Raw genomic sequence first — 132,664 nt, forward strand, 5'->3', positions numbered from 1 at the left:
AGAGAATATAGTCTATGCTGTTTAAGGCTGACCTCAAGGTGTTCTCTGAGCTTGGTTATTTTCCTTGATTTTTTTTTTTTTTGTCGTGATAAGTTACATCATCAGTTCATGAGGGGTGAGAGTGAAGATTGCTGTTAGTTTGTATATATTAGCTTGGACTGTTTAAGGGCTGGGCAACTGATGCAACTTTAATGTTGAGTGGCTCAGAGAATTCTGGAAGTTGAAGTCCAAAGGTCAATCAATCAATCAGAATATATCTGGAAGGGACCTTGGAGGTCTTCTAGTCCAAACCCCTACTCAAGGAGGAGACCCTGTACAATTTCAAATAAGTAACTGTCCGCTCTCTTCTTTAAAATCTCCAGTGATGAAGCACCCACGACTTCTGAAGGCAAGCTGTTCCACTGGTTAATTGTCCTCACTGTTAGGAAGTTTCTCCTTAGATCTAGGTTGTTTCTCTCCTTGATCAGTTTCCAGCCATTGTTTCTTGTCCTGCCCTTTGGTGCTTTGGAGAATAATTTGACCCCCTCTTCTTTGTGGCAGCCCCTCAAATACTGAAATACTGCTATCATGTAACCCCCTAGTCCTTCTTTTCTTTAGAATCATACCCAATTCTTTATGTTTTTGTCTCCAGGTCCTTAAACATCTTAGTTGCTCTTCTTTGCACTTTTTCAAAAGTCTCAACATCTTTTATATAATGTGGTGACCAAAACTGGACGCAGTATTCTAGGTGTGGTCTTACTAATGATTTATAAAGGTCATAAAGTTACCATAAGTGCTGACCCCTGATCTACTTATTCAGTATTATCTTTTTATGCTAGAAACAGTTTCGAAAGCTCTTTTTTATACTTTTCTAAATTCTGATTTCTAAAGCCCAGAACGCTTTTATCTACTCTTGAGAAACGTGATTTCTGATGTTTTTTTTTTTTTTTTTTTTTTTGCAATGGCTCTCTGTTAAATAGTAGGGACATGGATATGTGAGCGCACATACCAAATCAACATATCTAAAATATTTATTGTGATATCAAAGGATGAATAGTTATTCAAATAGTCTTTCAAAAATGTGATTACTGTAGTGCTTATATTTTTAAATATTAGGACAGATTAATAAACATACGAGGACAGGAAGACCTGGAGGAATGTTGTCCATGGGGTCGCGATGGGTCGGACACGACTTCGCAATTAACAACAACAAAATAAACATACATCCCCATGATGCTATATTCTTTTGAGGTTAGCAATGCTACGCAGAGTACAGGAAAGGAGCAAGACATAGTGAACCAGTAGAATATCTTGCCTGAAAGACTTGTACCATACAAAAAAAAGGAAAGAAAATGAGAACATATCTGATCATGCCCATTCCCTAAATCTCTCCATGCCTTTTCTATCCTTGCAAACCATCCTTGCTTCCAGTCTGTCCATATATTATTTCATACATTATCTTTTGTTAAGACCTTTTTTGATGGTATCATCAACTTCATCCAACCATGACTTTCTTGGTTTTCTTCCTATCCACACATTCAGTCTCCTCAATGGTGGGATTCAGCCGGTTCGCACCACTTTGGCAGAACCGGTAGCTAATTTTTTTGTTGCCCAGGCCTGGAATGGACTTCCGGAAGCTGTATCCACACAGAGAACTGGTTGTTCACATATTTGAATCCCACCACTGGTCTCTCTCCATATTCTCTTTTTATAACCAAACCACCTCAGAATACTTTTATACCAGTCACTGTTTTTTGTATTCAATCCTCCTTCATTCATCAGTTCATTTTTTACTGTCTCCTTGTCTTCCCCTTAAATAAGCAATTCATCTTACTGCTGCGTTTCTTCTGAGAGACAGAAACCGGGCAGGCTCTGAAACTACATGTAGATGTGGGACACTGATTTGCACAGTTGCATCCCAAGAGGAGTTAGTCAAAGTCTTGATAGAAATGAAAAGTCTTCTCAGAAGGTTTGCTTAGATATAATGAGTATCTCTCTACACTCTAAAGGCACTAGTGTTCTGCAAAGCCTGGATCCTCCCAGGATTGCTAATCAACAGGCTGCAGATCAGACAGAGAAACTATGAGCATGTTTTGCTAGGCAAGGGAGTTCTCAATATAGTTTATTGTTACAAGATGGCTGGATGTTTGGTGAACAAAGAATTAATAGGGACAGAAGACCGATATAATTTTTTTTAACGATCAACCAATCCAGCTGTCTGGCCCTACATTTTTAGAGGGGAATTAGAAGTAAATGGCAAGGGAAGCTAGGAAAAGGAGATGATTTATCCTTGTTTTTAGATTTATGCGCAAAAGAAGAAAAGCATAAAGCAAGTCCTTGAGAACATAAACTCAGAAGATGTAGTGGAAAATTTAGATAAGACAGAGGCCTTTCATCTGTGTTGAAGCTGCACTTTTCCTAACAGTCAGTAAAGTAAATGAAATATTGTTGGAAAGTGTCTCTGTCTCCAATATAGTATCTCTAGAATTTCCCATTATTCAGGGATATGCTATGCACACAATGATGGATAAAGGTACCCCTTGTTTACCCAGTGAAAAGCACAGCTATGGCCACTGGCTATGATATCATTCAAGATAAAAGGAGTCCCTGCGGCTTTTACTCTGCTAGTCATTGCTGACTATAAGGGGTGATGCTCATCTCCATTTCAATGCTGTCAGCATGACATCACAGATTGTTGTTACCTTCCCATTGAAGTGGTAAAGTCTGGAAAACAACAGCCTAGGTTCAAGACCCGAGACCCACACGACAGGGTGAGCTCCTGTCCTTGCCCCAGCTCTTGCCAACCAGTTCAAAAACATGCAAATGTGAGTAGATAAATAGGTACCACATCATCCAAGGTGCTTTGAACAAATTCGCAAAGGACAAGTGTATCAGTGGTTATGTGACTTCTAGGTTTGCAATTAAAATATAAGTTCCAATTGTTGGGACAAAAGCAAGGAAAAATTCTTGTCCTTGTGTCCTGCATCTTGACTTTCTGGAGTTTGGTAAGAAACAATGATTATTTTTAGCTTGCGGTATTGTCACTTCAATTCAGTTCTGCTATGCTCACATGCATATGAGATTAAAAACAACATTTTTCAGTAATCTGAGTTGGAGAGGCTCTGGGTTAGTTCTCTGAATGTAACTCACATTTCCCAGGCTGATGCAAATAAAATATTACTCTCTCCAGATTAATCAAAGTTCCAAACATGTCACAGCGCATGCAGCTGCACACATGGGTGCCTCTCCTTCCCTCCAAATAAGCCATTCATTTAGAAAGCAATTGCAAAATGAAAGTTTCCCCTTATATTAAATTCTGGAGATTCAGTATGATGCCAACTTAAGTCACATGCTAATAGCCTTTTTTTCTCAGTTCTTTATATGGGATTCTTAATATGGATGAACAACACTGAGAAGACAGGCAAAAAGATGGATTTAAAAAAAGGAATAGATTTAAAAATCCCAAATACATTAGGGCCTAGCCAGCTTAGCAAGGCAATGATCATGACTTAACTTGCAATGAAAAGAATGAAGTATCAGCACTCATCTATGCCACATTGTGTGAATTGGTAACACCATGTGTAGTTTGAGATATGTGCAAGTTTGTTTTCTACCTATTCTTCTATATATCTTTTAATTAGTTATAAAATATACATGCCAATTTTAAAATGCCCAGATTACATAATGTGTTAATTTTGTGTGTGTGTGTGTGTGTGTGTGTGTGTGTGTGTGTGTGTGAGAGAGAGAGAGAGAGAGAGAGAGAGAGAGAGAGAGAGAGAGAGAGAGAGAGAGAGAGAGAGAGAGAGAGGAAGGTATATGACTGGTGAAGCTAGAGGGTACTTTCATATATTGCCATGCATTATTTAATCAGCAAATGTAAGGGAGGGAAAGAAGCTGTAATAGGCATGATTCCACTTATTTACCTGAAGAATTCCTTGGTTTCCAAGACCTACCTACCTACCTACCTTCCTTCCTTCCTTCCTCCCTCCCTCCCTCCCTCCCTCCCTCCCTCCCTCCCTCCCTCCCTTCCTTCCTTCCTTCCTTCCTTCCTTCCTATAAAAACAGCTTGCATCCATTTTATCTATTCATATATTAGTGTTTAATAAATTTTAAATGTTTATAAACCCCTGGTTCTCTGCATAAATGAGAGGCAGGCTATTGTAAACCTCTGTTATCCATACAAATATCCTTATAATACTGGCGATAGCAACAGCATAAGAAATCTGAAATTTAACATTTCTGGGGAATGGGAGGTGGCATCAAGATTTTAAGTTGCACATACAGTACGCTAAAAAAAAAACCCTAAATGAACATATGGCCCATATTCAATATGATTATATTCTATATTAATGTATGCTTCAGTATAGGTAGTCCTCGACTTACCGCAATCAACCCCCAAATACTGTTACTATGTGAGACAGTTGTTAAGTGAGTTTTGTCCCATTTTATGACCTTTCTTGCCACAGTTGTTAACTGAATCACTGCAGTTCTTAAAGTTCTTGACTTTATTTGTCAGAAGGTCGCATTTCTGAGGACATCTACTTTGCAATGGATCTGGTTTGTAAATACTGCATGGTTTCTAAGCCAGGTGTCTAAATCTTCACGACCAGCTTTTGAAAATGCTTATTTCATTCAGTTTATGAAAAAGCAAAGCATGAAATAAAGCAGGCAAAAATTCAGCTGCATCATTCACAGTGATGCTTTTCCTCCCTACTAATACAATGTTTAAGAATTTTCAGGATGAAGAAAATGGACTACTCCCATATTATTAGCTTTTCTTATTGCTGTGAAAATTGAGAGTTGACTTCAGCTAGAGATTTTGCCTTCTGCACCTGCTTTATTTCTTTATGTGGCAATGTACCATCTATGCAGCATGAATTGAGCATGAATACTCAGAACTCTGGAGAGTCCCAAAAGACTCTCTCTTCTAGCAATCTCATTTGCCTTAAGTCATAGTAAGAGAGTCATGTTAGTCTAGGACAGGGGTAGACAACCTTGGCTCTTTTATGACTCGTGGACTTCAACTCCCAGAATTCCTGAGCCAGCCATGCTGGCTCAGGAATTCTGGGAGTTGAAGTCCACGAGTCATAAAAGAGCCAAGGTTGTCTACCCCTGGTCTAGGATATCCCAAATCAAAAGAAATCTAAATCACTAGACCAAACTGGTTTTTATTCCTACCTACGTTCATGTATAAATACTTTCACCCCAGTTTCAAAACTTTGCTCAATCATGGAGTTGTTTTGGGTGATTATAGAGTAGTTATTGTCCCTCAGCACAAACTAGTACAGAGTTGTTCTTGTGACAGTAAAACTGAGATGAGTTTTGATGTTTTTTTTGCCATCTAGGAAAAGATGAGCAACAAATGCAAATAAATTGTGTCCAGATAATTCCAGGTTGAGAAAGACCCCTGGCTTTTAATCTTGGAGAAGCTACTTTGCAGGTTCATCTGAACTTTCCCTCAAGTCATCTTGACTGTGATGTCTAAGAATCCTTTCTGTTTCTAGAAAATCAGTTCATAACTTGGGATATGTTAAGCATTTGGATTTAAGAATGAAGTCTGGCAAGCATTGTGCCACAGAGCACCTGCCTAAACTTGCAGATTAAATGTGGATCTCTGAGAAAGTTTTTCTTTGCCTCTTATGGCAAAGAGAAGCCTTGATTGTTTATCCAGGAGCTGAACTCTGTGATCTTTTGGTCATATCCATGAGCCTGTTAATTTATAGTGCTGGGAAGGGAAATGTACAAATTAACATGAGTTATTATTTGCAGATTCAACAGACCTTGAATTGAGTTGCCTTTATATTTTCTTCTGATAGGCAAAAATAATGGGAATTTTGAATTTCTGTCTATAAAAGAAGGAGGTAACAGTAATTTACCATAGGATTTTTTAAACTTCAGTGTAGTCAGGCAGGGATATATATTTAATATAGTGATGCATTAGATTAGCCTATGCAGTAAAAATAATTATCAATTCAGGTTAATAAAAGTGTATGAAGTTAAAAAAATATCTGATTTTCATTCAGCAGCTATAGATATTATTGAATAATATTTTTTACGAATAATATTTTTTACCTTCTGCCCCCATTCCCAGGACCATCTTCTTTTTTCTAATAATCTCATACTGTTCCCACTTTGCACTGCTTCCATTAGAACAAGTAAGCTAACATTTCATCCAACCTGGGAGTGTGATTTTGAAAACTCCGAGCTCAGGGTCTGTGTTCATCCTGCGCACATTGTGGTTACAAAGTACTTTTGATACTTCTGAACCACAGCCTGGACATTTCAAGCAAATGGATTTTGGTTTTAACGGTTCATCAAGCAAAGAGCTGCCCATCATAGAACGCAGAGCTGCCCATCCATAGAACTACAGCTTCATATTTGACTTGCATCCAAATGAGCAAAATTTCTTGTTTGGGTTAATGTACATTTAGGTTGCATTTTCCTTATTGTCCACATAAGGGCCAAGGAAGCTTACACTTCAATTCTGCTTGTATGGTAGTTATGGAAAATGATGTTCGGTTCAGGCCATATTTTAATGACCTTACCTGACTCATCAGGTAATAGTTGATTAATAAATCATTTTAATTCCTAAATGCTTTTAATATACTGTATAGAGCAGCTGAGCAGTGGAGTGATTGGCTTCAACATTTGCTGGAACCACCACCTCCAGGACTATTAACTCCAGAAGTCCCTTCCTCCTCCTCCTCCTCCTCCTCCTGCTGCTGCTGCTGCTGCAGGGTTATCACACCCTTATACTAACACCATGTTTACAAAGATTGACTTTTATTGCAGCATGCAGTAAGAAAAAAAGAACAGATCATACAGCAGTAAAATGTTTTTCCCTAGGGAATCTCTTGAGGTTCCTTCTTGTTCTTTATATGTTATTGTTGATGCTGTGGATGTTCTTGTGTATGTGTTGTATTTCTTTTTGGAAAGGAAAGCAAGTTATACATAAATGGTGAAATGAAATTAAAGTTTTTCATTGGCACCACATTGACTACAACTTCATAATCACATCATTTAATTATTCACACAAAGATTTTGCTTGCTGATGGAAGCATAATGCTATTGGTGGTGCTGAAACAGAATTATTCAATACAAGGCATTCATTTTCATTCTGCCATTGGCTAAAATGCTGATCTTAGTGAAATCAATGGCAAAGTTTTCTGTTGAAATCAATTACAGAAAGTTTAATTGATTTTCATTGAGAATAGGTATTTTATTATTGTGTCCTATAGTGACTTTCAACATTACTGAAAAAAGATTAAAGTCCTAGGAGTGAATATCAATATTAAAGTGTCAAACATAAACAATAGTTCAAGTTGATAATGATTCCTATAATGAAAAGAACATCACTTTTGCCCTGATAGACCCAATTTTTGAGAGAATAGAATAGAATAGAATAGAATAGAATAGAAGAATTGGAAGGGACCTTGGAGGTCTTCTAGTCCAACCCATTGCTTAGGCAAGACACCCTATACCATTTCAGCAAATGGTTATCCAATCTCTTCTTAAAAACCTCCAGTGTTGGAACATTCACAATTTCTGGAGGCAAGTTGTTTCACTGATTAATTGTTCTGGACAGCCATTTGTCTGAAATGGTATAGAGTTTCCTGCCTGGGAAGGGGGTTGGACTAGATGACCTCCAACATCATCATTATTGTTATTGTTATTATTCTAACTGTCAAAAAAATTCTTCTTAGTTCTAGGTTGCTTCTTTCCTTGATTAGTTTTCATACATTGCTTCTTGTCTTGCCCTCAGGTGTGTTGGAGAATAGTTTGACTCCTCTTTTTTGTGGCAACCCCAGAGATATTGGAACATTGCTATCATGTCACCTGTAGTCCTTCTCTTTTTTAAACTAGACATACCCAATTCCAGCAACTGTTCCTTGTATGTTTTAGCCTCCAGTCCCCTAATCATTTTTGTTGCTCTTCTCTGCACTCTTTCTAGAGTCTCAACAACTTTTTTACATCGTGGTGACCAAAACTGGATGCAGTATTCCAAGTGTGGCCTCACCAAGGCATTGTAAAGTGGTATTAACACCTCATGTGATCTTGCTTCTATTCCTCTGTTAATGCAGCCTAGCACTGTGTTGGCTTTTTTGGCAGCTGCTGGCTCATATTTAAATGATTGTCCACTATTGAGCAAGGTACCACCTGTACTGTACCTGTGCATTTGGTTTTTCTTGCCTAAATGTAGAACCTTCCTTTTTTCACCATGGAATTTCATTTTGTTAGATAGCGCCCAGTGTTCAAGTCTGAAGATTTTGGTTGTAATCTTGAAGCAAATAATGAGACAATCTTCATTTGTGCATTAAAATAAACTATATCAATGCATTGCTCTCTAAAATATATTTATAAACACACATTTAAACAATTGTGTCTGCATATCATGATAACTAAATATCGGACTGTTTACTATTATTGCCAGCTATAACGATCTTTCAGCAGTTGCTAACTGTTATGTTCTGAGCCTGCAAAGGCAGGCTCGGGACGTTGCAACGGTCCCGGGCAGTTGCAAGCTGCCCAGGACCAGTCTTAGTGGCGCCGGCTTCGCGCACATGCGTGAGGCGCGGAAGTGTGCCAGAATGTTACCTTTTGCCCGGGGATTCTATTAAAGGAGTCAGAGAGGCCTGCGAGCCTCAGAGCTGTGACGGAGAGAGAACTACTGAAATAAAGGGCTGTTGGAATTTCAGAATGTGCTGTATTCATTCACCGTTGACTCGAGGACTCAACACTGGCGACGAAGGTGGGATGGCTTACAAAAAAAGAAGAATTGTAAGTTTACCCCAAGAGTCCTGGAGAGAGGAAGACGGCATTAAACTCAGCACCTGGCCTGCCAGTACAGCGTCTCTGGAGGTAAGCTGGCTGATAGACCCCTTCCTAACATAGAAGCAAGAATGGAGAAGATAGGGAGACTGTCTGAATTCGATGTCACTCAACCAGAAAGATGGGAGTCTTATGTTGCCAGAGTAGAAAATTACTTTAGAGTAAATCAAGTAAGAGAAGATGGCTTGAAGGCCACTACTTTGCTGTGTGTCTGTGGTCAAGATGCATTTGAAATTGCAGAAAATTTGGCAGCCCCTGCTCCTCTTGAATCTGTCACTTACACAGATTTAAAAAAATTATTGAAGGAACATTTTCAGCCCAAGTTGTCTGTTATTGCGTGGAGACACACTTTTGAACAGAGGGATCAAAGAGCTGGTGAATCAGCTAAAGAATACATTGCAGCCTTGAGAAGAGCAGCTAAGCCTTATGATTTTAAAGATTTAGAAGAAAGGTTGAGAGACCGATTTGTATGTGGGCTTAGGAAGAGAGATTTGCAACAGAGACTCTTTGCAAAGGAGGACATTTCATTCCAAGATGCCTTGAGAGAGGTCACTGCAGAAGAGGCAGCAGGTGGGGCAGTCAAGAACATGAGGCCTATCAGGAACAACCCAGAAGCCGTCTCCGTGCACCATGAGGGAGTCCAGGAGAGCTCGGAAGAAGATCCTGAAGATGAGGTGGATCATCTCTACCCAGCCAAAGAAAGGAAGCAGAAGGAAGGCAAAGAAAAGTCTTCAGCTGTACCCAAGTGCTTTGGGTGTGGAGGTCGCCACAAGAGGACCGACTGCAGGTTCCATTCTGCAATCTGTAGAGCATGTGGAAAGCAAGGCCACATAGCAGCTGTGTGTCTGGGCCGTCAGAAGGTACAACCCTGAGAAGAATTGCACCTGAAAGGTACCAGGGTCCCCAGCCAAAACAGGGTGCGTTTCTGTGCATCACGTAGAAGCATTTATAGGACAGGCACACACAGGCCACTTAAAAAGAAACTGTCACTTAAGGTGAAGTTGCAAGGAGTTCCATTGGTTATGGAACTGGACACTGGGTCTGCCCTTTCAATCATTTCTATTCACACTTTCAGAAAGATTTGCTCTAGCAGTGGGTTCCAGGCCAAGCTTAGGCCATCCAATATAGTCTTAACAGACTTCCAAAATTCCAAGGTGTGTGTTAAGGGGGAGGCCACCCTTAAAGTACAATACAAGGATTTTGAAGGTCCATTAGATGTATTGGTAGTTGGGGGTGAACAAACAAGTCTCATTGGACTTGATTGGTTTGAGGCCTTGGGAATACAAGTTACAGGGCTTCACAATTTGCAAACATTAGGTCTACAAGAAGTCTGCAAAGAATTTGCAGATGTCTTCAGCCCCCAGCTGGGAGCATACAAAGGCCCCCCAGTTTCCTTGAAACTGGACCCCACTGTCACTCCAAGCAAGGAGAGTATCCTTTGCTTTGAAAGGGAAAATTGATGCTGAATTGGACAAATTGATTCAGCAAGGTGTTTTAGAACCTGTTGACTCAAGTCCATTGGAAACTCCCATAGTCACACCTCTCAAGGCTAATGGGAACATTCGTATCTGTGCAAATTACAAATGCACTCTAAACAAGGCATTGCAACAGCATGCATATCCTGTACCTGTCGTCAGCCACATTTTGGCCTCCCTCAAAGGGGGGCGTGTTTTTGCAAAGCTGGATTTAGCACAGGCTTATCAACAGTTACCTGTTGATGAAGCTGCTGCTGAAGCACAGACTATTGTAACTCATAGGGGGGCATTCAAACTCAAAAGACTACAATTTGGAGTGAATGTAGCTCCTGGAATTTTCCAAAGTGTAATGGAAAACACCCTAAGAGGTATACCAGGGGTTTGCCCCTATTTTGATGATGTCCTAATAGCAGGAGAATCCACTCAAAATTTAGCTGAGAGATTGAGGGCTGTTCTGCTGCATTTCAGGAAAACAGGTCTCAAGCTTAAAAAAGACAAATGCAAAATTGGAGTGTCTTCTACAGATTTCCTGGGATTCAGAATAGATGCCAGGGGTATTCACCCTGCTGAGTCTAAATTAAAGGCTATACTGTAAGCTCCTAGGCCTAAGTCTAAAGCTGAGTTACAAGCTTTTCTGGGCCTCTTGAATTTTTACAATGCATTCATACCTAACAAAGCTAATGTAGCAGAGCCATTTCATAGACTCTTAGACAAACAGGCAGTGTGGCAGTGGTCACAAGCACATGAAGAAAGCTTCAATGAGGTCAAGGCCTTACTTACATCAAATGATGTGCTTGCACATTTTAATGAAACTCTTCCTGTGTGCATTGCTTGTGATGCTTCCCCTTATGGGGTGGGATCTGTACTTAGCCATTTAAGAACTGATGGAACTCAGGTTCCTGTTGCATATTACTCCAGAACTTTGTCCTCTGCTGAGCAAAACTATGCTCAAATAGACAGAGAAGCCTTGGCCATTGTTGCTGGAATTAAAAAATTCCACGATTTTCTATATGGCAGACACTTCACGGTCTATACTGACCATAAGCCTCTGTTGGGATTGTTTACTACAAACAAACAAACTCCCCATATCATTTCCCCTAGAATGCTGAGATGGTCCTTCTTTCTGTCAGCCTATGACTTTTCACTGGTTCACAAACCTGGCAAAGAAATGGGCCATGCTGATGGCCTTAGTAGATTACTTTTACAAATGGTACAGGCTGACCCTGCCCCTGCCATCAACATTCTTTCCATTCAGGCGTTGCCTGAGTCTCCCTTAAATGCCAGGGATATGGCTGCTGAATCAGCCACGGATCTCACACTCACTCGTGTATTGTCCTGGGTTTTGTCTGGATGGCCTGAGAGTTGTCCAGGTACTGAGTTTAGAGTTTCTGGCTCAAGAAGCATGAAATATCCACTTTTCAGGGTTGTCTGTTGTGGGGCAGCAGAGTTGTTATTCCTACCTCAATGAGACCGAGGGTCTTGGCTTCCCTTCATGAGGGTCATCCTGGCATTGTCAGGATAAAGGCACTTGCGTGTAGCCATTTATGGTGGCCAGGGTTAGACAGGGAGATAGAGGCTCAAGTGCATGGATGCCACTTGTGTCAGTGCTCATGCCCTGAAATGCCTCAGGCTCCTGTACATAGATGGGAGGAAACCCAGTCACCTTGGTCTAGGGTGCACGTAGATTACGCTGGGCCCTTTCAGGGTCAATTCTTCTTGGTCCTTGTTGACAGCTATTCAAAGTGGCTTGAGGTTGTACCTGTCTCTTCCACCACTGCTGCCAAGACCATTCAAGTACTGAGAGGGATTTTTGCTGCACATGGGCTCCCAGATGTCCTGCTGTCTGACAATGATCCTCAATTCACTTCTTTTGAGTTTCAGGCTTTCTTGCAGGCCAACATGATTCGTCATGCCACCTCTGCACCATTCCACCCTTCCACCAACGGTATGGCTGAGCGGATGGTCCACATCACCAAGGATGCTTTAAAGAAACTGACCTATGGGGACTGGCACCACAGCTTGGCAGACTTTCTTCTTCTTACCGCACCACACCTTCAACTTCCACTGGGAAGAGCCCAGCTGAACTCCGTTGGGGGCGCAAACTGATCACCAAACTTGACAGGTTGCACCCGGACAGACTGCCTCCTAAGGTCACCCAACCCAGGGCACCATGGTGTCTGCAAGTGGGTCCCTCACTATGGACCCGGAACTATGGGCCCGGTCACTTGTAGGTTCCTGCAAGGTCACTAGTCCATTGTCCTACGAGGTCTCCTTGGACGACGGTCGTGTCCTTCGGCGGCATATCGATCAACTGCGTATGAGACTGGACTTACCTTCTGCAACTCCTGGGCTTTCTTCAGGGGGGAGGGGGATCACTATAGGCAAAGGGAAGGGTGTTGGCAGCAGCCGGGGCCAAACGGAGAGGCCGAAGAAGGCCTGTTCCAGGGTTCCACAAGTGTTCCAAACAGGAATTCAGGGGAACAAGAAATAATACAGACACCAGTGCCTACTCCAGCCAGGGAGTCACCCAGGGGGCATACTCATCATTCACAACTACCATTCACCACTCCAGTCAGGGAGATTAGCCGGGAGCATCCAAATAACCCAAACATTGCAAGAGAACTGGCACACAAACAGTCAAGCTGGCCCAGTACTGCTACTGCTTCCAAAAGGAAGTCTTCACACAGAGAGGTGAGGTAGTCAGAGAGGCAAATCCTGATTCTGGCACCTCTGGCATAGATTGGGGGGCAACTGAGTATTGGGGCACTGCAGAAACCCCAGACAATCCCGTTACGGGGCTTGGGAGTGAAGGGATGTATTCCCTTGATAGGTCCATTGTGGACTTGGAGAGTTCTACAGAAATGCCAAACATTGGCAGGCATACAGAGGGACCCGAGAGCCTACAGTTAGGCAGGTCAACCAGGTTCAGGGGGGAGCAAAGTCCTGGTCTGACGAGCCCGGTGGGCAAGCAAGCAGACCAGGCAACAGGACACAGTTCACGGGGACCACCAGGGTTTGAAAGAGGGGGCAACTCCACTCCATCCTCTGCACAAGAGGAAGTAGGGGGTTCTCAGAATCTGAGGAGGTCACAGAGAGTAAAAAGATCTCCCAAGTATCTTGAGGACTTTGTAACCCTGCTGTCAAAGCAAGGAAAGTGAGAGGGTGCCTGCTGTTGTGGAAACTGGGACTGTGAGTATTGGGCAGTTAATTCCAAAACAATAGCCCAGTACCATTTGTAGTGTGGCTAGTGAACAGCTGCAACAGATGTGCAGGTGTTGGGTTGGCACACCACGCTTGTGTTGAAGTCATGTATAACTACCTATATATAGTTAATAAGTCTCATCCGGGGGGGAAGGGATGTTGTGTCCCGAGCCTGCAAAGGCAGGCTCGGGACATTGCAATGGTCCCGGGCAGTTGCAAGCTGCCCGGGATCAGACTGAGTGGAGCCAGCTTCGCACACATGCGCAAGGTGTGGAAGTGTGCCAGAATGTTACCTTTTTGCCCGGGGATTCTATTAAAGGAGTCAGAGAGGCCTGCGAGCCTCAGAGCTGTGACGGAGAGAGAACTACTGAAATAAAGGGCTGTTGGAATTACAGAATGTGCCATATCAATTAAAGGATAAGGAAATCGTATCAATTAAAGAATAAGGGAATTATATATTAATGATACATAATTTATACCAGCTCAAACTTGCAATAGATCTACACTCAAACTGTTCCACATATTGTTTGATGGATTTCATTAAGGAAAATGATAGTTTTAGTTATTCTTTATAACCTGTCACCTACTAAGGAAAAGAAATGCCCACAAAGCATGGGTGGCAAGGCCTAACATCTAAATCTATACTGACAGGAGAATAAAATTTCCCTTAACTTAAATAATATATCTACCAAGTACTTATTGATTGCTTCCCCTCTCCTTCTCCATATGGATTTTTATGATTCCTTGGCCTGAGAATAGTTTATTCTGTAAGGTAGGGGAATGTCTGTTTTTTACTCTTTCAATGTTTGCACGGGATTGGATTGTAAACTGCTCAGAGTTGGTTAACAGTTGCATATAAGCTAGTATGAAAGAAGATGAATATGGTTTTAAAATTGAATGAAGAAACATCAATAGATTATCCTATGCTGATAACACCCTCTGATGTGCAAAGGATCTGTAAGTTCTACTAATAAAAGCTCTGGTAATGCAAGTAATAAAAATAATAAAAATCTAGTAATGCAAGCACTAGCATAAAAGTCAAGAAGCACAGTGAAAAAAAATAGGACTAAATATAAAGAAGACCAAACTAATGACAATGAATACAAAAACCAGCCTTAGAATTGACAGTGAAGAAACCAAAGTGGAGGATAGCTTCTGCCCTTCAGGATCAATCAACAACACTAGAAGAAAAAGAAATATTCTGCAGAGTAGCATTGGTAGAGCAGCTATGAAGACCTTGGAGAGATATTCAATGGCCATGATTTGTCTACCCCTACAAAGATCAGAATCGTGCAAGCATATTGTAATGATCTATGGAAATGAAAGTTGGATTTTGAAGAAGCAGGATAGAAAAATATTGCTCCAGTCAAGGTTTTCCAAAGTGATCCATATCAATTTTGATTCCCAAGGGTCGATGGGACTGTCCAAGGAGTTGAAATTGCTATTATTATTCATAATACTATAATTAAGGCAATATTTATAAAATTATTTTCCTACAATTAATGTTTGGAGGTCAATGAACAATTTGAAACTTCATGAAAGAGTTGATGAACTGAAGAGGACCCCAGATACGTACAGTGGGTGGATCACTGAGATTTGCCTCTTTACCTGTTCAAAATATGGAACAGCTTTCCAAAGGAAGTATGCCTGCCTTGACTTTCTGACAAACATCAAAGACAAAAGTATTCCTGTATATCTTTCGGTGCTTTTATGAAATTACAATGTGTTTACATATTGTAATTATAATTTAGATGTATAGCCCATCTTTCTTGCAGGAGCTTAAAGTGATACAGGAAGTAATACTTCCTCCTCCCAATTTTACCAAAAGAATAATCCTGTGAGGTAGGTTGGCTAAAACATAGAAACTCGCCCTAAATTAGCCTCAATGAGTGACATTGGGCTTGAACTTGGGGGCTTCCCAGGCTTGGTTAAAATAAATCCACTTGTTGCAAATAACAAATCTGAGTCTGGGGACATTTCCAATGCCATGAATACATTAAAGTTCTCCAAAAGTTTAATCTGAAGCAGAGAAGCAAGATAGCATTTCCATTACAGTTGAATTAATCCCCTGCTAAAAGCAAAATTTGGAAGAGCGTGAGTAGTTTTCCTCTGTAAGCATATTCTATTATCACTCATTTTGCTTTCTGGAACTGCAGGCTAATTCCACAAGTAATTTTCAGAGTTCTTTCAGACCACTGTCTTCAGGCTTTCTCAGCTGGGCAGTGTCCTTAAATTATCGTATTGATTCACTTGACTGAAAGGGCAGGTATGTCTGGGATCCAGCAACTGCAAAGATAATAATAATAATAAAGTTGGAAAGGACCTTGGAGGTCATCTAGTCCAACCCCCTGCTCAGGCAGGAAACCCTATACCATTTCAGACAAATGGCTGTCCAGTCTCTTCTTAAAAACTTCCAGTGTTGGAGCATTCACCACTTCTGGAGGCAGGTTGTTCCACTGGTTAATTTTTCTAACTGTCAGGAAGTTTCTGCTTAGTTCTAGGCTGCTTCTCTCCTTGATTAGTTTCCATCCGTTGCTTCTCGTCCTGCCATCAGGCACCTTGGAAAATAGCTTGACTCCCTCTTCTTTGTGGCAGTCCCTGAGATATTGGAACACTGCTATCATGTCCCTCCTCGTCCTTCTCTTCATTAAACTAGACATACCCAATTCCAGCAGCCTTTCCTTATATGCTTTATAAGTTCTATTCTGTGAGGCATTTTCTCCCTTGCTGTTGAATTGAAGCAAACTGAAATGGGGCATTGCAGAGAACTGGCTATAGATGTTCCTTCCATACCATTTTGATTTCTGTTCATTTTTATGCAGCGAGTAGAACTCACCTGTAGTAGACAATTTGAAGGACTTACAGTCAATTTTAATAATGCCCGTAGTATCCCAGCAGATACTCAACAGGATTCTGAGCTTAGCACGAGCTGAATTGCAGCTAGATAAATTTTCATCATATTTTAATTAACAAATGTGAATCACATTGGAAACAGATTTTTATCATGCCACTTTTGGCACTTGAAGAATTTTGATCCTTTTTCTCTCTTTCCCTCCCCCCCTTACTATTACAAGGCAATTTATTTACATTCATTTCTTGTTTTGGTACCTTAGGGAAGACATTTTTGGCTTGTCTAGCAATCACATGAACCTCATTTCCTTCTTAACATATTTTCTAATTCAGCAATTTGAATTAGAATCTTTGAATTAGTATGTGAGGTACCAACATCAGTTTGACTAATGGTTGGAAATAAAATTCTCAATTTCTCTAACAAAACCACAGAACATCTTTATTCTAGAAAGATTTGCTGGGAAGAGGGAGAAGAAAGAAAATTTATCATGCCAAAATCCTGCTTCATCAAAAAAAGAGACTGTGCTGAATTTCTTGAGTCTCTCTCTCTCTCTCCCTCTTCTTCTCTCTCTCATCTATCTTTTTTCGCCTCTGACTAGAAGCACCACTTCTACCTGTTTCATCAAGCTCATCAGTTGATTATATCTACTGAAAGACAAATAATGTGCAATAAATATATCAATCATGACATAATAGTATTAAATTGAATAGATGTATATTTATTTCATAAATAAAGGAAGCATACTTCTTGTCTTGATTTATATAACTTTTTCATTCAGTAGGAATTACAGGCCCATTAAAAAAAAGAGGCCCAGAGGAATATTTTCAAATGGTTAGCTCAGGCTTATTCTATTTCCTTGTTATGGCTATGATCCCAAAAGTGGTTTTTTTTTTCCCATTAGCATCTCCTAGAACAGAGGTTCTCAACCTTGGCAACTTTAAGACTTGTGGACTTCAGCTCCCAGAATTCTGGGAGTTGAAGTCCACAAATCTTAAAGTTGCCAAAGTTGAGAACCCCTGTCCTAGAACTTCAGAAAATCCAAATGAAGGCAAGATCCATATTGCCTGTTAGCTGCCAGTTTGGGGAACTTTTGTGTTAACATTGCTTCTTACCTTTAAGATAGTGCTTGCACACATATTTTATTTACCACCGGTAATTATGCCCATTTCTGGAAAGTATTCAGGTTTAGACTTTTAATTCATCTGCTGCTTAGGTGTGAAAACATATAGTTACATTATACAGATATAACCCAAAGCTCAGGAGATTGGCAACTGCTCCCTTCTAAGAGTTGTCTTGCTTTCCTCTTGATCATGTGACCTAGAACATGAATAGGCTGCCTATTCATTCCTAATGGGCATGATACTTCATCACACAGAAGAATATACACATGATTTCTATGTCCATGACTGATAAAAAGGTTAGAGAGAATCCCAGAAGCCATGCTCTGCAGGCTTTATCTACCTTGTTTAATTTCCAAAAACAGGAGAGAGATGGATGAAGAAAGAAAGAAGTCACCATTGCAGTACAGACACAATTATCTGATTTCCTTTATTGTGACCTCAAAGAACTCTCTAGTCCAGCGGTTCTCAACCTATGGGTCGCGACCCCATTTGGGGTCGATCGACCATTTCACGGGGGTCGCCAAGCAAGGCTGTCTGCCATTTTTCCCCCTTTTCCAGGTGCCTTACCTCCCTTGGGCTGGGCCAGCTGGTGGCCCAACCGGTGGTCGGCCTGCTCCATCTCTGCCGCTTGCCAGCTATGCCTCGGCTGGCGCAGGGGGCGGCACCATGCATGCATGGTGTTCCCGGGCAGGGAAAGTCCTCGACTTACGACCAGTTGGGTAGTCCTCGACTTAAGACCGGTTTTGTCCTCGACTTACGACCGGTTTTGTCCTCAACTTACGACCGGTTGGGGGTCGCAGCATTAAAAAGGTTGAGAACCACTGCTCTAATCAGTTGATCTAACTCCAAAACATTGGCCTCAACTATCTATGATTTTGCTGGCAAATACTTGTCATGTCCCCATTGAAATAGAAAGGAACATTTCATGTTTCTTGTATATTCTCAGACAGACTTAAATTAAACTTGCATGTTTTATCACTGGAACTCTGTAGCTCATGTCAGTATTCTGTCAAGTGTTCTTTGCTTGCCAGCAGTCCCTCCGAAAAGATAGCAGTAATTTGTTTTTTTAAAAAATATCTCTATTTTAAGCCTTATTCTAACCTTTAGATCAGCACAGGGTTAGATAACAAGGAAAAAGCCCACTATCTAAATGAAATGCGGCTATTAGGAAAGCTGCTGAAATGAAGAGGCTTTATCTCTGGCATATTCTGAATATAATGACTATGCATTTTGTGACATATGGCTTTCGAACAGTTATGTTTCAAAATGGCCCATAAGATACTGAATAGCCAACTCAACATCAAAAGATTTTTAAAAATAGCTTTTTAAAAGGACCCATCTTTTCAATGATTTCAGGAGAAAGAGGAAATCTTCAGTTTAAAAAAAAAAGCCACCAGTTTTTATAATTCAAGAAAGAAGCTCAGAGTTTCTGCTTAACAGGGACTTTTAATGAATCTTGCTTAAATTCAGTGACTGCCTGTATTTTACAGAAGAAACAGTTTCATTGGCAGCGAACTACACAGAGCTTAACACAAAATCTCTTCAGAAAGAACAAAAATAATCCATCCTGTCAAACACTGACTTCACAACATTCCCCCCAAACAAGCAACAAAAATAAACTACCCAGTTTGCTGCCTTAACTCATTAACTTGGAAGGAACAATGACATGATTTTGCTCCAATGTAGCAGGTACTCTTAGATACAGTACAGTGAATAAATGAAATCTCTGGAAGAAATCTGCTCAATAAAACAGATCAGTGTTGTGCCATTTAAAAGATGGATTGTGAGTTCCACAGATTCTTTTTCATAGTAACATTTTGTCTTATGAAAACTGACTAAAAATAATTCTTAGAAGTCTAATAAATGATAGAATTGGAAGATACCTTGAAATGTGATCAGGATGCAACTACAGCATCCATAGTTGAATATTCTTCCGTTGTTTCAGTGCCTCCACCGAAGGAACATTTCTGAGGTCCTAGAGATTATAGGAATATTACTACAGGAGCTTTCATCTATAGAGAGGTTTCAACACTGTTGACCTTCACAAATGTCACCAGGTTCACAGCATGACAAACTATATGCACAAATTTTGAGAAACCTAAATTTACTTCCCTGAATATGTTACTGCACATTAGAAGGAAGCTGTGAGCAACTGATATGAGTATGAATGTATGTTGTTTGTTTCCTAAGCACTTGCTGTAAAATAGTCAATATGTATCATTTCAGAGATGGATGGCTGGTTAATCAATACTGCTGATCTAGCCTATTAATCAGATTGGGTTTATGTATTTGATTGGTCTTCAAAATGACATGCAGGGAAAGGCAGAAGAACTGTATTTGTCTCTTCAGTTACAGAAACTGGGAATGAAACAGAGCAGAGTAATGCAAACTGAATTTCCTTTCCTCTCCTCTGCTCTCCTCTGCTCTCCTCTCCTCTCCTCTTTCCACTCTCCTTTTTCCCCTGAATGATATCAGGTTGAAATAATCTCCCAGGTTTCCTGAAAATATTAATGTAAATCTATGAAAAATAAATATGGTATTCTGCTTCTTTTGGGGGAGTAGAGATGGTTGTTTAGCTTTTAGAATTTTTTCTTAGTGTTTTTTATTTTTTAAAGGGTCTTATAAGATTTGCAATTGCATGAGGATCTGTCTCCATCTTCTCCACCAGGCTTCCTAGAGTATCTTGAGTGAAATACCCATGTCCACATCACTTTTCAGGCACTCCAAAAATATAGTAGTTTTTAATGTAATCTTCCAGATTGCAGATTCAGATTCATAACCTATATCCCCAGAAATGAGAGATGACGTTATACCAGTGGTGACAAACCTATGGCACACGTGCCAGAGGCAGCACTCAGAGCCCTCTCTGTGGGCACGTGTGCCGTTGACCCAGCAGAGTTCATCAGAGTAGCAGGCACATGGCATTTGGAAGTGACAGGGCAGGAAGTGAGCAAGCAATCAGCATGGCCTCCCAGGAATGCCCTTGAGATGGCAAGGAACTGACCCTGGCCATGCTCACCCAGTCTGCTGTGACCACTGCAGCCATGCCCACTCAGTGGGCCACGCCCCCGTCCCCCCCAAGGGCACCACAATGCTGATGCAGCCCTGGCACTTTGCGATAAATAAGTGGGTTTTGGGTTGTAGTTTGGGCACTTGGTCTCTAAAAGGTTCGCCATCACTGTGTTATACGGTAGCATTTTGTACACAGCCCAAGAGTTAGAGATCCACACCTCTTCCCTGTTGGGTACAGCTAGTCCTCGTTTAGTGATCACAGTTGGGACCAGCATCCCTATCATTAAGTGAAGCAGTCACTAAGTGGAAATAATGTGACCATGATTATGCTTTCCTTTTTCCTACTCCCTCTCCCCTTGGAATGTTCACCTCATCCTGGGATAATTAGCAAGAAAAGAAATAATATCTGTGTCTGCATTCATTGGAGATGAAGGGATTATAAAAGAATAAGTTGGCACACAATTGGTAATAATATATATCAAAGGAAATGTGCTGCCACCATCAGGCACGAGTTTGCTATACAAAGAGTTTGCCTGCAATGCTGCATTCTAACCACTGCACCACCAGTGGTTTAGAATCTTTTTATGATCTGATCAGCTCTTTCCAATCTTTTATAGATTTTTAAGAATAAGTTTATTGATTTGTAGCAGACCAATGGCATTTGTGGTATGTCCAAAATAATTTATTTACTCTTGAATTTTTTTTTTGTTCTAGCTAATTTGCAGGCCACTGTATTATGTGATCTAGACAGCTTTTTAATTATCTCAGTCAATTATTGTCAAAGGAATGAGGTTATATTTCAAATTTTTATTGAAAATATTTTTATTTTGCTTATCTGTAATGAGATTGATTTAATTACAAAGGGTCAGTGGGAGGAGATATTGAATTCTCTATTACCACTTTGTATGCTACAAAGTCAGGAGGTGATACTACTGAAGCTCTGCCAACTTTTTTATTTTAATCTTTTAACTGACAGAAAAGAAGCTCTAACAGCTGTTTTTTCTTACTTACTAGCTTTATGGTTTGGGGGTCTGATGAGAAGCTTCAGTGGTGACAGTATCAAATAAAATATTGTGGCCATAAGGCTGGCTGACTGGAAAAAAAATAAAACAGTAAAAATGGAGATGTATAAAACTAATAAGAATATTAATGCACATTTTTCAGGACCAAAGAAACATGGATTTTATATATATATATGGAAGTGCAGAATTGGACAACCTGGAAGCCTATATAAAAACAATGGTAACAACAACAACAACAACAACTATAATAATAATAATAATAATAATAATAATAATAATAATAATAATAATAAAATACAAAGACCTACAAATAGAAATAGAAAGACTGTGGCAAAAGCAAGCAAGGGTAGTACCAATAGTCATAGGCTCCTTGGGCGCAATCCCAAAACAACTGGAGCACCACTTGAACACCATTGGCATGGACAAATTTGCTATTAGTCAATTGCAAAAGGCGGCCTTATTAGGAACTGCTTCCATCCTGCGACGATACCTGTAATACCATCAAACATCCACATCTGCCTATCCCAGGTCCTGGGTAAGGACTCGATAGGTAGACAAAATGCCAAATCCAGTCTGAACATCTGGCTGACTGTGCGATGAATGATAATAATAATAATAATACCATCAAATATCCACATCTGCCTATCCCAGGTCCTGGGTAAGGACTCGATAGGTAGACAAAATGCCAAATCCAGTCTGAACATCTGGCTGACTGTGCGATGATCCATAATAATAAAAAAGTTGGAAGGGACCTTGGAGGTCATCAAGTCCAACCCCCTGCTCAGGCAGGTAACCCTATACTATTTCGGACAAATGGCTATCCAGTTTCTTCTTAAAAATGTCCAGTGTTGGAGCATTCACTGCTTCTGGAGGCAGGTTGTTCCACTGGTTAATTGTTCTAACTGTCAGGAAGTTTCTCCTTAGTTCTAGGTTGCTTCTCTCTTTGATTATTTTCCATGTGTTGCTTCTTGTCCTGCCTTGAGGTACTTTGGGATATAGCTTGACTCCCTCTTCTTTATGGCAGCCCCTGAGATATTGGAACACTGCGATCATGTCCCCCCTTGTCTTTCTCTTCATTGAACTAGACATACCCAATTCCATCAACCGTTCCTCATATGTTTTAGTTTCCAGTCCCCTAATCATCTTTGTTGCTCTTCTCCTTACGCTTTCTAGAGACTCAACAATAGATACCACTATTGAGCAAGGTACCCCCTATACTATACCTGTACATTTGGTTTTTCTTGCCTAAATGTAGAATCTTACTTTTTTCACCACTGAATTTCATTTTGTTAGATAGCTCCCAGTGTTCAAGTCTGTCAAGATCCTTCTGTATCTTAAGCCTGTCTACTGGAGTTGGCTATTCCTGCCAGCTTGGTGTTGTCTGCAAATTTGATGAGTTCCACATCTATCCCCTCGTCCAAATCGTTGATGAAGATGTTGAAGAGCACTAGTCCCAGAACAGAGCCCTGGGGCACCCCACTACACACTTCTCTCCATGTAGATGTGGTTCCATTGAGGACCACATGCTGCGTACGGCCGGTCAGCCAGCTATGGATCCATCTGGTGGTGATGCTGTCTAACCCACATTTTTCTATCTTATCAAGTAGTAGGTTGTGATCTACTTTGTCAAATGCCTTACTGAAGTCCAAGTAAATTATATCCACAGCATTCCTCTGATCCACTAATTTTGTCACTTGGTCAAAGAATGCAATAAGATTTGTCTGGCATGACCTGTTTTTGACAAACCCATATTGGCTTTTAGTAATGACTTGGTTTGTTTGTAGGTGTTCGTTGATTCATTGTTTGATTATCTTTTCCAGAATCTTCCCAGGTATTGAGGTCAGGCTGATAGGTCTGTAATTTCCTGGATCCATTTTTTTCCTTTTTTTTTTTTTTTTTTTTTGAAGATGAGAACTACATCAGCTCTTTTCCAGTCCTCTGGTAGTTCCCCAGTGCTCCGGGATCTTTGAAAAATATAGTTCAGTGGTTCTGAGATCACATCTGCCAGTTCCTTGAGAACCTTGGGGTGTAATCCATCTGGTGATTTGAACTCGTCTAGGCTGGACAGGTGCTCACATACCATTTTCTTGCCTATCTTAACTTGTGTTTCTATTCTGTTTCTTATGGCACTATTTTTGATAGGTTGGTCTACCTTTTCCCTTTGTGTAAAGACAGATGCGAAAAATGAGTTAAATAGTTCTGTTTTTTCCCTGTTGCTTGTCACCTTCTTGCCACTTTCACCCACTAATGGACCAATCATTTCTTTAATTTTTTTCTTGTTTTTTACATGTTGAAAGAAACTTTTTTTGTTATTTTTGACTTTGGTCGCAAGCCTTAGTTCATTTTAAGCCTTAGCTTTCCTCACTTCATCTTTGCAGGCTCGGGCTATTCGTTGATATTCTGACTTAGTTATGTGTCCTCCTTTCCACTTTCTATACTTGTCCTTTTTATCTTTCAATTTATCAGAGTTCTTTATGCAGCCATGCTGGTTTCTTTTGAGAGCTGTTGTTTTTCCTCTTTGTTGGTATTGTGCTAGACTGTGCTTTTATTATCTCATTTTTCAAAATTTCCCAAGCATCTTGAGTTGTTTTCCCTTGGAGGATTCTCATCCATGGAATCCCTCCCAAACCCTCTCTAAGTTTATTGAAATTAGCTCTCTTGAAGTCCAAGACTCTAGTTTGACTGTGTTCTATTGCTTGTGCTTCTATAATGTTGAATTCTAATATTGCATGATCACTTCCTTCCAAGGTTCCTATGGCTTCAACACCTTCTATTATTTCATCTCTGTTAGTGAGAATTAGATCCAAAATGGCTGATCCCCTAGTTCCCTTCTCTACTTTTTGGGAGACAAAGTTGTCTGCTAGGTTTGTCAGGAATCTGTTTGATCTTCCACTTGGTTCAGAGTTTGTCTCCCAGTTGATATCAGGGTAGCCAAAGTCCCTCATTACTATTGTGATGTGCTTCCTATATACCTTAGTTAGCTGACTAGCAAAAAGTTCATCTATTTCCTCTGTTTGGTTGGGTGGTCTATAGTATACACCTATGGCAATGTCCTTTCCCCCTTTTATATTGATCCAAATGCATTCAAGACAGTTTTCATCATTGTGCTCTATTTCTGTAGAGATGTAGTTATTTCTTATATAGAGAGCAACTCCACCTCCTCTTTTATTTGGTCTGTTTCTTTTAAATAATTTAAATCCCTCTAGCTGTGTGTTCCATTTGTGGGTTTCATCCCATCCTGTTTCCGTAATGGCAACAATATCATATCTGCCCTCATTAACCTGAATTTCTAGTTCACCCTGTTTGCTGTTCATACCCTGTTCATTGGTGTATAGACATTTGAGTCCTTTATGACCGGCCCTGTGTTTACTTTCTACATAACCTGTGTGCTGCCTGAGTTCCCCTATTGTCTTACCACCTGTTTGGTTAGTGCACTTTGTGTGGCACTTGCTATTAAAAGCTTGATTTTGTTTGTTGATGTTCTTGTCCACACACACACACACATCTATGTTACATGCACTGATAGCCCTATAATTTTTACATTGCCGAGGACAGAGATGTTTTGTATCAATTAGCTCACTGTCCCCATTGTTTAGTTTAAATATTCCTCCAGAAAATCTGTGAATTTATAGCCAAGTAACTCAGTCCCTTTCTTTCTTTCTTTTTATAACAAATTTTATTGATTTTTTTAATTTTTACAACAAAATGCTTAAGACACACCGTGGTGGTTGGGTGATCAATCATCCAGAAACAAAATCATATAATATCTCGAATAAATACATTAAATGTTCCCTCTCTATTTCCCTCAAATAATATAACATATTTAAAATAATCATTTTCTACATTTCATTTCTATAAATCCTAATCCTGTTTTGAACTTCATTAATTTACAATTACCATAGTCCAATTTAATCTTGGATAAACATATTATCACTTCAGGTATCCCTTCTAAAATACAAATCCAGATCTATTCTGGTTCTTAATCTCATAAATCATTGATTTTATCACAAATCTCTCTTATTTCTTCTTCCACTACAAAATAATTATCCTGGTTAAAAATAAAATATTACTCTACTCTATACATATACAATCCATCAGTCAGTCTATCGCTATAACAAAATATTTCTGCCCATTAGATAGACTTTAAATCTCATCCAAATAGTTCATGTCTAAAAGAAAAAAAAAGAAAAGAAAGACACATATTATTACACAAAGCATCATCTTACTAACTTAACACACTCAATTAATTGTTAAATCAATCCAAATCTCTAAAAAAACTTTTTCCATTTTCTTATTCTCATTCCATTACAAAATAATTTTCATACAAATAAAGATATTATTCCAAAAATACATTCTTACTCTATTTAACATATATATTCTAATAATCACTGATTTTCAACTCTAAATCTTAAACCTTAATTCAATCCATATTTCTCAAAGCCTTTTTAATCCATTACATATGATTTTTTTTATTGAAAATTTTTAAAAGTTTTACAAATATACAACCAAAAACAAATCAACCCTCACCCCATCCCTCCCAAACCCACCCCTCCCTCCCCCCTCCTCGAACTTCCCAGAACTGAATATAGGCTTATCTAAAATTTTAAAATATCTAAACAAATTTTACATCTTATAATAATAAAATATATGTAAGCATTAATAAAAAATACTTAAGAAAGAAAAAAGAAAGAAAGGAAAGAGAGAGAGAAAGAAAAAGAAAAAAAAAGATAAAAAACAAAAAACAAAAAACGGAAAAAGAAAAGAAAAGAAAAAACCATCTATACAAGTTATGAGAAAGCTAAATGATATTTTTCCATATCCAAATTATATTGTATAAAATTTATCCATTTTTCCCATACAACAAAAAATTTCTCTTGAGATTGCTCCTTTAAGAAAGCCGAAATCTTTGCCATTTCCGCCAAATAAGAAACTTTATAAAACCACTCTTGCAAAGTAGACAAAGATTCCTTCTTCCAATATTGTCCTACTAGCAGCCTTGCGGCTGTAATCAAATTTAACATCAATATAACTTCCTTAGCATCACAGTCAGTAACAATACCTAATAAAAATAATTGCAGGGTAAATTTTACCCTCCTTCTATTTTTACACGACCACCAGATATGATAATAAGTAGCATCCAAACAACCACATCTCCAACATTTAGGCTGTAGATCAGGGTACATAATAGACATTTTTTGTGGATCAAGGTGCCATCTATAAAACATTTTATAAAAATTCTCTCTTAAGTTCTGTGCTTGTGTAAATTTAATATTCCTCACCCAAATAAGTTCCCAAGTATCCAATGGGGTTGGTTCACCAATATTTTGTGCCCATTTAATCATACAATCTTTGATTAATTCAGATTCTGAATCCATTTCCACTAAAACCCCATAAACCCTCTTAATATGAGTTGGTCTTTGATCCCTTACTTGTTTAAACAGATTTTCATCTTCTCTAAGCCAACCCATATTACGATCCATCTGCCATCTATCCACTATTTGTCTATATTGAAACCACGAGTAAGTAATATTTTCATGTACTAAATCTTCCAAAGATTTTAACTGCCAATTTTGACCATCCCATCTAAGTAGTTGTATATAAGAAACCATATCCATCTTAACTCCTCTCTTTATCCCTTCTATCGCATGCCAAGGTATAGCCCATAATGGTATTTTAAAATCACTTTTGTAATATTTCCTCCAAACCCGAAGTAAGTCTCCCATTAATATCACTGACCTATAATCCAACAAGGTTATTTTCTGATGTAAAAACCTATAAAATTGTTCCTGCTGCTGGTTTGGTGCATACAATCCCACTATTAGTATTTTCTTACCATATAGGCCAAGTTCAATCATAACATATCTTCCTTGAGGATCTGATTCTATCAAGCAAGCTGGTAAATTTTGCTTAACATAAATCACCACACCCCCTTTTTTCCCAGGGGCAGGAGATACAAAATGAGATCCCAAGCGAGCATTAGCTAAATATTTTTGATCCTTAAGTAGAATATGAGTTTCCTGCAAACAAATAATGTCATTATTATGTTGCTTTAAATAATGAAAGATTTTCTTTCTCTTCTGGAGAAAATTAAGACCGTTAACATTCCAGGTCAGAAACTTTGCCATCTCCCTCAACCAGGAGCCTGGAGAAGATTCCCTCAAGATCTGCTAGTGAAGAATGTGTTGCAGAGCTTTTGGGTCTTGCTCCTCCCACCGGCATCGAAACAATCTGATGAGAAGATTCTTTAGTTTCTTTCTTCTGCTGTTCCTTTTCCTTACGTTTATGTGCTGCACGAGTCATTCTCTGTTCTTTAACCTCTGCTTGACGCATCCATTCCACCTGCCCAGCAGCCATCAAACCTAGTCCTTCAGACTGCTGTTCCACCTCTTTATCACTCAAAGCTCTCTGAATCATGGATGAAGATGAGCCTGCTCCCAGGACCGTGTTATAAAATTCTTTAGCTTTAGCAACCGTATTAAGTCTATAACGTATCCCCGCATGGCTCAAAACAATACCCATCGGAATCTCCCATCTGAATGGTTGGATGGGATTTCCTTTAAGATAATGATATCTTTGGCAGCAATCTGAAATCTCTTGTTATAAAAAGCTTGTAAAATCTGATTGCACAGAGACTTCTTAGCAAAATAGATCACCACATCTCTTGGCAGATTCTTCTGTTTCGCAATCCAAGAATTAACTCTGTAAATTTTTTCCACTTCTCCATGTAGTTCATCTTTATCTATATTCAAGACAACAGCTAAATCATTGATCACCATCTCCATCAGATCTTGATTCATATTTTCTTTAAGACCCCTAATTCTCAAAGCATATTCCATCTGTCTATACTGAAACATAAGAATATCATCTTGTGAAGTTTCCACCTTTTTTTCCATATCTTGAAATTTATACTCAAGAAAATCAACTTTTTCTGCAACTTCTTCCACCCTGGAGTCCAGCTTCACGACCACAGAAGCCAATCCAGATAAAGCTGAGACTATATCTTCCCTCAAAATAGTATTATTCTGTACAAAAAGCTCCTTCATTTCTTTCTTCATTTCCTCCTTACTTTCAGACTTGCTCTGTTCCAGGAGTTGCTTCACTTCCTCCCTAAATTGAGACACAGCATTTCCCATTATATCTTTAATGTCTTGTGCAGACACTGATGGGGGAGGAGAAGGTGGAGATGTAGCCTTAGGTTGCTGCGCCGGTGGTGTTACTTTAAGTTGTTGTTGAACAGTTGCAATAACAGGAGAAGAAACCACCTTAGAGACTATAGAGGCTGGTTGTCTCTTTGAAGCCATTTTTTTAAAAAATTAGTCTCTCTTTCTTTCTTCTTAGAAAAGAAAAAAAAATGCTTAAATCTTTACAAATGAAAAAAGACCAAGAAAAGTGCAATAAAAATAAAAACTTCCAAAGCACTTTAAAAGAAAAAAGAAAAAGAAACTTAAAAGAAAAAAAAGAGCAATGCTAAACATGCATTCCATTCAGTCCGTCTTTTCTTTCCGGAGATAGGAAAAAAAAACTTTCAAAGCGCCATTTTACTTTCACTCTCACTTTCCGCCCAAAAAAAAAAAAATAAAAAAAAAATCAGCATAGGCTAAGAAAAGAATTTTAAAAAAATAAATCTCTAACTTTAAGTAAAATCCTTTAAACAGTTCTGTCCGCTTTAAAAATCACTCACCAGAAAACTTTAAGTGCGGAGATGGTAGCGGTGTTTCACTTTGCTTCTGAAGAAACAAAGACAGCTGAGAGGCAGAGAAGGCAGGAACTCCGAGGGAGCGCTCCTTCTGCCCCCTCAAAGAAGAAATCCAGAGGAGGTTCGGAGGTTCTACCTCTATTCCTGCAGTCTCTACCCCTTCCCTTTGCCCGGGAAGGGGATTTCGAACTGCGGGCCAGCTGATGTACGCTGTGCTCTGCAGATCTGACACCGTCTCAGGAGGACGGCTACAAAGTAGCCGCCATCATCGTCGCTTAACCACCGGAAGTCCTTCTACATATGATTTTAAGTTTCTCTTTTAAGTCTTATTCTAGCTTTCTTTTTGTGCCAAGTAGGTTTCCATAACAAGGCTTCTGTCTCAGTAGATAAATCTCCCTTTATTGCTTGCAATGTCATTTGGGTCAGTAAAAAATCTCCCATCCTCTGATTTTGATGCCTGGCTCCTGTCTGCTGAATAAGACACTCGACACATGTCCAATTTTTAGTTAGTAATTGATTATCAAAGTTGTCATAATTCTCAACCAATTTTGAAGTTGTAGCTGGTTTAGTTGCAATCATTTTTTGGTCATTTGATGTCTCAATAGGTTGTATGTAAAATGAAATAGAATCTTCTTTAGTGTAAATTAATTCCTCTTCTATTGTTTTTTGGTCTTGAAGGTCGGTTTGTAGATTCACAGTAGAATTTCTGTTTATTATTTATGTAGTACTCTCTCTTATTTGGAAACATATTTCCTCAGTAGCTTCATAGATTTTTTCCAATATGAGTTTACAGCCGAGTTGTAAATAAGATTTCTCCATTTCAATAGTGACTAGAACCAAAGCCTGTTATCTTTTAGTGGAGGCTGTATTCCAAAACATTTAGTCAGTGTCCACCCCCACAAATAACAGCTGTTAAATTCTTTGTCTTTTTCTTTATGATGGTCTGAAGGTCAAAGCCAATCTCATCATCAGACAGAAAAAACAAAAGTCAGTTGCAATTTTAAATTTCTCCACAAGGTGTCCTCAGTAGACTATAAAAATCTCTTCCAGACACCAAAAACAATGTTGTCAAAGTCAGAAAAAGAGAAGAAAAAAGATAATATTTTTCACATATATGCTGAATCCAGTAGTAAAGTTCATTAATAAAAATTTTTTCAAGACTCCAAAGAAAGTAAAAGTAAAAAAATAGTCAATTAAAGTCAGTTTTCATCCAAAGCTTCTGTTCCCACACTAACCAACACCGCTCTCTTAAAACAGGGAAATAAATCCAAAAATGCTTTTTACAGGCAAGAAAAAAGAAAAAAGGGCTAAGAGAGTAAAAAAAAATCTCTCCTGGATCAACCACAGTGGTTCTTTGCACTTAGATGTTCTTCTGACTTCTGGTTACAGCAGCAAAATGAACGGCCATTTTACTGACTGCTCTTTCCTCTGTCGGCCCTAAGGAGCAATCTTGGACCGTGGAAGGAGCTGCCTCCCTTCCACAGTCAAACGAGGATTTCTTCAATGGTAGCCGCTCCTCCAGGGCAACTTTTCAACCCAATTAATGGTCTACCGGCAGAGAGAAATCAGCCGGTGAAGTGAGCGATCTCTTCACACGGCTGCAAATGCCACGATCCAGAACCGGAAGTCTCAATCCCTTTCTTTGATGGATGCAAACCATCTCTTTTGTACATTTTTTCATTGGACAGCTGCTGACATCGTGACTAATATATCCAAATCCTTTCCCTTTACTCCACTCCTTTAGCCACATATTGAATTGTGCTATACGCTGGCCTTTTCCATTTTGCTCCTTATACACTGGTAAAACCTCTGAAAAAAAAAATAAGTCTGCAGCCTATTCTGCTAAGTTCCTGCCCCAGGCTTGTGAAAGAGAAGAAAAGACAAATAAAAATCATGTCTTCTGCCAGAAATGTAAACCATTTATTTGCTTAATATCTGTGATGCTTGCTTAATGACCACCGGATTCACTTTATCAATTAAAGTGTTCACATGGTGAAATAGGCAGCAAACAAATAGATAGATAAATAAATAAATAGATGTGTGTGTGTGTGAGAGAGAGAGAGAGAGAGAGAGAGGCAGGCAGGCAGGCAGGCAGGCAGACATGGCCTGTTTTATGACCATCCCAACTTATGACAGTAATTGGCAAACTTCATTACAGTCATAAGTCAAGGACTACCTGGATACACTTTTACCTAATGCAAATTTTTTAGGAAATATTTCTTATTAGATTCATTGAAAAATGTGCATAAAATTCTAAGAGTAATTTTAAATTGGAACCATCCACAACTGTGCTCAGTGGGATTTACTTCAAAATAAATGTAGGCCGGAACTTGACACTAGACAGGCTATAAATGAATAAAACCTTACAATTTAATCATATATACAGAACGCATTGAAATTTGCTCTTGGGTAACTATATACACTTATAGCTTTAAGATGCCATCAGAGTTAATTTGAGAATTCTGTGGCATCATTTCTAGTTGCAGCTGGGAAGTGTTGTTTAAAGTACCCATTGGGTTTAAATTTTGTTGATTCTGCATTCCCAGTTTTAATTTGTAAATTAAATGCATTGTTTCAAATAATACTATTTTTCAGAAACTAATATTGATTAAATTGCAATCAATTGTCATGGCTTTGATATTATGTTTTCAGTCTGATAGGGCAATAAGAAAATTTAGAGCCAAGAATGAAAGTTTAATATTTTAATACCAGTGAGTTGAAAGGGAATAGAATCAATCAGTTTATCATAACCTGAAGTATTTTTCATGATCTAAGTTTCAATTTAAAGTTGCCTATTTTGAGGGGACATTACCAGGAATATTTTCAAATCCTTTGAGGAAGGAAACAGAGCACCAAGCCAATCTGTCAAATACTGTCATGGCAGGTTCCAATTTCCTTCGTTGCCATGGCAAGATTTTGTTCAAATGGCACTTCTATTTCCATAACCATCCCTTGTTTGGCAGTAAAAGGAGGCCAGGACCTCAATCAGCAGAAGTCCCTTTTTTGTTCCCTTATGGAAGCAAAGCTAGATCTGGTCATGTCCTCAAGACTTTAGAGTTAATAGTGCATTTTTTTTAATTATAAAGGAAACACAATCATTTTGCTAGTTCCTATATGAAAATATCCATATTTCCCCAGGAATCTATATGCAGATCATGCTTTTCTTATACAAACCCATAACACAACTTCTCAGACCAAAGAAAACAAGGGCTCAAAAGCAGAAAAAAAAGGAATACAAATAGGAGTATAAAACATATTGCTTTCCCTGATTACTGTTCCTAATTTCATGGCTCATTATCCAGGTTGTGTTTTTTCTTTCATGTCTTAAAGAGTGACCTTGAGAATACTGAAATGTTCTGGATTCTCTTGAAATACTTATAGGCCTATTTATTCCATATCCTGAGAGGCCATCTCTTTTGAGCAAACAAAATAAGGTAGCCAGTGATCGTGTGTGGTAATATATAAAGCATATGAGTAGCATTAATGTCCAAGAGTCAGTTTGAAAGACCTCAAAAATTACTATATGATGGTTAATGGATAAATCAGAATGAAAAATATATTTGCTAGGTGTTTTACATTTCACAACTCAGCTGCTTCTCCCAAGAACAGGCAGGCAGTTTTTTATATTGTTTTGCTTAGTACTTTACATACTGATAACATCCCTAAAGATCAAACTTATATGAAGAGGTGAGGATTCTTTGACAAGATCTCTCCCCCATTCTTTTAAATGCTAAGTGCTATAAGAGAAAGTCATTCCCTTCCAACCCTCTCAGCTGAAACACCTCCTCCCCAAAGTTCACACATGATCTGCCATACAGTACAAATATATGAGTAAATATTGAGAAAAAGGTACAGTATTGCAACTTCAGCCTTAAGGAGGTTTCCAACTGCATTGGTTTAAAATGTCACCTGTCTTCTTGTCTATGTATGCTTCAAGTCACTGGGCATGTTAGTTTAGGACAGCGGTTCTCAACCTATGGGTCGCGACCCCATTTGGGGTCGATTGACCATTTTTCGTGGGTCGCCAAAGAAGGCGATCCGCCATTTTCTCGCCTCAGGGGGCGGTGCCGCGCATGCGCGCTGCGCATGGGGGTGGCGGCGCCCATGCATGCGGTGCCGCGCATGCGCAGAACGTTTGTGTGATGGGGGTCGCCGTCACACAAACGTTGAGAACCACTGGTTTAGGAAGAGCAACCAAGTATGTAGTATACATGGTCCTTGACTTACAACAGTTCATTTAGTGACTGTTTAAAGGTACAACACTGAAAAAAGTGACTTCTGGCTGTTTTTCACTCTTACAACCCATGCAGGATCCCCCATGGTGATGTGATCAAAATGGAGATGCTTGGCAATTGATTTATACTTATGACAATTGGAGTGCCTCAGGGTCCTGTGATCATCTTTTGCAACCTCCTGACAAACAGAATCAATGGGAAAGTCAGATTCACCTAACAAATGTGTTACTAACTTGACAATGGCAATGATTCACTTAACAACTGTGGCAAGAAAGGTCGTAAAATGGGGCAAAACTCACTTCACCTTTTGCTTAGCAACAGAAATTTTGGGCTGAACTGTGGTCATAAGTTGAGGAGTACCGGTAGAAGAACCGTTCCAGGAGTGATGGAAAGATGCTACCCTGGTGTGCATTTCATTTACTCACCTGTAAATTTGATTCAATGGAACATGATCGCTTATGGATATAACTTGATAATGTTGCTATAAATTCCGACTTAAGTTTTTTAAAACCCTCAAAGTATTAGCTTTGTCCCATTGGTGCTAACTGATGCCTTACCAGATAATGCCCAATTAAGATACGAGTAAAACAAAATTATTTGTTGGCATTCATTCTCGCTAATTTGTATCACTGTGTCTGTTTCTGGAACCTTATGATTCCAGTGCATAAAATTTGAGTAATTGGAAACCGTTTTTTAATGTGCATATGAGATGGTGGTCATATCATTCACCCACAGCAGGAAACTTCAGACCTCATCAGAATATGCCCCACAAACATCCCTTTTAAAAACAAGCTGACATTAAGTGATAGCTTTATGTTCTTTTTGATGCTTTGCTTTTCCTCACTCAAAATAAAGCATTTAGAAGGAGTATATATACTTTCCTAAAATGATTAATATTCCAAACAATTGTTTAAAAGTATTTTGTGCTTAATCTGGGAAGGGGAGAACCAACTCCTTATATATTTAAGTTTTGAGACCACCCTACTCCTCAATGACTCTGGGCAATTTATAGATAAAAGAGAAACAATGCACATTACAAAGAACTAATTATTCTTGTGTTTATGTTATTTTCTTCACGCTAAAATAATCTCCGCTAAACATCTGGCCAAAGTATGGCATGCAAATTGGTGTAGTGGTTAAGGTCGTCAGGCTAAAAAGCAGGAGACTATGGATTCAAGTCCTGCCTTAGTCTTGAAAGCCAGTTGGGTGACTTTGAGCGGTTACTCTCTCTATCAGCCCAACCCACCTCACTGTGTTGTTGCCGGGAAAACAGGATGAGGAAACTGTGTTGGACATTTTATTTATTTATTTAAATGCTGCTCATCTCCCTGATAAGGTGACCCTCGGCGGCTATGATATGTTTGCCACCTTATTTGTAAAAATAATAAAGCTGGGATATTAATAAATAAATAAGGTTTGGCTTTTGATGTCACTTAAAAACAATCTTGTCTTTTAAGGTACATATATAATTTCTGTTAAGACATTAAGGGGAGACTACTGGAGTGCTAATGATTTTCACCCTCACTGTTCTTTTTTCACCAAAACTACATAGCCAGTTTGGTGTATAGTAATGGGGAAGGTGCTGGGCTGGAAACCAGGAGACTGGAAGTTCTAGGCTGCCCTTTGGCAGGAAAGCCGACTGGGTGACTTCTCTAGTTAATCTTTCTCAGGCTAACCCACCTCACAAGGCATTTGTTTGGCATTTGTTCAGAAAATAAGAGGCGGGAACATTATGTAGACTGCTTTGAGTCATAGGGGAGAAAAGTGGCATATAAATCTAATAATAAACAGCCAGAGTGATGAGTGTCCTGAAAGTTTAAAACCTTGGAAACCTGTCCCACTATAGATATAGGTGAACTGCAACTTCCAACATATGTCACTGTTGGCCCTGTGTTCTTGCTCTTCTGTGTAAGTCAACAGCAATCAGTAGAGCAGGAGTGTCAAACCGCCGGCCCGTGGGCTGGATGCGTCATGATGAAACTGTGCCCATCCCAGCTCCGGCAATGGGGAAAAACTCGTGATACATCATGACATGTCACGTGACGTGGTGAGTTTAACAACCCTGAAAAAAGATAAAAGGTAAATGAATCCGTGCAGATTTTTCTTCATTAGTCGTTGCCGACTATAGGGCACCGTGCTCATCTCTGTTTCAAGGCCATTGAGCCAACAGTGTCCAAAGACATTTCCACAGTCTTGTGGCCAGCATGATATCATGGAACACTGTTAACCATCCCATCGAAATAAGACCTACAGTATTAATCTACTTGCATTTGCTTTTGAACTGCTAGGTTGGCAAGAGCAGGGGCAAGGATAGAAGCTCACCCATTACATGGCATTTGGGTCTCAAACCTGGGCTGCCAGCTTTCCAGCCAACAAGCCCAGCATCTTAACAGCTGAGCCACTTAGCTGCCCTAGAGTATTCTAAAGGGATGTTAATTTTCTTTTTGTGAACCCATGAATTCATTTGCACTTTGGATGGCACAATAAGAAACAAGTGATTAATGTGGTTACAGTTACTTTGCCTGTTTTTTAGATTCTACTTGGATGTTTGTATAAATTGCAAGTATTAATTGCTTGCTTGCCCATTCGACCATGCATATTATTATAGCATTGGAAGGCATTCCAGGAAAGGAACATCCGTACGTATTTCCTTCCTCCTAGGTTGTGTTTAGATGATTTTGTCCTCAGTGACCTTATTTTTCATTGCAGTTTTTGTTATTTTATTAAACCTGCACTGTGAGAAAGGAATGGAAGCCATTCAAAATCCTTCTGGACTGCAGCAGCATATAGCCTCCAATAAATCAAACAAACGAAAACCAAATAAATATTCATTTTTTTTCCTCTGTTGTAGTGAGAGGCAAAGCTGCACCAATTCTGCTGCAGTACAGTTTGTTTATGTACTTAACTTTTATGCCACTTCTACAAAACCAATTTTAAAAGGCTCACAAATTTAAAGAAAACAACCATGTAGAATTATAATAAAACCTCATGCACTTATTCATAGTGTCCAGTTCTCACAAAACAAAACAAAACAAAAAACAGAGGGATACCTTCAAATTGGATGTTAGCTCGTCAACTGTAAAAAGTCCTCAACTTCCCACATTTAGGAAAAGGTATGTGATTCCTCTCACATGTTAGATAAGAAGAGGTAGTCTTGTAGAAGAAATAGTTTTTTTTCCTTTTTTCCTTCAAGCCATGTAGTCCTACTTTATTTTTACCTTGGATATGTGGGAAAATTTGAAGTAGCTTTTCTGTCCAGTTCAGAATTATTGTCTATTGCCCTCAGAGTTATAAGAAATGATGTATGCATCTACTTCTGTTAAGATCATGACTAATTTCTTACGCTAAAATTCCAAGAGCTGTGGTGTCACAGTGGTGAGAATGCAGTACTGCAGGCTAATTCTGCTGACTGCTGGCTGCCTCCAGTTCGGCAGTTCGATTCTCACTGGCTCAAGGTTGACTCAGCCTTCCCTCCTTCCGGGGTCGGTAAAATGAGGACCCAGATTGTTGGGGACTGTAGGCTGACATTTGTAAACTGCTTAGAGAGGGCTGTAAAGCATTGTGAAGCAGTATATAGGTCTAAGTGCTATTGTTATTATTCCTTTAACTGCTTGTGTTTGTGTGTGTCTCCATATGTGTGCCTTCAAGTCAGTGCTGATTCCTTGCCACTGCTTGGACTAGTCCCTGCAGGTTTTCTTTGGCAAGGTTTCAGAAGTGATTTGCTCTTGCCTTTTTCCTAGGGCAGAGTGAGAGTGACTGGCCCAAGGTCATCCGGTTGACTTTGTATCTAGAACTCACAGTCCCCTGGTTTCTAGACTGGTGTCTTAACTCACTTTATGTATCTTTTTTTTTTTTTTGCAGCTACAACTCTAGCTTTTTACAGTGTTTTAATTGTTACGTGCTGGTTTACAGAAAGATGCTTACTGTATTTTGCTATTTATTATGGGGTTGCTTAGTGCACAATATAATCACTATGGGAAGAAGACAATGTAAATATAATTACTATTATTTAGCTATTATGATTACTCATGTGTACTCAGCATAGAAAGAATAAATACATTTGATGCCTCCTGAATTAGTAAAAAAATTACTGCAATAAATGTGCTTTTAAAATTATGCCCTGTTATGTTTTCTGCTCCTATTACTTTAATTTTAGCATGTAAAACAGCCAAAAGTATCCATAGTGACATGGTGCTAGGGGAGATATCTTTTCTTTATATAATGGGTGAGTAAACATTTTCAATCTAGAATTATTAGCAGCTGAGCTTCTTTGTAACCTCAAATAGTTTTTGAAATTGCAGTAATCTCAGCTTGTTTATTATTAAAGAGCTGTCTTTTTCCAAAGGTTCCAGTATGTTTCCTGTTTCATTTTAACTAGTGCATCAACAATCTAGGGTTTGAATCCCAATTTAATGCTATTATATTATTTAGTGGGCTGCTTTTTATTATTGTTCTGCTTCTGGTGACTGCCAGATGAAATGAATAGAGGAGTTTGGTTTGACTGTGCCTGTTAGTAAAACGTGATCAGAAGATCGTCAGTATCCCCATGCATCCAACTTTTAAAGAAGTTACAATGTGGCTACAGTTTTGCAGAAAATTTATGTATCCTTTTTTAATCACTGTGGCTATTTTACTGTAGGAAAGGCAGCGAAAGCGAAAACTGCATGAAAGAATACCTCGTGAAAATTCAGCCCAGTCTCTAGATGTTGAAATATAAGTTGACTGCAAAAGTAGATTTGTAACTCTCTGTAGTATTGCAGATATTTCTCCTGAAACATAGCAAAAACATGAATTAATCTTGTAATGGAAACCTACTGTTCTTTCCCTCACCTCTTCACATCCTCCTCCACACGTCTGTTTCCTACTGATAGCTTTTAATATACATCCCCTTAATGTCTTCCAACAGGAAGTAGACATTGAAAGAAGTTTGCCATCACGGGCATTTAAAAATCAGCCTGGGAGCCATTCCATCATTCCTGTGAGAAACCCAGAAGCAAAAGGTGGCAAAACATTTTTTGACAAGATGTCATCAGAAAATGCTCAGAACAACAAAGCTGAAGGTTAGCATCACTGCTTTTTGATCTGATTTCTTTGCTTGCCTACCATATACAGAACAAGAAAGACCGTAAAACATTATGTGGGGGATTTTTTTTTTTCCTTTACCAACAGAGATTCAAAGCAAAATAACGATGTTGATAATATGTGCAAGGAATTTCTGTAAAAATAGTATTAGATGCTCTAAAGTAAGAATTTGTTTGACATTGTGGTAATTCTGAAATGTAGATTTCACAGTGCAAAGGGGTTTTCGCAATAAAGCATGAGCAAGAAAAATAATTTGACATTGTTTTCTTTAAGATTGCTTTCCTTGCTTGACATAGAATATGTTAATTTCACAGCCAAAAATATTGCTTTTTTTAAAGCATTAATAATCATCTACTTTCAGGAAAACCAATGCTGTGAAATGGAAGCTATATTCAGTAAAATAATAAATTGAGGTTTCTAGCTTGGAAAGAGAGCAAAAAAAAAATCTATCTTCTTTTTTCAGATGATCACTTGAAAACATATTTAGCAATCTTAAAATTGAATAAGACAGAATGGTGTCATGTTTCAGGAAAACTATTATTCGGGGAACACTTTTATGTATTAACCTTAGGAATATGTTTAAATGTTGATACCTTGTAAGCTTCAAATGGCAGAGTTTTCAATACATTCCCAATTCCTAAAAGAAAACCAAAATATTTGATGAGACTGCAGTTAATAACTATCCCTTCCAAAGTTGTAAGATTGGGTTTTAAGGTAATTTAACTAAAAAAACAGTTTTATGTTTGTCAAAAGCTACCATTGCACACGAGGTTTCTCTTCAATTATAAATGTTGCATATATAATTACACAATGAATCCTCCTAAGCAAATGAAATGTACTTTTGGAATCAGATATAAAAATCAGAAAATTTAAATGCCTCATTAATTTAAAACAGTATATTAGACTGAATTAATTTTATGAGAATCAGTGTAGTAGAAACCTAGAGCAACCAGGTCAGGTTTCCATTCCCCACATAGCCAGTCTTATTGAGGGATGACCAAATCTAACCCACCATGTGGGGTTATTATAAGGATAAGTGGGAAGTGAAATAATTCTGTACACTGTTTTCAATAACTTTAATTATTAAATATATACAATAGTTATTAAACATCTTCATAAGTTAAATACATTGGTGTATTATAAGGCTTCTGTATAAATTTATGCTACTTAAATCTCATTAACTTGATTGGAATTATGCAATATGTAACAGGGTAATATATGCACTTCAGGAAAAAGGAAACAAGTTGGACTCAAGTCACTGGAGGTTATTAATTTGTTTCCTCTAATCGACTGTGTATGCTCCAGTGTATGGCTGAAGATTGCATATAATAATAATAATAATAATAATAATAATAATAATAATAATAATAATAATAATACAGAACTAAAAGCAATGGATAGGCAGACCAGAAAAATAATGACAATGAATCATGCCCTTCATCCACGCAGTGACATTGATAGACTTTATCTACCAAGGCAAATAGGTGGGCGTGGAATGCTACAAGTACATCAGATGGTTGAAGAAGAAAAAATGGCTTTGGAAGAATATCTGAAGAACAATGATGAAGATGCACTGAAATTAGTATATCAGGAAGGCTTACTAACTACTGGAGAGACCAAACTGGCCTACAAGAAAGACCAAATGAAGAACAGAATAGAGGCATGGGAAGACAAAGCACTACATGGCCAATACATGAAAAAAATAGCTGGGAAAGCAGATAATAATAAAACCTGGCAATGGCTAAGAGCAGGAAAATTGAAGAAAGAGACCGAGGGACTAATTCTGGCTGCACAAGACCAAGCCTTAAGGACAAATGCATACAAAGTCAAAATTGAGAAGACAGCAACAGACAGTAAGTGCCGCCTATGCAAAGAAGCTGAAGAAACAGTGGACCACTTGGTAAGCTGTTGCAAGAAAATTGCACAGACTGATTACAAGCAGCGGCATGACAAAGTAGCAACAATGGTGCATTGGAAGATCTGCAAAAAATATCATTTGCCTGTAAGCAAAAACTGGTGGGATCATAAAATAGAGAAAGTCATAGAAAATGATAAAATTAAACTGCTCTGGGACTTCAGAATTCAAACAGACAAGCACCTGCAACATAACACCCCAGACTTAACAATTGTCGATAAGAAAGACAAAAAAGTCTGGATAGTGGATGTGGCAGTGCCTGGAGATAGCAGAATAGAAGAGAAAGAACTGGAGAAGATAACAAAATACAAAGACCTACAAATAGAAATAGAAAGACTGTGGCAAAAGCAAGCAAGGGTAGTACCAATAGTAATAGGCTCCTTGGGTGCAATCCCAAAACAACTGGAGCACCACTTGAACACCATTGGCATTGACAAATTCGCTATTAGTCAATTGCAAAAGGCGGCCTTACTAGGAACTGCTTCCATCCTGCGACGATACCTGTAATACCATCAAACATCCACATCTGCCTATCCCAGGTCCTGGGTAAGGACTCGATAGGTAGACAAAATGCCAAATCCAGTCTGAACATCTGGCTGACTGTGCGATGATCCACCATAATAATAATAATAATAATAATGATAGGCTCCTTGGGTGCAATCCCAAAACAACTGGAGCACCATTTGAACACCATTGGCATTGACAAATTCGCTATTAGTCAATTGCAAAAGGCAGCCTTACTAAGAACTGCTTCCATCCTGTGACGATATCAGTAATACCATCAAACATCCACATCTGCCTATCCCAGGTCCTGGGTAAGGACTCGATAGATAGACAAAATGCCAAATCCAGTCTGAACATCTGGCTGACTGTGTGATGATCCATAATAATAATAATGATAATAATGTTGAAAGTGATCTTGGAGGTCATCTAGTCCAACCCCCTGCTCAGGGAGGAAACCCTGCACCATTTCAGACAAATGGCTGTCCAGTCTCTTCTTAAAAACTTCCAGTGTTGGAGCATTCACAGCTTCTGGAGGTTCCAGTTATTAATTGTTCTAACTGTAAGGAACTTTCTCCTTAGTTCTAGGTTGCTTCTCTCTTTGGTTAGTTTGAATCCGTTGCTTCTTGTCCTGCCTTCAGGTGCTTTGGAGAATAGTTTGATTCCCTCTTCTTTGTGGCAGCCCCTGAGATATTGGAATGCTGCTATCATGTCCCCCCTCATTCTTCTCTTCATTAAACTAGACATACCCAATTTCAGCAACCGTTTCTTATGTGTTTTAGCCTCCAGTTCCCTCTTCTCTGTACTCTTTCTAGAGACTCAACATCTTTTTTACATCGCAGTGACCAAAACTGGATGCAGTATTCCAAGTGTGGCCTTACCAGGGCATTGTAAAGTGGTATTAATACTTCATGTGATCTTGATTCTATCCCTCTGTTAATGCAGCCTAGTACTGTGTTGGCTTTTTTGGCAGCTGCAGCACACTGCTGGCTCATATTTAAGTGATTGTCTACTAGGACTTCAAGATCCTTCTCACTATTGAGCAAGGTACCACCTATACTATACCTGTGCATTTGGTTTTTCTTGCCTAAATGTAGAACCTTACTTTTTTCACCACTGAATTTCATTTTGTTAGATAGTGCCCAATGTTCAAGTCTGTCAAGATCCTTCTGTATCTTAAGCCTGTCTACTGGAGTTGGCTATTCCTGCCAGCTTGGTGTTGTCTGCAAATTTGATGAGTTCCCCATCTATCCCCTCATCCAAATCATTGATGAAGATGTTGAAGAGCACTGGTCCCAGAACAGAGCTCTGGGGCACCCCACTACACATTTCCCTCCATGTAGATGCAGTTCCATTGAGGACCGCAAGCTGAGTATGGCCGGTCAGCCAGCTACGGATTCATCTGGTGGTGATGCTGTCTTACCCACATTTTTCTATGTTGTCAAGTAGTAGGTTGTTATCTACTTTATCAAATGCCTTACTGAAGTCCAAGTAAATTATATCCCACAGCATTCCTCTGGTCCACTAATTTTATCACCTGGTCAAAGAATACAATAAGATTTGTCTGGCATGATATGTTTTTGACAAACCCATGTTGGCTTTTGGTAATGACTTTGTTTGCTTCTAGGTGTTCACTGATTCATTGCTTGATTATCTTTTCCAGAATCTTCCCAGGTATTGAGGTCAGGCTGATAGGTCTGTAATTTCCTGGGTCCATTTTTTCCTTTTTTGAAGATGGGAACTACATCAGTTCTTTTCCAGTCCAGTCTTGTAGTTCCCCAGTGCTCCAGAATCTTTGAAAGATATAGTTCAGTGGTTCTGAGATCACATCTGCCAGTTCCATTTGGTCCTGGTGATTTGAACTCATCTAGGGTGGACAAGTGCTCATTTACCATTTTCTTTCCTATCTTAATTTGTGTTTCTAATATGTTTTTTATGTTTTTGATAGAATGGACTGTTTTTTCCCTTTGTGTAAATACAGATGCAAAAAACGAGTTGAGTAGTTCTGTTTTCTCCCTGTTGCTTGTCACCTTGCCATTTTCTCCCACTAATGGACCAATCATTTCCTTAACTTTTTTCTTGTTTTTTACATGTTGAAAGAAGCATTTTTGTTATTTTTTACTTTTATTGCAAGCCTTAGTTCATTTTGAGCCTTAGCTTTCCTCACTTCATCTTTGCAGACTTGGGCTATTTGCTGATATTCTGCCTTAATTATGTACCCCTCTTTCCACTTATTATACTTGTCCTTTTTGTGTTTCAATTTATCAGAGAGTTCTTTATGCAGCCATGCTGGTTTCTTTTGAGAGCTATTATTTTTCTTCTTTGTTGGTATTGTGCTAGACTGGGCTTTTATAATCTCACTTTTCAAAATTTCCCAAGCTTCTTGAATTGTTTTCCCTTGAGAATTCTCATCCATGGAATCCTGGCCACATTATCTGGGACTTCTTTAGGCCTATGTATTCTCTGATGAAGTGAGTAGAATGATTTATGCCATTACCATAGTGGATTAGAGCCATGCACATTCTTGGCTTCTATGTGAGGCTGGAAGGAGGGAAGGCATGATGACCAGATTCAGAAGATTGTCAATCCCCCACCTCAGAAGCATGATCATAGCAGCCTTGGAAAGGTTCTGATGTGATTCCTCTTTATGAGACCATCTCTGGATCTGAACAACTATTTTCAGTTTCAAACCTACCTTTTTAGTAAAAGGTTGCTCAGACTATGGGGTATACTATAGAATATTCTAGAAGTAGGGGACATGTGGAACCGATCTAAGAAAAATGGATAAAGGGGACAGTTATTTTCAAATATTATTTTTGATAAAAGTGCTTATGAATAAATTGAAATTAGACAAAAAGACCAGATCTTTGTGGGAATGCTTTTTCTTTATTATTAAAGAATGCAGACAATTGATGACTCTACAAAATAAAAGATAAAGGCAATATGAGTTAGGCTGTGATGCTGCTCATTGCTATGGAGACATGGATTGTGATGTGGATTGAAACTACAGAGTGCCATTAGAGAAGAAAGTGTTAAACGTACAGGAAGATAAAAGACAAAAGAGGGAACCCTGTCTTTTTTCCTGTCCTGTAGATATTTTCCTTTAGGGATTATAACATTATAATGACAACTGGAAAAGCAGTGAGAATAGAGAAGAAGAGGGGATTGCTAAAGCAGCCTGCAGAGAAAACAATTACTCTGTATTTGTCTCAGAAAATGATTCAGGAATTGGGAAATAGCAGAATCACTTGATACCAAACTGACAATTTTTGAAAAAGAATGATGAAAGATGTGTAAAGGTGAAAAAAAAAAGTTAAGAGAATGGCAAGCAAATGGCTGGAGAGGTAAACAAGTTAATGAAAACATGGAAATGTTAGTAAGACAGAAGTTAGAGATAGAGAACTGGTACAAGAACTAGAAAATCTAACTTTATTGGGTGAAAGAAGGAATTTTGCTTGAGACTTAGAGCATCCCAGTGAATTCTGATGAAAATATCAGAGAAAACATTGTTAAAGCCCTGGCATTTTTTTTAAATGGGAAAAAGAAGATACTGAGGAAGAAATTGATAATGTTTATAGACTAAATTCTAGATTTTCTACCACAAGAAATGTTCCAAAGAATGCTTTGGTGTACTTTATCAGGAAGAAGGTAAGGGATCAAGTTTCACAGGAATATTTTGTTACATGATTGAAGATTGACAATACAAATATAATTGTTTTAAAGAAATATATGTTAGATTTTGCATAAGAGAAAAAAGGGATTGACTATTGTACTAACAAACAGTATAATTAATCAAAATAGTGGCATTCTGTAATTATTGCATGAACTGCAATATAAGAGAGACAAACAGTAAGAATTTGTAATATACAATGAGCCCCTTTAGAATAATGATCAATGAACAAAGAGCAGTATATGATTAATGTGCAACTGCTTGCAAAGCAATTTTTTTTTCAGTAATTTTCACTGATGCACCAAAAAGAACTGGAAACACATTTGTCACCAACTCAATTCTTACTAAACTTAGGAGATACAGAGTTTTTGCTATTGCAGTAGCATCATCTGGAATTGCAGCAACATTGATGCCTAGTGGTACAACAACATATTCAAGATTTAAAATATCTCTCAAAGTGATTGAAAATAATCTTTATAACATCTATTAAAAACCTCAAGTTCTGCAAATTTTCTTCAACATGCCAAGATTATTATCTGTGATGAAAGTCCCATGATTAGGAGGGAGAGCTTTGAAGCCACAGATTAGATTCTTCAAAATATCATCAGTGTTACCTAGTATGAGAAATGAAATGTCTGCAAGAAAACAACCAAGCTCAGAGAGCACCAGGGACCTCTCATATTAGTTTGCATTATTTTTTTATTTTCTCTTTAAAATCTTAATAAAACTATATGGACACACACACATACACATGTATGGACCATTATTTATTCTATTATATAAATACAAAGGTAGGAGGAGTAAATTCAAAACCTACATGGGATTAATGTGTTATGTGTCCCTGAGAAGGAGACACATAAGTGGTTAGAAGGCATTATTGCAGGCTGACTCTGCCCATTGCCAGGAGTTCAATCCTGACCAGCTCAAGGTTGACTCAACCTTCCATTTTTGTGAGGTCAGTAAAATGAGGACCCAAATTGTTGGGGACAATATGCTGACATTGTAAACCGCTCAGAGAATGCTATAAAGCACTATGGAGTGGTATATAAGTGCTATTACTATTGCTCTTCATAGAATACTGAACAAAAGAGTATAGGAGATAGTGATCAAAATTTGGAAGTGTGGCTTTATAGTGGGCAAGGGATATGCAAATCAAATTTTTATTTTTCAACCTGTCATTAGAAAAGTGTCAAAAATTATTGTACATAAGTTGAGATACACACACACATACTATATATATGAAAACATACTGTATATTATCTTGAATAGGCTTGAATTATAGAGTTGAAGGTTGGCTGCTAAATATGATAACAGTAATATATGATAGAAATAAAATGTGTACAGGACTAAATGAAGGGCTTTGTAAATAGTTGAGTATAGACCAGAATGTAAAACAAGGATGTGAAATGTCCTGGATGTTTTATAAATATATAAAGAATATTTGTGGTGGTCTTAGAACTGTGTTGGTTGGAGATGTGCATGTTTATACAAATGATACTGTGTCAGTAATTGGGAAGCTGAATGATTTCCAGCAAATAGATTGTATAATGTAATAAAAAGTATAGTTCTGAACACAATTGGATCAATGCATGACTGTATCACGTTTTTGTCTGACAGGAAAATGATTACAAATTATACTTAATTTACAAAATCTAGAGCAAATAGATGAATGTTGATAGAATGTTTACCCAAAAAATGGAAAAATGAATAGAGAAAGTTTAAAACATGCACCTGTTGACAGAAAAAGTAATGGGTATGTTGGAATGAATGAAAGTTTAAGAAGCAGAAGTAGCTGCATATACACGTCTGCTTTTTCTCCTTTGTTATATGGAAATGAGAGTTGTTTATGTCAGGAGAAACATAGAAACAAGTTGGTTATTATGAGAGTGGGATACTAAAGATGTTTTATGTGGTAAAATAAGAAATAGTAAGGTTAAGAAATGGTGATAGAGCCCAGGAATGAATGGGTCCTGAAGGAATGTAGATTGAGTGCAAAATATTGTGGTGGTTGGTTCATAGCGAGAAGGAATGAAGATCAAATAATTGCATAAATATAGAAGGGTAAAGGGATTGGATCAAAAGAAGATGAAGCCCAAGATGAAGAACTTATATTTTTGTCAAAGAGAGAGAGAGAGAGAGAGAGAGAGAGAGAGAGAGAGAGAGAGAGAGGTGAGAAGTTTAAAAACTTTGAAGGAGATGCTAGAAAGACTGATTTGCAAAGGTAAAAAATGAATAAAGAGGTGTTCTGCATGATGCTGGCAGAATTAATTATTGCAACACTTCCTATTCCTTTTGTCATCCCTGGTTTACTGTTTCTTTTTCCTTTGCCATGCTTTTTATAAAATTAGCTGCCCCAAGAAGGAATAATGTGATGAGTATGTAATCTGTACATGCTGCACTGCAAAGAATGTTACAATTTACGGGTACGATGAGCTGTTTGACAGTTTTCATTTTCTGAGAGATCAATGGAAATTAAAAATGATGGGTGTTTTTTTCTTCCATCATCCCAGGTTGTACAGAGTTCACAAACAAAATCTAATAATTTGGGGGCCTGTTTATCTTGCATAATGACAGGAAGGCACCACGCTGTGTCTTTTAAGCATGGGTTTTGAACTGAAAGAAAAGCCGCATGGCATATGGCAGTTCCTCCAAATTAAATGATGTAGCTGCTCCCAGGTCATGGTGAATCAGTCAGGTAAAATGACTGCTGCATGCTGAACAGGCCACCCTAGGAAAAACAAAGGATCTTCTGAAGCTGTCAGGCATCTTGACCTTAAGCCGCTTCTATTCCTCATTCATTGTGACACTTCACAGTGGAGCTTGGAACCGGCACAGCAGTTCCTTATCAGGCAACCCAGTTTGCTTCATGCTTTTTTGCCAGACAGCTGGTCAAGGTTGATGGCCTGGAGACAAGAAGATGACTCAGTCGGCAGTTAAGCCGAGAGAAACCATCTATGAACAACTTAGTACTTTAACTAGAAATTGCATACAAATGTGTATTTTTAAGCAGGCAGGTTCTATTATCGTGCTGAGAAGTAACTTCAGAAAGAGATGGTTTTCTGTAGATAAGCAGCAGGAGAGAGGGGCACACTTGATTTCTCACACTTATGATTTTTACCTGTCTCTCATTGCTTACCTCTATTACCTCCTTGGCAATAGATTCATTCATTCAATCAATCAATCAATCAATCAATCAATCAATCAATCAATCTGTATAGTCATCCATCTCACATATGTGACTCTGGGCAGCTCACTATAGTTAAAAACAACAAGAACAATAAACAATATAAATAGAAACAGCAAACACACGACCATACTTAAACCCTTATAAAAACTCAATACAAAACACCCAGCGGGTGAATGTTGTACAAACAATATACCCCATTTAGTATAACTGTTGAAAAGGCTCAGCGCTACTGCTGGACTTCCAAACACAGCAGCAGAGAGCCATGTCTTCAGATCCTTCCTAAAGGCCAGAAGGGTAAGAACCAATCTAATCAAATTGTAACACTTGTTTTGTATGCCATTTTACCAGAATAACGAGTTGGAAGGGAACTTGGAGGTCTTCTAGTCCAACCCCCGATCAAACAGGAGACCTTATGCCATTTCAGAGAAGTGGCTGTCCAGTCTCTTCCTGAAAACCTCCAGTGATGGAGTACCCAAAATTTCTGATGGCAAGCTATTCCACTGGCTAATTGTTCTCACTGTTAGCAAATTTCTCCTTAGTTTTAGGTTGCTTCTCTCCTTGATTAGTTCCCATTCATTGTTCCTTGTCTTGCCTTCAGGTGCTTTGGAAAATAAGTTGACCTCCTCTTCTTTGTGGCAGCCCCTTAAATATTGGATCGCTGCTATCAAGTCACCCAGTGGTGGGATTCAAATATGTGAACAACCAGTTCTCTGTGTGGATGCCGCTTCCGGAAGTCCATTCTGGGCCTGGGCAACAAAAAATTAGCTACCGGTTCTGCTGAAATGGTGCGAACTGGATGAATCCCACCACTGAAGTCAACCCTACTCCTTCTTTTCACTACATTAGACAAGCCCAATTCCGGCAACCATCCTACAAATGTTTTAGCCTTAATCTTAATCTCTAGGAAAGGACAAAAGCATTTGGCATGGATTCTACTAACATGAAATATCACTTTTAAAATGTCACTTTGATTAGTTGGATTTTTATCTTGCCTCAACCAGTTTGATGAATGCTTTGGTTTATTATCACAAGCAGTCAATATGGGAGAAATCAATGTAGTTTCAGGCTAAAGACTAAACCAAGTTCATAAGCAACAGTAGAACCAAAATAAAATATTTGCAAAGTCTGAGCATTGTTAAATGACTAAGTGGACACATCCTGATAGTTTTCTGGAGTAACGATATAAAAATGGCTTGTCATTGCTGCCTTCTGAAATTTTTTGGTAACTTACCAGTCCAGCCTATCACTGTGGGATTCCCCAGAAGCCTTCTTTGTAAATTCTAGCCAGCATCAGCTTGCTTAGCTTTCTACCACAGATAAGGTTGGCCAGGTGCTGTCATTTTCTGACAGTAAATTATGATTGTCATGGAAAAGAGGAGGACAGGTAAATACCTCCAGGGTTTAGCCCCACTTTTAGCATCAAGAAACTATTGTATGTTAAATCTACACGAGAAGAAAAAATAAATTCCTTGCATAACTGGAAGGTATGATTGTGAGAAAAAGGCAATTTATTCTGCACTATAGTTGGGGAGAAAATGAAATGTGCTACAGATTTCAGTCTGAATAAATGGATGCAATACATTAAAATGGATGCAGGCATTATTTGGCAACAATAAGCAGAGTACAGCGCCACACATAATTTTGGGAAAGTTATTTTGAAAAAAAATTAGTTTTGGAAAGTCTGCACAAGAAATGTGGTTTTCAGCATAGTTACAAGGTTTTAGAGGGTGTATTTATTTGAAAAAGATAAAGATTAGTGAAAGATTTATATAAAAGTATAAATGCAATGTATGTATATAAAACTTTTATATACATATAAAAGTTTATATAGGAAAAATATAACCAAGACTAAATACAATTTTTCCAGCATTTTTTAAAGGTAGCGGGACTACAATAATATGGAAAATCCTATGACAATGACATAGACTGGATTTAGATACATCCAAGCCTACAACTAGAAAGTGAAAACCTGGAGTTGAGGACAGCATTCATTCATACTTGCCTCAGATTAGGTGATCTTTTCAGCATGTGTGAACTTCACTGCATCATATTTTAAAGGTTCGTGATAACAACAGAATGAGATTTAACCAAGCTTTTGATTTGGTCTGTTTATGCCCACAGACAGAATCTCCAGTGCAACCTTATTCTGTCATCCCCAAGAGAAAAGCTGTATTTTATAGTCCTTTTGCTAAATAAATCCATAGGAAGGTAGGTGGTTTGAGGAAAGGATAAATAGATTGCTGTCATAGAAGTAAAATCTTACATTTTGTGCATAAACCAAAATAGTACAACTCCTCAGTTGTATGAACAGATTTTTCAAGATTTCAGTGAAGGAAAATTAATGGTCTTGAGACATATGCTCTTAAGGAGAGCATTGCCTTGTTTTCCACAATTAAGATTCATAAGTCAGGATCCCGAATAGGTCCAGCAAATTCTCTCATATTATAATGATTAAGTTGTCTCACTAGCTCAGGAACAATGAAAATGTTTTAGCAAATGATTTCACATGATATAGCATAAGGGCTGAAATGCAATTTAATAACAGTTCATTTTTCTTCCCATAATATACCAAACTGGACAGTTAAATCATGTTGAGAATATTTTGACGATGTATATTACTCATATCCATTTCTGAAAGAGCTACTGTGTACCTATTGTCACTGGGCTGAATTTTTCTTCCAAATTTCCTTCTTTAGCTGTAATGAATCAAAATGTACTTGATTTCATTGATATGTTAGTCAGTTCATAGCTAAAAAAAAGAGTAAGTTATTGCATTTGCTCCTAAGTGTATAGGTGAATCTTTTGGTTGATGACTGGCTTAATGTTTGCAATAAATTAATAGTGATATATGACAAATTTTTCAGCCATAGTAGCAGCAGCCACAAAAGACCTACCTCCTACCTTAAACTTCTGCTAGAATGAACAAAGTTAGAGATAATCAAGAATCAGTGTTGTGTCTGAAACCTGTGATTCAAACAGCTAACTTTCCTTCTAAATGTAAGTATTTTTGAATAAGGTTCTAGTTCAGGATGTCAAACTCGCAACATCATGTGATGTGTCACAATGTATCACAACTTTTTTGCCATTGCTGGCAATGGGGTCGGCATGGTTTCGCTATGATGCATCCGGCCCATGGGCCGGCAATTTGACACCCCTGTTCTAGTTGGTGGATCTCATGGCCCTGATTAAAACAAGGTTGGATAGTCTGAACATTAACAGAAGTTCCAAATCTGGCATCTAGGTAAATTCTGGGAATTGCATATAGATTTGCAAATATCAAATTTCTCAATTTATGCATATTATTGGCAAGGCATATAGAAAATTTATGATGCAGGTTAATGCTATTAGCTTTATCAGCCGAGTTTGACTATATGGCTGTCCTAAAATATGTATGGAAGAAGAGTCAGAATGCAGGAAACAGTCACAATGCCTATAGAATTTTCTCTTCTAAATGTTTCAATTTTATGTTTATTTCTTTATTACTTAAGGTGTCAGAGTTCATCTCTACTAGAAGAATAGCAAAGCAAAGAGAGAAGACATTTTCTCTTTCCTATATAATATTAAACTTGTCATTGAACCATTGATATTGAAACTGGGTATTAAATCTGGGGAAAATTTAAAAAAGACAACTGGAGTCCAAAACAAGGAGACACTAAAACCATTTTTCTTTATCCTGATGCCTCTCAGATGCATTGGATGAGATGTCTATGGAGATTCTCAATCATCCAGGTCACAGATCAATCTTCCTTTGGTACATTAGATAAGATAATGTATCATCCCTAGCCAAAATGGGTATGCAGAGAGGAGCTAAACTGATTAAGCGAAGCGATGAATTGTGGTAGCAAATTATGCAAGCTGTAAAAATGGTATATTTGTCTTTCCAAAACTTGAGGTTGACCAATCAAATGGATTATATGTATGTTTGAGATAGATAATGATATCTTCATTTGTGGAATTAATTAAATAAGATGTGATTGCTTCCCTTGAGGGTCCTGAAAGAAATTGGAGAGATGCACCAACAAGAGTCTCTTCATGGCTAAAACTTATCTCAATACCTCTAACTGAACTGATCTCTAACCCCGTGTGCAAGAGTAGTATCTTCCTGGAGAACTGACTGCTGGAGGCTTTTCTAAATTAATTGGGAGCTTTGTAAAAATTTAACTCCACTTTAGAAAGAAAGTGGATACATGGGTGCACCCTGTCCTATTTTATTGATGCAGGAAGTTGGAGAATTCACATCTGTTAATCGCCATTTAAATAATCTAGCCAATGCAGAGGTTATAGTTATCTATAACAACGTGGGAAATGTGATTTAGTGTTCTGCTGCTGGAATAAGTTTCACGTCTTTCCCCATTTGAGAGTTAAATTGCTCTGTACCTATCAGTCAGCCCAAAACAATGTGGGCAAGTTATTTCCTGTTCCTGTTGCCAATCCCTATCCTGCCTCTCTTAGCCCTTTCTGTATACTGCCAGCCTCAGGGAAAGCATCCATCAGTCAGGCTCTGCAGTAAGTATGGGAAGCATCCCTCTGTGCTGTTTGTCTCACTCCCACACCATGACTCTAACTGGACAGCTCCCAAACTATTATAATAAATGAAATAAAGACATCAGGGCAGAAATAGCTCCAAAGGGCAGCAAGGCGGATCCTGTCCTGATTGTGCAACCAGCTAGGTCCTATAAAGTGGGAGAACTAAAACTATTGAGCGCTAGGTTAGAGGATTCTTTCCTCTTGTGAATAGGAGTGGTTGGGAGAGCAACTGAAAGGGAAGAATATGAACTCAAGTGAAAGAACTGAAAAAATGGCATATAAGCAGACAAAGTTTAACATCAATATCCTCAATCTTTTCTGGATAGTGCAATGAGGAAAAGCTGGGCTGGGAAACAGTAAGGCAAAGATACAGTTGAGAATACAGAATATGGAATTGGGGGAAACCCCTCACATTTCCTGCACAAACCACAGATGGAAGCCAATTCCATCTGGTGCCACTGGTTACACCCTTTCTAGACTGTGGCAACCTCCAGCAGGGAATCAAGGCCTTGCCACTTGTTGGATCCACCACCGCAATGCACTCTACATGGGGCTGACCTTGGAAACCACTCAAAAGCTTCATCTGGTCCAGAATACAACAGCATGATGGTGGACCCGTCTCAGCATGCTCAGATGACACCCCCAGTTTCATGAGCTGCACAGGTGTCCAGTGTGTTTTTCAATATGCTTCATTGGGCTGGTTATCACCTGTAAAGTTCTAAATGGCATAGGGGCATGGTTTCCATGGTTTCTACCTTGCTGCTAAGAGCTGTGGGTCAAATAGTGCCATCTTTGGGTGGAATGGGACAACTCACTGTGGTCATCTCACTGCTGCCAACTCACTGAGGGACAACCCACCGCGGGGCAATTCCACATGGGATAGTTCAATGCAATAAATGTTATCCCCCATTGTTTCTTCGGCATTATTTCCACTGACAAAAATGAAAATAATGTCAAAGAAACAGTGGCAGGTAACATTTATCGTGTTATCCTACATGGAATTGTCCACAGCAACTTGTTGTTTTCGCATAGCATGTTGTCTGTGGCGAGTTGTGCTGCAGCAAGTTGGCTGCCAGGAGATGGCCATGGTGAGATGGCTACAGCGGATTGGCCGTGGAGGACCTAGGAAGCATTCACTAGCTGTTGTTGAGAGAGAACTGTCCAACTGCCAAACTAAAAGCCATTAAGGAAGTTGGCTTTACATAAAGCAGTATGCATGAATGCATTCCAGCTCTGAAATATTGTTTAATAATCATAAACATTCATTTTTATTATCTTCCCGGTGCCTTGTGAATTAAGCTGGCTCAGATGTTCCTTTTTGTTTAAATGCTTCCTGGGAAAATCAGCTTACATTTTAGTTTAAGCTTCCCACTAAACTGTTCTCCTTTTTTGTGGAAATGAAATTTTTTAGAACTACTTGGCCATATTAAAATCTCACTAATGCTCATTAATTTCAGAATTGTGTATGAGAGAGAGGGAGAGACAGAGGCCGAGACTGATTCATGTTCTAGTATTAATACAGTTAATGATGCACATCAAAGGAATAAAATCCAACTTCTGATTGTACTACAGATGTAAATGAAGATTCATCCATAGAGTATCATTTTCATTTCTGGAACATGAGAGAACTACATGTTGCAGTGGAACTGATTTGGCCTTACTAGTCTTAAGCAGTGCAGTTGTGGCTTTTCATGACTAGAAATCTTTCAGGCAGTTTTAAAAGTAAATTGCAAATAGTTGCAAACATGGAAGGGACTTATTGGAAAATAAGAAACTGGGCAAAATTGAATTTGATTAGCTTGTCATTAATTTTGCAAGTTGTTCAAAGCCTGATCCTCTCCTGGGTGGCTGGGTGAGTGACTAGATGACTCCTAAATCCTCTTGCATCACTGCACCAGTGGGGAAATGTTACATTGACAGGACAATATAGTTTTGTACCAGTGTGAAGGCAGAAGACAGGGGAAACCTGGGGCTGAATTAATCTCAAAGACGGGACAGAAAATATTATAGACAAAACAATCTGTGAGAACAAAAATAAAGGCAGATAAACATCCTTTTTCTTAGATCCTTTACAGAATTCCCACCTCAGGATTTTTTTTTTTTTAATTTTTAGAAAAGATTCTCAGAGTATATTGTACGGTTCATCAGAAAAGGGATGAAAGGCTAGAATTTTCAGATGGTGGACAGAAAGGTCCGGCTGTTCTCTCTCATGAGTGGTAATAATGTCCAACATGATGGACTGTGCAGGAAGAGATCACAAAATCTCCTCCTGTACATCAGTGAATAAATGGGGGATGTAGGCTTTTTGATTGTCAGGCACACTGCTTTCCTGTTGACATGACTGACGATTCAATTACAACTTGTTTTGGTTTCCACGATAAACCAAAGTGTAGACCAGAAAATGCCCATACATTTCCAGTATACCTTTGTCCCAACAGAACATTGACTACTTGATGAGCATGTCCAAGTGTAGAAAGTGCATGAGGCAAACGGTCCTGATAATTGGCATTTCTTCACTGGAGCATTGAAGAATCCATTACATATCATCTTTCTCCATACTTGTTCATACTCCTACAGGCAAGGCAGGCCTAAGCAAGGTTGTTTTTCTCCCTGAACATCATGCACATCATATGAAAAGTCTACAGCAGCTAGAGCAGTGAGGAATCTTGCTGTTTTCCTGTCAGGCTGCCTCTGTGCATCTTCCGGAGTTCATGGCAGAGAATTATGAAATGGGTATACTTCTCCCCAGCATGGAAATCCATCAATGAGGTTCTCATTTTTCTTTCATTTCCCATGCAAATGCTCAATGAATGCTGTGGTTCTCACTTCTCTGATGCAACTCTATTTGCTTCAGAAGCTGATGCTATTGACAGACAATAAAGACAGACAATAAACAATTCCATCCTTTAACAAGGACTGGTAAACACTCCCCTCCCCAAGTTTTATATATGTCTTAAACTTTGGGAAGATTCCACTGCTGAAATCTTCAGATAACTAGCTGAAGCCACGTCATTCAACAATCTTTCCACTAGGGCAGCGGTTCTCAACCTATGGGTCGCGACCCCATTTGGGGTCGATCGACCATTTTTCAGGGGTCGCCAAAGGTGGCGATCCGCTATTTTTTGCGGCTCCGTGCACGCACGCCGCGCATGGGGCCGCCGCCGCACACACACACCGTGCATGGGGGCCGCCGCGCACGCGTGCCGCGCGTGGGGGCTGCCGCGCATGCGCGGAATGTTTGTGTGACGGGGGTCACCATCACACAAACGTTGAGAAGCACTGCACTAGGGGAAAGCAGAGCAGAGAAAGAGAAGATGGGAAGAAAGAGAGAATCTCTTTGTGGTCAATAGGATGAAAAATGCAGATTTAGCACTTATGAGGCTATAGCTGCAGCATTACTGATCCTCAGATATTCAGAAGTATGCACAAAATGCAAATGCAGAAGGAGAATGTATACAAAACCATTTTTTAAAGAGAAGATTCCTGGAAAGTGTGTAAATTAAAACAGCCCTCAAAAATATGAATTTTGAGAAAGTATGTAGTGGTGCAGTGGTTAGAATGCAGTATGGCAGGTTAAAACTCTGCCCACCATCTAGAGTTTGATTCTCACAGGCTCAAGGTTGACTCAGCCTTTCATCCTTCCAAGGTCGGTAAATTGAGGACCCAGATTGTTGAGGGCCATTGGCTGACTCTGTAAACCGCTTAGAGATGGCTGTAAAATCACTATGAAGTGGTATATAAGTCTTAAGTACTATTGTTATGTGCAACTGCTGGTGAATTTTCATACAGTATTTTGAATTTTCAGCCTTCATCATATACTTGGTGCTTCTGATATATAACTAATACAGAGACAGGATTTGTGTAATTGAAGGGTAGCAGCAAAGAATGTTGTGGGAGTGATTAAATTTTGCTTCTTGTGCTCCTGGCCTGGTATTGATTCAATGATGATTATGCAATGGGATAGTGACTGCCTCACATATCCTGTAGGATTGACCTGTAATTTAGACAATTTAAATGCTGTCAGTAACTGTTAATTAGTCATTACCACTGACTAATCTTGTTCCTCGTTAACCGGAATTATGGTTGGGGAAGATAATGCATTTTAGTACAGGAAATGAAACTAAAATAGGAACAACACATTCTCATCTAATAAAAACAAGAGATGGATGTTGTTAACTCTGCTCTTATAAAGGAAGTTAAGGCTAGGATTCAGGAGGAAAAAAACCCACCCTTAGCTATATAGAACCACAGCTTCTAGCAACCTTGAAATTATTTGAAGTATTAAAAGTAAAATAGAAGCAGTTAAGTAGAAGTAGCTTCTGATAGATCAGCACAATTTAAACAATGTGAATAATTGCATGCAGATGAGTTCACCTTGTACTTATATTGCTTTATAACAATGTCACCCCGAATTATTGCTCATTTATAGCACTTTATGTGTGCCAGAGGACTTGGATTCTTACACCTATTGAAGGAAATTTATTTCTGCAACATTTAACTCCATGCATTTCTTTTATCTGACAAGCATTTTAAGAATAGATATCAGCTGCAATGTTTTCTCCTTGACACATTTTTAAAATAAGAGTAGAATTTTTTAAAAATCATCTTGCCTGGTATATTATGTACACAATACATAGCCATGTACTTTTCAGATTATTTTCTTTTACAGTTTTGCAACTGATAGACTTATCCATTTACATTTGGCCAGTTTTATTCATTTATTGTACAATTATTGATGTATAAATCTCTAAGTATAAAAAAGGTAGAATGAAACTGGTTCTGGTTTAACACATCCAGAGCACAGATCTATGTCATTCATAGTATTATAGTTCTCACTCCATAAATATGTGAAAATATGTCATTGTCTTTTCATTTCAGACTTTAATTGCCTCAAGCAAAGGTGAGAGATGTAAACATATGTAACACATCTTTGATACTGTTTGGGTCAGGTACATTCATTGCTAAAGGTCATATTGTTTATAGTCATTGTTAGATTATGAATTCACAAAGAGTAAAACAAAGAACAACCTTCAAATGCTTCTACACTATTCTGAACAATCTTACAAAGAAATAGTCTCTGGATGATATATCTAATTGTGGCTATGGCCAAATAAATTAAAAACATAGTAGTTATTAGGAATCCTGGGTTCACAATCATTTTGTACAATAATAGATTTAGAAGGCAACTAAGTGATTCTCCTGGGCTTTGCAATGCTCTAAATTATCTGCTAAATCAATCATAATTTCAAAAACATCTATTCACATACAAACCCTAACTCTCTCCTGCAAGGTCTTACAACTTTGTAGATCATGCAGTGCTGTGTATGGAATCAGACTTAACAAGGGTTTGATTATGGACAGAGGCCACTCCTTGGGTAAATGAGGTGAGAATAATGGCAAGGAAATATGGGATATTCTGCTTTAGGAACCAGAACAGTAATTGTAAGAAAATATATTAGATAAGATGTCTTGATCTCTTGAGGAAAGGTAAATCTTGGTCAATCTTAGAGACAAGTTAATGCTCACAAAACTCTGCAACAGGAAATTAGAGGTTATGCAGGGAGCAAAATTCAAGGATAATTGTGTGAGTCAAAGGGTTCAAATGCCCATGGCTTTTTACCAGGAGAGATCTGGGTTGCCTAGGAAAGGAAACCAACTAGATATCTAGGGAGATTCTCATGTTGTTCCAAAATACAAATCCTTCCATTCCCCACCATCCAGTCAAAGCTGAAGAAGCTTCTTGGATGAGAAGCAAAATGTCTTCAAAGAAAAAAAACAAGAAAGTCTAGTTGCCTCTTGAAAAAGCACGTAGACTTCATAGCACACCTTATATGTATTTCATTACTGTGTTTTCTTTTATCTATTTTATCCTAGATTTAGATCCTGATCCATTTTATTTCGGTTTTGAGACTAATCAATTAATAAACTATCTACCCAGTCAGATGCATAGCACTCAATGGGCAAAAGGGGATAACTGCATAAAAAAATGCCTCAAGTGGCTTTTTTGTTCTCTTGTTGCATGTTTACAGAGAGAAGAGATTAAAGAGCTTTTTTTTGCACAAGGAGATTCCCCCTAGTTCAAAAGACTATAAGATTGTAGTTTCTCTCAAAGGAGAGGAAAAGTAATTGTTGTATTAGTTGCTATCTTGCCCATCTTTTTGCAAGGGAGGCCTCCCCCAATATTACTTTGCAATAAGATGTACCCCCAAGTGAAGCACATCTGCCATGGAACCCTTATATCAGGGGTGTCAAACTGCCAGGCCGTGGGCCGGTTTCATCATACCGGAGCCGTGCCCACCCCATTGCCAGCAACGGCGAAAAAGCTCCAATACGTTGCACGACGTCACGTGATGTCACAAGTTTGACATGTCTGCCTTAGATGTTTATTGAAGTAGGAATTTATAGGCTAATTGTATAAAATGTACATATTCTGTGCTTCTTGCTTACAGGCTTTATTTATTTATTAAATTTATATGATGTCCATCTCACTGTTACAGCAACTATGAGCAGTTACCAGATGGAGATTTTGCGATGACCCTTTTCTACTGGAGCTAGAAATAGTCTTTCTAATCACCCTGGAATCAGCCACTTCTTCCCAATGAAGGGATTTAGGTGAAAATTTGATCCTAAATCACATGATTGGCTAGCATGATTGGCTAGCTGTTTATCACATGGCAATGCCTCCCAATCAATTCCCTATAGTACCGTACAAATACAAAGGAATAACTAATGTATACCCTGTGAAATGAACGTTCCTTAAGAAGATTCTGCTTCTTTGATTGATTTAATAATATAAAAGCCATCCTGTAAGTTTTGACATGCTACTCCAAAGATCTCATGGGAGGTGCTCAGATACTATTTCATTTTGGAAGTAAGTGTACTACTGTGTAATCCTGCTTCAGCTCTGATATAGTCAATTTACAGATCCTTCATGAGGTAGCTGTCTGGGTTATAAATTGGCAGTCAGCAAGCATTTCCAGATAATAGTAATTCTCTAGGAATAATTTCCTTAATCAATTGATGAAACTCATATCTCTCTTTATTTTAATCAGTGGATGAAACACATTACCAATTAGGTTCTGAGCACTTTGCAGTTTTCAGAGCAATATTCTTATTCTCAGAAATCTCCGGATACCTTTGAGGGGAATAAAATGTAATCAACTCTGCAACCTGGTGACATTAGTTGTTGTTTTTTTAAGGAAATGCAGATTTTTAATATCTCTTTCAATAAAACTGCTGATGACACTTCTTCATTTTATCAGACTTTGCTGGGAAGCATCAAAGTTGAGTCTGCCCAAGTTTCCTTAGCCACAAGGGCAGAGGGGAAATCTCACTTCTTGCCCTGCTGTCCTTGATTACTAAGGGCACAATTTGAAAAAAATAAGGGGCCTGGGGATCCTGGATTAAATCAAGAAATCCTCTACTGTTTCTTCTCCCTTCTGGTCATTATTTTATGTTTTGAAAGCTACTGCCCTATATTTTGATAGCCCTGCTTTGCTGCCTGGATTCTGTTTATAGAATGTGACAAAGAAACAAGCCATTTAATTTAGTAATACCCATCCTATGATACTTTGCTGAGGTAAAAACAGACAGGGCATCTTCCCCTCTGCCCCTACCTCCTCCCACAAAGTGCATAGTGTTCTAGTCTGGTGAAGTTATTTTTGCACTTGAGTCAGAAAAAATTCTGAAGTACATTCCTTCTTGGCGACGAAAAGACAATGCGAACAAACTCATACATATATTTCTGGCCCTTTCATGACATACCGAGTTGGCTACCAAGGCAGTTGCTTCAATTTCCCTTAACTAGAGAACAGCCAGACCCGGTTTTGAACTAAACACTGATAACTGAATAGCATAAACTTCAAATGACTCACCATGTCACTATTATGTGTGAAAATGTAACAGCATTTTCTTTTGTAATATAGACCTATGTTTGGAAGCAGTCGCTTCCATGTTTATGTGTTCTACACTGATTGTAGTATTTTGGTAGTATCCTTTTAACCCATGTAAAAGAAATGTTATGAATGAAGTGGTCTCAAAATTAAACAAACTGAATTTTGAAAACCGCCCTGGAATCAGTGTTGTTCTTTTTATAGCATACTTGGTATTCATGCAGATTTGTGTATAAAATCAGCTTCACACTGGAAATGAGGAATGCTTAATTTCTTCATAATAGTATATCTTCTCCTTAACTTATTCATCTAAAAAGAAGATACCTGTGAATTGCAAATGAGCTGCTCCCACTAAAATAAAAGGGTAGATAGCAAAAGAAGCTCAGTATCCAGACTATTCATGTGAAATTGTCTACTTTGTCAACATTGAGTGGCCAATACCACTTACCCCTTCCTTAATTTCCATGTTCCAATAAATATAGCTAAGCATAGCATGCCCAAATCTGAACATGTGCATCTGGTTATAGTATAGTTTCCTATGTGCTAGTAGGTTACTTCAGAAAAATTAAGATCTAAGACAAACTAATAGTTTAATAGTTTAATAGTAGTTAATATTAATAACTACTGACTATAATCAATTGCCTAAACATAAGTTACTCCATTTATAAAGCCAACTAGTCTTCCATATAAAATAAACCCACTATTTTCTGTCATCCAAATAATCCATTTTCTTATATAGAAACTGGCAAATTCACATCTACAAACTTCCTTCTAGCAAAAACATTGCAAAACAAGGAGGAAAAAATAATAAAAAAGAGATATGTGGAAAGAAGGGGGGCTGCATTGGGAAAGGAAAGAAGGAAGAACAAAAATGAGGGGCAGAATAGCGCTAACTAAACAGAAAGAAATTAAACAGAACTAGCGCTAACTAAAAGAAAGTGATTTAAGTTGTTACAAAAAGATAAGTTCCACCAGCTTGCAATCATTTGCACCTCCATTTGGCTGTTTTGAAAACATTTTTTCTTTTTAGCAAACACAAAATAAATTTCCATCCTTGTCCTTTTCCACAGGTAATATTTTAAGGAAAAGTGTCTTTGCTTTCCAATTTGGAGATAAAATGTTATGAATCTTCCCTCAACAATTTTTCTGATATTTCACATCATCAGATAGTTCTCAATTCATTTTGAACTTGGCATCAGGTAAAACCTAACGGCAGACTAAAACTCCTGTGGAATTCCTATGGAAAACATCATTATTCATATCAAAATTAAAACTGAGTCACCCATTCTCCCCTCCCACTTAGGAGAGTCCATTCATCTTGAGAAACAGAAGTCTTTTTTTGCTGCATTAATTGGGGTCACCAGTTGTTCCAGACTGCTCTACAGAACTAGGACATTGTGAAGAGCGTCTTGCTGGTATGAGTAAGCACACTGTACCAACAACGAGTCTGATACTAAAACCCACTTCTTGACTTAAACGTCAGCTCACTTCTCCTCCCAACTTCATATAGGAAAGCTCTCTTTAATTGTCAACTATTTTCTTTAAATCTTGCTTTTCCACATTTGAAAGGCATCGAAAGATTTGGCTAAGTGCCTTCAGCTTTCCTTGGTTTATAACAGTGGTTCATTTTCTTGAAATAGGTTTCCCCTATTTGCCTTGTGAATTAATCGAATGAGTGCATTGAAGAGCTAGCAAAAGGAGTGTTAGCTGGGGGGTGGAGTCCATGTGAATGCAATGACTAGGATGGTCTAGGTTTCTTTTCCCTAAAAAAACAACCATCTCACAAGGAGAAAGCTGGGTCAATGAGCACTTGATTGACTGCACAAGTGCTGTTACGCCAAGATGACAAAAGGCACTATAAGATGGCCTTTACTAGTAGATTTCTAGAACAAATAGTTGACTCAGGCACTGGCCCTGTACTTCTCAGCCCCTAAAAATAGGTGCCAAGTGCCATGGTGCGCATGCAAGGCTAAAATAAAACCAGCTGTCTCCAGTGACTTGCTTGAGAGAAGGAGAGGGGTGAATTTCAGTGGAGCTGGTCTCCACTGGATTGTATATTCAGGGGACTGGGAACTTTGTCTCACAAGGAGAAGCAAGAGAGGATTTTTAAGAGAGGACTATCAAGGTCTTCCTTCAAAGGTAGGCTGCAGCTCTCTGCCTCTTACTGGTTAGTTGTGAGCAGGAGGAAATACAAGTGGCTGTGTAACAAGTCTGGGTATTTTTTTTATTTGGGTCAGCAGTGGAAAGAAATTTTGGGTGTTTCTCTTTCTCAGGGTAAGCATTATATATATATATATATATAGTGTGTGTATTTTAAAAAGAATCTCATTGTCCAGAGTGGTAGCAGCTATTGAAAAAGAAGGGGAAATTTCAGGTAAATTCAAGCTTTTGAATTAGAATTAAAGGGGGGGGGAGTCACTCTTAATGCTTGGAATCCAAGTAATATGCATCCTACTTAGATCAAGCATCTTTTTGCAGAACTGCTTCTGCCATAGGCTCTGCTTGGCTTTATTAGCCTGAGTTGATTTTCTAGCTTGGCTGCTGTGAACAGGTTGCATGTGGGATAACTTTGGAAGCTGAAATAAGTAAGTATGAATCCATGTTCAGCACTCAGCCACACTGACTGCTTTTTGAGCAGCTGGGCCTGAAGACAGAAAAAAAGACATTTTGCCCCAAATTCCATAGGAAGTGGAATTAAATTTCTTCTGAGGCTGGATCCTATTTTGTTGAAAGAAACATCAGTGTGAGGGCTGCTTCCAGTATTGTGCCTCTTAACATATCCTGTCTGTGAATAATAATTGTGGGGTTTGAGTTTAATTCAACAGTGCATTTATTTTTGCTAATGTTCATGAAAACTAGCTGGCTTTGAGTAAATTTTAGAACACAAGACTGAAAAATGATGAAAATTTTATAGAGATTGTTTTTGAGAACTGATTTCTTTGTAAGATTTTTATGCACAGTGTAGTTTTTGTTTATATATGATTAAACAATCACCACAATAACTGATGTACATCTGTATGATATTTTTTTTCCAAGCGATCTTTAAAAAACTGGATAATGGTAAACAGGATTTTGGGGCCACTATATTTATATATTTCACTGTTAATCTAACATGATGTTACATTATCTATTACTTGTTCCTTCAGTGAGATCACTGCCCTTAATTTTGTCATCCTGGTTAATATGGTTGGAAGAAATCAGAATCTGTTTGTATCCCCTTATCTCTTCCCTGCAAGTATGTATTTAAAGACCATTAGCAAGTTGCAATCTTCATAAAAATAGCCATGCTGAAAATAAAAAGGTATGTCCAGCTATGACAAATATAACCCCAATTGCTTACTGCTTTACAATTAGCATTGCATAAAGGGAGATCTAGGGACTATGAGTGGATAGCTTGTAATGATAAAAGATACTGAAACTGCATTCTTTTAATTTTTTAAAAAACATTCCATTGCTAGAGTTTTGTGTTTAAACTTCAGCATGTAATTAAAACTCAAGATGTTCCTTATGGAGCCCAGCATTCATTCGCAGAATTTCCTGTCGGATTATTCATTTGTGTGAGTTTTAACATGTTTTTGTAAGTAGACAAATCAATTTTGTTCATGTAGCATGAAGAGAGTTCATGGCCTCACCATGACTTCACTTTTTCTTCCCCTCCCAAGGATATTTCAAAATATTATTTTAACAGCCACTACATATTTTAATACTTTGTATTTATTTTCTGCACTAAGAATTCTTCAAGCTGCAATGTTAGAAATAAGAATTAAAGAGTAGTGTCTCCTCATTTATAGTGGAGTTTGTGTGTTTCCAAAAAGTTTTCTTCCACACTTAGAACATCTAGTTGGCCTTTGTCTGTTCACCATTGTGTCAGACTAAGCATCGTTAACCAGCTTTATTATGTGTCAAAACTTTGTTTTTATTTGTTCTTGTAAGTCCCAAAGACCTCAAAAATGGTTCCATAGCCATTGCTCTGCCTTAGAACAGCAGTTATAAATTTTAAATTCTTCATGAAGCAGATTACTTTGAGTGAACAGTTTATCTGCAGTTTTCATTCTAATCACGAAATACTTGTCATTGTTCAACATCTGACGTTCAAAATAATCATGTTAGGCTGTTCTTTCTCCATCCTTTTCAAAGACTGCTTAACCCCTTAATGTCAGATTAGCCAAAAATCAACAGTATGTGTGTGTATCTCTGTGTTTATGTATATATTTTTGAGAATGATAAAATTACACAAAGGTTCCTGAAGGAAATCTATTCTGCATACTGTAGATGATTCCTTATAGACCATAAGTATAAGTTGAATAGCCCTAAGGCAAGAATACTCCCAATTTGTGCATGACTTTAGATGGACATAACCATGCAATTTTCTTGGCAACAGTATGGAAATGGGTTGCCATTGTTTTCTTCTGGAATGCTTTTTGACTCCCTAGTCCAGTGGTGGTGAACCTATGGCATGGGTGCCAGAGACGGCACTCGGAGCCCTCTCTGTGGGCACACGTGCTGTTGCCCAGCCTCGCCTCCCCCATGACCCCCTCCTCTCCAGCAGCCTCCCTGAAGTAGAGTCGCCCATGAGCGTGGCCCACGCAGAGCAGCACAACCAAGGACATGGCAGCCAGGCAGCGTACACAAGACTCTACCCTCACATTCAATCATGCACAATATTGCAGGGTGCAGGCAGAGGGCGTGACCGCCATAGCGCTGCTGGGCTGCTGGATGATCTGCGACGGGCCCTGGAGGCAGTGAGTGGCCCTGCAGGCAGGTGGGGTGGGGGATGGGGGGCAGAGCAGGGGCGGGGCAGGGGGTGGAACGGGGAAGGGGCCAGTTTTTGGGCACTTGGTTTCTAAAAGGTTCACCATCACTGCCCTAGTCTAAATGTAGCTTTCTTGGTAGACTCAATTTCTGAATAATTCTAACTCTGCATAGCACTATTTTGCTGGGACAATGTTATTAGTGTTTGTATCGAAATTTGTATGCTGCCCGACTCCCAAACATTCTGGATAGTACACAAGTAAAAACATAAAAAAATAAGAAAAAAATATAAAAAATAAAAGATTGCAAGAATAACCAACATCAGACAGGAACAAAGGAGGGCTTCAATCACACTCACACTCAAGGCTCTTCAAAATACTAGCAGGGAGGGGGCCATCCAGATTTTGGAGAGAATCTCATTCCAGAGGGCACCCACTGCTACACCGAAGGAGCACTTGCAGAGTTCTGATAGATGACATTATTTAATCAAAGGAACCTAGAAAGCACCCTGCCAGATTGATTCAGCCAGGCAGATAATATGGGAAGGAGCTGGTCCCAAAAGTAACCTAATCCCATAGTGTGTAGGTCTTTATGGGTAACAACCAACACCTTGTGTTGCATCCAGAAGCATCTGGCAACCAGGAGTGTTACATGGCATATCAAGACATGCCCACTACTGCTTGTGCTGCTGCATTCTGGCCAGATAAACCTTCAAGGACAGCCTTACATAGAGTGTTGCAGTGGTTAGCTCATAGTCACCTCATAGCCAAGGCATGAATGACTGTCTGAAGGACTTCCCAGTCTAGGAAACAAATGGACCAAATGACGATGTACAAAGGCCTTCCTGGCTACTGCTACCACCTGCTCTTAGAGGACATTTCCCTATTTTGAATGGGGAAGGGCAATCTGATCCAAAATCAGATTGGGATAATCCCAGAACTGGATGACCTAAACACTTACAACCACTCAGTCTTGGTAAGATTGAGTCAGAGGCAATAACTCCCTATTCTTGTGCTACTTAGAATTAAAGAAAAAAAGATTGACTAGTAATGCTGTCATTGCTTACATACAGTAAGTAAGAAAATGACTGACAATTTAATTCTCAAAAATTATACAAATGTGATAATCACACTTTATGTGAACTTCGTGCCCTTAAAGCAAATCTGCTGTTTATATCCATGTCATTGTAATTTAAGAGATGACACTAATTCACAGCTGCAGAGAAATCTAGCTGCAGGCTGACTGTTTCCAGTAAAATGAATAGGAAATCGATTTCATTTGGGAAAATCGACACAAATATCAGGATTTTTGTACTGTAAAATTGCAGGTGCACTTGGAATTTAAACCTGGTAGAGTGACCAGTGCTTTAAGGAGTTTTAGGTTTGGTGACATTTTGTTTTGTTTTGGAAAATGTAATATTCTATGTTTCAGTTCAAAGGTGAGTACAATAAAACAGAATTTAAGCTGTCTACAAGAGGAAAAGAAACTTAAATTACAAATGATAAAACAACAATGGTGATAAAACTGAAAAGCAGCACTAAACGAAAACACCAAGCAATGTAAAAATCTTCTTCTACTATTAAACATTTATGTGGATCAGAACAGAGACAAATATTTCAAAAAGAAATAAAAAGCAAAACAATGCAAAATGTTCTTTTCTCAACTGCCATTGACTGAACTTCAAATATTGGAGAAACTTAGAGAAGAGTCATAACAGTTGATCTCAATATTCAGTTAGGGTCATCCAAGAGAAAGTCCTTTTTTTAGATTCTCAGAGTTAAGAGCAACTTTTCGATCTGTGCTTAAATAGATTGGGAGCCAGTATGGTGGCTTGTCCAGGTCAGCAATTTCAACCAGCCTTCTCCCAAATGGCATTCTCGAGATAGGTTAGAGCAATGATGGCAAACCTTTTAGAGACTGACTGTCCCAAAACCTTCCCCTGCCTCCACTTCACCTCCTGTCCTGCCTGCTCCGCCCCTGCCTGTCCCCTGCTCTGCTCACAGGACCACGTACCGCCTCCATGGCCCGCCGCAGATCGCCCAGGCAGCCCTGCAGCACCATGGCAGCCATGCACTCTTCCCTCTCTGTGGGGACGCACACTATGAGGCACGAGGGCAGAGTCTTGTCTCTGCTGCCTGGCTATATCCTTGGCTGTGCTGCTCCGTGCAGACCGTGCCCGGGAGTGACTCTCCTCCAGGGGGGTTGCTGGTGAGGATGAAGCCGTGGGGGGAGGTGGGGCTGGGGTGACAGCGTGCGTGCCCACAGAGAGGGCTCCAAGTGCCGCCTCTGGCATGCGTGCCATAGGTTCGCCACCACTGGGTTAGAGTATAATTCCCATTATCTCCGACCAACATTGCCTGTCCTTGCTTGGAATAATGGAAAGTGTAACCCAATGTTTCTAAAGATTGGAAAAGCTGGTGTAGGTATTTTGAGATAAGCTGAACAGCCAAAAGAATCTTCAGAGCCTAACATGTGACCTCCTAGTAGGGACACTATTGTAGGCCAAAACCAAAATGCTCTTAGGTAAGAGTTAGTAAATAAAGGGAATTTCTTCAATTTGGAAAGCTAAGGGAATATTTTTAATGTTCTTTCTAGTGTAGATGCTACCATTTCAAACAGGGGCAAAGCCACAGAAGCTAGAGCTGCTATAGCCACAGTATGTACCTGCCCCTTAAAACCTTTTAAAACTTTTGAAATTGCCCTTCAGTTTTAAAGTCTGAAAGCTTGTGGTCTTATTACATTCTGCAACTGCTAGTTATAGCCCAGTTATAAAAGTTTATCTGAGCATAATTAAAATTGGCCAATTTATCTCTGTCCTGAGAATTTCAGAAGTGGATAGTAGGACATTTGAAACAATCAAGGTAGATTTTCATAGACTTCCTGTGGATTATGGTAATACCTAGCAGCCAGGTTAGAGACAGCTGAATTTGCATAATGAGAATCTGTTTACGATAAAAAGAGCATTTTCTCAGAAGTGAATCCAGTGATGAAACACGGCTCTACATTTTGTTTGTATGTGTGACAAGCATAGATCTCATCTTATCAATACTAATGAAATCTGCAAAATAACAGATCTAATTATGTTTTTGCTTCTGGATATGTGTAACCAATCTTCCTTCCTTCCTTCCTTCCTTCCTTCCTTCCTTCCTTCCTTCCTTCCTTCCTTCCTTCCTTCCTTTTCTTCCTTCCTGATGATTGCCTGATCTCATCCCTGGAGTTTCTTTAGCAAGATTTTCAGAAATGGTTTGCTCTTGCCTGCTTCTTAGGGCTGAGAAAAAGTGATTGGCCAACTGGTTTCATGCCTAGGCAGGATTAGATCTCACAATCTTCTGATTTTTAGCTTTGTGCTTTAACCACCACACCAAACTGGCTCTCAGTTCTTATGTTGTACACATTATCTTAAGCTTATTCCTCACACAATTGTATCACTGAATGTTCATCATTTGCCACAAATGATCTCTTGAATATGTTATCTTGAAGGAATATTCCAATAACTGGATTTGTGTAAACAAATTTGCAAAGGCATTGTCTTCTCAAAAGTCAGATGTGTCAGTTTCCCTGAAAGCAAATACTTGGCTTGTGCTAATAATATAACTATAGTCAAATGATCCTAAAATAGTTTACTTTGAGAGACCGTTAGGCTAATTGTATATGGCTCTATTCTGTAGATTCTTCCGTCGGTGGATTGTTCTCTAAAAGGATTGAGAATTTATTTAAACAGGTGGAACGCTACTGCTATCTTGGTTTAAATGAGAACATTTTTAACAGGCTCAGATGACAAATAATTTTCTTTATGAAAAATGCAGTTACTAAAGATGTGATTGTGTTTGTTGTTATATACTATCTGTGGGAGAATTAAGGGAAAAAAAGAAGTAGAGCATGACATTAATGCCTGATCCTAGGTGGCCTTTGAGCTTATACAGTTATTTCTCATAAGTTTAAGATCTAATCTTGAAGGGTGCTATTCCCATTATAAACCCAGCTGCTGATTTTTTCATACTTTTAAACTTCTGAAGAAAAATAAAAAATATTCCTAGTTATCACTAAAAAGAGCGTACTTATCAATCCATCCATCACTTTCTTTCAAGATTGGAAAGGACAAAAAGTAGGTAGATGGGGGATGTGAAAACATGAAGGGTGGGTAAGAAAGAGCAAGGCTGAGTGATTCACATGGAGAGGAGACTCTCAGATATCATCTTGTCTAGGATCCTCACAGACTTAGTAGGGCCAATGTAAGCACTGCTTTTCTAATTCTTATACAGCAATTGTGTGTTCATCATATGAAGAACATCCATTTATTAAAAGGGCATCTCCTTTCCCCAATCTGAGCTCACAAAGCCTCATGCTCATAGAGTGGACAACTACACAACCTATATTTCTCCTTCCAAAATGGTGCCACTAAAGCGGTGAAAAGGATTACAGAGTCCCCAAAGTGAAAATATAGATTTGCATATAAGTCCCTAAGGTTTTCTGTGGTTCCCAGTGTTCTACTGGGTGCATCCCTGGAGCATCCACCAGGGGTTGCTTACACCTCATCATAAAGCAGACACACCTGAAGATTGTAGTCTAAGCTCAAAAGGCAGGCTTAATCTAGTTGTTGATGATGATAATAACAGAGTTGGAAAGGATCTTGAAGGTCTTCTAGTCTAAACCCCTGCACAAGCAGGAAATCCTATACCATTTCAGACAAATGGTTGTCCAATCCCTTCTTAAAAACTTCCAGTGTTGGAGCCTCCATGACTACTGGAGCAAGTCATTCCACTGATTAATTATTCTAATGATCAGAAAATTTCTCCTTGATTCTAGGTTGGTTCTTTCTTTGATTAATTTTCATCCATTGCTTCTTGTCCTGCCTTCAGGTGCTTTGGATAATAATAATAATAATAATAATAATAATAATAATAATAATAATAATAATAATAATGTTGGAAGGGATCTTGGAGGTCATCTAGTCCAACCCCCTGCTCAGGCAGGAAACCCTATACCATTATAGACAAATGCTGTCCAGTCTCTTCTTAAAAACTTCCGGTGTTGGAGCACCCACAGCTTCTGGAGGCAGGTTGTTCCACTGGTTAATTGTTCTAACTGTCAGGAAGTTTCTCCTCAGTTTTAGGTTGCTTCTCTCTTTAGTTAGTTTCTATCCATTGCTTCTTTTCTTGCCTTCAGGTGTTCTGGAGAATAGGTTGACCCCCTCTTCTTTGTGGCAACCTCTGGGATATTGGAACTCTGCTATCATGTCACCCATAGTCTTTCTTTTCATTAAATTAGATATACCCAATTCCTGTAACCATTCTTCATATGTTTGGGTTTTCGGTCCCCTAATCATTTTGTTGTTCTTCTATTCACTCTTTCTAAAGTCTTAACATCTTTTTTATATCACGGTGACCAAAAATGCATGCAATATTCCAAGTGTGGCCTTACCAAGGTGTTATAAAGTGGTATTAATACTTCACGTGATCTTGATTCTGTCCCTCTGTTAATGCAGCCTAGGACATTGTTGGCTTTTTTGGCAGCTGCAGCACACTGCTGGCTCATATGAAGATGATAAACTTACAGTCTGGGCAAAGCAGTTGAGAAGGACTAATCCAGAAAATCTTGGTTCTTCCAGTTTATGTGATATGGCTCTGCACTCTTTTTAAATAATTCTTCCCACTGTCATCTCTGAAATGTTAGCACACCAAAAATGAGAATTGCAGCCCTTGCTCACAAAAGGTTCTTCATTCTTGCCCTAAGGACAGATCTCTTCTCTATATATTTGTAGTTTATGTAGGAATTAAAGACTTTTACTACATACAACATTGTAACTGAATTAAAAGGAAGAAGATATTGGCAGCAAAGTATACAATTTGCAATCACCCAATCTTATATCTCATACTATATAACTCTGAGAGCAGTGGCTGGATGTTAATGTATTTATCTTTACAACACCCAACTGCAAGTTGGGTTGGGCATAGAGAGAGTGGTCCAAACTTCCACAATAAGCTTCCATAGCTGAAAATGAGCTAGAACTCCCAGCTTCTAGGTCTGTGTCTTAATCTCACAGCTACATAAACAAACCTTATGTGGCTTCTGTTAATTTGAACATTTCAGGGGCAGATAGGGCAGCAATCTTTGTTGATGCAGGAAACAAAAGTTTTTGAAAACACAGACTGTTTTTCCCTGGACTGCATTATTGGAAACTTTCAATTTCTGGCAGAGAGCAGAACTGGCAAAAGCCCAAGCTGTGTTTATTTTACTTTCCGCACAAACTATTTTGTACTTTGATTTTCATGTTCTCTTGTGGCACCTTTTGAAAAATTCTGGCAATAAGCTTGATTGCATTATGGAGATTCACCAGTTCAAAGTTGTTTTCTATTTTTAATCTACCCTGGGAGTTATACTCCCGTTCTTCACTCCTTATGAGTGGTACAATGACAATTTACTTGAGATGTCCTTGATGGATGTTTTTACATGTTGCCTAGAGAGGAGAAGCAGAATGTGCAACACATATGATACAAAGTGCTATCAAAACTTACAAACATGTAGAGTTATTTTCAATAATTTAGCTCAGGGTCATGTGGTACGAGATTCATCAAATTTATTTCTAAATAAAACCTGTTTACCATTGAGGAGGTAGAGAATTTAGTTACAGCAGGATATAATGGAGTATAAGATCTTGACTCCTGAAAATTGTTGCAATAATTATAATATCAAGTTGCCAGAGTTATTTATTGCCAGAGGCTTGGTTTTGAATGTAGCAAAAACTAGTGGGACCATCAGGTTGAAAAGGTTTTGGAAAATTAGCGGGTTAAGATCTTATGGGACTTCAAAATTCAAACAGATAGGCATCTTGTTAGTAGTATACCTTCTATAAGAGTTATTGAAAAGAAGAAAGTTTAGTTCATTGATATTATTATACTGGGTGATGCTAGGATTGAGGAAAACTAATCAGAAAATAATTATGAAACACAGGGACTTGTAGATTGAAGTTGAATGCTTATGGAAAAAGAAATCCATTGTTATACCACTCACGATCCTTGGAGCAATATCTAGATCAGGGGTAGGCAACCTTGGCTCTTTTATGACTCGTGGACTTCAACTCCCAGAATTCCTGAGCCAGCATGGCTCAGCATGGCTGGCTCAGGAATTCTGGGAGTTGAGGTCCACGAGTCATAAAAGAGCCAAGGTTGCCTACCTCTGATCTAAAGGATTCCTTGATATTTAGAAATGTTCAATTTAGTGGACCTGAAAATCATAACATAAACTATATATATCTTATGGTATTCATGTCCATTGAATGCCTATGCCTTAGATATAATCCCAAAACAAATGGAGCACTTAAACACCTTCATCATTGACAAAAACACCTTCAATCAATTGTAAAAAGTAGCTTTACTCAGAACAGCTTACATTCTGCAATGATACCTTTAACACCATTGAACAACAATATCTACCTATCCCAGGTCCTTTGGAAAGACTGGATAGGTGCATAAAAATGTCAAATCCAGTCTAAACATCTGGCTGACTGTGCAGCCAATCATAGTAGTAATTTGGCACAGTCACCAAAAAGATTCATTGAAACATCTGTAAAAATTGTAAGAATTTCCAAATAAAGTCTTGACACATAACATACCAGATTTAACTGTGTTTAAAAAGAAAAAAAATGTGGATAATTGATGTGTCAATACCAGGGGATAGTAGAATAGAAGACAAAAAATTAGATCACAAAGACCTGTTGACGTGTTGCGATGTATTGCGACTTTTTTCCATTGCCGGCAATGGGGTGGGCGCGGTTTCGTCATGTCGCATCCGGCCTGTGGGCCGGCAGTTTGACACCCCTGTTCTAGATGCTTAGGAAGAACCTGTTGTACATGAAGACCAGCTAAAGAATTGGCAACTGTGATTTCACGTTGTTGTCTATTGTCAGGACAATGAAAAGCAATTCAGGAAGAGTTCAATTCTTGATTTATTTACAATAGAGACTATCTTGCCAGACTAAATGGGATATTGCCCACTGCTCTTTCCCTAGTGGATCTACCCTGGGAGATTCTAGGGAGTAGCAATCCTTACTCTCTTTCTCTATCCAGCTCTGGGCTGAGCTGCCTCTTGTTTCACACACACACACCCCACACACACTTTCTGGAAAGTGCTTCCTGGGAAACTGTCCTTTTACTGTAACCCATCACCCCACCTCCCCCTCCATGAGTACTATCTCTCACATGTATATAATAATAATAACATCATCATCTGTATTTTAGAGGGGATAATCTACTCACCAATTAAAATAATACATCTCAGTTAACTTCCTTAACTGAGATGGAGACTATATGTAAAAGACCAACCAGGCTAGGAATAATAACATTAGGCAGGAACAGTTGGAGAAACCCTAAATGCTTTGATCTATGTTATTACAAATAAAAAAGATATTGTGCTCTACATGGGGTTGAAGAGCATTCAGAAGCCACAGCTGGTGCAGAGTGAGGTGGCAGAGGCAGTTCTTAGGGCCCCTAGATTGGCCCTTGATATGCTCCATGAACTGCCCTAGTTGGCAGTTTGCTTCTGGGTGCAATTCAAGGTGTTGGTTACTCACCTATAAAATCCCTCATGGTCCAGGTTACTTGAGCAACTGTCTCACCAGGGACCATCCACGCTGGCAGAGAAGGCATACTGTGGATCCTGTCAGTCAAAGAATTTCAACTGGCAGGGTCCAAGAGAAGAGCCTTCTCTGCCATGGCTTTTGAACATCTTACCCCCTGAGGTGAGATTGGCTCCTTTTCGTAAAAGCTTTAAAACCCGGTTCTGCCAAATGACTTGAAGTTGCAATAGGGGAGTTTCACACTGGAAGTAGTTGACTAATTAAAAGCTAATCCCACCTCCTCGCCCTTGTGTATCTGGCTCCCTCCTTCTCCATCTTGTGTTAATAATTTTACTTTGTCTGCTCTGTCATTTTATATTTGATGATTTTAATGTTTTTAATGTTTATTATAGTGCAAGCCACCCAGAGTCATTTGAAATGAGATGCGGACGAATAAATCGAATGAAAGAATAAATAAATAATAAAGTTCTCTGAATTTGGGAAAAGTAACTTTTTATTAGATTAAAATCCGTGAAACTCCTTTCTAATATTTTTCTTCTAGAGAACATGCTCATCAAAGATAATTTATTCATCAGTTATTGTTGCTGGAGGGGGGTTATTGCTTTTTTGTTTTTTTATGTTTGGTTTTTATCTTTGTATGAGTCACTGAGAGGGAGTTAGACAGCCATATAAATCTTCTTAAATAAAATAAATGATAAACAAATAAATTCAGGATGGGAAAACAACCTACTGTAAAACCTTTTCCATTACTGTAGAACTACACTCCCATGAAAATATCAGTGTCTATCATTTGCACATGCAGATAGACAGAGACTGGCAGAGACTTGTGACAAATGCAAGGGCTTTTTCACCTTGAGATGAATTGCACGTTAATTCAGTGGTTCTCAACCTGTGGGTCGGGACCCCATTTGGGGACGAACGACCATTTCACGGGGGTCGCCAAACAACGCAGTCCGCCATTTTTTCCCCCTTTTCCTTAGGTGTGCTACTCCCTTTTATTCTATTGGCTTTTGAAAGCCAATAGAATAGACTCTCTTGAATAGAGTCTAATTCTATTGGCTTCCAAAAGCCAATAGGAATTGTCCAGGCTGTCTCTGCCCTGCTGAGCCCACCAAAAGTCCCATTCTGCAAACGGTGCTGCACCAGTTGAGTAGTCCTCGACTTAGACCGGTTGAGTAGTCCTCGACTTACGACCGGTTGGGGGTCGCGGCATTAAAAAGGTTGAGAACCACTGCATTAATTCAAGCTGAGTGGCATATTCAAAGAATAACATGGATTTTGGTTCTTGTCACTGGACCTTTTGGCTCTACAAGCTGCATTAGTTGCTTATAGGACAGAACACTTTAAGTGAGGTAGTTAAAGAGACTGGTGGATTTGAATCCCCTTCCCATCACTTTCTCAGAAATACTCCCCCTTCTTTCTTTTATGACATATTGTGTGAGAAAAGATTTAATATCTACTATTTTTTTTTCCTCATTGGCACTTTACCCACATAAGTGAGGTAAGAACAGATGGATGAGAAGAGTGGAGTTTAATGATTTTCCCTGGGTTCTCCTCCTCATTTAAACTGCAGTCTCCAATCACAAATGCCAAAGAGCACAATTTTGAGTGGAGGAAGGAATGACACTCTCCATGTGTGTTCATCTCCTTTCCGGTCTCACCTGGCTAGTATACTTGTTGAAAACTGTGATTTAGCTTAGAAGGAAAGCACGCCAAGAAACTTTATTTGGGGGAAGGGCCTTCAAGTCAGCACTGACTTCTGGCAACTACCTTTGCAGTTTTCTTGGCAAGATTTTGGAAATGGTTTGCCACTGCCTGCTTCCTAGCACTGAGAAAGAAGGCTTGTCCAAGATCACCCAGATGTTTGTACCTCGCACCAAGATTAGCTTGCCAGTGTCCCATACATTTTGGGGGGGGGGGCAGGCTATATATAATGTATATGATGTGCTGGGGAGGGGAGGGGAATGCTCATGCAAATTCATTGTTCTCCTGTAGCCAGTTAATCAGCCAAATGATATAATTCCACAGGTAGGTTAGAAGCTTGGATACCTGTAGCAGGCTGAAGTAAAGTCTTCTAGGAAATGCATGTGGCCTGGGGTCTAGAGACCATAGATCAAATGCTCTGAAAAACGTCAGCAAGTGGAATATTTCTCTTCCATACAAATTGTGATGAGACTAAGTATGTCTTTGCTTTTCTCTCTTTCTTGGGACTCTAAACAAAACAGTTAAAATGATACCTGGAAATGTTTAATAATCAGTACAGTTTAATCATGAACAATATCCTTACAATATGTCTTTCTCCTTCAACTGGTTTAATCTCAGATATGAACATGATAGCCTGGTCAATATTCTTAGTTTATTTAAGAGCCACGGTGGTGCAGTGGTTAGAATGCAGACTGACTTTGCTCACTGCCAGGAGTTTGATCCTGACTGGCTCAACGTTGACTCAGCCTTCCGTTCTTCCGAGGTCAGTAAAATGAGGACCCAGATTGTTGGGGCAAGATGCTGACTCTGTAAACCTCTTAGAGCACTAGGAAGAGTGGTATATTAGTAGAAGTGCTTTTACTATTGCTACTGTTGTATGCATGTCCTTGATTAATTTAAAATCGTCTTCAATACTAAGAAAACGTTGTAATGCAGGGACCTAGTTTCAAAGTGAGCCAGGCAGGATTTCAAAACTGGACAGGGGCTTAAAAGAAATAATGACATTTCATCCAGAAGAAAACACATGTGGCCTCTAGTTTCCTTCATCCTCCCTTCTTCCATATGCATTAAACTATATTTCTAGGTGCACCTACTGTGCAGGATGAATAACCCATGAAATTGAATATTTCTGTATATGCAATTTGAGTGCAACTGCTTCTTTTAACCCGTAGTTCTTTTGTCAGATTTTGTTACTTCTCCAGGTTTCAATTATGAAGGAGAGAGAGAGAGAGAGAGAGAGAGAGAGAGAGGGAGGGAGGGAGGGAGGGAGGGAGGGAGGGAGGGAGAGAGAGAGCGAGAGAGAGAGAGAGAGAGAGAGAGAGAGAGAGAGAGAGAGAGAGAGAGAGAGAGAAAGAAGTAATATGATTACAGGGTTTAAAATAGGAGATTATTAAGGCAGGGGAGCACTTCTATTGTCTTGGTGAACCCTTGTTATGGGTTGGGCTATATTGATGATGACATCATCTCTTTTTGGAATTTAGAGCTGAGTAATTTAGATATCTTTAATAGAGGACTGAGAAACTGCACGGGTCTACCATGGGGAAAGAAACAGGACAATTTCATATTTTGGGTTTTTCTATTACATCCAGTTTTCAGGGGTTGTCTTTATAATAACAATCACCCCTCATTAAGCTGAGGATGGTTATTGTTCTTATGAGGCATAGAAATCAAATGCTTGAAAATCATATTCGCAGTTTACATATTAAAGATGAATCACTGAACATTTATTAGGATATTGTGGGTTTTTACTTACTTATACATTTTCCCAAGGTTATTTCATTGCTTACGTTCAATGTGTTGTCTTCAGCAACACATGAAATTATACCCTTTTTAAAATTTCTGTGCAATTATTTAGATTGTGCTATACACTCCGGTAAATACATTTGCAGCCAAATATTTTTCAAATTCAGCAGCCAATTGAATGAAGCTCAATATGCTTTCCAGAGCATGGCAGGTCACCTGGGGGATGCAGATGTACAGCTGGGTTGTTACATAATACTAAACATATGCACAGATGGTCTAAATGCAAGTGAGACCCAAGTTATTTTTCAGGAAGAGCATCTAGGATTGACAAGAGTTCAGGTACACCCCCGTTTCCCCCCCCCCCGCAAACAAGGCAGAACGAAGTCACAACAGTAGAGTTCAAAGGCAGTTCACTTATTAAAGTGGGTATAGATTCTATGGCAATATAAAAACATATAAGAGACGTTGCTTCCAGCACATAAAATTTGGAGCTGGGGCTTTAGCAAAGCTGCTGGTGGCCAAGTCTAGTACCTAGCAATTATTCATGAGGAACATTGTTTCTTAAATTTACCTGAGCCTCTGAGATTATAAATGCAAATTAGTGGAGATTTCCATTTGGAACTCAGCTTTCTGGACCCTCTGTTTCACAGGGAAATGATTGATCTCTAGTATTTAACCTCCAGGCTTTAGTGTCTCAAAAAGGCTGGAAATTAGGCTGAAGTTCAACCTCTTTCTCCAATGACACTCATCCATATAATGCGCTGAAATGATTATAAAATGGAAATGTGGGTTGGACAGAGAGAGTGGATTATGTTCCACTTCCGTGTGCAATTTCCTGTGTGAAGCCTCCTATCTGCTGTACAGATTTGTGGGTCTTCTAGAACAGATTGGAGTGGGATTCAGCATGGAACGTGGAATCCTGATTTGGCTAAGCATAGATCAACTCCTTTTCACTTCATCTATATATTTTTAAAAACTTTATATGGATCATTGTGCATATTCTGGCATGGCAGTTTTTTTTTTAAAAAATGTGCATTTTTGTATGACTTTTTTCATAGTACATACATTTTTGTGTACATTTTTTTTCTTGAGAACAGCATAATAATTTGGAAAGTATGAAATTTTCTCCCTCTATATTCTCAGCTTCAAGCTAAAAGAATCTTCTTGAACATATTTATAGAGCTTGTGCTCGCTGATTGATGTTCCTTTTTTGCTTTTTTCATATTGACATATTTATCAGCCAGAATGTGCAGAAGTATAGAAACCAGCCCTCACTACCTACCATGACTGTGTATCTCAGTCTTGCCTGCTCAGCTCCCCACCATGTTTACTTGTAGTAAGCAACACCCATGAAATATGGGACTCTCAGCACTCTATTAGTGCTGTCTAATGTGAGATTGTACCTCTGAAATTTAGAGAGAAGATGTCCAAAGTCTGAAACCCTCTGCTTTCATTGCCACCTGTGATCCTCTCTAAGAAGCCAACATATGGGCTAAAAAACACAATTTGGGAGAGATGCAGGATAGGGATATTAGCCTTTTATTTCCCAGAAGCCTCCCACTCCAACTTCCATCTTAAACATTACGCATGAATCCCTTCTGTTGACATCAGCTCTTATGGTCCTAAAGATGTTCAAAACATTATTTCTAGTAGACTCTTGTAGAATGATAAAGGTCCAGTTTTTGTTCTACACATTTGGCCCCAATGGGAATTAAGGCTGTTCTGCTATGAGAATGAGGGCTTGATACACCTAGCTTTGGTTGTGTGTGTATGAATGCACTTGGTTATACTGGTTTCCTATTATTTCTCATTTGATTTTGATTGGTTTTTTTATGAGTTAAATGTATTAAAGTCAAGTGTGGATGGAATGGGATTTTATATGTAAAGATGGTGGACAAGCATTCTCACATATTCAGGATAATAGAGGTCTGGATAGGTCTAATGTTCCGCTGAAATCTCTCTGCAACCATTTCTTAGCTGAAAGCCCTCTTGGAGTAGTGGTCCAAAGCCTTGTATAGCCTAAAAGAAATTGATCAGCAATAGAATCTTGCTATGCAAATCCCATGAAGGGAGTGAAAGGTCAATCTGCTTAGCCAGATCTTCAACAACATCATCATCATGACAGGACCTAGGCCAGGGGCAGGCAACCTTGGCTCTTTAATGACTTGTGGACTTCAATATCCAGAATTTCTGAACCAACTATGCTGACTCAGGAATTCTGGGAGTTGAAGGCCACAAGTCATAAAAGAGCCAATGTTGCCTATCCCTGGCCTAGGCTGAGTGGCAAAAGCAGGGCAAATTAGTTAGATGAAATTATAGCATGCCTAATTATTATTTCATGTTTCACTCCCAGAAAGTCACAAGAAAATTGTAAGATTGAGGCCTAACGCGTGAAATATAAAATATATGATTGGAAATCTGTTTCATTTAAATGGAAACCAGATGCAGAAAGGAGAAATATTTCCCATCTGTGCTGCACATTTTGAATATGGCAAGGAGATGTATAAGATTTCTCCACCTAGAAATCTCTTACAAATGCATATTTGTTTACATAAAAACACACACTTCACTCCCATCCCACCCCCATTGTCCTTGTGACACTTTTTTTTTTTTACTGAGATTGAGAAACAAAAATTTAAACCAAAACCACTCTTCCTACATTTTTTTCTGCCACTGACTCTTCTCTACTTCCCAATATTAATGCAAGGATATAAATCTTTTCTGACTGAGGATATCAAATAATTAAAATATAAAACATGTTGATCTTGCAATCAAACATGCAAGATCAACAAAGAGATCATCATTCTCACTCAAAATCTTACACAAACCTGAAGTTCTAACCTAAAATATTACAGGAGTTGGTTCTAATATGAGGTTTCTGACATTTAATTTTTGAAATTAATATTTACTTAATTATGGCATTCTGCAGGCACCATCAGGAGATGTTGCAAGCGCTATTTGCACTAATGTTTTAAAATTAGGAGATTGATGATGGCATTATTATTTATAGTTATACTCTCAATCACAGCTAATTTTAAAAATGTAGATTGTTGTGATATTATAGTAAGCAGGAAAATAATAGAAGGATAATATTTTTATTTCAAATACTGAAAAACTATAATGAATCGAGTTCATCAAATTCTTTCCTTTCTCTTGAAGCTTAATAAAAACAAGGAATGGGATGATAAAGATAGAGGACATAAGAAATCTGATACTAGTGAAGATGAATTCCTTGAAGTATGGCATAGATTTAAATATGTTTAATTGTGCTAAATGACACAGAAACATAATTAGTTTTCCTTTGAAATTATGTAAAACAGAAAGTATTTGGAACTGCCTCCAAATAAATGCCATAGCTCCAGACTCATCTACCACTTGTTATATATTTTTAACATTAGAAGAAAAGTAATGCAATTTTCTTTGGCTATTCCCTCTTTCTCATCCCTCTTGTGTAAAATTTTAATTCCTTTTTCCCCACTCTTTTCAATCTTCAGTGAGAAGATTGATGCTGAAGCTTTAAAATGTAAATTTTCTGAGTTAATTGAATCTTTTTGTACAATAATACAGTAAGCAGAAAATCTTAAGTATATTAGCTTGAAGAATATATATATGCAATTTCTCACTGCTACCAGCTTATAATACTGTAATAGATAATCCTAATATCATTAACTGGCAGGTATCAGATAGGAGAGAGAGTAGGCAAAAGGAACCACAAAAGATCTGTGTTTATTGTTTATTTTTTAGTATAGCTGCCTCCCTTTCCTGTCACTGGAATTCTCCACTGGATTAAGCAGCCTTTTGTCAGTAGAGAGACTCTGTGATAACCTGCTGAGATATATAAGATTCAACCAACATCTGTATTCCTTGAACAGTGTATTCAGCTGGAAAATTTTAAGTTGTTTTTGTCCCCAAAAGGATATACAGATATTACTTTGCTATATCTTTAGGGAAGTAGCTAAGTTCTGCTGATGCATAAGGAATACTCCAATAAATACAGATTGCAGATTGAATTTTTCCCCCCACTTCTGGAGGAAACATTCTTCTTGCAGGAATTGAATATTAACTGAATAAAAGTTTCCATGTAATGTCAAAACTTTTATCTATGCTTTCCAAGACATGACTGGCGAATTTTCAGGAGAGTGAACATCGGGAGGTAGGTAGTTGATTATCAGCAAAGAGATTATAAATAAACTAAGGGGGTGTTCACAATTTCTTTTCCTTATTTCCATCATAACCAAGAGTCCAGATCTTTATGATAATGCTTTTAAGATACCTTATAAATTTAAAAATGTTTCTTTGGGCATATCAGGGAAATAGAAAAAATGGCAAGAAGAGATTGCTCAGTGCTATATGTAAATACTTCTAGGTCTGTGATGCTAGAGGTACATAGAATGATTTTGTGCACGTTCTTGGTACATCTAACAGAATATTATCTGCAGAGAGTCTGCCTCAATATTCTCAGTGCAAGTCATTTGGTAGATGCAAGAAACAGTATGTTGGCTTGTAAAATATTCTCCAGATTAGAGATAATAGTTTCTAGAACAGAGTTCATAGCTAAAATAGAATAGTATTAACAGGTTTGTGGTAAAACTAGGCTTTGCTTACATTTAGGGTATACTTTGCAACCTAGTTTATACCTTTTCTATATTAGAAAAAAAAAACCTCAAGTGAAGGCCTCACTGCCTATGCCATGATGGGTGGTAAAAATTATCTGCTGGATCTTTTGCTGACAGCCATGACGTGTGAAAGTTTGCAAGAGAAAAATAAGAGAAATAAATGGTAAAGAGCATGAATTAATGAATAAAATAAAAGAGGGGAAAGTAGACAAGTTGAATTGAATTTTGTAGAAGCATAATGAAAGAAGGGAAGCTATATTTTAGTGATACTTGCTATATATTTAGTGATAGCAATAGCTCCCGAGGCGATCATAGAGGAACCAATATGTCCTTTGGGAAAACTGACTATTCTGAATGATTGTTTCTTTTTCATGTGGTGAAAATTAGATCACATGGATGAATGGGTAGGAGGAGTGGGATGAAACAGAACTGGAAAAAGCAATTGGACCATTCAGTCCCAAGAATGAATGAGAACAGTGTCTGTTGATGGCATATGACTAGAAAAAAGTCTGGTTCTTAAGTTTTCACGGAAAAGGAATGTAGAAAGAATCATGATTGTTTATGAAAGAATAAGGATAAAAGATGTTGAAGTGTGCTGAATAGTTAATTTTGGTATAGTCAAGAGTGGATCCTCAGAAAAAGAGGACCTGAAAGAGAATAAAGAAACAAAAGTGAAAGTAGAACAACTATAAGAAGAAAAAACAAAAGTCTACACTGCACGAAGTATTGGATGATAAATTAATTTCTCAATTAACAGAATAACAGAGTTGGAAGGGACCTTGGAGGTCATCTAGTCCAACGCCCTGCTCAAAGCAGGAGACCCTACACCATTCCAGACAAGTGGCTGTCCAGTCTCTTCTTAAAAACCTCCAGGGATGGAGCATCCACAACTTCTGGAGGCAAGCTGTTCCGCTGTTTAGGCAAGCCGTTCCTCTAGTTGTATTGAATGACACAAGGAGGAAGGTTATAGAAAATTGTCTTCCAAGTGACAATGTATCCGTTGTCATCAGGAAAAAATAGGCAGGAACGCCAGTATACAGTGCAATCATCAAACAGGTTTATTCTCTGATGAAACAAAGTCAGCACTGGGAGTGGCTTTCTCCCAGTGCTGTACAAAGGATTGCCACACCCTGTATCCCCACCCCCAGTCCCAAACCAGCATCCACCCGAAATGATTAAAGATCCTTTCCTCGCCCTGACCACTCCCTCCCCCACATGCGGATCCGCCTCCGTGATCCCCACTATGGCCGACAAACCCCCGTGCAACGCGGGTGGATACCACCTGGTCCCCGTCAGTGCTGTCCGGTAAGAGTCCCCCTACACCACCCCTTACGCTGCCCAGGCAGGCCTCCAAGCCCATCACAGAGCCCCAACAAACCTCCGCTCCCCCCAACGCCGGCCCTGCACAGTCCGTCGGTCAAACTGAATTACACAGTTTGACAGAAGGATAAAGTAAAAGTGGCCTTGAGTGAGAAAGTGTAAGTTTATAAGAATTATTGCTGCAAAAATGACAATGAGAAAAATATATTGTATAATGTGTCTAAAGAGGAAAAGATAGTTTGCAAGGAATATAGTCAAACTGAACAAAGACCAGATAAGATAAAAGGAGAAGATCAAATGCAGAGCAATTATCAAGCTTCATCCCACAGACAAGACTGTACCATTTTCTCAAGCTCACAAACACTTCAAGAATTCCAACAAATAATAGTGAAGTTACTTATTTGGACCCCACTTTTGAGTAGGCTGGCCAGTTTCCATCTGTCCTTTATTTTGTAACTGTCAAATCTGCTATCATGTTTCTTACTGAATGTGTGAGAACTAATTTTCAGCAATTTTGATGGAAATAAAACTTATTTGGGAAATGGATAAAAGGCAGTAAACAACCCTTTAGCAGAGCAAACAGAAATAAAAATAAAAAATGATTAAGGAATTGGGATGAAACTGGAGGAAGGGAATACTGGAAGCAGTATTTTGGGGATGTATAAGAGAATGATAGGAAAATTTTAAAAAAGTGAGTGCAAAACTAGATAAGTTTCTAAAGGTTGGGAAGATATTTGGCAAAATTCTGATTGAAATTTTATTAGAGATGACAGTAAACAAAATTTGAGAAGTATATTGTAGCTTGTATGCTAGGCAGGGATTAAAAGATCAGATTTAATCTTCAGCAGGTCAGTGAAAAATGTATAAATTTGAAACAGTTTATGAAGGTAAAGGTTTTTCCATGTCCAGTTGATTCCAACTCTAGAGGACAGCGCTCATGTTCGTTTCTTACCTGAGGGAGCTAGCATTGTCTGAAAACATTTCCACGGTTATGTTGCCAGCATGACTATACACCAAGGTGCACAGAATGTTGTTACCTTCCCACTGAAGTGGTACCAATTTATCTACTTGCATTTGCATGCTTTTGAGCTGAGAACTGGGCAGGAGCTGGGACAAGTAACGGGAGCTCACTCTGTCACGCAGCACTCGGATCTCAGACTTGGATTGTCAGCTTTACAGCTGACAAGTTCAGCATCTTTATCCATTGAGCCATCGTGCCCCCTTTGAAAAAGTTGTAGGTTTGTACATTTGCTGATTTGGAGGAAACATGAGATAAAATGCATAGGTGTAAATTATGGAATGCTTTGCATGATTATTGAATTGAATACTGTTTGCTGAATGTGATAAGACTGGTGTAGTATGGAAGCAAAGCATGGGTGAGAATAAATAGAATATAATTGTAAATGGTTGGACATTGAAGAGAGAGTAAGACAGGCATGTTGATGTTCCTGATTTTTTAATGGATGGATCCATAAGGAATGCTTATGGAGTGTTTGTTTGAGATGTGTATTAAGCTATTGTGCTAGCCAGGGACATGAATATATATCCGATGTCATGTTGTTAGTTGACAACCAGAATGATTTGCTGGAAATAGTATGACAGAATGAGAGTATTATCTGACAATAACATATAAAAATCAAAGTAGCTGCATTTGTCAGAGAAAAACAGAGTGAACGATTACAGTTTACCCATAATTTGTCAAAAAAAAAATAGAGCAAATAGTTCATTTTTTTTATCTCTTGGTGGAATGATTACCACAGATGAGGAAATGGAGGGATAGTGTTTAAGATGCAAATAGTAGTAGAAATCTAGTAATCGTCTGGAGCAAAAAATGTATACATGTTAAAGAAATGAAAATATGCTTATGAACATGCATCTACCTCTTTTCTAGTGTGAATTGCTGTGTCAATAGAAATACTGCAGAAAAATAAGTTGAGTCCTTAAGAATTGTGTGAAGTATAACAAGAAGATTTAGGGTTCATGATCAATGGGTGCCTAACGAAATGGAATAGAATATAGAGAAAAACGACCATCACAAAAGAAATACATTGAGATAGTTTGATCGCATAGGGAGAATGAATAGCATCAAATTTCAAAACTAATATATGAAGGAAAGAAGAATGAGTCAAGAGGAAGGGGAAACCAAAAGGCCATGGTTAGAACTTGGTGAGATTCTCAAAAAGAGAAAAGCGAGAAATTTAAAGAAGAAATGGCAAAATATGAATCCATTGCTGAGTGTACAGGCGAAGATGCTATGCAAAGTTAGAAGGCTAAGGGAAAGTATTGTGAATGATTTAGTGTAGGCCAGTTCTGGCTAGATTTTCTTGTTATCACTCATGTCTTTGATTTATTGTTTCTTATTCCTTTCTTTGCTCTGCATATCATCTTGAATCATCTTGAAAAGAAATAGTGTAATTGGTGTATGTGTGAGAGAGTGTCTGTGTAAATGTATTTATATATACTGTACATATAAGTCGAAGGATAAAGTTGAGCAGAGTACTATTTTATTTGTTCTGCATAGCTAACTGAGAGGCATAGCCAATATCCAACAAAACTATCTGAACATGTATTTTTATAGAAACACTAAAGAGGAATATGAGAATGGTCACAAAGTGAGATCTGAACAAAATGTATACGTTCCATCTTCTAGTCTTCCTCAATTTTGACCAAATCTTGCCTTTTCCCCCAATGATCTTTTAAATATAGAGCTTAAGAATGTCACAAAAGAAAAAAAGAGAATAGGACAGTAATTTCCACGCAGCTGTGGCTACATTTAGTATCATGGAAGTTTTTGGGTTGGAAGCATTATCTTTTGGAATAATTTTAAAATTCTCCCTTGATGTAATATGAAAGGAATGATAAAAGTATGCAGACATATCACTTATTCTTATCATAGTTATAACTTTGCCAAATGGAAATAGCTGTATGTGCAAGATTTTATGGGCTATTAGAACAGCATATTTTTCAGGCAGCTATTGGAGATACACCACCTGGTGGTGTATTCAGAATATGGCTGCTCTTTTTATAAAAAGACTATTTGATATAATGCATTTCTTAAGGTCTTCAGGGGTCTTTTGATCTACCAATAGCAAATGTTCTTTCAAAAGGACCTGATACAACTTCTTTCTCCAATCATAAGATCAAATTGGATTTAAGAAGTTTAAAATACAAAGTGAAAGAATGAATAGATAGAAATCTGAAACAAAACAAAATATATATGTCTTTGGTTATTCGGGTTTTCTCCCACGTCAAATTGGAAGTGTCTTGGCAACGTTTCAATGAAGTCTCATTCGTCATTGTCAGGCTGGTGTTTTCGGCTTCGTGCTCTTAGAAGCACGAAGCCAAAAACACCAGCCTGAAGATAACAAATGAGACTTCGTCGAAACGTCGCCAAGACACTTCCAATTTGATGCGGGAGAAAACCTGAATAACCAAAGACCTACATACAAATACCCGCGAAAACCTCAGAAAACATGTGTATATATATATATATATATATATGGAGTATACATGAAAATGGGAAATTTTCCTGTTTTCTTCCAATGTTTTAATGGGCAGCTCTCAGCAACAAAAAGGTCCTCTACTTAAGAAAGGTCTCTGATTAACCAAAACCCTAAATTATATGGTCCTCTAGCTCTTGGGAAACCTTCACAGAGAGACTGTTTACAACACAGTCCTTTCAGCAGTTCCAAGAAGGTTCCACAAACATTTGCACTATTCAGGTGACCCTGAGGGCACAGATAAACTCCCCAGTGGCTTCAACAACTCTCAGAAAGAGTGCTAATAACCAGATGACTGCAAGGAATATAAATCCTTCCATCCTCCACTATTCAATCAGAACTAAGAAGCTTCTTGGATGATAAGTGAAACATCTTCAAGGAAAAACAGGTCCCGTTGCCTTTTGAAAAAGCACCTTTGGAACAACCAAAACCTGGATCACTGAGAATCTCCATAGACTTCACAGGGAGAGAAAGGCCTTTTGTACTGATAGGTTTTCCATGTTGGAGGCTGATGGAAAGAGTTACTAGCACTCTCCATCCAGTTCCTTCCACTTCCTTTTTAAAAAGGAATAATAATAATAATAATAATAATAATAATAATAATAATAATAATAATAATAATAACCCCCAGTGAGGCACTACCTTGACGTGGTTGTGGGGCTTGTGTACTCTGAGGAAGATGAGAGCTATGCCAGAGGTTCAACCATACTGGACAGGTCTCATCAGAGGAGTCAGACAAAGAGTGTCTCTCCCATAAAAAATATGGTGAGACGTAAATTTCAGAATGCCATACCGGCTCGGACGTCGCCCGGGTTAACAAGGTCCGCGCTAGATATTGGAGTTCCTGGATATCTGGTGAAAAATGGGTTACAGGACTCAGGACTGTTGGCTGAGCAACCAGGGCCAGCAGCTGCAGAACTACTGGAAGAAAAGGTGTTTACCCGTCGCAGATACACAGTGATGGAAAACAAAGAAATAATGATCTGTTACTACAGATCAAGTCCAACAAGACGAGGATATCTAAAACGAATGCACCAATTCTGGAAAGAACAACATCCAGAATCAGAAATAACAGAACAGAGACTAGCAGATCAACGCCGATTTATAACACGAAATAAAGTATTTACAGAAACAGAATTGGACGAACTGCAAAGGTTTACCCAGGGCAAAGAAATCAAAGCCTTACAAGAAGTAATTCAGAATGTAGAGGCAAACCAGGGGGAGTTGGCAGTGAAAGAATCCAGTAGAGATATACAACTGTTCTCATTTGGAAACCAGGCACCTCTTCCTCAGGAAGAACAAAACCCTCTAACTAAAGAAATAAAAGAATTGAAACAAAGAATAACTGAGCATCTAGAACAGCACAAAAACAACAGAATAAGGCTGCCTGCATTGAAGCTTGTTCCAAAGAAACAGCTAGCACAAGCATTAAAAGATGCAAATACTGCAATAGCAAGTATAAGCACCAATTCACTGCAAGAAACAAACCAACTAATGTACAGCACAGCTGCAGTTATAACAGAATACCTGGGATGCAAAATCAACAAAAAAGAAAAACAAACAAACAGTGCACCACAAAAATGGAAGGTTAGACTAGAAAATAAGATCAGCAAGTTAAGATCACATGCAAGCAAGCTAGAACAGATGAAAGAAAAGAAGCTGAAGAACAAGAAGACCAAAGAATACCTAATCAAGAAATACCACTTAGAAACAAGGAAGATCAAGGAAGCACTGGAAATAATAAAGCAACAAATAACAGCTATAGCCAGGAAAATCAGTAGATATGAAGCTCGAATTGCAAACTATAGGCAGAACCTCCAATTTCAATCCAATCAGAAACGTTTCTACCAATCCATCAATGGAGAAACTGCAAGGAATCAGTCAGTACCTGACAAGGAAGAAACAGTGCAATTCTGGAAGCAGGTATGGGATAACCCAAAGAAATACAACAAGGATGCAGCTTGGTTAAAAGAGGTGGATGCAAATAAAACAGAAGTTGAAATGAAAGAACTAGTAATAACAACAAAAATGGTAGAAAAAAGAGCAAAGAAAATCAAAAATTGGTCAGCACCAGGTGAAGATGAACTGCATGGGTTTTGGTTGAAACATCTAACTGTTATACACCCACTCATTGCCAAGCAATTCAACAATATACTACAAGGAGGAGAAATTGAAAAGTGGCTAACAACTGGGAAAACCTACCTAATAATGAAAAATCCAGCAAGAGGGGCAACACCAGGTAACTACAGGCCAATTACCTGCTTACCAACAACTTTCAAATTACTAACTGGTGTGGTAGCTGATGCAGTACAACAGCATCTAGTTGAAAACAATCTCTTTCCACCTGAGCAGAAAGGAAACCGCCCCAATAGCAGAGGAACAAAAGATCAACTCCTAATAGACAAAATGATCTTGGAAAACTGCAAGAGAAGGAAGACCAACCTGAATGTGGCATGGATTGACTACAAAAAGGCATTTGACTCTCTGCCACATGATTGGATAATCAAGTGCCTAGAAATAACAGGAGTAAGTAGAAACATCAGAAAATTTGTGCAAAGATCGATGGCACAATGGAAGACACAGTTGCAGATCAATGGTGAAAAGCTGGGAGAGGTTAATATCAAGAGAGGAATATTTCAAGGAGATTCATTATCACCATTACTATTTGTTATTGCACTGTTTCCTCTGTCAACAATACTAAATAACTCAGGACATGGCAAACATCTGGAAACTGATCTGCTATTTCCCACCTCCAAACAAGAAGGTAATGAAACTAAGGAATGAACATGAAATAACATCGGAAGATTCTGAGGACTACACTCTTGATTTTATTTCAAAGCTTTCAAGCACACACACTCAAGAAAAAAAAGAAAGAGTACATAAAGAGTAGAAGAAGAATAAAATCAAATGTGGAGGAATACCATAAGGCAATCAACCTGGGCAATCCCAGAATATACACAGCTGGTAGTGGAAGGACTGCAGAATAAAAAATCATAAAAGACAGAAGAAAATGACACAAAATCCCTTCACAATATAGAACATATAACTAGATCTGAAAAAAAATAGGTGGGCGTCTGGAGCAAGTACATTTCAGAAAAGAAAAAAAATGGCTTTGGAAGAATAAAATAAGATGAAGAAGATGCACTGAAAAGTATATCATAGGAGGCTACTTTTACTACTGGAGACCCACTGGCCTACAAGAAAGACCAAATGAACAAGATAATTGGGAAAACAAAACTACATGGCCATACAAAAAAAATAGCTGGAAAAGCAGATAATATAAGACCTGGCAATGGCTAGAGCAGGAAAATTGAAGAAAGAGAGAGGGACTAATTCTGGCTGCACAAGACCAACCTTAACAAATGCATAGAAAGTCAAATTGAGAGACAGCAACAGACAGTAGTGCCGCTATGCAAAGAAGCTGAAGAAACAGTGGACCATTGGTAAGCTGTTGCAAGAAGATTGCACAGATGACTACAAGCAGCAGCATGACAAAGTAGCAACAATGGTGCATTGGAAGATCTGCAAAAAATATCATTTGCCTGTAAGCAAAAACTGGTGGGATCATAAAAAGAGAAAGTCATAGAAAATGATAAAATTAAACTGCTCTGGGACTTCAGAATTCAAACAGACAAGCACCTGCAACATAACACCCCAGACTTAACAATTGTCGATAAGAAAGACAAAAAAGTCTGGATAGTGGACGTGGCAGTGCCTGGAGATAGCAGAATAGAAGAGAAAGAACTGGAGAAGATAACAAAATACAAAGACCTACAAATAGAATAGAAAGACTGTGGCAAAAGCAAGCAAGGGTAGTACCAATAGTCATAGGCTCCTTGGGTGCAATCCCAAAACAACTGGAGCACCACTTGAACACCATTGGCATTGACAAATTCTCAAACATCCACATCTGCCTATCCCACTAGATCTCCTAGAGATAGACAAATCTGCCAAATAAAAAAAATCTGTGTAAGATAATATAATAATAATAATAATAAGAAGAAGAAGAAGAAGAAGAAGAAGAAGAAGAAGAAGAAGAAGAAGAAGAAGAAGAAGAAGAAGAAGAAGAAGAAGAAGAAGAAGAAGAAGAAGAAGAAGAAGAAGAAGTTGTTGTTGTTGTTGGAAGGGATTTTGGAGGTCATCTAGCCAACCCCTTGCTCCAGCAGGAAACTCTGTACAGACAAATGGCTGTCTAATACTGTGCTTTAAAATAATAAAAGCTATTTAACTGAACTGAGGTAAAGTAGACATTGTCCTGAAAAACAGGGATATGCTAAAGACATGAACTTAAAAAGCTAAGGATAATATTGTTTGATTACATGCCACCAAGTCATTGCTAATCCTTAGTAAGCACATAAATAGATTTTTGCCACAATGATCTGTCCTTAATCTGATCCCTTAGCTCTTCCAAAGATGCACTCATCTACATGATAATTGGTAATTTAAAAGATACAGAATGGATTAAAATTGATGTATAAGTCTAGCCTTGAAAAATGGACATGCACAGAAGGAAGCTATAATACAATTTCTATAGCACAGGTAAGCAATATGTAGGAACCATTAGACCCATTTGGATTTTTTTTTTCAAAAAGAGCAGGTAGACACTCTAAAAAATGTCTATATAACAATATTCTTAGATGTTCTTAGATATTCCACATTCTAACTGAACCATGAATATGGAGTTCCATCAATTGTAACTTCTACTATTACTGCAATATCAAACTACCTACATATGACGGTCATATGCCACCTGTTGGCATCAAGGACAGTTAGAGCATAGAAGACTTAATGAATAAATTTTTGAGTGGAGATGTCTCCAGTTACTTAACTGTGCATAATTAGGGCTTCAGGGTTTGGAGACGCCTCAATTTATTGAAGTCCAGACCTCCTTTCTAATGTAATAGCAGAGGTTAGAGGAACTGTATGACACTGAGGTGGATCTAGAGCAGTGATGGCAAACCTTTTAGAGACCAAGTGCCCAAAAACTCCCCCCCTGCCCCTCCCACCCGGCCACCCACCGCCTCCAGGGCCCGCTGCAAATTGCCCAGGTGGCCCAGCAGTGCCATGGCAGCCACACCCTCCGCCCCGTAGCATCAACTGCACATGACGGGGCATGAGGGCGGAGTCTTCTCCCCACTGCCCAGCTGCCATGTCTTTGGCTGTGCTGCTCCACGCAGGCTGCGCTCAGGGGCAAATCTCCTCCCATGGGGAGAGGCGGGGCTGGGGCAATAGTGCACATGCCCACAGAGAGGGCTCTGAGTGTCACTTCTGGTACGTGTGCCATAGGTTCACCACCACTGATCTAGAGATATGAACTACAGTTTTTCCCTCTTACAATAAGTACCCATAGGAATCGTAAGAAGCTGATGGTCACAAAGCAATAGTTATGGTTATGAGACTAAATTAGAACTTTGATTTGAATTACCCAGCTAACTCTTGAGCTTCTAACTCCACAAGAAATTTTTCAGGTGTTTAAAATATGGCACATAAAATTACTGAACTAAAGAATTGACAGAGACTGTTCCATTGAGTCTAACCTCCATACATTCCCAACAGAGGAATAACCAGCCTCTGCTCAAACATATCCAGCAGAGGAGACCATCTCTTTTGGCAGTTGGTTCCATTGCCAAAGTCTTGTTTCCATTAGGAAATTTTACCCTGATGTTCAGTCAGGCCCAATTTGGAAAATGCTGAGGATCTATACAACATCTAATTATATAAAAAGAAATTTGTAACAAGTATTATAACAAGTACTATGCAGTGACCATTCCGATTTGGAAATGTATATATGTATGAACTGAAGTAAGAACTGTTTTCATGTATTTACACCTTAGAATGTTTTTATTCATCCGTGTCATCTGGAATTGCCTGATATTTTCATATATAGAGAAACAATGAGACAAATCTAAGAGTTCACCTTACCACAGATGAATATATCAAAAGAATGTTTAAGGAAATACACTGTGTGCATTTTGTTTATGTTCTGTTCACATAAAAAGATCCCAAGAGACAGTTTACACAAATTGTTCTGTTCCACTTATTGAATTGTTCCTAGATTTACTGTACAAATTCTATACTGGCTGTGGCTGAAGATCCACAGGGGTGGAATCCATACATCCTCTATCTTTAAGAAAAAGAATGCACTAATCAAAAAAATAAATGACATCCATCATGCCACATTTGAAAATCAAGTTCCCTTATTGTGTATAAGATATATAGCCTTCTTTTCTTTTGGATATGACATTTCCTATATTCCCTGTTGAAGTGAGGATGATGGAGCTTACATCCTATGTGACTGCTTCCCCAAGTAAAATTAGCACATTATTCTTTGTTCCCTGAGAAATCTCTGAGACCTGTCCTTAAGCTCAGTATTTCCTCTCTTATTTTAACATCTACATTCATTTGTGTACCATGCTCACTTGTCAAAAATATATATTTCAGCCACTAGTCTAATTAAGCTCACAGCCTTAACAAAAACTCCTCTTTCAGGTATGTATGTTAAAAAGCACTCAAATCCTAATTCCTTATAGAAACATTTTATATCAAGCCAATCTTTGATTATGTAGCAGATATACTGTATCCTGATGCTGATTTATGCAAAAAGAGGACTAGAAAAAAAAAAAAAACAGAATCCAGCTACTATAAAAATTAGTATGAAATGAAAAAAAATATTACAAAGTAATATTTGATACATTTATGCTAAATTTTCATAGTGGGTAGTTAGTAGCAGTGATGTTGTGAAATTGTGACTAGATTTATTACTGGATATGTAGTACTTTCAGCAAGAGCAGACTACAGAGATAATAGCAACCTGTGGGGGCTGAATTATGCTTCAGTCTATTCATGCAATAGGTGGCTTAGAGCAGTGTTTCATCAAATGTGGTCCAGGGCCCTGCCCCCCATCCCAAGACCCTCTCAAGGGTCCTTGAAATCAAAATGATTGGCCAGATATTGAAGTTATTTGCAAGGATTTAAAACAATGATACCCTTCTCGTTGTTTTATTTTTATTTTTTATTTTAATAAATAAAGTAAAAATATTTTATTTATGTTGTTCTCTACTAGATTTAATATTGTCATTTTTACACGATTCAATAAATATTCTATGGATGCATCCACTGCGATTTTTAATGCAGTCAATATTGATAAATATTCTCCTTACACACAAAAACTCTTTTGGGGTCCTCCATAACTTTAAAGATGGGAAGGTGTCCTGAGAGCAAACTTGCAGGATTAATAGGCAGACCATAGAGACCACCATAAAGCTTTAACACTTTCCTGTCAATCCTGCCCCAAATCATTTTCCATCTGATACAGCTTCCTTGGTCTAATAGATGGTCAACCTCACTGGTTGATAATCAAACAAGCTGTGAAGAAAGCAGAAGTCATGCAGAGAGTGGAGAACTACATACACTGCCTATATCAATGTCTCTCAGGTTTTTCAGCTTTTCAATCTATGTTTAATGTGAACCAAATCAGACCTTTTCATGCTCATTAGTTTCAGTCATATTACTTTGTGAAATTCCATGTTTGGTATGCCAAACTGACAGCTGCAGAGGCATCTTCCAGACCTTGTCAGAGTGCAGCCTTCTGTCAGAGAATTCGGGATGCTGGGTTCACCTCACATTGGTGGGTGCCAGGTTCAAAAAGCCTATTCATAAAAGCACCCTCAGCATTTGGTTCTTAAAATGGTGGGTATCTTGAACTGGAAGATTTCTCTAGCTCTTGCAAGGGTAATCAGTTTGTGTTTTATGGAGAAGGTTTTGGTTCATAACTCCTGAAAGTCAGAGTTAAGTGAAGTTGAAAATTACTCAGGACTTTAGTAATCTCATGAATGTTATAAGCCATGGAGAACTAAAAATAATTTCTAAGCAGCCCATTCCCAGCTGTGATAGAAATAGTTTGAGGATGGAAGGAACAACATTCAGAACAAAAGAACAGAGCAAATGAATGTCGGGCACAAATCATGATGGCCGTTCAATATGGTAAGCCTTAAAGAAATGAATGGGAACCGTATGAAAAGAGGATTTATTCTTTGTAGCACAGCTGGAGTTTCAAACTAAGCCTGATTCTAAACTTGTTTTTTTACTTAGGGATTCTTTTATATATATTTTAATCTGAAGAAAAGGACCATGTTAATGAACATAGAAAAATATCAGTCATATAAAAATGGGGTTTTGTCTTATGTGCAGATGTTGATTTTTCGGATCACTCTTGCTGGAAAGGTTATATCTTAGCACAGCTGAGAAGTTAATAAAACGTTTAAGAAGTTCATTAAACTACCAATAAAAAATGTCATGACAGAAAAATGACAGGAATTGTTTTATTAATTGTTAGGCTAAGGAAAATGGCCGACCGGTTATAATGTTAACCGAGAAAATAACATACATTTTACATTTTTAAAAGCCATTTACAGTATTAAAATAATAAGCTCTGGCCTCTGGAGGATACAGCTCTTGCAGAATGATTCCATCTTTCAGTTTTTCAAATAAGGTCAAATTATTGTAAAGCTTTCATTACAGTGGGGTAAAGACAAAAATGTGTGGTAAGCAAATGAAATCTGAAGGGTTCCCAGCATACCCCAAAACAGTTTGGTGAGGATGAATGGAAGGGAGATAGATGTGCAACAACATTTCCATTATTTATTAATAGGTGTTTACCATAGAGTTATTTGAGATAACTCTGACTCTACCCTTTTGTCGAGTAGTAGAAATTTAACTGTGTCATGTATCATGAAGTCATTCCTTTGAATGTCCTGTGGTACTAATAGAAAAAAAAGAAGAAAGTATCAGCTTGTTAGGGAAATCACCTTATTTTTGCATACTACAAAAATTCAAGAAAAGTAATGAGGTAAGAATGCACACACACACACACACACACACACACACACACACACACACACACCTTTTTTACTATGCCCTCCCAAATCACAACAATAAAGCTCAGGAAAAGAAATACAGAAGCAACATTTCACTCATGAAATCCCTGGCTATTGTGAAAAGCAGAAAGATTGAACCAGGCCTATTGATTTACAAAGAGAGCTCAATGGAGGTAATAGACAGACTAAAGATAAAGGGGTAAAATTAATTACTTTTGTTTGGCAGGATTAGGACCAAGGAAGTAAGTATTTTAGTCCCATTGCTAATCTTTGTGAAACAAGCTAAACAAATCTAATAACAAAAGTACACAAAACAAGCCCCCAATTTACGAAATGCTGTACAATTGTATAAAAATCCTTGTACTCATCAAATCAGTTGGTCAGTTGTCCCAGAACCATATGCTGTTGTGGTTCTGCAACTCAGTAAACTGGACCTTCTTTCCTAAAGCAGTCTCCATTTTCTTATTCCTGGCTTGGACTGGACCTGAAGATTTTTCTTTCAACAGTAACCTTATATAATAACGCCTCTCTTCAACAAGAAAAATGGTGAAAAAGGGGGAGAGAGCTGAGAACAGAAGTTATGGAAAAAGATGTGAGGCAAAACCCTTTTAAAAAGTATGGGATAAATTTAAATTATTTAGAAATGAATGCTGAGTTAACTATAAAAAGCTGCTGGAAAAAAGAAACACAACCTGACAGCTGGCTACCTTTTTGCTGACTTGAATATTGATGGATTCTGAATTGTAACCCTCCGTTCTAGGTGGCGATTTTGTGTGCGTGTGTGCACATATAAAAATATAATCAGTCACTTGCGATTGTCCACTGTGCTATTTTTCTGTTTCTTTTTAAATTTTCCACTCAGAGAACTTGTATATGCATTTAATAGCAAAATCATACTTCATTGGTGCAATGCTGCTTGAATGACCTCTAGAAAAAAATAGAAAATATTTGATATGTACCTGTAAAGTAAGCAATTATCATATATGTTCAGAAAATTTGACCATGTTCTATTGTTGTTTCAAGGTTCTACGGGTGATAAGAAGACTGCTGGTGGTCTTTCAGGAGGCATTAAAGAAAGTGACCACGTGCCTCTGGAGAACCAGGAAGTCTTCTCCTTAAAAGAAAGAATGGCTTTGTACCAGGCTGCTGCATCTAAAGTAGAGATCAGCAACTCCTCTGCTAATGTAAGAAATATGCTTTTTTGCCTAACAGGTTCATATTATTCATTCAGACAGCTTTTACAGAAAAAGAACAATTACATTTCAGTTTGTCTTTCATTTCTGTGTCCTGTGTCACAAGAGAGGTGGCTTGGTTTCGGTTTGCACTGTTAATTACTGAATTCTTTTTAACCATAAAAAAACGAGTTCTGGAAAACTCATGTTTTTAATAGTTTTTATTGATTGCAATCCTAAAAGCAAGTGCAAAATAAACCCAGTGAGAAAAAAGAGAAATAGAAAGAATAAAAAGTGCAAGAAAAAGGGAAAGGGAAAAATAAGGTAAAAGAAAAAAAATATTTTAAAAAGTGACTTCTGATCTTCATCACAGGTATAAGCAAACTTAATGACTCTTCAGTTGTTTTTCTGGCAAGTTCTTAAACGGCACCTAAAGAAAACTTGCTCTATGTTCAATTAACAATTTGGACAATTTGGTGAGGACAAAAATTGACAGATTGCCCACTCCTCTGCTCAATGTTAAAGCAAAACCTGTTTATACATAATTTGTGAGAGGCTTTAACACAGTGATTCTCAACCTGTGGGTCAGGACCCCATTTGGGGTCGAATGACCATTTCATGGGGGTCACCAAACCATGCTGTCCGCCATTTTTTCCCTTTTCCCTAGCTGTCCTACTCTCTCTTATTGGTGGCCACACCCACTTGGGGGTCACCACAACATGGGGAACTGTATTATGGGGTCACGGCATTAGAAAGGTTGAGAATCACTGCTTTAACATAACTCAATGTAAATAGTTAAAAAAAGGAGTATCCTAATATCATGATCTACCATCATACTCACAAAAGTTGTATTCCTGTTTTCTACCCTATTGAGGTATCTTTGAATAAAGGCCAATTTTATAATAATAATAATAATAATAAAAGTAGAGAAAATTTCAAGATGGCCGTTAACTAAATTCAGAATTTTGTTTTGACACTTTCCCTTCACCCAAAACAAATCTTCCTAAATAGCATACCCAGAATGAAATGCAAATTCTTAGGAGTAAATGGACACAGTGGAGCTATTTGTAGCAGTAAGAATTGATTGCCCTGCTAGGTGGCAGTGCTTAGCTGACCTTGGTTGATCTCAAAAAGTTAAGGAGGGTGAAATAATTCAATTATTTACTGTTGCCAAGAAAATTGTATGAACATATGCATAAAGTCACCATGAATCTAAATTGAATCAAATGAGACTTTACCCTTAAGAACTGACGGTATACCAAGAACTGATAAGAAATATTAAGAAAGACTTAGTACATTTGCTGCTAAGGGATAACAAACACGATTAGGTGATAGACTCTTGAGGCTTGCTCTGAAGGTATAAGTAATTCCAGGAGAGTTCAGGAAAATAAATTGCTCTCTGCAAAGATAATAATGTGGGTCCGAGGTTCATGGCCGTGCACCCATTCGGGTGCCCATTTTCTGCTCAGACATGCTGACGTTCATTCCATCAGAGAAAACATCTCTCAAATTAAACTTTATTTAGCTCCGTGTGAGCATTCACATCTAAGACACATAAAACGATGTTTGGAATCATTTTACTTTGAAACATATTGGGAAAGCTAAAGAAAACAAAGCATGCAAACATCGTCATCCAGAAAAATGGAGCAAACTTTTAAGCAATTCATTTCATAACTCAAGAAGAGTCTTCAGTAAGTTAAATCAAGGGTAGATAAAAGATGTTTTATCCACACAATGCATTGGTTAACTCTGCATGACAAATAAAGTCTAACATTACATAGCTTAGCTCCAGGTACCGATCTAAAGATAATATGGAAATCTCTACCTTTCAATTTGAAGGGTACTCTCCATTCAAACCCAGGGATCCTTTCCCTAATAAATAGTACGAAAACCAAGTTGGATGATGTTTTATGTCGAAGTAATAACTTTGCATAGAAATTGGGGATTTTTAAAATAATCCTCAGTATTTACATTTGAATACCTATAAATACAATTGTTGTAAGGACATAAACTAAAAATATGTAATCTAACTGATGCTGATCCCTAACAATTTTAACAGGGAACTATTAACTGCTACCAAAATAACAGCTGCTTTCAAGCAATATAAAACTCAAATCAAATCAATCAATCAATAATCATCTTACAAATTCCATAGCATATGGAAGCAGAGCATAGCATGGGCTACGACTGATAATAAGAGGTATCATACTGCCAGCCTTTGGAAGGGATTATTTTAATTCAGTATATCCAATTACTTTTCTTCCTGATGCTGTAGGCTCAAAATCTATTAGAAGTAACTTAGTCAACAGAGAAATCCGAACTGTTTATGATGTTGCTGTTGGAGATGGATTTTAAATAATTAGTAATCAGAGCATTAAAGCTACTGTTGATAAAATTGTTGTTTATGGAATATGTTTGAGGATCTTGAAATATCAGTTACAATTGTATTTTCTAAAAGAAGAACAACAGAAATTTTAATCACTGGATCCATTTATGGTCATTGGTATAATTAGCCATTTATTTATTTATACAGATTTTAAAATGCCAGATTTCCAGTGAACTGGATACTTTGTTTCTTAAAAAAGCTAGAACCATAAAATGAAAGAACAAAGAATTGTCCATCCAGAAAAAGAAAAACTATGCTGTACAAAACAAAACCAATGCTATAGAGACTTAGCAATTTTGTATTCCAAGGTCTAGGAAAATAATCAGGTTTTCAATATATTCTAGAACTTTAACATTGCACAATCAGCCAGATGCTCAGACTGGATTTGGCATTTTATCTACCAATCAAGTCCTTCCCAAGGACCTGGTATAGGCATATGTTGATGTTTCATAGTATTAAAGGTATCATCACAGGATGCAAGCTGTTCCAAGTAAAGCTGCCTTTTGCAATTGACTCATGGTGAATTTATCAATGCCAATGGTGTTTAAGTGGTGTTCCAATTGTTTTGGGACTGCACCCAAGCTTTTACTATTGATACCACCTTTGCTTTCTTTTGCCACAGTCATTCTGTTTTTATTTGCAGGCCTTTGTATTTTGTTATCTTCTCCAGTTCTTTCTTTTCTGTTGTCTCCAGATCATGTCCATTATCCAGACTTTTTTTTTGTCTTTCTTATCGATAATTGTTAAGTATTGTTTAATTTCTATCTCATAAAATCACAATTTCTAAAGGTAGGCGAAAAGATTATTTAACTTTTCCCTTTTTCCCCATTCTGCCTGTATCTAACTCAAACCCCACAAAAAGCGTCAGGCTCTTTTATTTTTTTCACCATGGAAAGAAAAACAAGTAGAAAAATGCTCATGGTGGAAAGAGGTTCCAAATGAAATTTTAAAAACTGGCTTGACGCTATAAAGCTCTTTATGGCTTGGCATTGGGTTACCTATAGGGCCACTTTGCTCCTCTTGAATTGGCATATACACAGTGATCTTGCTGGAAGATCAGTGCAGCTGTTTTTCAGGAAGAGTATGCGTTTGTGAGTATGTGTATGTGAATTTGGAGACATTGTTCTTCCCCAATGGGGCTAGCTTTCCAGAGTGGTCTTTCATAGGAGATTTCATTGGCTCCAATGTTACAGTATTTTGCCTTCCAGAAACAACCAACACAGCTATTGTTTTGAGCTTTGTAGACACAATGTTTTTTTTATTTGTCATGATCCTATTACTGTCTTGTTTATAAGCCACTGAGAATCCATTTACAATTACAGCAGGAGATCAGTTTGATTAATAAATAAATAGTGACTAGCAGGGAAAGATTTTAAAGATTTAAGCATTTTGTCTTCACTAGGCCATCTTCTTGTGATTGCAGCACTCAGCAGCAGTTTTATTTACAAAGAAAAAAACAACAACCCAAATTTCATTCCAGTTCAATATAAGCAACCTGACTTTTGCATAGTGACAATAATGTATTGTTACTGGATAACAACTGATGTGCAAGGACCAAGTACAGAAGAATAGAAAGCACTCAAAAAATTATCCCACACTTTTTTTTTAAATTTCAGCATCGCATACCTCTTTTTTTTTTTTTGTTATAGATCTGTAGCTACTCTGAATAGATTTTATGATATTGGAATTCTTTCTAGAAGAAAAGCTACAGTATGCCACATAGGCTTTCTATACCACATTTATAAAATAAATAAATGTCACATATTTCAATTTTTAGATCAATATGAAAAATTTGGTTTATTTGAATTCTCCCAGCCCTGTTAGAAATAGTGAACCTTATGACTGACAACAAAAAGAAGAAGGCCATGAAGGGTACACCTTTCTTTTGTCTCTCTTTCTGAATATGAAAAAAGGGCTAAAAGAGACTCTACCTTTAAATTATTACTTGTTTAATATTTTCTATATTCTCCGTGTTTTAAAGATTTATTCAAATATTCATTGACCCACAAGAAATTGAAGATTAAAAAATGTAAACAAAATTATTGCACAACAGAATCTACACAAAAGAAAACAAAGGATAACTTAGCACACATACACACAAATACACACACACACACACACACACACACACACAAAATACTTTTAGTATACTTTTAAACTAAGTATAAATACATTTGGAATCTTATGGGAGATGCAACATTTTAAAGATCTGTGCTTAGTATAGCTAAACTAAAAAAACAGAGGTATAGAAAGAGAGAATTAGGAATTATGTTGTTGCCATAACCAGAAATGGAGATCAAAGGTGAATAAAACAATCTTTAGCTGAAGGAGTCTTCAGGAATCTTTACTGCAGTGTTCATTTTTCAGCCAATTCCATTTCCCACACCATTGATCCAAAGAAAGATATACTTTAGTTTTCCTGTGCTTTTCTGTAATAAATCTGACTCTTACTAATAATAATTGAATTTGTTTCTTACCCTTTGCTAATTCTTGTCTCACCCCATTTTAAATATCCTCGCAAATCTGGACAATAAACCTATACTCACAGTCGTAATCAAGAATTGTGTAATCTTTCTAATTTATTCAAAAACTTTCAATCAAAACAAGTGAGCAAAAGGCCATTGCCACCAGAAATAGCAATGTATTCCAATTGGATTACAATCCGACACCATCTAGAAAGACTTTGAGCAACACAATGCAGTTTTAAGGTCCATGGTATTGTTTATGAATTTCTGGTGTCTTGCCAAAAACAATTTTAGGAGAAATGTTAAGTAATAATGTTTTTCAAAAGGGCTTAATTGGGTTTAGATCGCAAGTCCTTTCCCTATTTTGGTAAAAATAGTTGTCTTGTTCATCCAGCATTTTCTCGCATGTGCAAGGTCCTCTTTTTGGATCAGTGAACATCATTTCACATGATCAGACACAGCAACTGGGTCCATCTGAACAATTCTGATGTCAGCATTAATTGTGTCCTGCCACCTGAGAGCCACTTGTGCTTGTTGTAATGCACTACATATAACACAAACAGATTCCTTTACATTAACTAATAGGTACAGACATATTTTTTCAGTTTGTTACTATTTGATTAAGAAGATCTCATGAGCTTAAGCATAAGCTTAAATATGCTATATTTCCTTCTTTTAAAATCAAGCTAGAAACTTGTAATCAGTTTTATTTTTATTTTTTTCACTGTCCTCCCTCAACAGAATGAACAGAAATAACATTTTAGGAAGAACAATAATTGTGGCTTTTCTGATCAATAATGATGAAGATAGTTACGTTTTCAGTTTTGCTTTGGTCTTCTGCAAAATAATCATATTTCTTTAATTGTAATTTTAATAATTACATTTGTAATAATTGTTCTAAATATTTAAATATCTACTTAGATTAAAATGAAATCCAATAGATGCAGGAAGTCATTTTTCTGGCCATTTTTTTTTAAGTTCTCTCCTTGATTAGTTTCTATCCATTGCTTCTTGTCCTGCCTTCAAGTTCTTTGGAGAATAGCTTGACTCCCTCTTCTTTGTGTCAGCCCCTGAGATAGTGGAACACTGCTATCATGTCACCCCTAGATCTTCTCTTCATTAAACTCTCATTATCCAGTGCAGGACCTCTAAAGATGCCCTCAGAGTAAGAGAAGGAACAAATCAGGAAAAGTGTTCCTTAAATTGTGGCCCCAATTAAGATCAGCACCCTGAATTGGGATGGAAACAAAATAGTATCCTAGAAAGAGCATAAAAAACATGTAGTAGTATGTTCACATAGCCCAGTTCCAGCCAATACTTTTGCTGAACTAATTTGTACCAAAGGAAGTTTCTGCACTGTCTTCAAGGACTTCTCACATACAGTGCAGAAGGAGGACTATAATAGGCACACCAGCCTGGTTGACAAAAGTGCTTGCAACACTTTGGAGACAGCTTGTGCCTCTAATGACAAAGAGGAATCTAAAAGCATTCCCAAGCCACAAACTTCATCCTTTGGGGACATATAACCCTTAGCAGAACAGCCTGATAAATATGGCACATAATAGATTTAAACTTATTTCCATAGGTAAAATTTATTCAGTTCAAATTAGAATTGAGTTAGCTCCACTGGTGTTTTGGTAAAATCTCTAGGTTATACGATGCCATTCTTATATTAAATTTTTATTCTCCTAATATTTTGTGCTAATATTTTTGTACAGTACCCTGTATCTACTCCAACACAAGGAAGGTAACTGATTATAACTCTAAAACTGTATCTAAATTCTGCTTGCAATAACAATTTAACAATATGTGCATGCATAAATAGCAAACTTAGAAACACATTTTTGATAAATGTATTGTATTTCTATTATGTGTATTGCATTCTTTATCCAGAAGGACTTTAGAACCAAAATCAAACCAAAACAAAATTAACAGTTTCCTTAACTCATAATTAGCCACCAAATTAAAATTTGCCCCATCTCCTATAAAATCAGGACAAGTTTAAATCAACAGAACACAACTTCTACAATATCATTCTTAAAAAAGGACCAAAAGTGAATTTGGGAATCCACAAACTATTTCACACTGAGATCAGTGCCAGGTGATTGCATGGGCATATCCATATGGAGATTATTTTCTGCTGTTTTCTTTTATAATTTATTTTTACTTTCCAGGCTTGCCTGAATCCCTCAAATTCCCCAGCATAGAATGCCATCCATGTACTAAATAGCTTGTTCTTGTTTAGCTCCTAGGCACAGGCAAATTGGCCAGGTGCTTCCACCTACTCAGACAAGTGATAACTTATAACTTGTGCTTGTTAAAATCTCTGACAGTCACCCACATTCCAATTTTCATAAAATGCGAACAACAAAATCAGTCTGATGCTTACAAATCCAGACCTTGAAAAATTACATGTACTTCCATAGCAACAATGATAGCAGCCTTCACATTGATCCATGAAGCCTTAAAATGCTGAGAATCCTGCAGGAGCCAAATATTAAGAGGGTGAGAAGGAATAAAAAGTATCAACATGGGTCATCCTACCTTCCATGTATACTTTACATAGATATATACCTTATATAGATATATCCCTAGGGACTCCCTGAGTCTCTAGGGATTGGGCGGCATATAAATTTTATTAATAAATAAATAAATAAATATTAATATACATACAATCATAAGTTGGTGCTTAAAAAAATACCTTTAATATCTTATTAGCAAGTGCTGCTAAAGTGATCTCCCCCCAATCAATTAAAACCTATGGTGATATGCTAGCTTGAGTCACAAAGGCAGAGTTTCTTCCCAGGAGGAGAAGTGATATTTCCACCAATGGGAAACCAAGTCATCCCAAGCTCTTTAGAGCTCATGTGTCATATCTATAAAGCTATTGAACCGTAGCTGAGATAGAAATAAATTGGTTCCACGAAGGTGACAGGATGAGATCCCAAGGCACCGAGCTGATCATTAGTGATGTGAATGCAGACTTCAGTCTTGCTTGATCATCCTATTTAATGGGGCCAGAATGCCACTTACCACTGCTTACATTTAACAGATTTGCATTTGGAATTTTGAAAGAATGTGGATGGTTTTTTAAACATTCTTCTTAATATCATTGAGCTAGTAGGATGAATACTGGGGTCCAAACTCTGTAGCGATGCACTAGATCAGGGGTAGGCAACCTTGGCTCTTTTATGACTCGTGGACTTCAACTCCCAGAATTCCTGAGCCAGCCATGCTGAGGGGAAAGGGAGAGGTTTCCAAGCTGAGCCATGCTGGCTCAGGAATTCTGGGAGTGGAAGTCCACGAGTCATAAAAGAGCCAAGGTTGCCTACCCCTGCACTAGATGGTAGATTTCCCTACCAGGAGCTGTTCCAGTGTGTTGAATTGCAATGCTTGCAGGTTTTAGACGGGGTCATTCCGATGTGTTTGTGATGACAGATTGGAGAAGTCTCAGTTAGTTTAGTGTGTAATAGATTATGTATGTATAATGGAAGAGATTCTGAGGAGGTGAGAATCAGCAAAAGAAAGGTACTAAAGCAAAGCTTACTTGATACTAAATATTACTGGGCATTTACCAATTACATGGTGCTTCCAAGGTCTTCTTTTGGGATGGGAACAGGGAGCTCTAATGGTTTGGGGGGGGAGCATGAGCCCAAGCCTCCAAAGCAGGCATGTCAAACTTGCAATGTCACATGACATTGCACAACGTATCATGACTTTTCCCCATTGCCAGCAATGGGTTGGGTGCGGTTTCAGTATGATGCATCCAGCCCACAGGCCAGCAGTTTGACATGCCTACTCTAAAGAATAACAGAATAACAAAGTGGAAAGGGATCTTGGAGGTCTTCTAGTCTGACCTCAATTTTGGCTCAAGCAGGATATCCTATACCATTTTAGACAAGTGGCTATCCAGTTTTTTCTTAAACACCCATAGCTTCTGGAGGCAAGTTGTTCCACTGATTAATTGTTCTCAGTGTTAGGAAATTTCTCCTTAGTTCTAGGTTGCTTCTCTTTTTGTTCAGTTTCCATCCATTGCTTCTTGCCTTGACTTCTGATGCTTTGGAAAATAGGCTGAAATATCAACCCACGTTCATACGCACATCTTTATTGGCGGCACTGTATTCTAAAGGACTAGATTTTTATACTGTGGAGATCAAATATATTACTATTTTTTGGTTCTCTGAAAGGCTTCACACTTTGCCACATTCTCAAGAGCTTTCTGTTTTTAAATTTGTCCTTGCGTTTAATTGTTCTGGAATACATGAATAAATCATTGCATCATCAACCATCAGGCAAGAGATGGCCTACCTACCACATAAAATTAGTATCTAACATATTCCATTAGTAGCCTTTGGCATTTCATTTTTGGTCAGTCCTACAGAATAATGTTTCTAATTGTGTGTTACATTCTCAAATGGAAGAGAATACTTGCTTGTTCCCATCTTTGTTTGAGAATGTTCCTCTCTTAATTCACATAGAGAGGCTTGTAGGAAAGAACCATACTAAAAAGTCTAGTCAATTATAGTTAATTATAAATCAAAGCATATTGAATGTTTTCTGCTCAAGAAAGTTTTAAAATGTTCAGAGCTTATTATGCTTATTTGAGCCTTCCCCTGGCGTTTCCTTCTTTTTACTTCCCACTTTTTCTGTGCTGTTTTGTGTGTATTAAAACTCGGTGACCAAGTCAATGAGAATGTGGGGAAATTCAAAATGTTGAAATAATTCTTGATGTTATATTTCCTTTATTACTTTACTGCTTTGAATGGAAAGCAAATGCTTTGCTGTTCATTTCAAACATTGACCCATATTTTGGGCCCCTTCCACGTGTGGGATCAGGACAATAGCTTTCATTGTCTTCTCTGATAAAATTCTCTATTTATGCCATTTAAGCCATCAAAACTTAACTGGATCTCATTAATTGAGTAACATTAATTGAACAGGATATCAGGATATCAGAAAGGACAGCGACTATTTTCTAGGAGCCCATTATATAAGTAACATCCAACAAAGAGTTTAAAGAGCGTCAGATAAAAATGGCCCACTACAAATCATTGCGATTTTACTGCCTTGTGCTAGGCATGCATGAAATGGTTGCTTGATAATATAACTGGCTGTGCCAAAACATAGATCTTCAGACATAGCTTTCATGTCTTTGGTTCCTTCGAAAAATAAGGCTATTTTGCTAGGCTATGCCTTATTGCTCCTCAGATATATGCACTGGAATCTCAAAATGACTTGGATGTTTCAAGAAAATTTCATTCCTGGCTAGTTGCTGAATTTTTTTTTTTTAAAAAAAATATCAGCTCCTACTGGGGATTGGAAAGAAAGAAAGAAAGAAAGAGGGAGGGAGGGAGGGAGGGAGGGAGAGAGAGAGAGAGAGAGAGAGAGAGAGAGAGAGAGAGAGAGAGAGAGAGAGAGAGAGAGAGAGAGAGAGAGGAAGAAAGAATACCACTGTAACTGCCCAGATAAATATATAAACTCAAAGTCAACAATCTCATTATTACTAGGGAAATTTCCTTTTTGTGTATTATTTATAGAGGCATTAAAATCAAATTTGATTCAATTTACAGTGGTACTAAAAGAAAGACCTGAGAACAGCAGTTGAGTATATTCTGAATAAGCAGCATGGTGTGGCAACTTTAGAGAAATGCAACTTTAAGCTGCTTCAACAAAATTGTACTTGTAAATCATGAGAAGTAATTGTTCTATTTATTGTTCATTGATCAGATACCAACCCAGGTACTATGTTAAGTCATGGATATTTTGTCTATAAGCAGGTTTAAAGAAACTGCCGTAGGTTCAGAGAAAGGCAAGGATTATCAAGGAACTAGAATCATAGTCCTTTAAAAACAGACTGAAAGAACATGTTTCCCCCTGAAAAAAAGATGACTGAAGGGGATATGATACCACTTTTCAAATGAGTGAAAGGGTATCATATAGAAAGTCAAGAGATGTTCTGCCGTGCAGGACATGGAATAAGGGATGCCAGTTGAAAGAAGACATATTCCAATTGAATGTTTAAAAAAGGTTTTCTAACAAAACTCTTGGAAGTGGAACAAATTACAAAGAGATGGCTTGGCTTCATTAGAAATATTAAAGTGGAGGCTAGAAGGCTATTTATTGGGGATATGTATGTATGTATGAATGTATGTATATATATAATGAATCTTAGAATCAAAAGTATGAAAAATATTTATATTGTTTTATATTATATAATTATATTTTGTTTTGTTTTTAATGCTAAAATTATATACATGCATGCTTAGGTCTCTTTTATGTAATACATCCCTATATACTTTAAACAAAGGCAGCTTATATAATTTATGTAGTTATGTATATAGTATATCACGATACAGTTTACCTTATGGTCTCATCTTGAAACTATTAAAAAAACAAGATCATTAAAGCTGAATAATAAAACTTAATAGATTCAGACAGTGCATAAAGCATATTCAATTAAACCAATGGGATGGGGCAGAAGAAGGAAAGGAACAAAACAATCCATACATAGCTTCTTATTGTTATATGGAAGAAGTGAGTTATCTTCAATAGGCACTTAATGATGTAAAGTACCATGTCAATTTCAGCAGTATGAGCATTTCAAAAATCATCTGCAAATGTCTGAAATGTATCATTCTGTCATTCAGTCATGGTATGAACAGCATAAACCTCGAATGTAATAGGAGGATTTTAATAATGCACCAAATTGCTCAGGTATTCTGTTTCCAAACTGCAAGATAAGATGGCAGTCTCAGAAATGTTGCAAAGGGTCCCGGGCAGATCAAAAGCTGCCCGGGACCAGACTGGCTGTCTCCAGTCTTGCGCACATGAGCAAGGCAGGAAACAGCCTCTGCAATCATTGGTTGATGTTGTCCGGGGCTAGGACACTATAAAAGGCCTGAGCGCTGTTTTTGCTGTTGTTGGTTGTGGAAGAGAACAATAAAGAAAGCTTGTTGTTACATGATGCGTCTCCTCTTAATGCCTCCAACCCGCGAACATAACAGTGGTGACGAAGGTGGGGTCGCTGTAAGCCACATTTAACAATGAAGAAGAGAGGACTTACCAAGAAGTCCTGGGAAGTTCGGCGTCCAGCACAGCGACTCTGCCTGCCAGTACAGCATCGCTAGAGGTGAGCTCGGCCAAGGGACCCCTTCCCCAGATAACAGGCTTGCAGCGAAGGCGTTAACGAGGGTTACAGAAGATGTCTAAGATTGGCCGCTTGTCAGAGTTTGAGATTGCACACCCGGAGCGCTGGAATTCGTACGTGGCGCGGGTGGAAAACTATTTCAGGGTCAATCAGGTAAAAGAAGACGGCCTTAAAGTGGCTACCCTGCTTTGTGTCTGTGGACAGGAAACGTTTGGCATAGCAGAGAATCTGGTGGGCCTGGAAATTTTGGAGTCAGTGACTTATGCAGACTTGAAGAAAATGCTGAAAGAACATTTCCAACCCAAACTTTCTGTGGTTGCTTGGCAACAAGCGTTTGAGCAGAAAGACCTGAGGCCTGGTAAGTCTGCTTCAGAGTTTATTGCTGCCTTAAGGCAAGCAGCGAGGCCTTGTGAATTCAAGGACCTGGAAGAGAGGTTGCAGGATTGTTTCGTTTGTGGCCTAAGGAGTCATGAGCTGCAGCAGAAGATCTTCGCCAAGGAAGATGTTTCATTCCAAGATGCCTTGAGAGAGGTTGCAGCTGAAGGAGCAGCGGGCGGCGCTGTGAAAGCTTTGTAGCTCGCCAGAAACCCTCCAGCCACCATGACTGTCCATCCAGAGATCACTTGAGAAGATCCAGAGCAGGATCCTAAAGAGGAGGTGGACAGCCAGCAGAGAGAAGACCGAGGGAACGTCCAGACAAGGCCCCAGCATCTCCTCAGTGTTTTTAGGTGCGGAGGACGTCACAAGCGAGCTGACTGCAGGTTCCGCTCTGCCATTTGCCAGGCATGTGGCAGGCAAGGCCACATTGCCTCCATCTGTTTGGGTCACCAGAAGGTTCAACCTCAGGATGAATTGCTTCAGAAAGGTACTAGGGTCCCCAGCCAATACAGGGTGGGTTTCTGCGTGTCACGCAGGAGCATTTTGAGAACAGGGACACACAAGCCCTTAAGAAAAAGCTTCGCATTGATGTGAAGCTGCAAGGGGTTCTCTTGTCAATGGAGTTGGACACAGGGTCCGCTCTATCGATCATTTCACATAACACCTTCAAAAGGATTTGCAGCAGTAGTGGTCTTCGGGTCAAACTCAGGCCATCGAACTTAATTCTCACTGACTTCCAGAATTCCAGAGTCAGCGTGAAGGGGGAGGCTATGCTCAAAGTGCAGCGTAAGGCTTTTGAAGGTCTACTAGATGTGGTGGTAGTTGGGGGCGATTGCATGAGTCTCATTGGAGTTGATTGGTTCGAGGTCCTTGGGATCCAAGTAACTGGGCTTCACAGCCTGCAAATGTTAGGCCTTGCAGAAGTCTGCAAGGAGTTTGCTGATGTGTTTAGCACAGAGCTTGGTTCATACAAGGGGCCTCCCATTGCCCTACGCTTAGACCCAGCTATCACACTTATTAGGATTAAGCCTAGAAGGGTGCCTTTTGCTCTCAAAAGCAAAACTGATGCAGAGCTGGACAAGCTGCTCCAGCAAGGCATCTTAGAACCTGTGGGCTCTAGTCCATGGGAAACCCTCATTGTAATGCCTCTAATGGCTAATGGAGGTCCGAATTTGCGCGGACTATAAATGTACATTGAACAAAGTGCTGCAACAGCATGCATATCCAGTGCCTGTGGTAAGCCACATTCTGGCCTCCCTCAAGGGGTGTGTGTGTGTGAATTTTTGCAAAGCTTGATTTGGCACAGGCCTACCAACAGTTACCTTTGATGAGGCAACAGCTGAGGCTCAAACAATCATAATGCACAGCGGAGCCTTTAAAGTCAAAAGACTGCAGTTTGGGGTTAATGTAGCCCCTGGCATCTTCCAAAGTGTAATGGAGCACATGCTCCGTGGTATTCCTGGGGTTTGTCCCTACTTCAATGACGTCCTCATTGCTGGGGAGTCATTTCTAAACTTAGCTGAAAGATTAAGGGCTGTCTTGCTTCGTTTCCGCCAAGTGGGTCTGAAACTGAAGCAAGATAAATTGGAGTCACTTCCACTGAATTCTTAGGTTTCAGAATTGATGCTCAAGGCATCCATCCTGCTGATTCCAAGCTTCAAGCAATTCAGCAGACCCCAAGTCCCAAATCCAAAAGCGAGCTTCAGGCATTCCTGGGACTCTTAAATTTCTATCACGCATTCCTTCCCCACAAGGCTGCAGTGGCTGAGCCGTTACACCGGCTCTTGTACAAACAGGCTCCATGGCATGAACTAAGGTCCATGAAAGGAGTTTCAATGAGGTTAAGGCCTTGCTCTTGTCAAATGCGGTCTTAGCTCATTTCAATGAGCAATTGCCAGAGTGCATCGCATGTGATGCATCCCCTTATGGGGTGGGAACAGTACTCAGTCACCTGAAGGTTGATGGGACACAAGTCCCTGTGGCCTACTACTCAAGGACTCTGTTGTCTGCAGAGCGGAATTATGCTCAGATTGACAGAGAAGCCTTGGCCATAGTGGCTGGCATAAAAAAATTTCATGATTTCTTATATGGCCACCACTTCACGGTCTATACAGACCATAAGCCTCTGCTGGGGTTGTTTACAACAAACAAGCAAACCCCTCACATAATATCTCCCAGAATGCTGAGATGGTCAATTTTCCTGTCAGCATATGACTACACACTGATTCACAAATCTGGAAAAGAAATGGGCCACGCAGATGGCCTCAGCAGATTACCTCTAACACAGATAGAGGCAGATCCTGCTCCTGCTGTTAACATTCTCTTCAGTCAGGAGTTGCCTGAATCTCCCCTCAATGCTAGGGACGTGGCTGCAGAAACTGCCACTGATCACACGCTTACACGCGTGCTGACATAGGTGTTGTCAGGATGGCCTGACACATGTCCAGATACCGAGTTTCAAAGCTTCTGGCAAAGGAAGCACGAGCTTCCCACATTCAAAGGGTACCTGTTATGGGGTAGTAGGGTAGTCGTCCTAGCCTCATTGAGGTCTAGAATCTTGATCTCTCTGCATGAGGGACATCCGGGTATAGTCCAGATGAAAGCACTTGCGTGCAGCCATCTCTGGTGGCCTGGGCTCGATAAAGCCATCAAGACCCAGGTTCACGGGTGTCAAGTATGCCAACAGTCAAGGCCTGAAATGCCTCAGGCCCCTGTAAATAGATGGGAGGAAACACAAGCCCCTTGGTCAAGGGTATATATAGATTACGTTGGGCCCTTTCAGGGGCAATTCTTCCTTCTCCTCATTGACAGCCATTCCAAGTGGCTAGAGGTTGTGCCTGTTTCCTCCACTACTACTGCTAGGCCCATCCAGGTGTTGAGAGGAATCTTCACTTCTCATGGCCTTCCAGATGTCCTGGTCTCAGATAACGGCCCCCAATTTACCTCTTTTGAATTCCAGGCGTTTCTACAGGCCACCTTGATCCAGCACGTGACTTCAGCTCCATTCCACCCATCTTCCAATGGCCAGGCTGAAAGAATGGTGCGCACTACCAAAGATGCTCTCAAAAGACTCACTGGCATCACAGGTTAGCTGATTTCCTTCTTGCACAATGCACCACACCTTGCACAGCCAGAGGAAAGAGCTCAGCAGAACTCCGCTGGGTTTGCCGCCTCATCACGAAACTGGACAGGTTGCACCCAGACCGGGTGGCTTCACGGGTGTCACAGCCGCAGGCACCTAGGAGACTACAGGTGAACGATCCAGTCTGGGCAAGGAACTATGGTCCTGGACATCTCTGGGTCACATCAGTAGTATGCAAGTTCTCTGGGCCACTGTCATATGAAGTGGCCTTGGATGATGGGCACGTCATCTGACGCCACATAGACCAACTGTGCTGGTGGCTGCCCAGCAACACTTCCACTCCTGGCTCTGCTCTCGGAGGGGAGCAGGACCACAATTACGATTGTGGACCACAGTCTCTTCAACCAACCGGACTTCCACCAGTTTCAGCTATTGCTCCAGAGAGTGAATCATCCCACACTTCAGTTATTGCTCCAAAAAGGGAGTCATTCCAGGCTTCAGTAAGTGCTCCAAACAGGGAGTCTCCAGGAAGGAGGTTTGCCATGGTGGCAGCTCCTGACTCTGGCAACTCTGGCACATACACGGGGGCCATGGATTACTGGGGCACATCAGCCACTCAGGCCACTCCAGCTGCTGGTCTTGGGCTCGAGGGACAGTGCTCCCAAGAGGAGTCCATTGTGGATTTGGGAAATTCCACCCCACCACTGGACTTGGGGAATTCCATCCCCCACCAAGGAACCATGGCTTGGATTCAGAGGATCAGCAGCTGGGTGGGTCACCTGAATCTTTGGGGCATCAAAGTCCTGGTCTGCCTAGCCTGGCAGGCAAGCTGGCAGGCCAGGCACACTCACCAGCCATCAGAAGTTCACAGCGGGACAAGGGCCCACCCAAACATCTTGGGGACTATATGAAGTTTCTGTCAAGTCAAGGGAACCTTACTAGTCCTTAAACAAATGCAGAACAAACACTCAGTAAAGGGTGTTCTTCCCAGCATATTATTTTGTTGTATTTTTTTTTCTGTGAAAAATTATAAATGTAAGAGTGCTCTGCCTGTCTGCAGGCATATTGTGCTTCACAATAACATCCAGTCCATTGAATGCATGTACCTATGCTGCTACATAGTAAGGTATTATTGTTTCATCCAGGGGGGAGGGGTGTTATGTCCTGAGCCTGCTGAAGCATTCAGCAGGCTCAGAAATGTTGCAAAGGGTCCCGGGCAGACCAAAAGCTGCCTGGGATCAGACTGGCTGTCTCCAACCTTGTGCGCATGCGCAAGGTGGGAAACAGCCTCTGCAATCATTGGTTGACGTTGTCCGGGGCTAGGACACTATAAAAGGCCTGCGCGCCATTTTTGCTGTTGTTGGTTGTGAAAGAGAACAATAAAGAAAGCTTGTTGTTACACGATGCATGTCCTCTTAATGCCTCCTACCTGCAAATATAACAGTAAGATTATCAAAATATGGGCTGCTGTAACTAGCCTGTACCTGTCCAGAAAAAGACATAGGTGTTAGACAATTGTGGGATTCAAATATGTGAACAACCCATTCTCTGTATGGATGCTGCTTCTGGAAGTCTGTTCTGAGCCTGGGCAACAGAAAATTAGCTACTGGTTCTGCCGAAGTGGTGCGAACCGACTGAATCCCACCACTGGTGTTAGAGGAACTGAAAATGGCAACTGCCATTTCTGAACACAGAGGACCCAGAGGTATCCGACGACAATGATATTAGGATTGCCTTAAAATTACATAGGCATTTCTTTTAGAGTGCAAGTCTATTTTCCAGTTCCCATATTTGGAACCCTGTCTTGTCAACATTAAAATTGCAATCATTGGCCCTCATCCACTACATTTCTGATTCTGGGTACTAATTTAGAACATGTTTTCTCTCTCCTGGTTCCAATGTTATAAGTAAACCATCCCCAGTGACTTCATAAATATGTTAGTACTGACTTAGCAATACCTTATGCAGAGATACAGTTACTTAATACTATTCTATAAAACCATTCCTGGAATTTAGAATAGAGCCACTCTAAACGCAATGTCCATAGGATCAAACCACTGAGAAATCATTCAGGCTCCATAGTTATATCCCCTCTGTCTCTATCTTATAGGACAACTGTCAGGGTGGCACAAGTCAATTTGTTCTAACCTGAACCTCAACCCAGATCCAGACTCTGGGTTGAGATAATCATTCTTCTCCATTAATGTCTGCAGTTTCTGACACCATCTTTTCAATCATTTGCTAAAGAAGACAAAGAAAAGATATTCATTCCTGGGTATTAGTGAGTTTCTGTAGGAGAAGGAGTGACAGAACCTGGGGACAGAGTCAAAATAGGAATCAGCCTAGAATCTCTACATAGCCACAAATGGACTAAATCCAACCCCTCTTGAATTTCTTTGGTTCTTATCTAGCACCAAGTTAGTGTACTAACCATTACTTGAGTAGTAGTTCAGTGGCTATGCATAGATATGATTAGTAATAAATCAGCTTAATAGGAAGTTCACATGTGGTCTTGATCTTTTGCAAGTGACAGTTGCTCTAGAGCAGGCATGTCAAACTGCTGGCCCATGGGCCAGATGCGTCACCAGAAAACCGTGCTCACCCCATTGCCAGTAATGGGGAAAAAGTCATCATACGTCACATGACATCACGTGACATCGCGAGTTTGACATGCCTGCTCTAGAGAGTTTCATGGTGAGCAGGTGAAGCCATGTCTTCTTTAAAGCCAGCAGCTTCCATAACTAAGGATGCCTTTCATAAATTGTTGGATCCATCTAATCCAGGGGTGTTAAACTTGCCATGTCACGTGATGTGTTGTGACATATAGCAACTTTTTTTGCATTGCCGGAGCTGGGGTGGGCATGGCCTCCACATGATGCAACCGGCCCACGGGCCAGCAGTTTGACACCCCTGATCTAATCAATCCATTAAGGCTAATTTGTTGTGCTTGTTGAGCATGAAGTAAACTGGTAAATTATAAGGGTCTTTTCCATGGTCTCAAAAGATGAAAAGGATGCTTTACTTGTAGATGAGGTAGTCCACTATTTCAATGGATTACCTCATCTAAAATTCCAAAGGCAAAATTCCAAAGTGATAAGAAGGTGAGTGAATTTATCTTCAAAGCAATTCCAAAGTGCAAAGCAAAACACATGGGCTACCATCACTCCATATGATAAACTAAAAACTAAATGAAGGACATGCTTTATCTTATGCATACGCCCATATACACAGGGAGATTTGTTATAAAAGTATAAATTGCCAACTTTTCCACTAGGAGAGCCTCAACATTAATTTTGAGTTCTCCAGCAACACATCTGGGAGTAACATCGGTCAGGTTGGATGCTATGTCCAAAGTGTCCCTAAAGGCTCCTGCTAACCTGGTGGCAGAAATGTAGCCTGTAATGAAGTCATATTTCTGTGGACCTCATGCTACATTGAAGAAATAGGTGGACAGAGATGAGGCACAACAACATCAGTCAATTCACCTATTTGGATCTCCGCAACACAGATTGGATTTGTTTCCTTGCCTGAAATCCAGGCATAGGATTTTTGAGGGAAAAGAGTTGTGGGAAAGCATGTTTCTACTTTGTTTTCTAGAACTTGTTTTTTGAAATTTATTTTTGAGGCTATTTTGTGAGATAATTTATCAAATCCAGAGCTCCAAAGTCCCTATGTGAACTCATACTTGCCCAAAACGTATTCCACAAAATTCTTCAATTCATTCTGCAGATATATTCCCTTGGTTTTTTTCCCCCAGAAACTAACAAGCACAGTGAAAGATTTGCAATATGTGTGTTTATCTGTTTTTCACAGCTTTATGATACAAGAATGCTAGCAGCAAATATACAGGTCTTTCACGCTGGCATCGGAGGAGTGAAATACACATTCATCCACCCTACATGAACAATGGTGTAGATGAAACAAAAGAATCGTATATATTTACATGCAAACTCTATTTACATGCAATGGAGTTTAAGAGGAGCTGTTTTGGTTGGAGGAGCAAATGGTGGGGGTTATTTTTCTATTCCCATTCTCCCAATTTTGACTGTTGTATCAATGTTTGGAGAAGAAAATTGCTCAGCAGGGAAAGCATTTTCTCATCACTTGCTTTTCTTCAGAAATAGCACTCCTTTGTGTGAAGTGTATCCCAAGCTGAGCACGCATGCCCGATAACACAATTCCAGACAAAATGTTGAATTCAGTGCAACTTGAAGACCAGTCAGTTGTGAAATGGCAAACTTAGTTATGTGAAGTCAAAAATATGACTTTATGATCTCTACATCTTTCTGTATAATTTCATACCTACATTTTTAAACTAAACCATCAGTTTTTTTATGATCTCTTGGCAGGCTGTTTTCTCCTTGCACTTTTTTCTGTCTTAACTCAGATGATTCCTTCTGATAGGAAAGGTAGCAATAGGTGACCATCCCTTGTCATAACCAGCCAACTGTTTCCTGGAACATTCCAGCTTAGAGTAAAAACAGATGGTTACTCCATAGAGCAGAGGTCCCCAACCTTTTGGGCACCAGGTATCGGTTCTGCAGAGAGAGGTTTTTCCACAGACCAGAGGATGCATGGTTTTGTGTGCTGCCTGAATCCCGTGGATGAGGCTTTGTTTGTTTGTGCGGACCAATTGCTGGCATGCTGTGGCCCGGTACCGGTCCACAGACTGGGGGTTGGGGACCTCTGCCATAGACAGACTCTCCTTAAAAAGGGCTGCATGTTTTGTTTTTTTTCCTAAACATGTCACAGTTCCACCTTTCTGCCCCAAGCAGCTGCTGCATTTAGAGCAGGGCCACTTTAGACTGATGAAGAATGGCTCCTCTTGCAATTACAGCTGCTGTGCGAGACATTTTTAACTAGCAGAGTTACAGCAAGCAGTTTCTACTTCTATTACATTTATTTATGTTATTTTAGAAGACCTATGAGCCACTTCAAAGGGAGCGAGCTCTGAGAAGCATATTATTTTCATTCTTCATAATTTAGATTAAAACCATTAATTTTTGTTTGTGCATGTGTCTTCAAGTCTTGGACAAGTCCTGCAGTTTTCTTGGCAAGATTTCCAGAGTGGTTTGCCACTGCCTCCTTCCTAGGGCTGAGAGAGAGGGACTGGCTCAAGATCACCCAGCTGACTTAAGGCAGAAGTAGAACTCACCACCTCCCTGATTGTAGCCTGCTGCCTTGATCACTACACCGCATTGGCTCTCAATTACAAAACAAACACTAACGCTCCAGCAAATCCATAAGAAAGAAAAAAGGGGAAATTACTCACTCTAGTCCAAAATCCGAACACCATTCCTCGCCCTCATAACATTCCCAAGCCTAATGGACTTTCTAAAGGACAGGAGGGAAGAGGCTATTTCAATGTCTGACACAAGCTATAGCACCCACAAAAAGGGGTGCTATAACTGGGGGGGGAAATCACAGATTTTTGGAGTGTCTGACAGCAGGTACTCGGAACGAACACACCCATTTTAATCTTACTGAACAGACAGATGTCATTTAGGAAAGGAGGCTCTGGAGTTACCTAGATCTTGAGAACTAACACTTTGAATTGTAACTGGAAAGTAGCTTATTGGTAGCCAGCGCAACTCTTAAAGTAGAGAAGATACATGGGTGTAGTGAGTAAGACATGCCTTAACTTCTCAAACCCCTGCATTCTGGAATAGCGTAAGTTTTCTATAACTGAAACTGTATGGTCTCACCACTTGGCAGTGCCATGCTAGAGGATATAACATATCATGACTTAATAGCTTCTTTTCTATCCTTATTAAGGTATCGTTCGATCATATATGTATTTGTATGTGCACATACATTTGTCTTGTCCCTTACAGTACTGGGTCACCAAATATACCATGTATGTATGTATGTATATATGTATGTATTTATATATATATTTATGTATTTATTTGATTTCTATTGTTGCCCAACTCGACCAAGTGAACCACTATGCAGTGGAAATATAGTGGATAAGGGCCAATAAATGCAGTTGAATGTTGACAGACAGGGATCTTGTGAATAGCTGGTCCCAAATATGGGAATTGAAAAAAAAAATATTGAGTTATTCAATTTCCATAGTCAACCAAGTGACTCTGGGTAGCTTACAATTCTAAAATTATAAAACAAATAAAAACATTTAAACAATAAAAACATCCACAAAAACAATAACAGCAGCTGCAATGATTAAATAACTAATAGTAAAGCCACGTAACAGGGTTCTTCACACTTAAAACTTTACAAAAGGTCAACAGAGTATGGGCAGATATACAAAGGAGTTGGGGGATGATGCCTCTGATTATCTGAGTAACTTGAAAAGGACAAATGCAGCAGCAGCTCTAATGCCACTGAGCAGAGTATAGTCAGAAGGAGCCTCAAATCCACTTCTGGACTGATAGGAAATAAATACCAAGATACATACTTAGGAAACTTTAAGTGTGGATGGATAAATCAATAGGGCTGCAATGAGAGCAAATCATCGGTCCAGCTTTTTATCTGCCAGGGATTAAATTCTATCTCAGTGGAGCAGTCTACAGCTTAAAAATAGAACTCAGGACTGTCCCCTCACCCAAAATTGCCATAAAATATTTAATCTTCAGAAGGGGAAAAGAAATACATTACATTTATATTACTTAAATTGGTGGTATTAAATTCTTAAGTTAAAGCCATAACAGCCAAATATTGTTTGGAAGTGGCTGAAAATTTTAAGAACTGCAGTTTTTCTGAAGTGAAAAAGCTTACAAGGTTCCAGGGATCCATTTTGCCCCTTACAAATCATCTAACCATCTAAGTAACCCTCCCAAACAAACATCCTGAAGAGACATTTCCTCCAGGGCTGCTCTGCAGACACAAAAGCATTGGTGGGATTCAGCCAGTCTGCACCACTTCAGCAGAACCGGTAGCTAATTTGTTGTTGCCCAGGCCCAGAATGGACTTCTGGAAGCAGCATCCACACAGAGAACCTGTTGTTCACATATTTGAATCCCACCACTGCACAAAAGCAGAACTGAAGTGTTGCCTTTTGCCTGAGGGCTCCCCCTTCCCTACTCCTGCTGAGCCCTTGAGGGCAGTCCAATGGCAATAACAGGAAAGAGGGCAGTGAGATTTTATTGAAACATGACCACATAGAGGCAAAGCACGACTAGAGGCAAACATAAGACAGCAATACCTGGGGCTAATTATTAGTGTGGCAGAACCTGAGCCAGTATGGGGTAGTGGTTAAGACATTAGGCTAGAATCCCAGAGATGTTGAGTTCTAGTCCTGCCTCCGGCACAAAGCCAGCTGGATGACTTGGGCCAGCCCCTCTCTCTCAGCCCCAGATAGGCAATGGCAAACACTTCTGAACGATCTTGCCAAGACAACCACAGGGAATAGTCCAGGCAGCTAACAGCAGTCAAACACTGATTTGAAAACACAAAAATAATAAATAAATAAAATCTGATAGCTCACTCTTTTACCCCCTCCTGTTAAAACTCTGAAAAATAACAGCAGCCCACTGAAGTTGAAGGAAGCAAAGCAAGATGAAGAGGCAAATGGGAATAGTCGAGAAGACTATGATTAGTCCCCACCGCGGTTGCGAGAAGCAAATAGCATTGTGGACCAGGGTAGACAAGATCCAGAGGGAGGCTTTTAATGTTCTCGCCTAATTCCCAGTCTCTAATTTGTTATCAAACCTAGGCTTTTAAATCACATGTGGTTCACAATGCCAGCATATGAATTGAGGTTGTTGTTGTTGTTTCCCCAAAAACACAAAAATGCAGTCCTCATTGTTGCGCTAATCCTCAACATTATAAAAGAGGCTCCTGAGACTGCCTGTGTGGGTTTTGAAAAGAGATTAATTCACAGTTGTATAACAGTAGAATCTCTTCCTGGTCTCTGAGCCCCTGATGGCATAAAGCAGTTAATGGTCCTGAAGAAACACTGGATTAGAAGGTACTGAAGGCTACTGATTGTTAGTGCTTCTTTAATCTTTTAAATCAATGTGGTAATAATAATATCACTGTAAGCTTCCGCTTAAATCTGGATAATGCATTAGGCATTCACATTTTAAGCATTTTGCTGAGATTCTTTTCATGAGCTTGTTTTAGAAGGTTGGCATCACTTATTAAGGCCTATACATAGCTAGATTAGAATGGAAGGGGACGAACCAATATCAAAATATACTTTATAAGTAAAGCAAAACAAATTTGGAACCATTCAGAGCATTGGGCACTGGATATTTTGCATTTTTCTTTTCAAATACTTTTAGTATTTAGTATGTTTCTGTAGTTTCTTGGAACAGAAAATATTTTTTAAAAACAAAACAAAACACCCAAAGGTGCTTTTTTTCATGAGGCAACTGGACTTTCTTGTTTTTCTTTGAAGATGTTTCGCTTCTCATCCAAGAAGCTTCTTCAGCTCTGACTGGATGGTGGGGAATGGAATCCAGTCAGAGCTGAAGAAGCTTCTTGGATGAGAAGCAAAATGTCTCCAAGGAAAAACAAGAAAGTCCAGTTGCCTCGTAAAAAAAGCACCTTTGGGACAATCGTGACCTGGATGACTGAGGATCTCCATAGACATCTGAAAAAACACAAACTTTAAAACAAAACACTATAATTTGTAAGAATAGGGAGAAATAAAATTTATAATTAAGTAGTACCTAATCAGGTAGGCCGTGGTGAATAGTGGTAATTTGGTCCAGAATTTGCAACGTTAAGCAACACAATTGTAAAGTGTGATATTATGTGACTGAGCCACTTAGCAATGGCACTTCCAACAGTCTCTGTTTACCATTGTTTAAGTGAGGACCTTGCGGCTCCTTAAGTAATGGCCTCATGTGATGATCACTTCTGACTTTCTGCTGGCTTCCCCACTGACTTTGCTTATGGGAAGCTAGCGGGGAAGGTTACAAATTGTGATCACATGGCCAGGGGACAGTTGTGATGGTTGGAAATCCAGCCCAATGGCCACGCATCCAAATTGCAGTTACTGTATGTAACCACAGGGCAATGCACCAGTCAGAATTTTAAAGACCAGTTATAACTGCCACTCATCATAAGTTGAAATGGTCACTGTATGAATGGTCATTAAATGAGGACCACCTATACCCACTTTCCCTGGGAGTAAAGCCAGTTGAACTCAGAAGTGCTATGGAATATCATAACACCTAAATGAAAGCCAATTTGGTGTGGTGGTTAAGGTATCAGGTTAGAAAATGGGAGACCGTGCATTCCAGTCCTTCCTTAGACACAAAGCCAGCTGGACAAGCTTGGGCCAGTTAATCTCTTCAACCCTAGGAAGGAGGCAATGACAATCCATTTCTGAGAACCTGCCAAGAAAACTGCAGGGACTTGCCCAGGCATTCACCAGCCATCAACACTGACTTCAAGGATGAAGCAAAAACAAAAACACCAAAAGTAGCCCGTTGCTGTTTTTAAGGGCTTATTTTCACTTCTTTACTTTGTTTTTTTTCTCCACCAGGCTCTGGAGGAATCAGGGGCATGCAGAATACCTGGAGGCCTGGCAAGTGTGAAGAACCAGTTTGAAAAAGGAGAAGCTCAGTACCAATATCAGCAAAAATCTGTACAGGTAAAAATGGAGGAATCATAATAGTTGTTGAATTGTTGAATCATAATGGGGAAACCACGATCCTGGTCTTGTGGAAGGCATCTTGTAATGCAAGGCTCTTGCTAGGTCCCATTTTCACTTAGAAGTGGTGATTATTTCACTCTTTATGAATACACTTTTCCTTTGTCATCTGACGCACATACCATGTGAGAACCACATAAATTTTTACAAAGATCGCAAAGGCTTTGTTGTAAGAGCAGACACTTGGCTGTGAAAAAATATGATGTTTTTCTTTGGTAAACCATTTCCTGAAATGTGCACAAATACTGGAATATTCTGTTTTGAAAGGCTATTGTACCCTAAGGTCCAACAACTGCTCAAATACCAGCCAAAATCCCTACTGCGTGACAGTGAGGCAAACACAATCTGAAATATAGTCCAAAATATATGAAAAAGTACATCCCGTCTTTGGGATCTAATGTATCAGACATAATTTATCAATAATGTTCATGACAGTGAATTTGCAAGTGACATAAATACATCTGAAACGCTTTTCTGTTAAGCCATTTTCTTGCATGCGTATGGATATTAGATTATGCCTATTGCAAGGTAATTACAGCCTTAAATAATCACCATCTAAACACCTGTCAAATGTCTCACTTTAGAACAATGATCAAGACATAGAACTGATTTACATACCCCCAAATGCGAACATCTAAACCACAACTTCAGGGTTATAATTCATTGTAAAAACTCTCTGTGGTTTGCATTTATTTCTCTTGAAGCTGTGCAAAGCTTTTCTGTTTGCTCTTTTCTTTGAGATGAACAAGAAAAATGCAAACGCTACCTAGCTGGCAAATGTTAAGTTTAGAAAAATGATTTATGTACTTTATTATTTAATTATCGGATAATGTTTAAAAAAAGAAGAAAGAGATGGAGGGCATGGTATAGTCAAAATCACTGCTTCACTCAACTGAATTATTTTAGTTTGAAAGTACAGCACCAGTAAAGCAACTTCTGTGCTTTCAAGGTCATCCCGTACAAGGTCACTTCCAGTTTTGCCATTCAGCTGTTAAAGTCCACAGCTAGATGGTTCGCTGCCTTTGGATGTCGACGTGAGCAGGTTTTATTTACATAAAAATAGAACTATGAATCCAAAGGCGAATCCTCTCCACCTCCAGGGGTGCAGAATAGATAAATTATTAAAAACAATACCAGGGAGCATTTTAAGTTTAATGCTGGAGATATGTGCCGATGGAATCATGGATTTCTCCACTGAGAAATGGAATTAAATTTCATGCACTCTACAATGGCAATACTTCAGCAATGCCATATCACATTGCAAAAAGATGGATGGAAGAGAAAGGGAGGCAGGATGGAGGGCAAAGCTGTGACATGGATAGAATCAAGAACAGCTTTTTAGAATATGTGAAACACCTTGAAATATCTCACATTTTATAGGAGCAGGACTGAATTCTGACAAGGATCCCAGAGTGAATATATCATGATGTTCTGTACTTTTGTGGATGTATTCTGTAAATACTGTTAAAAAAAAGTTTTAATTCTAAAGCTGGTAGAAACTGTATCTACTATGTGCAAATCTTCACACACAGGATATTCACTGGAGGAATTAAAGGATTTTAACTGATCCTTTATTGTTTCTGCAATCTCCTGTGGCCCCTGAGGAAAGGTTCCAGATTATATTCAGTTGTTTTCATGTGCATATATGAAACCTGAAATTATATATCCAAAACAAATGGACTTTTTTTTCCCCTGAGGAAATGATCACCAGACAGTCACCACTTGAATTCATTCTTGGGCCTCTGAATGGCCTTGTTATTTTTTTGTTCTCTCTCATCTTGTTCCAACACATCCATTTATGCCATCTAACAAAATTAATTTGTCCTTAGATCTCATTCATTCAGAATATTCTCTAAATCCTTTTTGGTTCTTCCCTTATCATCATTCATTGGTGCGTAACATACAACTTTCATATCTTTGAATTGTTACATCATAACTGTCTAGGTTACATTATTTTACCATATTCTTTCAGGCATAACATTTTAATCTTTCCTTTATCGTTAAACCTACCTTTTCGCTTCCCTGTGTGGTTTCATCACTCCAGTCTACAAGAAATGATCGCCTTCATTCTGATCTATTTGGCCCTCTCTTTTAGTTTATAGACAGATAGCTTATCTGTTTTTTCCATTTCATTCATCAAATTGTGCTTTTTACTATGTTATTATGTGAGTATTGAAATGAACCATTTAAAATATTTTATGTTGCTTTTTAAATGATCTTCTTATGCCCAGCATGGGACTAAACATTATGCATACTACAGGGACCCTACTGAAAATCATATCAACAAATCAAGTGTTACCCTCTGTTTTATTACAAATAACTTAATTTATTTTTTGTTTCTATTGAAGCAATCTGTGACAGAGAGTGTACATGCAGGCTACAGTGATGGATGATACTAAAAATGTAAACCTGTGCTTTAAAGAAGAGAACTTCTAGCGGGATAACCTTATCAATGGGAATATTCCTAGAAAGAATAGGAGTTTCTGCTAATCCCAAAGACACAAAGACCAACAATTTTAAAACATTTCCAGAGTAGATTACTATCTCTAGCATCTTGGGATGGATGCATGGCTTCTGATGCTGAGCTAAAAAGTGAGTTTTCTGTAGCCTTGTTCAGAGGGCAAACACTATTAAGTAGTATTCTGTGCAAGGCATAATAATGAGATTGTAGGAGAGCTGTATTAGTCTATGACAGCCAAAACCAGGAGTCTGGTATATCTTTTCTCACTAATAAATTTTATTAAAAGATATAAGCTTTTATGAGCTCGTGGTGTCTTCATAGAGATGTCCATATAGGGCAGTGATGGCGAACCTTTTAGAGACCGAGTGCCCAAAAATTGGCCCTGCCCCACTGCACCCCCGCTCTGCCCTCCTCATCCCCTGCCCTGTCTGCCCACAAGACCACTCACCGCCTCCAGGGCCCACCACAGATCGCCCAGGCAGCCCAGCAGTGCTATGGCGGCCACACCCTCTGCCCGCGCCCTGCAGCATCAACTACATGATGGGGTGTGAGGGCAGAGTCTTGTCTACGCTGCCTGGCTGCCATGTCCTTGGCTGCACTGCTCCATGTGGGCCATGCTCGAGGGCGACTCTCCTTCAGGGGGGCTGATGGAGAGGAGGGGGTCGCGGGGGAGGCAAGACTGGGGCAACGGTACCTGTGCCCACAGAGAGGGCTCCGAGTGCCACCTCTGGCACCCGTGCCATAGGTTCACCACCACTGATATAGGGTTTGTTTGATTTTGGGTAACAATATGTTACCCAGTTTGCCACTGCTTTCTTGTAGGATATTGCTCTACTACCTTAAAAAGGATATTTTTGAATAGCAAGGAAAGTTATTTTATGTCTATAAGTCTACTAAATATGAACATTCTGAGTGGAAGTTTTCTCAAGAACATTCCCATTGATGGGGTAAGAAAACTGGATCCAAACCTTGAAATATAAAAAATAGAACTAAAAAAAAAATCTAACATGGAATTTAAAGTAGTGACAGAGTCAACCAAAACAAAATAACCCAGATAGGGCAGCCATAGTTCAAGAATAATTTTAAAAAAGCAGTCATTTTCTTTTGAATGAAAGAGAAGTTCTCACCTTGGCTGAAGAATTCACAGCATACATGCTGGGTGAATCTTGCTAATTAAGACACTAGATTGGAAAGGCCCTCCTTTAAATAGCCACCTGTCACATCTTCCTGGCAGGCCCTGTGGATGAATTAAAGCAGAGATAGAGGTATTGTTTTCAAGTGAAACACATGACCGAAATAGGTAGCTACATACTTTAAAGGCAGAAGTAGACTCTGTCCTAAAAAGGAAATTCAGATGAAACCCAAATGGAGAAATGTGATGTTTCATGTCAGAATGCTTCTAAATTCTGGGCATGGTGCATATAAGCCCTCTGGTTTTGTGGTAGCTATCTTCACTTTAGACCACCTCTTTCATATTTAGAGAGAATAATTCTTTTTAGCTGTAATAATTCAGTGAAACATTTCGGTGGCCCTGTAGATTTAATGCCCAGTTTCACTGATAAGAATTGGACATGCTTCAGCAGAGAAACCAGGATTGAGTTAAAGAGATCATCCCAAATAAGTCTCAATTAAGTCTTTACACTAGGGTTTAATTAAATATATTTTGCTGATGCTGGGCTACAAATAATTTCCTGATCTCTCTAAACATAGCAGAAACAGTATTGCAACTTTCAATATGTTGAAGAGTACTTCTCAGGAGGTTTTTTTGACTCAGCAGCCAGAGGATGGATGCAGCCTGAAGATTTATTGGTACTGGGGTGGGGTTCCTGCTGCTGATCACTGTCAAAACAAGTCTTGTGCAGAGGAGCAGTGTGTCAGGGCCATAGCACCATAAGAGTGCAATGTGTTGATATGGGAAATAAACTAATTTAGCGCCCACCCTGTTTTGGGCAAGGGTTTTTTTTTTCAGTCATAGTTTGTGATTCAAACAAACGACAATACATTCCTAAAGTGCAGAGCTTGACTTGTTCTCTCATTTTTCGCTTACGAGAAAAATAAAATCTTATTGATATTAAAAAAAAATGTCCCTTAAACATGATAGATATTTTAATAATAGCATTAGAGAATGTTTTGAAGTCGTATGACTCTTCCTTATTTGACCTTTCTTGATGCATGTATTAAAAGTTGTTTCTTACATTGATAGTCTAATGTAAGCTAGCTGATTTTGCTGTTGTGGGATAGTCAGATATTTCTGCCTTCCTTTTTAAATGTAGTTCTCCCCTATCCAGAATCAAAGCACCAACAAGTGCCGACAACAATTAGTTGTGCTAGCAATGCTGACAAAATTCTGTAACTAATTTGTGCTTTGAGTCTCATTGCCTATGAGCAAGCTTCTTTCCAATAACCTATATGGACAAACTCATGCAGTTTTTAGCACTTTATATATTACTGGTTTAAATTATTCATTTATTTATAAATGTACATACTACCAATCCCAATGGCTCAAGGCAGCTTACAAAAATACATGTATGACATATACAAAATTCTAAAGTTAAATATTAAAAGCTTTAAAGGCTCAACCACATTAAAACTCTAAAAGGCTTGGATAAAAGAACAGATTTTAACTTACACTATAATATGAAAAAGGTCTACCTCAACTCCAATAGCAATTGATTCCTGCTATGAAAAAACCAAATATGCTGTTGCTGTTGCACTTATTTATAATGGGACACCAGAAGTTTGTGAGGTAGATTATACAAGAATAGGTTTGTATGATTAGCATGGGAGCCATGCAAGGGTTTTTACACACAGTTAGTGCTTTCTGAATGGGGCTCAGAAAGCAACTGGTTTTTCATGGAGATGATGGAGCACTTTGTAGAGGGCCATGAGTAACCACAATTTCTGAACCATCTTCAGTGGCCACCCTACTAAAAGCCACTACAGTAATCCATGATATGAGCACATGTGCCACAATGAGGGTGTGACTAAAGTTCCACTATTGCTATATGGTTGTCAATCACTAATGCCAGTTTATGGAGATCCCCCATTCTGCAAACTTCTTGATAAGGGGGACTGAATCCTCATCCAAATTAGGCATGTTCATTGAATCCTGGAATCCAATCCAGATCTAATCCAATCATAGTCTAGAACAACTCTGCCTTGTTGATAAGGATCTTTAACCTGTTCTCTTCATCCACTCCACTGTTGGGGAAAATGTGGAGAATCCAAACCTGAATCCATAGAAAGTGAGAAGTACATCTGAGCATCATCTGCTATGCAGATCCAATTAGCTCAAAATATATGGATGATATTTGATATTTGAGGCTTGATGTAGACCTTAAATAACATAAGAGATGAGACAGAGTTCCCTCTTAAGGAGCTGAGCAATATTATTACATTCTGACCATACCCAACATTATAAGAATGAAACTACTATAAAGTGTACTTTCCCACTTTACTGTGGTTAACAACATCAAAAGTTGCTGATAATTCTAGAATTAAAAACAGGGTCATATTCCCCTAGTTTTTCTTCTGGTAGGGATCATCCATCAGAGTGACTTAAGGCAATCTCTGTGCCAAGTCCAGTTATGACTTCAAATTGAAAAGCATCTAGATAGTCAGCTAACTCCAAGACCTCCTGGAGCTGCAGCACTACTGCCTTCTCCACCAGCTTAGCTAAATGTGAAATATTGGATATTGGCCAAAAGTTGTTCCAGTTGGCTGGTTCCAAAGAAACTCTGCCTGTTCCAGCAAAGTGTTAATTAGCTACACAGTCTTCTGAGGTCCTTGTAAGTCAAGCCATGGCAGGGTCTAACAAGCAAATAGGGGCATGAAACAAACTAAGGACCTTATTTCTACTTTCTTGAGAGGCAAGCAATCTGTTGTGACTATTGTAAGATTTTTTAAGGGCCTCCATTGCTATTATTGTTTCTTTTTAATGTCATTTTTATATTATAGATTGAAATTGTTTTGGTGGATAAGTCGAGTCGACAACTAGAAATATAAATTCATTAAATAAACAAACTGGCTCAGAGATTATGAGGTAGTACATTGAATACCTTAATACTATTCAAAGTGGTATTAAATTCAGTGCAAATCCACACCATTTTGTTGGCAAAGAAGCACAGAACTTGCTTATAGTGGAGCTCAGGTGGACAAAAGCACTGGTCAAGGTCTCTCAGTGGTCGTCTAATAGTTCTAATGAATTCCACTGGCCAATTATACTCTGACACAGATGGAAGGCTTAAGGTTTATTTTCTTTTCTGACTGCAGTAATATAAACTTTATGATCCCTAACCCCTATATTAACTGACTCATCTTTAGTCTTGTACCACAATAATTTAAACCATCTGTTCTCACACCTTGTCTTCTGCAATTATTCCACATTTTGTGGTGTGCTACAGACTTGACACAAGGCAGGGGACATCCAGAAAATACCCTGTTCTTTTCTGAACCAAAAACTTTTTGGACCCAGAAAAATTATTCCACGTTTTAACCAGATCATTGTTAGGGTGGTTGGTCAGTTTCAACAAACATCTTCCAAAGCAACTGGAATCCAGTCCAATCAGATCCATTAGGCTTGTGGGGCAGTGGATCAAACTAATCTGATCCTGACCTTTGCAGAGGGAAATTTGCTGTAATACCTTAACCTTCATCAAAAAATTCTCCATCCTGATTGTCAGCCTTTGAGGTAAAGCCAGATCAGGTAAGAGACAAAAATGATTGAAAGTACACTTTATTGTTGTAGTGTATATTAACAGAAACTTGAAAGCTTTCCAGTGTTTTCCTCTGGCAATTTTTATATCATATAGATTCAAGGTTGGTTATTTTGAGTCACTTTCCCGTGTTTCCATATTTCTCAGAGCTGAGATGGCATTTATTTCCTCTTTTATTTGCTAACAGTTTTTGTCTTCATTGCCAATTTTATCTCTGCCTTTCTCCATCTCAGCAAAGGCATCAGTTTTGAGATCAGTTTTGAGAGAAAAACCTAGTTCTGTTGTCACTTTTCCAAATGCATTTTTGATTTTTCCAATGCAGTCTGCAATTCTGGTGGTTTCCCCTCTAAGAACTGATAACTGATAACTATTATCAGTTAACCTTCTGTAATTCCTGATTTTGACCCCCATATTTGATTCACCAAATTACATAAATGTAATTTTAAATTTATCGTGTGTTGGGTTTTATTTTCCAATCCTCAAAAGTCCACATGGGTAATACAATTATGAAAAGTAATCTCCTGGTCTTAATGGAATTGGGAATGGGTAAGATCAAACTCAAGGAGTCTATTGATAAAAAGGGCATTATTTCTACTTATTTCTCAGGTGCCTTGTCCTCTTATGGCTCCATTCTAGTTAGTTTATAAGCAAATCACATGTCATAACCTGTCAGAGAAGAAGATATGTCAGCTCATGACTGGGGTTGCATAGGGGTACAAAAAGAATGACATGTTAATCTGCCATTTTCTCTAACTTGTTTTGATAAAGTATTTGTTGCCAACCATTGGTCATATTTTAATTACCAGAATGCAACATGCTTTCTTTCAACTTTTATAAAGTTAGGGTTAGAGTTAGGGTTGTAACTTTGAATAGTCACTCAGAGGCTGACACAAGTTGAGGACTACCTGTAAGTCTAACATATAAAATACATATACACATACAGTTTCAAGGTGCATGTTTTATTTATGGTTCCTTCTATATTGTTTTGTTCTATTAAGACTGCAAAGATAAGTCTTGTTTTCTATGTGAATGCTTTCTTTTATGTCTGAAGTTTTGTTTCAGCCCTAATGACTAAGATACACTTGTGGCTTTTAATCAATAGAACTCATTATTATTATTAAAAGGGTTTATTTATATGAGACCAATCAGATTTCTGTTAAGATTAATTTCTTTTTGGGTTTTGACAACTTGTTGTAGGGAAGCTGATTGGTACTTCATGATATGTTTGAAAATCCAATTAAATGGCATAATTCATGGGATGTTGCCCATTGGATAAAGGGCTTTTTAACTTACCTTTTAAAGATAAGCCTTTAAAAATTGGACACTAGAAGGAAATAGAAGGAAACAGACTACAATTAAAGGAGAAGAACAGTCAGATCAACTTACAGAATGAAGCAAAATATTTTAACATTGAACATATGGAAGGATATTTTTTAACATTGGAAGCAGAAGTTAATTCTAAGTGTGTCTGCATCTATAGAGAGATTGTATTCAAAAGATGTTATGGAAGATCAACAAATTTTACCTAAGATGATTGAGACAGATCTGAAAGTGGATTTAAAAATGACAGGTTACAAGAATTACATTAAAAACAGGTGTTAGATTGTACATATAAAAGAAACTGATTGATGTCTTAATAATTAAAAGGGATATATAAATAATAAACCAAGAGAGTGACTTGGATAATTTTTCTATATTGTATTTACAAAAGAGACTTGTTAAAGCTTTGAAGAATTTTGTGAAAAGTGACAAAAAATGAAAAGAAATCAAGTTGTTAAACATTATTTTAAGTGTCTAAAGATCAAGACCTTTAGAAGTAAAAGAAGAAATATAAAGTTGGTTTATTTGATCAAGGTTAAAATAGTTATGTTGCTATCTCTGGTAACCTTGATGGATTTTGCTGACTTCAGGATTGAAATGATGAAGCTTCAGGGATTAGTTTATAGCTAAGATGGGAAAAAGAAATAATTTGTTGCATTTTAAGAGGAGAGGATAAGTTACTAAAATTGTTTCTACTTCTGATGAAGGAGGAAGTCACTTCTTTATATATTTCTTTTCTTTTTTATTATATTTTTATTTTTTTATTTTCTATTTTTTATTTATTTTCTGCACCTTGTATTATTTCTTTTTATTCTTTTCTAGTTTGTATTAGTTTTTAATTCTGTAAATTACAATTTTTAATAATCATACATGTGTTTGTATGTGTGAATAATATATATACACAACACATACAAGAATATAATCTTGAGAATCAATTGTGGTCCATATGTTTGCATGTTGAAGGTATATTCACATTGTTTCATTCACTGGTTTTGCTTTAGTTTTTGTACTGGCACAGTGGTCTGTTCTGATGGAAAAGTGACAGCTGTTTTGGGCAAATTATTGGATGCTTAGCTCTCATATGCCTTATTATCAGGGGACCAGAAACTTCTCTGGTGGATTGAAATTCTGAATGCTGAGTGAATGGACTCTGGCATAACTTTAATAAGTTTCATGCTGACAGCAACCTTAGGAAAGCCACTACCATTTAATTTCTTCATTTTCAGTAAGTCAGAGAAAAAACAAGAATTTCCTATCCAGGAAGATTAAAACTGATGGCATACATGTAGTTACTCCAGATGGTTTTCTGTATAAACATTCAAAATATTATTTGCAGTATACCTGAAATAATTAAGTAAGTAACTGATAAATGGGATTAGGGAGAGATTCAAATCCCTGCTCATTCATAAATGATTAGCATGAAGTGGGTGAACTAGCTGTTCCTCTCTCTACCTGATTTATCTCCAGCTTGTTATAAATATAAAATGGATAGAGAATAATAATCCATGCCTACTAAAAAAAATAAAAATCCATGCCTACTGTAGCAATTTGTAGATAAATTAATAATATCCAAAATGCTTTTTTAAAAAATTGCAGAATGCCATTGGGATAATTGAGCTTCTTAAAAACTCAGGGCAAATTCATCTGAATATTTGCTCGTGATGGTAATATTAGAAACCAAATTTAAATAGCTGAAATTGCAAAATTCAGAAGAAATTAAGGTACTATATTTAATGGAATTATTTTTTCCCAACATAAGACATTTATGAAGCTGTTTATGCGTGTGTTTTCCATTAAAACACATACACAGATTATCCATTTCCAATAGGCATATTACTTGTATCCATGGAGTTTCTACAAGAACTTGAATTAAGATTGAGAGTAACACTGTGCTTCCAAGTTGTGTGAATGTGAAGATTAAATAGCATTGCTTGCTGCTAATCCATCAAGAGTCTACAGAGTTCGCATTGCTGATCATTAGCAAACCTGATCTTCAGATTTGAATCCGATGTTCTCTAATTGCTTTTGAGAGACTTGAAATTGAGGGATTCTGCCTTTGTAGAGCCTCGAACAATCATGTTGAAACCACCTATCACATGCATCTTCAAATTTTAAAAAAAGGCAAGGTAGACATATACGTACAAATAAACAAATACACCTAGAATAGCAAGCTGGTAATTGTTATGGAGATCAGCTGTACTACTTCTCTTTTCCTTGATTTTGTATTATTTTCAACTGTTGATACTTCCATTCTGTTAAATGTAGTATCATGTGTAGTGGGGTTGGCTGAAAGGCTTTGCAGGAGCCTGCCCGGGGAGAGGGAAGCTTGGACAGCTGCTGCCGGTTTGGGGCACAGCCGTCCTGGATTGTGCAGAAGGAAAGAAAAAGGAGAAAAGAAATGGGGTGGGGTGGCTGCTGTTGCTGTTGTCGGAGAGAGACCAGGTGAAGTCGAAGAGGGATTTGAGGTTTTAGCTGATCCCTCTCTGTGAAGGAGAGAGTGAGAGAGAAGGTGGAATTTTACTGCTTTCTTTCACGGAGGGAGGGGTATATCCAAAGTGGAGGCAAGAGAGAGTGAGGAGAGAGAAAGTTGCTGGGGTTGCTAAATTCAGATTTTAACAATAAAGGAAAGGGG

The 132,664-nt window shown here is 38.6% G+C and overlaps 1 protein-coding gene across 2 annotated transcripts; it reads left to right on the forward strand.

The window, feature by feature from the left end:
• Positions 1 to 38,382: 38,382 nt before the first annotated feature.
• Positions 38,383 to 121,619, forward strand: LOC120318466 (xin actin-binding repeat-containing protein 2-like). 2 transcript variants are annotated; one of them, XM_039366114.1, is made up of 3 exons: positions 38,383 to 38,481; positions 96,305 to 96,465; positions 121,369 to 121,619. In XM_039366114.1, exons 1-3 carry the CDS (start codon positions 38,445 to 38,447, stop codon positions 121,495 to 121,497), a joined length of 327 nt encoding a protein of 108 aa, XP_039222048.1. In that variant the 5' UTR covers positions 38,383 to 38,444; the 3' UTR covers positions 121,498 to 121,619. The 2 variants fall into 2 exon arrangements, 1 of the variants encoding a protein (XP_039222048.1); XR_005559517.1 differs by lacking the exon at positions 38,383 to 38,481 and adding an exon at positions 62,195 to 62,334 and having other exon boundaries at positions 121,369 to 121,519.
• Positions 121,620 to 132,664: the final 11,045 nt, after the last annotated feature.

Source organism: Crotalus tigris, unplaced genomic scaffold (genome assembly GCF_016545835.1).
Source record: "Crotalus tigris isolate CLP2741 ecotype Arizona unplaced genomic scaffold, ASM1654583v1 scf7180000020227.388637, whole genome shotgun sequence".
NCBI lineage: Eukaryota > Metazoa > Chordata > Lepidosauria > Squamata > Viperidae > Crotalus > Crotalus tigris.

What these genes read in the sequence shown, in the direction of transcription:
- LOC120318466 (XM_039366114.1), top strand. Translation starts at nt 38,445, where the DNA reads ATGTCATCAGAAAATGCTCAGAACAACAAAGCTGAAG. An exon ending in TCAGAACAACAAAGCTGAAG is followed by an intron (nt 38,482 to 96,304) that starts GTTAGCATCACT and finishes TGTTGTTTCAAG; the next exon opens with GTTCTACGGGTGATAAGAAG. An exon ending in TCAGCAACTCCTCTGCTAAT is followed by an intron (nt 96,466 to 121,368) that starts GTAAGAAATATG and finishes TTTCTCCACCAG; the next exon opens with GCTCTGGAGGAATCAGGGGC.